We start from the raw sequence: 144179 nt of genomic DNA on the forward strand, positions 1-144179 counted from the left end.
ATTCTATGTGTCCTGTAAGTCGAGTCCAGTCAGAGTTATTTCTGTAGCGCATTTTAAATAACCTATGTTGACCAAAATATACACTAGCAAATATACACTATATATATATATAACTGTCACTACATAAACAATAAAACTCAAATAAAAAATTTTAAAGACTACGTTTGCATAATAACAGCCAAGACAGTCCACTCAGCTAGTGTTTTAAAGTGAGTGAAAGACTGGAGGGCTCTGATGTGAACAGGTAAGATTGGGAGCCACCACTGAAAAGGCTCGATCACCTCTGCTTTCAAGCCCGGATCTACAAATATCTAAGAGCAGCCAGTTCGCAGACCTCAGGCTCGGGTAGGATCGTCGGGTTGTCAGGTAAAGGAGAACCAAACTGTGGAGACTCTTAAAAACAAGTCAGAAAATTTAAACTGGATCCTGACCACAGATTATTTATATGACATTAAAATTATACACACACTGCATCAGTGTTTTTTTAATACTCGTGAATACAAACAGGCATATCACTGTTGCTTTGTTTAATAACAATATTAACATGGAAAAACTCTTGATAAGGTTTAATAATATAAAAAGATGGTAAATTGTCATAAATATATTCAACACTTCCTGTTATATTGAGAATTAAGTTTGTAGGTCGTTCAGTAATAACTGAATTATGATGAAATCTGAAGGTGATGGAAATTTAGATACATTTATATAAGCCTAAAATAATAACACAGGGTTTCCTGTAAGGCCGGGGTGGGGGTTTTAGATGCGTCCTTGATCCAACACAGCTGATTCAAATGGTTAAATGACCTCCTCAACATATCTTCAAGTTCTCCAGAGGCCTGGTAATGAACTAATCCAATTTGTGTTGACCATGGTTTTATCTAAAACCTGCAGAACTGTTCCCCACCACTGCTCTAAAGGTCATAGATTTGGTGCTATTACAGCAGTGTCCACGAGATGGCAGTGTAGCTCCATGGCAGATTAACCAGAAGGCTGGCGCCCTTCCCCATCACCACAGAAACATATTCAAAACACCAGATCAGTTTCAGACATAAAATATTTTATTTGAAGCACTTAGTTCTGATATACATTATCCCACAGCTCGTTTCTCAGCCCACTCCAAATGCCATGAACAGGAAGCCGTTGCCTTGTGTTGCATTAATTCACCGATCATCACAGCAGCAGATTCTAACTACCAAACGCCCCACATAAATTCACAAAATCTACAGGTTCCAGCCGTCCAAATATCAAGACCACATCCATTTTTGTCTGAGTCGCACTGATTGCTCAGAGACACTTCTACAAACATTATCAAAAGCAGTTCGATTTTAGGAATATATCAGCACTAGCTTCCGTACAAAACACCCACTGTGTTACTGAAGCAACCACGAATGCTGTAAAATGTCCAAAAGAAGAGTAGCGTGTGTATTCACGTGCACAGATGCAAGAACAACATGGCTTATTAGCGTTGGTGCAGAATCATCAGGATCTCCTTTTTACTAGACTGACTGAAGGCAATGTAGTGTCAGATCTGACCTTTGACCTGAAAGCTAAGCATGAATTAAAGTAATCAGCTGGCATGTGAATACAAACCTGTAGCAGAGGGTCTTTGTGCACGGGGAGTAACCTGCATCCTTAAACTTTCCTGAACCTGCCTGTGAGCAGCAAACCACAGGCCTGTGTGCTGTGCAGGAATGCTATTGCTTTAGGTTTTTCCTGCAGTGACAAAAGTAGTGAAATCCTTTAAAAAAAAAGAAAAGTTAGTGTGTTGGTTTTAATAGAGCCTGACGGGGTAGTTATCTTTGGCTAAATGTAGAGTATGCACCATATGCAAAATAGATGCATGTAATTTATACATATTTGATCATAATGGCTTCAATTTCTGATTTATAAATATAAAGCTTTAGCTTTAGTGTGGCGGGGACCTTATTGGGGTGGTTTCGAAAACTTGGTGTTTGAAGAGAACTACACTTCTTCCAGATTCCACTCACAATAACTACAAACAGCATTACAGCAGAAGCACTCGTTGCATAGAACCTGTGTGTGTCGTTCATAAAGCGCAGTAGAACAGCTTCCAGCTTCCATCAATAAAACACTCGCTTATGTTACCAGTCACAGGTCAGCTAGTTAATACAGTAATATCTAAAACTACAAAAAAGTCACCAAACAAAATATTAGCGCACAAATTAATCACTTTCATCGTGTCATTATCTGCAGAAACTAATATCGTTGCATTCGTTCAACATTAAAAAAAAGGTTTGTTTTTAAGGCTCGACCCTGCAGATGCATTACTGCGCCATGCAAATACACACATTCGATTGCAAGCAGGCAATGAGACACTGAGATAGGAAGCTGACATTGAAGAGTGTACATAAGGTCTTCTGCTTATTGCAGGCTTACTATGACACATTTATTGTGTTATTCTCTCTCTCTCTCTCTCTCTCTCACACACACACACACAAACACACGCACAGACACGCTACGCAACTCTTTCAGGCTTTTCGGGCAAAGTGAGAACAAACGGAAAAAGAACGCCTTTCGCCTCCAGAGGTGCCCTCAGCGTCTCCTCAACAAAGTAGGCGTTCTCCTCCTCCACTACAAACTGGAGAGTCTGGCTTTTGTTCACGCAGTAGATGCAGTTCCCGATGACGGCACACCTGAAGGGTAAGTGACTCCCGAGCCTCTGCGACATGCAGTCGTGCCACATTTTCACGATGGTGTTGTACTTGAAGACGTTGATCCCCTGCTCGCGGCTGACGTCAAAGCGGTAGATGAAGCTTTTCAGCGCCACCATGTCGGTGGACTTCTTCCTGCTGTTGTTGTAGGGGCACTCCTGCCACTCGTCTCTCTTAGGGTCGTACTTGAGGAGGCGGTAGAAAAGAGAGCCGCCCGATACGTAAATTTCTCCACTGCAGGTGGTCGCCTCGTGGGCCACTGCAAAGGCTCCCTTGGGCAAGGGGGCTACTGTCGTCCAGCGGTCCATTCGAGGGTCGTACTTTTCCACCGTAAACAAACATTCCCCTCCAATGGCATACAGATAGCCATCCATAGATAGGAGCTTTAGCTGGGCACGGGCCTGGTTCAGAGGTCTGACCTCGGCCCAGCGGTTGGTTATAGGGTTGTAACAGAAGACCTTGTCTGAAACCTTGCCTTTGTCCCCGTAGCCCTTTATTCCCCCGGCCACAAACAGGTAGTTATACATGGTGCAGATCCCACAGCCTTTAGTATTTACGTCCTCGGGCATGGCAGTCAAAGGTCTCCAGTCATTTGCTGTCTCGTTAAAGTGGTAAATCATATGGTTCTCCTCCAAAGACCCCACCGACAAGGGGCTCTGTGGCCGGCTGCCACAGCGACTCGGCGGCCGGCTCCCAACTCTGTCGAACACGTCGTTTATCTCTGCAACCATCAGAGTCTTCCTCCCCTCCATTCTCTTCTTCAGAATCAGATCCCTCTCGGATCCCGTCAAACGCCCGTACGCGGCGGGGTCTTTGAGGACCTGGAGGAAGTTGTCGCTCATGAATCCGTAGGCGGTCTCCTTCAGTTCACTCAGCCGCTGCTTCTTGGCGATGGTGAGGATCTCGTAGCAGTTCTCCGCCGTGATTTGTTCAGACATGGAGTCCATAGCTGCCTGGACGGCACAGGGGATCTGCAGGATTTTAGCCCCCGTGATGACATCGACTACATTGTCTTTGCTAACACTGATGTTTGAAGTGTACACATAGTCTATCAACGTGGACAAAGTCTTATAACTGATACCCTTCACTTTCAGGATGTTGCGTGACAGCCGTGCTTTGAAGTAGTCACTCTTCTCAGCTAGGACAGACCTGTGAGCGTTGATCGTCTGCCCACCTACCTCTATGACTAAGTCGGGCTCACTGTGGGGCTGTGTGTTTCCAGCTTCCTGGCTGACGTCCCTGTGCGCCAGGATTGATTTTAGAGCCGGCTGATCGGCTTCCTGTTGGGCCTGGCTGGGCAGGTGTATGGAGGAATCTGCACTGTAGGACACTTTAGCTCGGGCGCCGTTGGGGATTTCGCCACCTGCACAGTTTTGCTGCATGCCAGCAATGTGATTGGAGCCAGTGTGAGGTGGGGCTTCTGGACTTTCCTTGTCACCTGAAAGGTAAAACCGATCAGCACTCGAGATGTACGAGCTGCCACCTTTCTGGTTATCAGTGTGGTTATTCTCCATCAGGCTTCCATCCAGCAGGTATTCCTTTTCAAACCCTGGAGGAGGGCTGAAGCCGGGCTCATCTTGCAAGAATCCCTGGACGAACCCTGGACATAAATTCCTGTTTTTGTCAGTAAGCGTGATAAAGTCCGAGTTCGCCGTGTGGAGAATGGCATCAGCCTCCACAGTGACAGCCCCTCCTCCCTGCCTGTGGCCCTCAGTCATCTCAATGTACTCACTGGTGATGGGAGACGGCGTTCTCACTGATCATGCTGAGCGGACGGACAAAGCTGTGAGGGGATTCCTCTCTCTTCACCTACAGTTGGAGAAAACAAAGAGGGAATTTAATCAACATCCAGTGGACTAGAACAAAAAGAAACCGTCTGGAAGCTGCAAAGACTTTCTCGCTCTCTAAGGGGCGCCCTTTCTCTAATATCTTGAAAACATTTGAAGGAAAAAGACTTTTTGCTGCCAGTAATGATTTGCCATCACGCACAGCCTTTGAGCAACATCTGCAGCTCAACAAAGAAACACAAGTAATCCCGACATGCAGCTTCTGCAAACTGCCCACTGCAATAATCACCCTGTCCTCTCTATGTGGTAATCTGTACACATGCAGAACGCATGCGCATATGGTGGCACTCCGATGGAATAATGTTTAATAGGAAGGAAAACGTTGATTTTTGGAATTGTGTCCAAAACTCCTGTTTGTTTCCTTCAAGGATAACGTCGCTCGAACGAGCCATAGCTGCTCATTCATTAGAACTGAGTCGGATTTAAAGCGTTTTCGTGTAATTGCAACACAATGTGAAACCAAAGCATGGATTTTTGCGCGTTCTCGGTAAACTGCGACCTACCTTCGTTTTCTGGCTGTGATCAACAGCTCGACACCAGCGCTTTCCCTGCTCGTCCCTGCACAAAGCTCAGTTACGTAAGACAGTCCCGATGAAGCTGCGAGCCTGAGCTCCCCGGGACGAGTTCACCTCACGGTCGATTCCGATTCACGGTCACCTTTATTTCTACCTCCGGACACTCCGGGCTGCCGTTTCATCCGCTCATCCTGTAAAATGTGCCGGAGCTCCGCGGCGGAGGCGAGGCAGGGGGACGATCAAACAGTCATCTCAAGTCACACCTCCTTCAGATCAGCCGTGGACGTGTAATTTCCTCCGGTGGAAAGTGCGGAGAGCCGATGCGCGCGTCCAAGCTGGAGCAGAGGACCGCAGTGATAGGCTCCCACCTCCACGAGCACTCCGGATGTTGATTTTTGTTGTCTTTATTTATTTGAGGAACAGCTGGCTGGAGCGAGGTGGTTATTATTGACCCAGACCACGCCCTCATCGGTCGGCGTTAACCCCACACTCAACGGCGCGTGCCTCCATCTGCTGTGCGCGCGCGCTGGACACAGCATTCCTGCACATGATCCGTGTGAGGGGGGACCGCGGGGGGTCAAATATAAGTCCATGTGCATGTAACATCTGTAAGCTCATATAAGCATTACACACACACACACACACACACACACACACACACACACACACACACCCCTACTAAAAAGACCGCTTCGGTATAATTCATATGTGATAATACAGAAATAATGAGATCTGCGAAAACTTTGTGACAGTGGGTACAACCTGCAGAGGGTCAGCCGTGACGTCCCCACACTAAGACGTATGGAGGAAAAAGCCCGTAGAGGTCCTGGATGGCTGGGCTCATCCCGGGTAGCCAAAGCATGACATCATTCCACATCAGAGATGCAGCTCACAGCTGAGCGTCTTTAAAACTAAAACACTGAAAATATATTCAAAGCATTCACCAACCTGTCAACGGAATGACCGCTAACATCAAAAAATGTGAAAACAAATCCAAGAGGCTTTCGCTGCATGAGATACAGTACAGTACAGATTTCTTACACTGTGTTTATGCCACATCTGCCCCGAATCAACAGCACTGGTAATTACCAAAGTCATGTCTCATGTTTCTGTTTGGGCTAATCCACCAGTATGCACAAGCTCTCTAATCAAAATGATATTTTTAATGCTAGAACATAATTATTGCTTTATATTTATTGATAACTACAGTTATTCATTTGCAATCCTGAACAGAAAGATGAATTTCAGCGTTTGAATGTTCAGCTTGATTAATTCCCGACTTCTCATTATGTTCCCACTCAAACCCTGCAGTGTGCACGTGGCAGAACATATACAGGCAGGTGAATGAGCCATGCTCTCTGAGCTCATCTATACAAAATGACAGAGCTCTGTCAGATCAGTTCAGTCCCATTACATTTATGTAACACAGTTTACAACTGATCTCAAGGTGCTTCATACTGCGAGGAAAAGACTCAGAGATAACTGTGTTTGAAGATGTTTCAGTTACAAGCTTTTAACATGGAGAAAGGAGCATTTACTTCTTCCTGAACGGGCTTTTATATTGGTCGCTAAAGCACTGCACTGTTACAGTATTCTTTGAATATCTTCCATCTTTGCTCATATATATATATAAAGGTCTTTTTAGTCAAACCGTATAATATTTCATGTTTTTGTTTAAAAGAAGACAGCCTCACAGAGCAGCAGCAGCGTGGGTCTGTGACCTCTCCTCCACGGAGGCTGCATGTCTTAACAACTGACCTTCAGATATAAAAATAGAGGGAAGCCATGGCGAGGGCATCAAACAAATATCAACCCTGTGAGATTAGAGGGCATTCAGCTGGGAGTTTTAATGCCAGATATTTTCAGAACAAAGCCTCGCCGAGGACTGATACAAGCACATGAAATGAGCGTCTCCATGGAAACCTCAGGGTCAGACGGAAAATAAAAGACTTCCCGTTGCAGAGCTGTCAGACAGCCTGATAACTGGGTTACTTACAATGAGATCATCTGTGTTTGACTTCTAGTTAATGCAACATTCTGTAGGTGCAGCATATAAGATACTACCCAGAAAACTCAGATCAGTATTAGCAATCAGGCCGGGCTGCTGAGGATTGTGGGAACATGTCCAAATGTCTATTTTTGTTAGAACTCATAGTGAAACCTGGTTGTGCAATGGTGGACGTGGGCGTTATGAGAGAAAGTGCCTTGACCCTCTCTGCTCCGCAGCAGGAGAAATCCCGGAAGAGCTGCATCAGGCTCAGTTCCTGCCGCCCCTCAGGCACATTGCTAGTCCTGGCATGTACCGATAGCTGCACACAATCACAGCGCAGTGCAAGGTTAGAGTCGAGCACAGAGGCACGCCGACACCCTTTGGCCCTCTGATCGTCTCCGAGTCGTCTCGCACACTGTATGTCTTCACCACCATGTGACCGCCTGTGTGTTAGCGTGCTCCTCTGTAAACCTGAACAAGTGACAAATCTCCACTAAACTTCAAAGGAAAAAAGTTTACTCAATAAAACAACGTTTATAGATTTGTTAATAAACATAATTACATAAAAGGCACGAGAAAAGTATAAATCTTTTATATATATTTTCTTAAAACATTGTTATGCCAGAAAAAAGTGAATTAGGGTAAAAAACAAAAAGAAGAAAATCTGTGGTGTTGGCAGCAAGTCTTTCCTCCCTTTAAGAACAGAAACCTGGCCAGCAGGGATCCTCATCAGGCCTTCACAAACTCTTTATTCATCTGAAGTTTACCTTTTTAAAAATCCCTTTTCTCTGTTAACATAATAGTCTGAGCATCAGAGATGGTACAAGAGGAAATCGTTTCCATAAGGACACGGACACGGACACGGACACACACACACACACACACACACACACACACACACACACCAGCTCTAACCTTACAACAAACGTTCACGTGACAGCAGATACCTCGCGCGTCTTCAAGCAGTCTGGACCGCCGCTTGTTATCTCCTAATTTCTTTTCAACACTGATTTAAATACTGCAGATCCAGACGTTGGACCTGAAACACTGGAGAGCACTGAAATGTGTTAGCTAGGTTACAGAGCAACGTCCAACACTCGGTAGCAACAGAGACTGTTTCTGTTACAGGTCCGTCCTCAGTACGACCTTCGGTAGCTGTCATTTCCTCCTGGTTTTTCGGATCTTTGTCCCGTTCCAGTTTAAATAAGACACTTAGTTGCTTTGATTGATCCCAAATATTCTGTCAAGTGTTAACAGTAGACCTTGTTGTGTGCAGCACTTCTGGATTCACCTGAGGAAAACAAAAAGGTACATGTAAGGTTTTCTATACTTCATGTAGACATTACCTGCTGATGACTAATGCTAACCTCCCACCTTGGTGCTGGAGTCACATGTTGAGTAAGGGGATCTGCCAGATCATGATGGTAGAGGTGGTGTCCTCATGGCGAGACTGCTTGGTCTTCTTGTTGACCCTGCGGTGTCCCAGACCTCCAGAGACCACCAAGAGAGAGCTGACATCCACCTTACTTGAGCGGCGGCCTCTCTGGTGATGGGCCGGGTCGTGGAGCACATCATAAAGGGCCCCGTCCTCAGGCCCGTGCTCCAACGAACCCTGGGATGGAGCCAGCGAGCCACAGGACGAGGAGGACAGGGAGTCCTGGAGAGCCATGGCAGTGCAGCCCGCCTCTCCCAGCCACACCCCTCGTCCCTGCGAGGGGGTCGGGGCTGAGTCTGATGGAGGCTGGGTGCTCTCCACATCCTTTGACTCTGCAGGCTGCAGTGGGCCTGACGGCTGGTTACACACTGCAGCGGCGGCGGTGAGGAACTTCACCGGTCCGCTGTGAGCATGTAAGGACACCATGCCCCGACCTAAGAACGGGCACGAACATTCAAAGTTAATCTCAGACTTGAACCTGGACATGTTGTTTATCATAGATGCAGGTACACTCCACAGTACACTATGAACCTGAGTGACACCCCGTTCTAAATGTGATGTCAAACCAACCTTTGTAGCTGTAACAGCTTCAACTCTTCTAGGAAGGCTTTCCACAAGGTTGGGGAGTGTTTATGGGATTTTTTAAAATTTCTAATTCATCCCAAAGTCGTTCTATCAGGACCCTGTGTGGGCCCAGTCAAGTTCATCCACACCAAACTCGTCCATGTCTTTATGGACCTCGTTTTGTGCACTGGTGTGCAGTCGTGCCATCCCCAAACTGCTCCCACAAAGTTGGGAGGATGCAGTTGTCCAAAGTGTCTTTGTATGCTGAAGCATTAAGGGTTCCTTTCACTGGATCGAAGGGGCAGAGCCCCACTGCTAGAAACCCCCCCCCACCAAACTTTACACTTGGCACAGTGCAGTCAGATGAGTACCGTTGCCCTGGCAACCCTCAAACACAGACTCGTCCATTGGATTGTCAGATGGAGAAGCGTGATTCGTCACTTTGAGAAAACGTCTCCTCTGCTCTAGAATCCGGTGCTTTACTCCACTGCATCCGATGCTTTCATTGCGCTTGGTGATGTAAGTCTTGGTCACCATGGAAACACTGTTCCTGAGCTAATATGAAGGCCACATGAACTTCGGAGGTCTGCTATAATCCCACTAACAGCTGACTCTGGAACATTTAGTGGTGAGGAAAGTTCATGACTGGATTATACACCTGTGCCATTGAATTGACTGGAACACCTGAATTCAGTAACTTGAATGGTTGACTGAATCATTTTGGGACTATAGTGTTGGTCTATTACTGCACCTTTAATGTCTCACAGCAGAAATGAGGACAAAAGTTGCACAATGTAACTTTTGTAGTCAGTGCACTACAGGTCCAAACAGCTGCCCACATACACCCACCATGCAGTGATGTTAGAGTGTTACCTGTTACTTTAGGGATGCCCTGCAGCCTGGGGACAGAGAGCGCTACAGTCACTCCCAGGTTGGTCCCTACCAGCAGCAGACCATGACAAACCAGCAGACTGCTCACCGACACTCTCTGGTTCCCTACAGAAAAGGCAGAAACATCAGTTTAGTCACACCTAAATGAATGAATGCTTTCTGGAGTAAAACCACAGATAGGTGTTTATAATGAGACGCAGCTTAGCAAACGCATCCTCCCACACCGAGCGCACAGTCACAGGGTCACTTTACCAGGCTGCATAACAACAAACCACAGTGCAAAGCAGGGAGGGAGGTACGAGGCAAAATCTCTGCAGCCATCATGTTCAACGCTCACTTGTCTCCAGGGCAACGTAGAGAGGAGCCTAAATAAAAGCAGCTCTTTTCAAGTATTTGAACAGAGTAAGTGAACTATTATAGTCGCTTTGAGTCAAACAAACAAACACAAAAGTGTTACGTAACAGAAGGAGTGAGGCGTAATGCAGCAATTAGCGAAGGAGCTCTGCCTCTATTCAGAAAACTTCGGGCGGTTACAATAGAACAATCTGAGCCGACCTTTCCTGCGGTCACAGACATCGCTGTGAGGCCACTTTGCAGGCTAAAAGCTGCGATTGTTCGGTTAACCTTTCAGCAGCAATAAATTCACCGCCTTTGTTAAGTGACTTATTACGTGGAACCTGGAACTCATCTCAGAACATCTCCACTTGGTGCCGTGAATGCAGTCAGACATATTTATCATATTTTTTATGACTGTAATAAGGATCTGGGGTTTTTGTAAAAACACTCGTCCAGTCCTGCTATGTGGGCGGCGAGACTGTCGTGAGTCATTACTGCTGCAACAGCTTGACTTGAATTTCCTCCCTCAAAGTAATCCTCTCGGGCCTTTAGCCAAAATTACTGCCAGTCTATCTGCCTGACCCTCCCCACTAGAGCTGACCCCTCGCATGAGGCACACGCTCCACGCTGCCACACTTCCCGGAATCCTGCCAGATATGCGGGCAGGTACTGGGCCTGCGTCTTACCACATGTGCTTCTAATGAGAGTCCAGAGTTAGCAGAAGCACGCAGACTGCCGGTTGGGGGTCTTGCTCAACTTCCTTCTTTCATAATATTTGGAGTTCCCCACCCAGAGGGTGAACTAAAATAAACCCGGAGTGAACGGCAACACGACCAGGCTTTGGCCTTCATTCTTCACCAGAGCACTTCTTTGATCGCCACTTAGTCTTGACAACCAGCAGCAGGACGCCGGAGTAAATCCCAAACACTGCAAAAACACCCTGCATCAGCCTTTCAGCCTGGAAAGAACTCCGATCAGCACATTGTGAGTAACAGCAGCGTCAACTTCTTCTATCGCGCACCCTGAAATGCTGAAGGCAGGTTTGGTCTGATTCATACCTGCAGTCATCAGTCTGTAGGTCTGTGATTGTTAGCCAAAGATCTGGAGACATTAATTTTAGACCTGTGGTGAATCTAAACGAGAAGTCATAATTACAGTTTCTCTCTATTGGCAGAGACATTCAAAGGACGTGATGATAGAAAGGCTTAAAAATGGCCACAAACCATTAGCTAGAAGGTAATGTGGGACACACATGTTATCATTTACAGCTTATCAACACAAATAATCCCTTAATTTCAGTGCTAGTCTAGCATCCTGCCAAAGAGAAGAACAGATTAAGACAAGTTATAACAGGAGCTGTTTCATGTTCAGCTGCACAGTTTTCTCCTGTCCACTCGGGCCTTTCAGATCTGAAATGTGCGTCTTTATTCAGCAGTTTGTGCAAAACAAACAAAACAAAAAAACAGTGGCACACAAACGAGAAGAACTGAAGGTGTTATTTACCCCCCCCCCAATGTTTGCCTGCCAATAGGCCACGCATGGCTGCCTATTTAGGTCACCGAACGGCAGACAAAGGCAGGCTAGTCCCTCAGCTCGGCAGCCAGCCAGTCGCCACCATCCTCTGAGACATCATCACAGGCAGCCTGCTCCCATGATGGAGTACCACCCTTTGATACGTTTACTAAAAATATTACTCTCATTTTCACCAAGCACTAACTCCATTCACTCTTCTCACTGGGTTTTTCCATATTTCCTTCACTTTTTTACTTCTCACATTCCAGTTTACTTAAGAGGTGCAGCTCTGCACCGAGCTGCCCGCTCACATGTTTAATCCCGAGCAGATCAGGGAGACATGACAGGCAAAAACAGGTTTTTGTTCATGCAGTGTAGATTTTAGGATTTGACTTCTGTAATGAAAAAAGAAAAAACAGAATTCAGAAAACGTGCAATATAACAAATAATTGCCTCCATGCGAGCGATTAGCTGGGAAATTTTCCTACAGGGAACATTTACATATATCAGAGTTCACGGAACGCTTTGTTTATGAAAATAACAGAAAAAATTGAAATTTTACGGCTGCTGACAGGAAAATTCTGGATTCTGAACCCGACTTCGTCCAATATTCAGACGGTTTTATAGAGAAACTTTATGTCCAGCAGCGTCTCCTCTCATCTGTCTCATTGAAATGAAAATATCCAGAATAAAACTCGAGCAGGCTTCCCAGTGTGGAAACTACCACTACTTACCTTAAATCTCTTTCAGAAACACGAGCTACAGTATACGTTACAGGGAAAATGATGATGCAATTACAGCGCATTAGCCAGACGTGCGTAAAGAGCTCCCGTTCAAAGATGGGACTCAGCAGAATTGCTCCAACATGCTTGAACATGAGGAGAATAACCCCACCTAGAGCAAGTCCTACTTTCAACACTGCTCCTTTGATCGAGTCAGCCCCGATTCCATCTCCACTCCTGCGTTCTGAGCTGCAGAAAAGCCCAAATTGCATTAGGACCTTTCACAGTAAAATGAACTTCCTGCTTTCTGATAAGCTGATATCATTATGATGACTCTGTAAATAAACATTACAGGATGGACAGAATTGCAGCTGAACGAGCGCTCGGTCTAAAAATATCGACGGCCGTCGTGCTGACCGTTCCAAATAGAGTTTGTGCAGAAACGGCACATTTCTTGGTTTCACTCTGTCCTCCAGCAGCAGCCTGCAGGGATAAATGCTGCCACGAAACACAGAGTGGAGTACAGGTGAACTCCTCCGTGTGACTGCTTTATTAAAAGGACGTCGCGACCACACAAGCCGGCAGAGCTCGATTTGAATGCTCGCTGACAGGCCAGAGACTCGGGTTTTTATCAGAGGAAGTCGGCTCTTAATGGCGAGGCCCAGAGGATGAAAGCGCTTATGTGCTGCCGTCTGTCCCACAACCAGCTTCCTCTGTGGTTTCATGGCTTCCATTAGCTAATATGGATAGTGAGGTCCAGAAGCAGGCTGCTTTTATTATTTACATCTGTTAGATAATGAGCACTCCTAACACTGAATGTGAGGGGGGGCTCTCACTCTGATAATGTTATTTGTGATTAGGGATTTCCTTGAGTACACTTTGTTTTTCTAAGTTCAGTGTTTTCAGTGAGCTGCTTTGATTTCTGTCTGAAGTATGATGGAGCAGAAATGCAGTTACGCAGCGCAGCACAGAGTAACTGTGGACAGTGTCACAGCTGTATGTTTCACAGCAGTCAGTCACCAACTTTCTCCATCTCAGCTTTTACTCCTTTGATTGGCTTGTTGTGTCATTTGTGTATTTTTCTTTGTGTCACGATTTGTCTTCGTGAAGGTTTCGTGCCAACTTCAGATGTTCTTTGTTATTGCATTTCTGCAGTTTGTTCAACGAGTTTGTTCTTTTGGGCATTTCAGAAATAAAGTTCATCCTTGTATGTGTACCTGCCTCCTGCTGTGTGTGTTCAGGTGCTCACTTTGGCTACAACATAGCATGATCACCTGCTAATCACAGAACACGCCGTCAGTGGAAGAAGAGGTTGGATGTCATCCATCCTTTTCAGGGTCGCTGGAGCCTATCCCAGCTGTCTTAGAGTGAGAGGCGGGGTCCACCCTGGACAGGTCGCCAGTCTGTTGCAGGGCTAACACACAGACCGGAGACAACCAGTCGCACTCACATTCACTCCCAGATTCACACATGTGGGCAATTTAGTGTTTCCAGTTAGCCTAACCCCACCAATTGCACATCTTTGGACTGTGGGAGGAAGCTGCAGGACCCGGGGAGAACCCACGTGAACACGGGGAGAACATGCAAACTCCAAGGTTGGATGCTGTTCAGAGAAATATCACAACATTTTAGCCATGATAGAAAAATCAGGTCCCAGGACTAAACGCACACGGGCTCAGTAACACCACCAATGCTGAAGCTGAGGAGTAAACGCAGACAGGTGGATTCACAAAAACAACACAAAAGGTGGAACATGCAGTTCTAAAAGGAAGCCTGACTGTCAACATTTCTAAAAAACTTTCAGCCCGCGGCTGTCGGTGTTTCTCAGGACAAAGGAGGGAAAAAGTGGCTGAAAACTGTTCTGATTGGACCGGATAAATCCCGACTTCGCAGCCCACAACAACAGCTCCCATCATTCTTTGAGGCTGTGTGTTTTTGGGTCACGCTGACATAACGCAGCAGATTACAAGAGTCGAAGAAGCAGGTCACTGATGACTGCGGCACGCAGAGATGATTTCATCTGACCTCGACATCATCAGCAGCAACGTCTGCCTCAAACACATCTGCAGCAGAACGTCACCGAAGGTAAGGACAGCCTTCGTCAGTCACAAAGCTTCCTTGCTACAGGACACGTACAGTAGACTCACTCAAAGGTGTGTTGGGAGTGATGCAAACTCATTTGTTTCTGTGACACACGCACAATAACTGTAACTCCTGTTTTCTTTGATACAAGTTGCTGAACAAATATTTGCTCTGCTATAAAAACTCTGCGCTCAACTGTGGACAAACTGTGCATGAAGCACGGCTCATTTAGAACCATTAAGACCGCTCAGGTCATCAGCTGCAGGTCTTTGAACTGCACCCAGGATTAGATCTCAGCGTGCCGAGGGCGCTTTCTGTTCTCTGGAACACGCTGCATGTGTCTGCATTCACAAACCTGTGTGTGTATAAAGCTTTCTTTTGGTATTTTTATGGTCTTAAGATATTGTGGCCCTACCTAGGGTTTCATTTTTTATGTTTTATGGGAATCACAATGATAAAGCTGCAGATTCACAGCATGTGAAGGAGTGGTTCAGTCTGCAGTGCTGTGGTGGAACCACACAATAACTCTACCCACTCTTCATGACACTCCCTCATAGTTGCATTTAATCTAAAGTGCAAAGATTTACTCCATCATGTTTCTGTCAAAGCAGCTGCCTTTGATTGTATTTGCCATGGTCATGTTGAAGTTCAAAGTATTCTGATTACTCAGGATTTAGCTGTAAGTTTGAGTTGTGGGGCGAGTCAAAGCAAACTCTTCAGTTTGGGATCAGCAACTGGCTCAAGCAGCAGCTCAGCCACAGATACACCATGTGCTGTATGTAAATGTGACGTCACGATCGTGTGACTTATTAAAAGGATGATCCTTTATTTGTTTCTAAAGCGTTTAGATATGGCCTGGATTTCCTTTTAACACACAAAGCTGCCTTAAAATCAACTTGACAAAGTCCAAAGTGTTTTTATGCGGCACCATGAGCAGACAAACTGAGAGGTTTCTGTTTCCTTGTTTAGACTAAGGAGCTTTTGGAAAAAGGAGTGTCACAAACAGAAGCTGCCTGCAGCGATGTTTGCTAATAAGTGGAAGACACCGAGCGTGGTGATGCGAGGTGACGGGGCATGTATCACAGGCCGCGGCTGCTGGGCTGGGCTGGAGCAAATATATCTGATGGGATGGTCACAAGATTAGAAATCGGCAGATTTTGTCAGGCAAACTCACATTACCGAGTGATGCTGAACACACGGGGAGCAGTTCTCACTGTGGTAAAGGTGGCGAGCCTGAGAATCACAATCAAACCACGCGGCAAGGCGGGGCTTCTTAAAGTCTCTGAATATAGTACAAAATGTAACATTCACTGGTCACTGCGTAGAAGAAAGCAAAGAAAAGAAGCAGAGCAGCAGTTTAAGCAGCACAGTGTCGCACATTAGCTGCATGCAACATGTGCTGTTCAAGTTTTCATTGGATAGTGACAGATGGAAGAGGAAGGTCCCAGCTAGGTTTTATTGGTGGTCACCAATAAAACCCCAAATAGACTTGAAAAGTTAAAGTTATTAACTTTATATAAGACTTAAATTATTATTTAAAAAACAGTTTAAAGCTGATCCGTGCTCAAGTCGGGGGAATACGAGCCCAAGTTATGCAAAATCATGCAAGATACTGTATCTAAAAATATGCATGAAACAAGTTGAATTTCAAACCTTCCACTGTAATATTTAATAGTCTGTGGGGATTTGAAATGCTTTGCCAGTCTCAAAGTGAAGATTATGTCTTACCTGGAAGTATACTGTGGACAGGTGTGGCGATGTTGATGTCCTGCAGGTGCTCTAGGGTTTCGGTGTGGAAGAGGCGCAGCGTGGAACCAGAGCTGAAGGCGATCCATATGCCCACCCCGGCCACCACCATGTGTGACACCACCATGCCCTCATCTTGGTGGGCCTCTAACTGCCTCTGAAGGAGAAGAAGGTGACACGAGTTCCTCGTTATCTACTGCAAATTTACTGGAACTGAGACCGAGGGGAAGACCTGAAGACCAGGCGTGCATTCGTCGCGTGACGCCATAACTAATTTCAATTAAGCACAGTCTACATGACGTAAAGGCCAAGAAGCTTTTTATGAGAATATATTTCACACGTCTCAGCAGGTCAAAGCTGTTGTTGTTTACAGTGCACAGGCTGTCACATGTTGGCTGCGTGACTATGAAGTGGAGAAAGCAGCACTCAGCCCACAGAAAGTCTGCCTCACACTGGCTGCAGCAGCCCACCCTCTGCCTGATTATGCTTCAGGTGCAAAACCAAGGCTCACTACACGCAACAGCACCAGAGAACGATTCGTCCGACACACGAAGGCGTGTTATTATTTGTGCTGTAAATGCTTTCAGTCGCAAACAAATACGTTTCATGCACGTCTGCTTCACTCTGGATCCTTCTTTCAGTTATTGAGCTGAAAAAAAAAATTCGTTTTAAATATTTGCAGAGTCTTTGTGAACAGAGACCAATAAACTAGACCCATTCCACCAGCGTGGATTGCATAATCTCACCGTGTGGGCAGGCTCGTATTTGGCTAAGCAGAGTTCATTCAGTGTTTTAGATAAATGTGGAAATGAGGAAACGTGCAAATAGACTTCTGTGTTTTGATTTGATTAATCTTATATTTATCAGATGATTAAAGTTTTAGAAGCTCAGTGCTTCTGCTGCTCCGTCTGACTTTTAGTTACCTCTGTGGACAAAGTGTAAGTGTGCAGTGAGGAACAGAGAGCCATGCAGGCAGGTGGGCCGACATAATGAGCTTAATGAGGCTAAACTGATTATGAGTGAGTGCATGTTAGAGGAAAGTTACTATTCCTGGATCCGCAGCAGGCGCTTCCATTCCCTGAATCCGACCGGGACACACACGGAGCACCATTCATATTCCCGGACTCGGGAGGGAAAGTACTGGGAACGGTATTAAACATTTAGACATGATGGTTTTTCTTTCATTACTGGCGGGCACAGATACTACTAACTTATTTATTTTCTAGAGACACAGACTCTAAAGAGCGACTCAGATTTCCCACAAACATGACAGAGCGATACGAGGCGGGCTGGGGCAGAGACGCAGACAGGAAGCTTTGTTTCCTCCACACAGAGTCTATCTGCCCGTTTCTGATGGACATGTGTTACTACTGTAAGAGAAGCCTGGGCGACATACCTCTACAGAGTGTGCGTGGGTGCTGATGATGAAGACCTGCCCACCCGATGAGGCCCAGAGGTGCTCCTCCACAGCTAGCATGGCCTTCACAGGGAGCACTCCCAGCTTCAGTAACTTGGGCTTGTCGCTGTTCCACGATCCATCTGTGAGAAGCAACGCAACAGTCAGTTAAACTCACTCCACACAAGCTACGCACAAACGCAGGACGCACACATCCACCGAGGAATATCTAAACATCTGAAGTCGGTTAAACTGCACAACAAGTAAAGTGAAACGACCGACCCGCCTTAAGATTTATTGCAGCTACATTTATTTATTTATCATAGGGACCATAAACCGAGACCTATTCTTCTTTTAGTGGTTAAGAAGAACATTGCACAGTCCATAAACAATCCCATAATAGTGTGTCTGTCTTCATAAATGTCATCTGTAAAGGTCGTCTGCATCTGTAACTGCTCCTGCCGGTAGAGTGGCCATTGATGGTTTCTCCATCCTTCACTATGAATATAGATGGGCTGCGAGCATTAGTCAGAGCTGCGCCGAGTCCCACACACACCTCCTACACACTCTGTTCTACATGTGCACCTACAGCACCAGCTCTGCTGCAGTCAAACACCCCCCGCGGTGGCTTCGTAAATCAGCAGCTTGCACTTCTGCAGCGCTTCTGCTTTCATCTAAATTCAAATATTGAACTTGTAAACATGTCTGAGAGTATTTGATGCAAAAGCCTCCGAATGAACGCGAATCCAGAGAGCCTCCACCAGTCCAGATTCCACATTCCCTCGGCTAATCTAGACCAGGAAGCGACTGAGGCCGCCTCGCCGATATTGTTTGTTTAACAGAAGCACAAAGGCAGCTATTGAAGGGAGAGGGATGGTGTTTCAGAGGCGGTGAGGGTGCCTCAGAAAGACTCAGGAAATAAGGTGATATTCCGCCGAAGGAGCTCGGCGTATGTTACTGTAATAGTCACGCTGTGTAGGTGAGCGTACGAGAGAAAAAAGGCAAAAGAAAAGACAGCAGTGCCAACTTGCAGGCTTATGTAAGTCTTCTCTGCTGCGCGTCTGCCCACAGCTCTTCTTTCTTAAAATGAAGCATTTCCTCATGTTAATGTCAGCTACAACAAAGTGTGCGCACGAGTGCACGCGAGCAAACGCTGAACGCTCCAGAAGCAAACCCATCGTTTGCCTTCTAACAAATATCACTGTGGACAGGAGAAAGTGGGTGACGGAGGCACACGTCACAGACCTTTGCTGAGTCACTGCCTCCTTCCTCCGTCTCTCTCGCAGACAGAAAGTGACTGCGGCTGGACCAGGCCGACTCCACAGCACAGCAGCTCAGCACTGACAGCTTTAAAGACGAGAACATTTCAACCTGTTTGCTTTTTAAAATCTTTGATTTTTTTAGGTTTATATCAAAGATTATAAACTCATAAGCTCTGTGCTTCTCTGGACGTTTGATTTAAATGCTAATCAGGCACAAGCGCAGTCAGTCACCGTGACAAAGCACTTGAGCAGCATTACAACACGAGTGTGGGGAACAGTTTCCCCACCAATGTATGCAGGGTGAGTCATCGATTTAGCATCGAGCATCATGTTCCTGAGACAGTGACGGAGCTGCTGATGGGTAGAAATCATACATATCAAACTCTGAGGGCCTGGCTTTGCTTCTGGGAATTCATTTTAACACACAGGAGGCGATGAACGCTAACAGGCAGCGCACCATCATCCTGGTAACTGACATGAGGACAACGAAGGGAAACGGCTGCGTACGAAAACAAAGTCTAATGAGGAGTCAAAAAAAGAAATTCCTGAGCAGTTACACACACGCCGAGTGTTTCTTCCAGGGAAACTGCAGCATGGCAGCGAGAATAGCTTTCCTCGTGTTTCCTGTCCTCGGGCCATCATCCATAATCTTTCTATCACTGCTTCTATCTCAGTGCACACAAGCACAAGAAAACAGCAAGAGTTTACTGTCGTTTGGGTCGATGCAGGGCAGCGACTGAGTCACAGAGGTGAATCAAACACGCCTCAGTACAGTGATACCCACACGTACATTTGGCAGCCAAGAAGCACAAGGACTGTTCCTCCCGTTGGGCCTAAATTTGTACTCATTCTCTATCTGATGTGAAAGAAACAGAGACAGAATTAGAAAGAAGCTCATGCTCCCTCTGTTTGCACCGCTATGCAAGCCAAGAAGAGACGGAACAAAAGAGAGAACGTGCAAAGCTGTGGGAAGAGAGCAGCTCGTCGCTGCTCGTCAGCGAGGGAAGACGTTAAATAGGTCACTGCTGGAAAACAGACAGCTTTCTCCAAGACTACCAAGCAAATGGAAACAGAATCTCAACGTACAGCAGAGGAGACCCTGACCTCTGACCTCAAGCCTCACAGTTACCCCGGGATTTCCTCGCCACCGAGTCTCCACGGTGCTGTTATTCAAAACTGAGTCACAAACTGCAGGTCTTGCACAAACGTCACATTCAGCCATCACCAAATCCATTTACAGCTACTTAGAAGTATCAGTGAACAAAGTTTTACACAATTTGAGAAGTCCCGCCCCAGGACAGGTGAAACACACACCTTTTGATCTGGAGTAGATTGCCACGGAGCCGCTGACCAGCCCAGCGTACAGGCACTGCTTCCTGTACACCAGGCTGGTGACAGTGGACTTGTCTGGGGTGAAGAAATGCTGTAGACGCACCTTCTTAGACCGCTGGCTGCTCTTGTACACAATGATGCTAAAAAAGATAACATTATATGAATAATCATATTCCACGATGCAATTCTGGGACACGTCTTTGTGAGTTCACTCTGTAAGCATCTGCACCTCCCCTCCTCCATGCCCAGGCAGACGCTGGGGGCATCGCTGGCCTTCGCCGAGGACACTTGGTTATCGTCAGGGACGTTTTCGCCGTTCTCCTCGCGTTGCTCAGCTGGGACGTACGCCATGCAGAGAATCCGGGACTCCACGTTGAAACACTCGGTCACCTTAGGGCTGGAGTTCTGCATGGCCACTATGGCAATCTGTCCCATCTGGTTGGTGCAACTCGCAACCTGGACCAAGATAAAGAGACCTTACAGTTTAACAGATGATCTGTTTCATCTTGAACTGTGCAAAGCTATTAGCAGGAACATGATTTGGCCCAGTTCTGGCAGAGCTGCTTACTAAAAATAGTCTCCCAGTAGTTCAGCAGAATATACGGCCGAGGACAGTTTGAATGTACTGAGGAAAACATGTTGAAGTCCTGAAATCTAAAAGTCTTTACTACAGATTATTGTAGTAACAGTTTAATTACCTCACCCTGTTTATATATCTGCCAGAGCAAAGGCTGCGTTCGCTGTGATTATCATGGTTAGCAGAGCCATTGTTTGCTTTCGGGAGAAAACTTCAGTACTGACGTCATAACTTTGAAAGCCAGATTGTCTTTCTCAAGAAGACGTTTTAAGACACACACAGCAAAAACCCACCATCTGCTGTGCTGACGCATTATAGTGGACAAAGCTCTGTGCCAGGCCTAAGAGTCAGACTCACAGAGACGAAGTTAAAAACTGTCACCTGCTGGAGATAAGACGACTGGAGGACCATTTGGCAACACAAGCTGAGACACACTTAACGCGACTTTTGTGCTGCAGCACTCAAGTTTCAGTTCACGGCTCAGCCTCCATCCACCCTGGCGTGCAGTCATAGGTTAGGTAAGCTAACTCATGACTTCATTTCTGGATTGTGCATAACAAAGCGTCTCACCCAGACACATCCATGTCCCACCACTGGAGTGTCTGCTGTGCTGTCTGTGTTGATGTGGGGCTCCGGGTTGTGGACAGCACACTCCACCTGCCACAGAACAGGAAAAAACACCAGAGTTTATCTGACACGTTCACAAAGAAATGACTTGACAGTCTCCGCGAGGTCCTCCTGAGAACAAGCGTGAACGTGTTGAAGAGTAAGGACATGTTCATTTAAAAAGTGTGTTTGTCATGAGCTGGCTGTGTAAAAAACACAGCTTTATTAGCTGAATGGAAAATCATACAAAAACACACTGGGACACACCGAGAAACACAACCACGCTGACATATACAGGATAACAAGGGAAGCGAGAACACACGGGGAACACAGCTGACACGGATTAGCATGACGCTGCAGGGGAAGCGGAACTAAACACACGGAACATGGACACACGAGACTTTCACAATAAAACAGGAAACGGTGGAACATGAAGGGGAAACAGAATGAAACACGAGAAGGGAAACAAAACCTCACACCACAGAGACACACAGACAGAGAGAGACACACACACAGACAGAGACACACACAGACAGACACAGAGACACACACACAGACAGACACACACACACAGACAGAGACACACACACATACAGAGACACACACACATACAGAGACACACACACACACACACACACACACACAGACAGAGACACACACAGACACACACACACACACACACACACACACACACACACACACACAGAGACACACACACACAGACAGAGACACACACACACAGACAGAGACACACAGACACACAGACAGAGACACACAGAGACACACACAGAGAGAGACACAGAGAGAGACACACACAGAGACACACACACACAGACACACAGACACACACACACACACACAGACACATACACAGAGATACACAGAGACACACAGACACACAGACTCAGAGACACAAACACAGACACACAGAGACACACAGAGACACACACAGAGAGAGACACAGAGAGAGACACACACAGAGACACACACACACAGACACACAGACACACACACACACACAGACACATACACAGAGATACACAGAGACACACAGACACACAGACTCAGAGACACACAGACACACAGACTCAGAGACACAAACACAGACACACAGAGACACACACACAGAGACACACACACAGAGACACAAACACAGAGACACACAGAGACACACACACAGAGACACACAGAGACACACACACAGAGACACACACACACAGAGACACACAGAGACACACAGAGACACAAACACAGAGACACACAGAGACACACACACAGAGACACACAGAGACACACACACAGAGACACACACACAGGGAATCTAATAATCAAGGTGCTAAACAGAACAATGTAGACACTATAGAATAAACTCACGGTTAACAAAGTGAACAACAACATAAAACATGATACAAAATGACATCAACATACGAGAAAACTTGGAACTCAAAAAGCTTCGTATCGTCCTGAGATTTTTCCCACCCTCCTGTGCTCTCTGTGTCAAATCTGCATTTCTTTTCCCAAATTCAGTTGCTTCCCGTTTGTTAGTCTTTTGTCTGCTTTGGGTTTAGTTTCCTTTTTCGTTCTCTCGGTGAGGCTCAGCCGTCCTCCCAGGTGTCTCCAGTCTGCCCTCATCCCTCATCGCTGTGCGTGTCCCTGGATTTTGGATTCCTTGTTTCTGGCCAGCCTTTGTGTTGTGTTTTGTTGAGAGCAGCGTTCATTTCCTGTCTCCCGTGTCCAGCATTTGTGTCCAAATCCTGCCTGCCACACGGCCGTCTGTGACGGCGTCGCGGTGTGTGAGCGGTGAATTAGACGTCCCAGATTACTGCTTTTTCCCACCAAAAATTCATCACAAGTCAAGTGTAATTAAACTTTGCTCTGAGCAGTTGAATTGTAGTAAGAGAAGTTTAAATAAATCTGATGACGCTGCAGAGGAATTCTTCAAAACAGGAAAACTGTGTTTCAAAATGACGACCACAGCGTTGTTCCACCACAGTGGGAAAAAACCAGTCATGACATCTTTGAGCTAATTTCTCAAGTTGACTCACACAGAGGGATTTATGTGTCTGTTTCCTGAGCAGATAATCATGTATTTACAGTATTATTGATCCAGCTGGTCAATCAATGACAGACAACACCAGGTAAAGTGTTTTTATAATATTAAGAAGGTGAACTCATACTTTGAGTGATTCTTCCACCTTATTGGCTGTTGCATCCAAACTGAGCCCTGACACTGAAGACTAAGTCAGAAGGTATGAACGTTTACAAGCTACAACTTTTTAGCTTCATTTTCTACTCTTGCTGCAATATCACATATTTATAGATAAATGAAAAGATTAACTGCTATTTTCACACCAGCAGCAAATCAGTGAACACCACAATCACATGCAGTGTGCTATTTTTCACTGAGTGAACTAACACGACCAAAATAAAACGACCTCTAATCCATTCGGTCAGGTGAGATTATTTTAGCCAGCGCTGCAAGAAACACCGTATTACTTCAGTGTGGCCTGTGGTACCTGTGAACTACACCTGCCACAGTTATGTGGCATCATTGTGACACAGCTCGAACCAACTGATCCACCGAGTCGCTGCGCAGATGATCGAAGGGGAAAGAAAACAAAGCGCCTCACCTTAAACTCCTGCAGTTTGGACATGACCACGGGCATTTGTCGAAGCAGCAGGGGGTGTTTCTGCTTCTTCATTTGATTTCCATCATCCTCTGCAAAGAACCAGCCCTGCACATTGTCCTCCTCTGACACACACACACACAGTTCAATGATGTGAACCACGCAGTGAGCATAAGGAACTGTGACACAGCTTCCTCGCTCTAATATATCTGAGCAACTACTAGGCAGTAATTTATAAAACAGATTTAACATTGCATATCTAATATTTACGATTAATAAAATGAATGATCATCATGTATAGATGCAGAAAGAATAAAAAAAGTAAGAGAGAGCAGGTGTACTGTACCGAGAGCCAGCTTCGCCATCTGCAAGTTGCTGATCCATGACTGTTTGATGGCTGGGCTGAGGGTATTGAACACTGCACTGAAGTAGGTCGGCTTCCCCGCCCTGCAAACAGAGACGACCAAAACACGCATGAATAAAAAAATTATTACTCGATTTTTTCAATTTTATTTACATAGCGTCAAATCCCAACAGCAGTTGGCTCAGGTTCGGACATGTGCAGAGGGAGAAGGGTGGATGTATTTGACAGGGATGATGAAGACGGAGCTGCAGGCAGGAGGAAAAGAGGAAGACCTCAGAGGAGGATGATGGATGTAGTGAAGGAGGACATGCAGAGGGGTGGTGTGACAGAGGAGGATGGTAGGGCCGGGGTGAGATGGAGGAAGTTGATGCTCTGTGGCGACCCATAAAGGGATCAGCCGATGAAAAAAAGGAAGATGTTAAAGTGTCGGTCTGCAGACAGAGATAACAAGATAACATCCGATTTGTGCCCAAAAACCTTCAGAGATGTTTTAGCGAGATTGTCCTCGATCACGTGCATTTACATTCCTCTAAGCGGCACTTTAATGTTTGAATATTCCTGCAAACAGAGCAACTGAGCAGAAGCACTGCACTTAAACACCGCCTGCATCACAGGAGAAGGCCCGCGTCAGGCTTGAACGACGTCTGCCTGATTACCGAGCGCTGACACGAGGACAGAGCGAGAGGAACGCAGTGGAAATCAATACCAATGATCACTTCTGTAAGGATCTGGTGCGCACATTATACATTTATATATATTCTTGCTGTGTGCGGGTGGAGGGCTCACTGCTGTCAGTGCCTGATGCTGAGACGTGTTTCTGAGAAACGAGGGGAGGGATTAGAGAGCTACAGCTGCCTTTCCAAACATACCCATGGATAATCTCACCGGCTAAATGTAGTCGGGAGAAAGCGAGAGGGCGAGCCAGGAAACAGTTACGCTCACAGGGAATGTGAAAAAGCCAAAACAAGGTGCACCCTTGGGAGGCCACGTGCAGACTATAAGACGGCGTGTAGACGTATGGCATGAGCGTTTGTATTCAGCAGCAGCTGGGCAGACTGTGACTGCTAGCACTGATGCACATTTCCACTGCTGTGATTCATGCCTCAGATTAGAGCTGGTGCAGAAACCTGTTTATCCAAACAGGCTCGAAATACATCCAGAGATTGGGGGGGCAGACGGGGAAAGCAGGGTAAAGGGGGATAAAGGCAAACCTAGGATAAACATGAACTCCTGGGGGGGTGAGGAGGATCGAGACATTGAAGCCTGAAGCTAAAAATGTGAGAAAAGCACAAACTTGTCTTGTTTGCCAGGCAGCTGGAGCTGGATCCTACACCGGTCAGCTGCCCTGATCTCCTCCTCCTTCTTCAGTATCAGCCTCTGGAGTCCTGATACCCAGTCTTGGGCCACGGTGGGATTTACATTCTGCAGAAAAGAATAACGGAGAGAGGAGAAACAGAGAGACAAAGGCAGAGGAATGGAAAAAGATTTAAGAGGGAGAAGGAATGGGAATAACAATGGGCCATGGAGGTAAACGAATCCACCTCAGAGTATCACGTCATCAATAAATCATAACAGCATTTATTTAGAGCCATTAGTGCGATTCAAGTTCAAATGAAAGCTATTCCTAAGAGAATCCGCTGCTAATACTGTTATCTGCATTGACTGAAGCCAAAATAGAAAACAGCTGTCACTCTAATGCGCTCTAACACAGAGCTATTACTTATGCAACTTTTGACACATCTACTTTCTAATTCTCGTCGACACGCGCTCGAGGAGACTTCCAGTTTTCGACGCTTGTTGCAGCGGCCAAGTTATTATCATTAGTTTGCTAAATAAAATGCTTTGGATGAATCAACACGTCTACAAATGTTGTCTCTGGCTTAATGTCTCATAAATTATTACAGCGGCACAGATTAGCTCGCATACTAAGCATCTGCACAAACAGGCCAAGAATAAGATTCTACGACAGGAAAATCAGGAAAACCCTGAAGTGACATCGAGACTTGACACGAGAAGAGTTTTGGTAAACACTTCTAATTAAGAGAAGCCTCAACATTTAGAAGTTTGTTTTTAGCCGTGCTCACAAATATCAGACTTTCTCTCCTTTCCCTTTGCATCAGTGTCCAAACCTCCCGTCTCTGACACGCATCTCTCTGAGAGCTTCTTCATCTGACAGATCTACAAGCACCACACACACACACACACACACACACACACACACACACACACTAACCATCAAAAGTGAATGCCTAACCCTGACCCTTAGCTTCAACTTTTCAACTTAACCATAACCCAAATGTAACCCTGACACTAAAACCACATTTTGAGTCTCAAAAATGGCTTCAAACTCGTGGGGACGGCATTTTGTCCCCATAAGTACAATAACATTCCAATTTGTGGTCCCCACAAAGATGTCTAAACAAGTACACACACAGAGACACACACAGTCTATACTACATCTGATTGTAATGACTTTTGTTAATAAGGTCGCTGCTGTCAGGTCAAATATTTCTCCATCATCCTCCCAGTATCACACTGACACGCTGCTGATACCTGCTCCTCTGTTACTCCTGTTACCTTACAGGACATCAGTGTCTGCTTGGTCATGTGAAACTGACTTCAAGCCACCTTGATGTACGTCCTCCATTTTTCATTGGTGTGTTTGACTCTATTGACCTCTGTATTCTGGAAATAATGAATACTTCTCTTTATACTGGCTCAGTTTCCAGCTATTTTAAACAAGCTATTGTTGAACCAATATTAAAGAAACCAAATTTGGACCAAGCAGTTACAGGCCAATATCAAAATGACCGTTGGTGTCAAAGACCTTGGAAGAAACAGTTGCAGAACAACTTAATGTTTTGGAGAAGAACAATGTTCTGGACATTTTCCAGTCTGGTTTCTGCACATTACACTCCACTGAAACCGCTTTGCTTAAAGCGTGTGGTGACACTGATGGCAGCAGAGTCAGGAGAGTACACCGTTCTGGTTCTGCTGGATCTCAGCTCTGCTTTTGATATTGTTGATCACAGCATCCTGATAAATAGGCTGAAGGACTTGTTTGGGATTACTGGTGTTGTTTTAAATGGTTTATGTCGCAGCTATCTGAGAGATCCTTTACTGTCTGTATGAATCATGTGCTGTCGGAAACATCAGTTCTGCCTTCTGGGGCACCTCAAGGATCTGTTTTAGGTCCTATTCACTTTTTGCTGTATATCCTCGCCTCTGTCAGTGCGCCCCAGGGCAGCTGTGGCTACAATGTAGCTTGCCATCGCCAGTGTGTGAATGTGTGTGTGAATGGGTGAATGACTGAATGTAGTGTGAAGCGCTTTGGGGTCCTTAGGGACTAGAAAAGCGCTATACAAATGCAGGCCATTTACCATAGGCCAAATTATCAGACGTTACAATAATATTTCTTATCATCTCTATGCTGATGACATTCAGTTATACTGTTCTTTCAAAGCTTCTGAGTTTTATAAATTGTCGTGTTTAAATAATTGTCTGTCTGAGATCAAACAATGGTTAAATGACAGTTTCCTCCAGTTAAATGCAGATAAAACAGAAACCTTGATTGTTGCACCTGATCACATGCTCTCAGAAATTAAGCAGCATATCAGTTTTTTAGACCCTTCATTTCAGTCGCGTCTCAGAAACTTGGGTGTTATATTTGACCGTTCAATGTCTCGTGAGAAACACTCTAAAAAACTTGTCCAGAACTGTTTTTATCATCTAAGAAACATTTCTAAACTCAGACTGGTGTCAAAGGCAGACCTTGAGATGATTCATGCTTTTATGTCTTCTCATTTGGATTATTGTAACGGTCTTTTTACGTGTCTCAACAAACCAGCTCTGGATCGCCTTCAGACTGTACAGAATGCTGCGGCAAGACTTTTAACTGGTACAAACAAGAGGTCACACATTGCTCCAGTTTTGGCTTCTCTTCATTGGGTAAATTTTAGGGTGCATTTTAAAATTTTAGTTGTAACTTTTAGAGCTCTGCACGGTGAAGCTCCCCAGTACATCTCTGACCTGCTGAAACCTCATGCTACATCTCGAGCACTCAGGTCGTCAGGTCAAAGGTTACTGGTGGTCCCTCGTACTGGGTTTAAAACACGTGGGGATCGAGCTTTTCAGGCACCGAGGCTGTGGGACTCCGTGCCGTTGACTCCTTTAAAAAGCAGCTGCAGATGTTTTTATACAAACGAGCTTTTAATTAATTTTTTCACTGTTTTATATTATTTTATTTGTATTTCTGATTTTATTGTGAAGCACTTTGTGATTTTTATCTGTGAAATGTGCTTTATAAATACATTTTACTTACTTACACACCTGCTTACACCCCACGAGCACAGGCAGGCTTGTGTGTATGCGCAGCTACACGATATGACAGGTTTGAACAGTACAAACCAGGATGCAGGAGACTCCTCATCCTCCTCAGACAAACTGCCCACAAAGGCACATTTTACAGCATCATACAAACACAGAGCAAACTGGTCCTTGTGGACATGTGAGAGGAGGCTTCATGAATATGATTTTAGGTCCCTAGGTACATCCATTAAAAGAACATTAGTGTGTGTCAACTCTCACAACCTTCCAAGAGTATTAATAGACAGGAAATCCCAAAAAGCTCCCATGTTTTAGACTCATGTTCAGTTTGATTTTACCTAAAATGTCGGGACTTTACCTCTGAGACCCAGATTTTTCTCAGACTGACTCTATTTTAGACATAATTAACTATATCATGCAGCAGAGTACCTGGTAGTTTCCCTTGAGGCTGCCAATCATGGTGGAGATCTGGTTGACCAGGCTGAGATCATGGATTAGGTTCTGCAGGTCTTGGTACAGCTGACCGGGGCCCATGTACAGTTTATCTACACAGAAACACATTTTCAGGCGGTTGATTCACATCAAATCAAATGTAATAAAAGTGTAATAATGGCTCATACAGTAGCAAAAGAGCAGCAGTGACTACAATCCCAAATTAAAGTATTACAAACGGACAGACAGCATGGCTCAGAGGAAGCTGAATGAGCAAAGTCAGGGTGATTAGATAAGCAGTTGTCCTCCCACACGGACAGTGACAGCTCTGCAGGCGTGGCAGTAATTCTCACCCCTGTGAACCAGCCAGCGTTAGCTTTCAGGGGACAAACATCTAATGCTGTTTGTTGATGCATGTCAGTGTAAATCATCCTCTCTGTTCCTCCAACCTGTACCTGCTCTATGTGGGCGGAAACAGGTTTCCAGCTTCCTGTCTGCCCCTTGTGGAAGCTAGTAATCCAACGTGATGTTACAGCAACTGTTGCAGTTCTGCATCTATGGAAAAAACACTGCAGCACAGACCGGATTAAAGGTCTGTCAGGGCACCGGCCTCCATCGCTCTCCGTCAGTCAGCTGATCTGCCCATGAAGAACAGCACTTGCAGCAGAGAGCAAGAGGAAAACACTTGCTAAGTCTGCGTGTGAAGGTCTGCAGCGAACAAAGAGTTAAACTGCAACTCTGGGAGATCCAGAATGCCTTCAGCTCTGTTTGCGTCTGTTATTCTTCTCTCCTCTTTCATACTCTCGTACAATAGTCACAAAGTCTGACTCCGACTGCAGCTCCATGGTAACCCGGCCCGGCTCCCTCACGACTGGGCGTTCGGGGGAAATCTTACCCCTGTTTGTACATGACCAGTTCGTTGGTGGTCTCTGTAAGAGTTACTCTGAAACGTTTCCCTCCGAGTTTGCCTGCATGAGGCTGTTCAAATACAGCCATCTTTACACATGCGTGAGCACTACTGCTGGGCCTCCTGTAGACTATATTGGTTTTTGGTTTCACTGATGTTTGCATGACCTCCAATTCAATCGCAGTGATCCCAAAATATATTTCACATGTTTATTTACTTGAAACAATCATGATATCAGATGAGGAATTTGCTCTTGGAGTGTTTCTGGTTTTGGTAGCGTCTGTGCGTGGGTGTCTTTCTGTCTGCAAACACAACAAAAGGTTTGAAGTTTTATCAGAATTTATTCAAAGTAGAAACTGCTTCTTGTTGTTCCAGGCTCGTCTAAGGCAGCTGCACGGCTCATGTGTCTCTTTAAACACTGTGACCAGGAGGCTGAATGCAGGTCGGGACAGGAATAAACCTTCATCATTGAAACATTAACATTTCTACATGATTTAAATGTCTTTGTTTTTATTGTTATTGCTAAGAAGCCCTATAACCTGCATATGACTGGTCTCTGTGCTAACTTTCTCACACCATCAGTACCATTACTTGCTGTTTATTACGTGTATTTACTAGCAGAAGTAATAAGGCCCAGGCAAGAATATAACCCCATCACAGCAGCGACCATTCCCACAGACTAGACTGGCTCTGTGTAACCCATTTCAAACTGGGTCCAACCTCGTGAATGGCTCTTTGTGAGAGCACCAACTGCCCAGATTTTTCTAACAAAACCGGCCCAGGAGCATCTTCAGAAGCAGGACAGTCACCCCAGCAATTACACGCTTCCTAAAAACAAACACAATATCTACAAATGACACACCGGCCGTGAGAGCCGCAGGAAAACAACTCCAAATGACCGGTGTGCACGGTGGTCTAATTGCAGTGCAGCGTAGGGAAGAGATGACTTAAGCAGAGAGACATGAAAACGATGACATCATAGCTGGAGAGTCCCTGCGTTGCCTTCACTGCAGGCTGGTCTGCGAGCGGATTTTTGGCTGCACACACGGGGCTGAGAAAACAATTGTTTCCACTTGTTAAAAGTTCCTGGATGATGCACACACACACACACACACAGTTGTCCAGGAGCTTTTAACACACACACACACACACACACACACACACACACACACACACACACACACCAAGTTATTTCCAGACTAAGTGCATCACAGCGAGGAAACTCTGATGTATTAATGTTAAGTAATGTAGATAATCTCAACATTAAGTTCCATTACATCTGATTCTGTCTGCAAGAACAGCCCCATCATCTGTTAACATGCTGGACTCTCCATGGGAGGCAGATGATGTGAAACAGTGGAACGCTCGCTGAATGCAGCTTACACTCAGGGAAAAAGTAAAAGCACATAAATAGCAGGTAGAGAAAAGAAGAAGGTGTTTAAGTAGCTGGTGGGCAGCAGGTGTGGATCAGAGATCGATGACAGTGTGACCACTAGCAGGAAAAGTCTGACTGTTATATCAAAGTATTTGAGAGAAGTGGAGAGTCAGTGAGCTCCGGAGCGCAGTGTGTAATCAGCGGCAGTAATTACAGCGCTGAAGGAACCAGCCTTTGACCTTTGCTTGAATTCTTCAAACTTTGGACAAACCAGGGAAAATACGTAATCAAAGCATTGCAGCAGACACCCGGCAAATTTAAACACAGATCGAATCCTGAAATAAAAAGTGCAGCGCTGCGACCGCAGAATGCGACGCTGTTTTTAGGCCTGCTGTTTGTCTGGTCTGGGCCTTTTAAAGTGGCCGAGCAGCTGTGTGTGACGGGGAACCTACTGGAAAGACTGAAATCACCCGACCGGCAGCCAGCAAAGCTGAGGACTGCAGAGGGGAAAAAACACACATGTGCTGGCTGGGAAATAAATATTTCCACTGATGTTTTTAAGAAACGGTGACAGTTTTCAACTCGGTCTAAGGAAGTCGAAGCAGATGCAGTTCCTCATGTCAGAGGACCGACCCTCAACTGCTGATACCGTACGATCCACTAAACTAATGAGTTACTAGATTTGTGCCAAACAGAGACACAAATAAGGTGACGGGCGAGCAGACACAAAATCCCTGACTGTGAAACTGCGTCGTACTTGGCTTGGCGCTGATCACCACTTTCTCGCCCGAATGAGGAGGAGGGAAGCGGCCGGTGTCGGCCATGTCTTCGCTGGACCCGAACTCAAGCACCTCCACGAAGCTCAGAGGCACGCTCCACTTCAGAAGGAACTTCTGGTCAAGTGTTACGCTTCCGCTGCCACTGCCGCTGCCATCCTGAAATCTGAAAAAGAAACGAGCGATGAAAACGCTTTGATATGAAACCCCCCGATTCTCACACAGGTATGTAACTTTGTGGGTTGTGGTCTCCCTCACCGGATGTTGGGCGTGGCACACATGAGCACATCGTTGAGCAGGAACAGGCGTCGCTCCTTGGTTTTGATGATTTCCCCACGCTCGTTGTAGACCGTTTCCACCATGTCGTCTGAGCGGATCAAGTAGCGGCTGCCGTTACTTAGAAGCTGATGACAGAGATGATATGCTACATTAATGCTCTGAAGACGCTAAACAAAAACCCAGCTCGGAGAAGGAATACAGAACAAGCAAAGACTAAGAGTCCTCGTATTTCATTTGGCATTAATGGCTCATTTCACTCTTGCATCCTCTCATTTTGGATAAGAGTAATGCAGCGACTCTGAGAATATCCAGGCTACGGGGAACTCACAGCCTGCCCCATCCAGGCCATCCTGTAAACACGCCTGTGCACAGATGCCAGAGTGGGTGGCTGAAGACAGTCGAATAATTATACCTTGGGGAAAGCTGGTGTTTTTGTGCAAACGCTGTGCTAAGCCATGCACTAAAAATAAGGTATTCAGTCAGGAGAGAAGCTCCAGTGTCTGATGGCCGCCCACACTGGGACTGAGAGAAATGCCACAGCATATGCTAAAAAATAAATCAGCCAAAAGCAAAGTCTCCACCGATCAGTAGACTTTTGGTTCGGCGCAGAAACGTGCAGACCTTGTTGAGGTAGCGCTCGTTCATGGCCTTTGCGATGTGACGGATCTCGCAGCGCTGGTCGGCTTCTCTCTTCTTTTCATTGAGCTTCTCAGCCAGAGTCTCCAGTTCGGTCAGGGCCATCTGCAGGGGCAGGCGGTCCGGGTGACCCACTGGTGTGTTCTTCAACATGTCCTGATGAAGACGAGAGAAAAAAGACACCAGTTTGATGCTTTTTCACCCCGTTTTCAACAACTAATACCAGCCGAGCCCTGTTCTGCCCCACTCCATCTTTCTACATATAACACACATCCTCATAATTCATCCTAAAGATTTAAAAATCGATGGAGAGCCCTTCTACGAATTATCAAGCTGTCTTGATTGCTATTAAACTGGTGTAAAAAAGAAAGAAAGCGGCCCAGTGTTCCACATTTTCACTGATATTTTCCTGCAGCAGACATTAATAGTAAATATGCCGGGGCAACGGGAAGCAGGATTAAAAGAGACGAGGAAAGCAGGTCTCTTCAGAGCAATTCCCCTGCCTCGCTTTGAGCCGCAGCTTTGAAAAACAAAGTGCTGGGTTTATGAATGCGGCACTCCCTCTGCTGGTGAACACATGAACAACACTGCCTGCTGCACATTGCATTTTACTGTGAAGGAGGTGAAAATAAGAGTGAACTATACCTGCAGCAGCAAAATGAACTGAGGGAATCTCTGGATAGGCTTCATCATCAGGCCGTACAGAGTCATTCGGTCACTGCTGGTTTCCTGACGATGCTGTCGGCGACAAGATGGCCAATTGGTGTAAAGACTTTCATTTTGTAAGAAAATCAATATACCAATCTGTTTTAATGTGAACAGCTGCATTTGATATCAGATATATAGCAAAACAGCTTTTTTTATTCAAATGCACAGCAACAAAATAATGAAACAGTTTAAATGAGAAACAAACTTCCACTCTGTCCTGTAAGATTAATATTTGACATTAGTGTGTTGGTCTCAAACCTTGAGGAATTCCAGGAATGCTGGTTTGGAGGCGCACGTCTTCCTCACGACTGCCATCGCAGTGCTGAAGTTATTCACATACTCGCGATAGGCGTCCAGCACCATGGACTTAGAGAACTGCACATAAACACAGGGGTTACTTACTGCATCATGTGCTTCAGTTACAGGAAATGACATCATCCAAACCTCTATAAAGATGCAGACCACAGCAGCAGTACCATTAAAAATGTGAATTCACTTTAACTTGTCTATGGTGCTTTAATAAGGTGTAAATATGCTTTTTATAAATTAGGTCTAATAATGCTCATGCTCACAAGCAAAGAGCTGTGTGATATAGTTATGTTACATAAAGATTTACATAAAAAGCTTTTCTGTCTAAGTCATGTTCACCAATAAGCGGTAAAAGTTCCATCAGACGGAGAACTATTTATAGGAATACTGAAAACGATTGATGCTGGTCTGCTGCTGAAAACGGATTTTCAGTGTTTTGTCCATCAGTTTGTCCAGACTGAATCTCCTGAGTGTTGGCTGATGGGCAAAGCGAGACTCAGACGTCATCCTTTCAGCGTGCGGGACAGAAGACGCTCCCTCTGAGGGCTTTTATCGCTTTTTTAACCGCTGAGTGGCACAGCAGTGAGAACTTTAGCTCCAGTGTTATTTAGGTAAAAAAAAAATGAATCTCTTCAAGGTTCAAACTTGCCTATGAGGTGACATTTTTTTTGTTTTACTCTATAAATACTTCAGGTCCAAATAAAGCTTTTAATGTGAAATCCTGTGGTTTTATTATTTGAACTGTGGCGTGTCACATGACAGGCTTTAGTCTGACAGGAAGTAAGATGGCACGAGCTTACCGACGCCACAAAGACATCCCCAATCATCTCCAGGCTGTCCCACTCCGCCACGCGGCTCGCCAGGGCGATCTGGAACAGGAAGTGGCACTGCAGGATTTCACGCACGCGATAGAAAGTCATCTTCAGTTTCCTGTCACTCAGCAGTCTGGGCTCGATCTGCGACAGGGGCTTCTCGTATTGCTGACGAAGGAGACAATACAAACTGTAATAAGATGCACTTAAGAACCAAAGCGCCAATCACCGCAGCTGTACTCGCATACCTCTAAAATCCTCTTGAGAGAATCGAGATAATTCTTCTCGCTCTCCAAAATAGATCCCAGGATGCATCTTCTGACCAGCTGTGGATCAAACACAGGTTTCCTTCACCAGCGATTTCACAGAGTTAAGCATAACTGGATTAGGTTAGAGTTGGGAAAGTTACAAACCTGCTGCTGTGACAGAGCCTCCGGTGCTGGACACAGTACTGGCTCAACATTGAAACAGTCCACCTCGATGAAGAGTCCAGACTCCTCATCCTCAAAACAGGCCGACTTCTCTAAAAGATTCGAAACAACAGGAAGTAAAGCACTAAAGTCCACCTGAAGAGCAAAAAGCTATGACTCAGCCTCCTAGAAGCACCAAGTGACCACATTTACAAGATTTTCAGAAAACCTGACCTCTGACCTTGAGGCTGAGGTCAATGAGATTTGAACTCCTAGGTAATTGTGTATTTTAGTGTAACTTAAGCAGCACAAACCCTGACAGAAAGACTTGGTTTTGATGAAGGAGCGTCCCTTCTTCACTGCAGCTTTGGTTTTCTCCAGTCCATCTTTGGTTCCTTCCTTGGCAGCCTTCACCAGCTTTTGCATCTTGGATGAGACAGAATGCACCATTACTAGGATTTGAAGAGTCCTTTTTAGTCCAGGTTTGGTTTAGTCTGTCTAAACCTACGGCTAAAGAAGAGCTGAACCGATCTACAGGAGCAGTGTTAGAGGAGGGATGAACAGAATGCGTAACACAAGACGACAGAAGAGCAGAGGCGACCACAGGAGACAGAAACTGGGACATCAGCTAAAAGCAACGTGGTGCTTTTAAGAACATAATGCGAGATCGAGGTTTAAATGTCACAGACATCGCAGTCTGTACAATGGAACACAAAGGTTCAAATGCTTGGGAGACACGGTTGCTGGTGTCTCAGTTTGCTGAAGAATAAACACGTGTTACTTTAAATGTGTCCTTTCGGACGTCCGACGCACGAACATTCAATGAGACAGGTCGACGTGGCAGAAAGGGATGCAAAGGAACTGCTCGCACTCCCACCATCACCACCACCACAAGTTCATTCACGTCACAGCAGGATGAAGGTACCAAGTCAGAAGCAGGACGCCCAGAGTGGAGGTAGCCAGACTGAGTGTGAAGGGCTGGGACTACTTTATCTAGTACAAACACATGAGGTGAGCCTCAGCCAGTTTACCTTCTGCTCGTGTTTCTGTTTTAACTGCTGCAGCTCTACCGTTCCCACTGTGTTTGCCATTAGATCTTTCATCTTTTTCTCATAGTGTTCTTTCAAGCGTGTCAGATCTTGAGAGAGCTAAACAAAAGCAAAGCAAGCGTTACTGGTTACACAGACTGGGAATGAGCAGGAGTCCCACCACGCTCGCCTTCGTGTCGACGTGGTGGTTTTTTAAATAAAGTGATTTTGAAGTGTCAAAACCACGAGGCAAATCATCACAGCGTGCAGGAAGACGACTAGGAGAAGCGAATGGGCTGCATCGAATGCACGAGTGTGCATCGCTGTAAACTGGAAAGAATAAGCACAGTAAAAAAGACACTTTCATAAACTGTATGAAAGACACGCTGCGTTATCCCCGCTATCCTGAGCTGCATGTTTAACGTGCTGACGAGAAAAGTAATCCTTATACACACATGAGTCTTCCTCTGGGGCGGCTTCCCTCTCATGAAGGCGTGGGGCAGGCCGTTCTCAGGCCGACCTTCCCCGTCGCTGGCTTCGTCGTAGCTTTCAAACTCGCTGGAGCTCCAGCCGTTGTCGAGGGAGCTGTTGCAGCCGCCCTCCTCGCCGAGCTCCACATCGTCGTAGATCATCTCATCTGGATCTGTACGAATGAGAGCGACTCGCAGTGATACTCAGAAATACTACAGTCTGGCTATGACCTTAAATGAACTTGAAGTTTCATGATGCAAACGAACACGTGAGAAGTCCCAAGCTTCACTGAATGCAACACTCATCTCATCAAAATATCTAATTAGCATTGATTAGTGACATTAAAGTCAATAAACAAGTCAAACAGGAGTTTTTGAGCCTAAATAAAGTCAAACGGTGACTTTTAAACGAGAAGAAAGAAGCGAAAGTGGACGGGATCAAAAACAGGAAGCTTGAAACTGAATGTGTGGAATGAGAAAAATAAAGTATAGTTCACAAACCTGTGTTGGAGTCGGAGTTTTCTCTGGGCACATCATCATAAATCACCTCATGTGGATCTGAAAAGACACATGCACGGTTTTTACACACCACGTAACCGATCCAGTAACGCGACAGCCAGGATGCGATGCAGGGAGAGAGCTAGAAGACAGGCAAACGCAAGGCTGTGCTTCCTCAAACGAACGGGGAAGGAAGTCTCCGGGAATCCAGTTGTGTCATAAGAACATTTTAAAAAGATGAGAGCACCCTGCGGGCATGTCGTGACTGCGCAGAAGCAAACGCAGAGAGATGACACCGCAGCAGCACCGCGGTAACTTTGACCTTACTCGGAATTGTTTCCTTACTTTCCATCCATGCGGTGTTGGCAGGATCTGCTGCCCATTTTGCCAAAGCATCCTCTTCTCTGATAGGTGGATACTCTTCACTGAAAACACTTGGAGAACACATAAAAACACATTTTCAATGTAACATGTCCCCGACGTTGCTGTCGATGCACTCTGTGATGAGCACAAACGGCTCGCATGTGACTCACCTGTCAGCTGAGGCGTTCCCAGTCCCAACCAGCATCACTGCAGGGAAAATGAACTGTGGTGTGAATCCTGCAGGAATTATTTTCCCCAATCAAACATTCCAAACAGCACATCACAGAACTGCAAAGCTTTTCCACACGTGCCACCAGGGGTCACTGATAATTCCACGGATAATTTAACCTGGATATGTTTTAGAGTAAATGTGCTTCCACAAAACTTCATCTAACATATGTGTCTAATTGAAATTCCTTCTGCGTGCTTCTGTTTTCCTTGGAAGATGTCATAACTTCAGCAAAAGGCCCGTACTGTGTGCATTCATCAAAAAACTGCACAAATGAATATCATGGTTGCACTCTCTGGCTTTGTAACATCTAAAAAGCACAAGTATTTCAACATGGTGTGACCTTGTTTAGATAATTACAGTGTAATTAGGCTCCTGGGACTGCCAGGCCACAAGCTTGGGCTCAGTTACTGCAAGATTTTAGGGAAACCGGAAAATCCTTACAGCCAGCACGGATCTTTGGGGAGCGCTAAATTTAGACCCTACTTCCTTGTGGCAAGGCTTTAGGAAAAACAAGAGAAAGAAGAAAGGCCGGGGGGATCGCAGCAGCCGGGACCGCGTTTACGTGTCATAGCTGTGCATCCGTGAGTGAGAGCAGGGAAAAAGGGATTAAAAAACAACTTCACTGCTAGGGAAGATTCAGTTATGGATATAATTTGATAAACATTTGCTTTAACTCGGAAGCATTCGCTCTTAATTTAGCAGCGTTTATTAAAGTCTCCTCCGGGTTTCCCCTGGTGCTCGTTTCATTTACCATCTTCATCCACGGAGAGGTGTCGAATGATGACAGGTGTGGTGTAAGCTGGGGTGATGAGCGGTACTCCAGAGGGGGTCGCATAGCCACACGGGACAGGCACCGAGTATCCCGAAGCGATGCCAGCAGGGCTGCCGGGAGGATCCTGGCCGTCTGCCTCTCGTTCTTTGGGCTCCGTGGGCGAGGGGGTGGGAGAGGCGGGTCTGTGCTGCTGGTCAAGCTGCTGCTGCTGGAAGGAAGTGATGTCAATCACAGAGTAGGGGTTGACTTTGCCCTGGGAGGAGGAACCGGGGGCGACGTGTGGAGCACGAGCGTCGCTGACAGATACTTTCTGGCCTTCACTGACTGCTGAAGGAAAGATCATACAGTTAGCTGACAGTTACAAATATAGTTACAAATATAGTTACATTTAGACAAAGATGGCCTCAAATTATTATATTTATTTGCCTATATAAACTCGACTACTGCACACATTAGAAATGAGCATTAAAAACCTTTTAATGAATGAAATCTTACTTTTTCATAGCTGTCTGATTATTTTGGTGTCTCTCAGTTGTTCATATAAACATTATTCATTATTTAAATACTCTGTTAGACCCATTTCTCCTTCAGAACTGCCTTAAATCTTCAACAAACTGCTGGAAACATTCCTCAGAGATTCATGGCCACCACATCCTAAAGGTGCTCTGCTGGATTGAGATCTGGTGACTGTGGAGTCCGTTTGAGTACGGCGAACTCATCGTCATGTTCAAGAAACCAGTTTGAGACGATCTGAGCTTTGAGACGTGATGTGGTCTCTGTGCTCACAAAGGCACAGCCATGATCTACACTCCGGTAAGATGTGGTGTTCAGACGATGCTCGTTTGGCACGACGGGGCCCAAAGTGTGCCGAGAAAATTTCCCCCCAGCCGCTCATAGAAGGCAGGATGGATCCATGCTTTCATTAGATTTCCTGTTCTGAAAGTCACATCAGAACAGGAAATCTTTTATTGGTGAGCCTGTGTGAACGGTGGCCTCAGTTTCCTGTCCTTAGCTGACAGGAGAGCCACCCGGTGTGGCCTTCTGTAGCCCATCTGCTTCGACGTTTGACGTGTTGCTGTTTCAGAGGTGCTCTTCTGCATACCTCAGGTATAATCAGTAGTTATTTGTGGTTACCGCTGCCTTCCTATCAGCTCGAGGCAGCCTGGCCAATCTCCTCTGACCTCTGGAATCAACAAGGCTTTTTCTCCACTTACAGAGGAGCAGCTGAGGCTCAGGAGGAAGAGCTATGAAGGGTTGGTGCTTTGATCCATAGTTCCTGCATCGGTTAGATTAAAAGGTAAGAAAGCACTTTGAGCACTCAGACTATGAAAGTCCCATGTTTCCATTTAACTGCTGCTCACTGGACATTTGCTATTTTGCATCTCTGTTGTGGGAAAATTCCAGTCCAACCTGAAACAGCTTAGATGTTCACACTGGGGACACGTTTCTAAAATCTTGACTGCTGCTGTGATTTGGTGCTACTTTTATGCAGCTTTGGTTAAAGCTGCAGTGGTATTGTGCAGCAGTGAGCAGTGCTGAAAGTATGAAAACCTGAATGGGGGAACATCACGTAGCGTCTACGCTAGAAGACTTCTGCATGTATGTGGATCTTGCATCTCTCACGAGTGCAAACGATGCTCAAACGGTGAAGTGTAGTGCAGTGGGAACATCTCATCATATTTCAGAATGACTGAGAATAAACAGAGCCCAGCCAGACCGCTGCTGCTGCTGTCGTGCCCTTCAGTGATAAAAGCCAGAACATCTCCAGCTACAGGCAGCCAGATATACAAGGTGTCACCAGAGAGACAGACTGCCCCACTTTACGATCTCACTCGCGCTGGAGCTGAAGGGGCGTGAGCAGAGCCAGATAGGGTACGCACAACATGACAGGGCAATGCAGAGAACCTTTGTCACTGCCAAAAAACAAAACACACACTCGAGGCATTGTTTGCACTTAACTGATTTCCAAACACAACTTTAGTTGGAAGGACTCTCTGTCCTAAGGAAAGGCCAGCACTTCTGGACTGCATACCTGTTGCTGCAGGACGTGTCTCCGTGTCATCATCCAGAGGAGGGAGCGGAGGCGGAGGCAAATCATTCTCCCTGTCATCAGTCCCCTCAGCAGCAGATGTCCCTTCAGCTTCTGAAGCTGCGCCACCTGCTGTGGCAACTGTTCCATCTGCTGATGATGGAGCTGCGGAGGAAGGCACCGGGGGGTCCGCAGTGGGGAAGAGGTCCGAGCGTTGGCTGTTCACAGTGCTGTCCTTGTTCTGATCCCTACTGACGGGGAGCGCGGGCGGCGGGCAGGCAGCCTCGGGGATGTCGTCAAAATCGAAGGGTTCCCCCTCATCTTCATCTGCAAAAGAGATGTCACCTGCCAACACTGGACAGGTTCCAGATGTGCCAGGTGTTGGATTTTAGTTAGATTTAGAGAATAATAGCTATTGCTTTATTATCTTATCATGTAGTGCAAAACTCTGAGGTGACAGACACACTAATTATGAGTTTACCACAATCAGCTAAACACTTTTTGACTGCATGATAATAGTAACGATACTTAAAGCGCTGCTTTAACATCTGTAGCATCATGGGTGGTGCTGCAGCTCTGGAAAAAGAGGCTGAGGACACAGACACAGATGCGCTCTGGGTGGCATTTGAAATCTGCAGGACTGAGCCACATACAGACTTCTAATTAAGGATGGGCTTGACTTTATTGCACAAGCGTCGGCATTGGGGACTGGCACCGAAGCAGCACATGCACTGGTTTTACAGCAAAAACAAACTGGGGGGTTCCAACGCACAGCTAGCATTCAAAGGCATTCACATCAGAGCGCTCAGCTGACAGGAGACAGGAAGGGAACTACAAATATCTTTCCAGTTTCCACACTGCAATTAGGCCAGCAGGAAAGAGAGCTGTTACTCCCTTCAGCGAGGGCTACAGCCTGAGTTTGTGCATTATTCCTGGTTTAGGAATGCTCAGCCTTCATTAGCAGGCTTCAGCTCCAACATGGATACAGACAGTTTGTGGGATTGCAGTAAAAAAAAAAAAAACCAAGAGTATTTTTATTTCAGAAGTCAGTGCTGGTGGAGATATGAGGTAATACTATAAATAGGCTTTACAGAGCTTGTATGGGGCTCTGCTTCTATCAGAGCCAACATCGTGAAGGGTTTCTGAGAATCATATTTTCTCCCACTATCACAGTTTCTCTCAAATACCACAGATTCTTTGTGATCACTCACACGTCTCGTCACAGCCAGCACGGCTCCGTTCACTCTCAGTGTAGAGTTTGATTTTCTGTCTCATATCCCGAACGGGGTCCCAAAGAAAACAGAGCACGGTCTCCTGTGTGACACGGTGAGGCCCCCCGACAGCACCAGAGGCCGAAATAGCTCAGCTGGGTGCGCGTTAGACTGAAGATCGAAAGGTCACTGGTTCGATCCCACCGCCACAGTTTTTATTCTTTGCTGTCATGTTTGAAGTCCCAACATTTACACATACTTCTTTGATCATTGTATAGTTACTGCTTACACACAGTCACCATCTAATTAACCACATTCACCTCCAGGCTAGTGGCCAGCTAACGGGCTGAACCCTAACTTTGGTGCACACAGCTGTGAATCAGGCTCTGACAGGTAGTCGTTCCACCTCCTCAGTGTGAGAGAGAACAGCCTGTGATTAATGTTCCCGCTCAACTTTGTCAACCCGTGTCCATCTCCACCCACGGCTCATGAAAACAGAAGTGCAAAGAACAAGCATGGGAACAGAGATGCTATCTGCCCGTTTCCATCGGTGGAGCTGAACGCTGTGGGACGCCGTGATAAAGCACGGACAGCCTTTGGAAACACTGGGATGTAGGATGCACGATCACATGCTAAAAACTGCAGTAATCGGCACTTTGGTGAAACACTCGACAGTGTCACAACAGAGTTCGTTTGATTGGATTTTGCCAGAGCAATAATCACAGATGGCCATTCAATAGTACATCTGTAACTGTGGGCCGAGGAGGTCATTGATAGCTGGCTCGGTGAGTGGCTGTGCATGTCAGAACAGCTTACTTACAGACTGTGCACACACACGATTATCATCTAACGTCTACTTTCAGCTCTTAAAGGGAAATAAAATCTCCACTTTGAAGAGTTTCTTTCAACTTTGTAGTGTTATAAAAATATAAGACTACAAAGTTGAGATATATATATATATTAGGGGTGCAACGATACACAAAATTCACAGTTCGGTTCGATACTTTGGTGTCACGGTTCGATATTTTTTCGATACAAAAAAAATGTTCATGCCTTTTTAATTTGTCATTTATTAAATTTTCACGGCACATTCCGCACCACATCTCTGTGCGTTCATCATTTGTTTGAAGCCAGCTCACCTCCTGCAACTACTTTTCCGAGAATACGCGCTTCTTTTGTGGTTCGGACTCCTGACATTTCTTTGGAGGTGGAGGAACATCACAGTAATTGCTTAAAGGAGCTTCTTCGACATCTTTAAGAGTTCTAAACAAATGTCTGTCCTCCTCCTGAAAATCTTATGTATGCAAACACGCGTTGCAACTTCTTATCTTGTGCGCGTTTTTTATTTTGACAGCGAATGCGCACCTGCGGACCACTTATGTGCAGCCCTGGTTATTTAGCTCGTCATATTGCAGCCACAGAAATTCTTTTGTCCATGAAACCATAAAGCTGCACTTTCTTTTTGCCTTATAGTCTGATTTGTCATAACTTCTCCGTTTTGTGGTAAGCTTTTCTTTGGCTGTCACTTCTTCACCCTGACCTGTCTTATTTGGCTCAGCAGAACTGAAACATATATCCTGCTGCTTTTACACACGCACTCACATAAGCTCAGCGATTCTCTGCGCGATCAACCTCTCACATGTTTAAGCTTGCTGCGGGAGATTTCACTTGTCATGTTTGCGTAGTAAGCTAACGATTAATAAGACTATGTCAGAGGAATTGGTGTACAAATTCAAACGCGATTTCAATATGTCACATATTGACAGTGGCTCACCGATGCCAATGACATAATTACCCAGCTACATTTCCGAAAGAATGCAAAAGCATTGACATATATTTTTTCCTTCCTACGATAGGCCGACGGGCAGGGCAGAGATAGATTTTGGTAGCCCGACTGGAAAAATCGCTAGCCCCGGGACGTCGGGCTAGCGATTTTGCGAGCCCTGTATCTGATTGAGGAATCACTCATCTTTGGAAAAGAGAGTTTATTACAGAGAAATGTCTCTTTCCAAAATAAAAGCTATACTATCCGCTATTCTCAACACAGACAGCATCGTCAGAAGGAAAGTTGATAAAATAAATTAAAAATTTTGTATTGTTCCATACATATGCATGCATATATATATATATATATATATATATATATGCAAATGTGGCAAGGAGGCGAGCTGTTCACGCTGACAATATGGATGTTGTTCTGAGGACCCCTCAGCTCCATAACGGTCTGCTTAAATGACTCACTGCTTCTGTTTCGCCTCAGCAACAAATCGAGCGAGCGGCCAGCTGGAGACGAAGGATTTCTCTGGCCTGCGTCTACCCCGGAGGCTTTGTGTGCCCCTGTGCGCGCTGCTGCATCAGTATTCTGCCTCATACTGAAGCACATTGTCTGCTATTCACAGTAGCGCAGCACATTTTACTCTCCTTACTCCCTCATTCCTCCGCCCACGCACGCTACAGCGGTGGATGAGCGGAGGAGAGGAATCTGCGCTGTTGACTCGAGCTGCACAGCTTCATCAACCTCTGAGAAAATCATCTAACCTTACGATGACCTGCAGAAGTGATCAGCTGACCAACACCTGCAACCTCTGTGAAACAAAGTTTCCTCATTTTGGTTAAAGTGGACGTTTTTGTTCATTTTCTGTCATACGTATACACATTTATAAACTATGACAGCTGTGGAATTTTTTAATGACCCCTGTGAGCCAAACTCTTCTTTTTCCTCGTTGGATTTGGATGATGTCAGAGAGAAAGGATATCCTTTATATAGAAGCTCCACCCACCTGCCTTTCAAACCATCTTCTTACAGAATAGAGTAGCATGTCTATTGTCATTGTACATGTACAACGAAAGAAAAGAGCAAAACAAGACGGTGGTCTTTCAGGACGAGGCGCTAATAGGAAGTGGATGATTCTTCAACTCAGCTCTCTTCCTCAGTGTGTCTATTGTCCTGTCCCTCATCTCCCCTCCCCTCACCCAGTTGCAGCAGATAGCCCCGCCCCTCCATGAGCCTGTTAAAATGGAGTTTTTTCTTCCCACAGTCACCGAATGCTTGCTCATAGGGAGTTTTGATTGCTCAGGTTTTGTAGGGCCTGTTGTTGTGATTTGGCACTATGTACATAGAATTGAACTGACCAACTGAGCTAACCGGCCCATGAAAACAACACTTTCCACCATGTTTACCAGTTTAAGCATCGAGGAAGCGGACACATGCAAATCACATATGAAGTACGAGGATTTGTTGACTTTACTTTCAGGAGGTGGGGGAGGAAAGTCTTCCATGTCCATGCTTACTGCTCTTCTCCTGCTAAAGCTCTTCAGACATCAGCACGCAGAGGCTCAGTTACACCAACGCACATTCCTACAGGAGAAAAGGACAAATGTCGTTACAGTCAGTTCAAGGAGGCTCATACAACAGAAAAAAAGAGACCGAGTTTGGCATTTCTAGGTCAGCATATGTGAGCCAGTCGGTCCACAAAAGACCAACCACTTGTTATTCAATGTTACTTAAAGCGGCAGACAGCAGCGTGGCTGTGTTGTCACGGTCTGCTACCTTTTGTATCAACATCTGATTCTGAACCAAAGCGAATTCAGACAAATGAAGAGTGAGAGAAAACAAAGGAAACACTTGTAGAGCTCCCAGGGAGAGCTGATGCTGGCGTGTGTTTACGTGTGCCCGGCATTGTCATATGCTAATGCTGCGTGTGTGTGTGTGTGTGTGTGTGTGTGATGCCATGGTATGCACAGCCTGTGCTACAATTGTAATGGACACATCACACCCTGCTGCGTGTCCACGAGGAAAACAGAAGCTGTGGAGCTTTGCAGCTAAAGCAAAGTTCATGCAAAGCAGGATTCAGCTTAGATTTGAACTCATTTCTTTGGTTTCAAATACATTCAGAATGCATTACACGAGCAGACTATCAAAAACTCACTTTAACGCTCCAGGATGTGAAATATGTGCTGCTGTAAATTAAAACCCAGGCAGGTTATCATGCAGAGGCACAGGTCAGTGTTGCACTTCTGTCTCAAACAGCAATTATCAGCCACACATTTTGGTCCTTATTAGCATGCTGAGGCAGGAGACCTTTGGACCTGCATGAACATAAGAGGCGTTACATTCCTGAGCAGCACAGGGTTCCTGTCTGATGTGCAGCTTTTATCCAGAGGTGACAGTTTCTGTCAAACAAAGCTGAGCTATTTACTGGACATCTTCAGCTCACTACTGTGCACAAGGACAGATGACAGTGTGGTGACATCATGCTGTGGCATAAAGCAGGCATTGTAGCGCTGTGTGTGCACCATTCTCTATCCATGCAATCTCCACAGCCAGCGTAGCTTCACAGCAATCTGCTTCTGACTAAGACAAACGTGCAGCAGAACAGAAAACAAGAAGGATAACTCATTCTGAGTCTCAAAGCTTGTTTTGTCTAGAAATAATGTGAAATCCTCTCGCGTTGTCCTCCACTCTGTTCACTGGGCACAAGGCCAGGAGAGAGGATCTGTCTGCTACGGCTAACAGTGCTAACACAGACAGGTAGGCTGCACTGAGCCTGAGGAGGCCCTAGCTTCATAATAGAGTACAAAGAGACAGGCAGATGCAGCTGCAGCATTAACATATCTTACATCTGTCCATCTTCAGGCTCTACTGTGCTGAAGAACAGTGATATATAATGTTTGTGTTTGATCTTTTTTTAATTATCATGGTATGAAATATTTTTCTTAGACTGAATAAAATCATATTAGCAATTGTCACTCATGTAGGGCTGCCACAATTTTTTGATAGTCGATTATTTTTGCGATTAGTCGACTAATCACATCATCATCCATTGGACGTAAAACGAACAGCTTATTGCACCAGCAGCACCTGCTCTTATATAACTATCATTAGCTTACAGCTTTAAGTGTTTAAGGTCTGTGCTAACTAAAAATAAAGACAAGATGATAGTTTATTAAATTTTAATGAAATTTGCAGATTGTTTCGGTGAAGTTTAATAAACTCCTTGCTATCTAAAATATAACAGGACACCGGAGTAAATTCTCAAGCATCTCACACTTCTGATAATCAGCTGTCTGCTTGACATTTATTCAGCTGTGTAAAAACTTTAATCTCAGCCAAACCGATTTACTCAGGAACAAATAAAATACTAAAAAAAAAGCCAAACAATAACATTTTTAAGTTACGGTATCTAAGTGACTTATATATGTTTAACCTGAGTAGCGAAAGACGGCGGTGGGTTTGAAGCCAGGAGTCCGGTGTTCTCACAGCGCTAGTGACCTAGCCCCCGGATAGCTATCGAGCTAGTGAGTAACAGACGTCTCCGAAAACGTCGGAGCGCTTTTGAAAATATGTGGTGTCCTGATAAACTGAGCAGATATTTGAGGTTTATACAGCTACATTCTCGCTAGAAAATATGTTAAACGTTTATTTTGTGACCCAGAAAGAGTAATGTTAAAACTAACTAGCTGCCGCTATTGGTGGAAACTGAGCTGGGCTGCGCTATGAATTCTGGGACAGAGCTACTTCTTCTTCTGGGTTTAACGGCAGCTGGCATCCTTGTACATGCAGTGCTGCCATCTTCTGTTTCAGTCCGTTATTACACTCTTAAATCCTACTACTTATTCCTGTGTCTTTTGGGATCTTACAAAGCTTCAAACGACGCGTCGACTATTAAATCAGTCGTCGACGATTTTGATAGTCGACGTAATCGTGACTAGTCGACTAATCGTGGCAGCCCTACACTCATGTAATCTCAGTGAAAATTAAAAATAAGAACAATCCAGTGTGATCAAACTGAAAACAACTAAAACTCTGAATCTTTATTTTTATTCCAGGGGCTTCGTACTTGGGTTTCCTTCCTAGTTTTGTGAGTCAGCTGTAACTGCTGTGAGCAGGTAACTACACGACAAACACGCTCGTAACTCGGCTGACACGTTTTAAAGCGAGGAACTGTCAGCCGAAGCCAAACAGAAGCTTCAAAGCGTGACTCATCTCTCCCGTTAAAAGCATTGTTTGAGGTTTAGGAAAGCAGGAAAAGGATGGAAGGGAGAGGAAAGGGACTGAAACGTGTTCTTCTTCCTCCAAAGGCACTAAAGAGAAAAGTGGTTAAAAAAAAAAAACTTGTTACTGAAACAGTTTCGTTTCTCATGTTTCTGTTTATTTGTAATATGTGTGAGTGAAGCTGATCTTCTGTCGGTCAGCCTGCAGATTCCTGCATTCCTCCCTGCTCCTGTAATTACTCCCACTTTGGTCCTTCTGCTTTCTTTTGGAGGAAAACTAAACACATTTCCAAATTACACCCTGCGCTGCTTGCGGTGTAGCGTGACTTCAAATGTGGTCTTCACCAAACAAGCACATGTCTCACCCGTGAAGATGACCTGTAGCACAAACACAACATGACATCTGCAGCTTTGGTCACCAGCTTTGGACTGAGCCACACGAGCTGAGTGTGCGTATCTCACAAACCCTCGCTGAGAGGCCAAATACAGTCACAGTAATTCATTTTTAATTGTACCGCTAATCTATTTGGTGTTTAATTAAAAGGCAGTGCATTGCTGGCTTATCTCAGAGCCGTGATTTAAGGCAGAGTGGAAGACAGCAGAAAAGGTAAAATCCTCTCCACAGTTGATGATACACTCGGCTGAGCGTGTCATTACATGCTGGGGCGGCTGAGCAATGCTGCGCAGACAGGAAAACAGTCATATGGCTTACAGCGTAATGCAGACAATTTGCTCACCTGTGTGCTCCTAATAACCTGCACATGCTACATAACAAACAGCACGTATGTTGCACACAGCAGGAGGCCGAGTGCAGAGGATTAGCTGTGACCTGTGTGTAGTGAGACAGAAACACCACAGCTGTCTTTGTCTTGATCTTAATTTTAAAATTACATTTCTATTAAATCGTGTTTCAAACATGTGAAACTCTTATAATCTTATTAACTGAAGCCACACCCAACCTGTGTCCATAGATGAGGCAGGGTTTCTTATCATGCACTAATCATCTACAGAAATCAAAGAATGACTGACTTGCATTTAAGCATGTAAGCTTTTAAACACAGATTTATTATAAAAAAGCCACTAACCCAAACACAGAGACCAATCAAAAATATGCGACGCTGAGAGCTCGGCAAGAGGTTTGCAGCCGAGTCTTCTAGTGCCCACTTAAAGACAAGTGGCATTCCACACACAGGCTGAAAGTCATAAACAAAGCCTCAGGGGGGGCGGGTGCTGGGAGAGACAGGCGCTACGGGTGTCTGAGCTTTGCTCTGCAGCTCTGGGCAGAGCATCCTTCTGTTCAGATTACTGAACACAAGATCCCAGGCCTGCAAAGAGAGGCCCAGCAGTCTTAACAAAGTACTCGAAGATGTTTGTGAGGACGTTCAGGGCGCTGCAGCTCTTCATGATCAGAATTCAAGAGTAACAGCAGAGTTAAAAGGATGCTTCTGCTTCTCACATAGGTCACCCTCATTAACACACTTTCAACACAGCTTACTTATACTTTGAACCACACGGTAAAAAATAAAGCGATGAGCATCCAGTAGAGCACCGGGGCTCACACAGTATGTGGGCCTCAACAACACCACCCACTCCAACCACAAACTCGGAGTCCTGACTGCTGGCAAGTTGAAAGCTCAGATCAGATCTGGGACCGAAGGAAATTCACAGGCACATATATCACTACCACAGTAAAGCAAGCAGTCCTCCCTACTGCTCACATGGCCCACCGTTTACTCCTCTCCAATGAATACAACCTCTCCTCACAGCAGTGCAGGATAAAACCCACACAGAACACAAGAAGATAAGTCTGGTCCCCGTCAGCTACTACTTATAATTATAATGCAGCGGCGGTCGATTGTAGGGAGTACACTTCGATAATCAGATGCATGGGGCCGCAGGACTTTGATCTGATTACAGACGTGATTTATTGGGCTTGCCATAATGATGCATCACCCCACCATACAGTATGTATGAAGCGGTCTTTTGCAGGCAGATTCTGTTTTTAATAATACAAACAGCAAACACTGACATGACTCTGCCAGCCTGGGAATCACTCAGCAAAATAAAAGACTGCATTATGTTTCAAACGTGGTGTCCATTTGAAGACAGAGACCGTAAAGTCTTGGCTGTCACTCGTAACTGGTCTCCACCCACCCAGCGAGCCACACCAAAGCTCCGAGAAGCCAACATGTCACCAGAAACACACTATTTAGTGAGCGGTGATGAGCAGCCACTCTAAGGCGTTTTTGTTAACTGGCTGGATTTCAGCTCTGAAGGAATTTTAATGTGAATAGAGCAGCTCAATCAGATTACAATAAAATGACCACAGGAAACCATGCCACTCCTGATCATCAGTGGGCTATGCATGGACTTGAAAAGGGTGGAAACAGTTCCCAAAGCCAAGAATATGAGTGACTCTTAGCTTTACTCATCCCTGGGCAGAGTCCTGAGCTACAGCTCATCTCACAGAGCACGGTGCTATCGCACAAAGGAAGGTAAAGCTCCCTAACAAGCCAGCGCTGTGTCAGTTTCTCTCGTCCACCTGCACGAGAGCAGCGGCCTTTCTTTCCCAGCTGTTGGCGAGCTATGCTGCTAATCCACGTCCCGTCTCGGTGGATGTTTGGCCGAGTTGTGGGTGGACAGTGACTCCATTAACTGCCTTTCGAAAAATGAATGGTATGCTCCTCTGCACGACCATTGTGTGCTCTGGCACCCCCGAGCTCAGTCACGGTAAACAGTAGCTGCTATTGGCAAAGCGGCGCTACAGGCTGCCCTGTCACAGTTACTTAACTAATTCCTGGTATTTCTCCATTAAAACGCACCTGTGTTCACAGACTGCTCCGAGCACAAGTGAGGACACTGAAGTCTGTGCTCTGTGTTCTCATGTTTGTGGCAAAGCTGGCTGTGATCTACAAAAGCATCTTCATAAAGGATTCTACGTGATGTACACGACATTAAGTGACAGCAGGCAGTTTAAGCACAGTAAAAACAGCCCACACTGGTGGAGCTATTAAGCATCTGTATTTACAGGCAGGCCTCTCCAGTTATTTGCCAATCAAATTACCAGCGGAGACTCTTGTGTGCAAGCATGTGCATGTGTGAGCCTTTCTTCCACCTCACCCTCGTCCTGGCTGAATGAACTGGACATGCACGACACTGGACAATACAAGCAGTGATCAAAGCATTCTTTGTATTTCTAACCATCATTGGAGATCTACCAAACCTCGGAGGGTTCCTTGAGGAACTTGACTTTTGTAGTGCAGATAGGCACCTACTAAACCTACCAAAGGCCAAACAGATGAATTAAACTGAGGTTTCACAGCCTGCTCAGACCAATCTTCCACTTGGCTGAAGCTGTGCAGGGCTTTGGCTGAGGAATGCTATGCATGACTACTTGGATCTGCAGCTCTGATTTATCCAGTTATGAATGATTTTTCGGAGTGTCAACTCCACGGGTGGTGCAGTGTTTTCAGTCCACATTTTTGTGTTCATAAAGCTGTTTGTTATCAGTTCTCTCAACCTCATCAAATCAGTCCTAAAACAGCAGTAAGATCAAAGTAAGAAGAAGAAACGTATGAAAATCTTACACGGCAGCTCAGAAACTTGGTGAATTCTTAAACAAACACAGAGGAGAGTTTGTTGATGTAATTCTTGTTCTTAAAGCAGATCGTTTCCGGATTAGGGTGCACAAATTGGCATAAATGCGCATAAAAGGCGCATTAGTGACTGTGTTATTGCAGGTATCTGACAGGGTTTGGGATCTTCTCCGTGGAAACTGACACGCCACGTTATAGCCAACATCTTCCAACACAGTTTCTGCTTCAGGCTGACATCACTGCTCACTTCACCTCACAGTTATCGGGACACATTTGTCAGGGTTATTCAGAACTTTGTAAAAAACCTACAAATGACCTCAACTTACCGTTCTGTGACGTGCTCCCAGGTGAATGACGTAATCCTTTCACAGCAAGCGTTAAACGCAAAACACTTCAGACTCCCGCACAACTTCAAACCTATCAAAACATCCACTTCTCGTCCTTTTTACTTCTCTCCCTTCGGTGCAAGCTGACTTCATCCATGAAAACCCTCTCACCCCCCGTCTCAGACGCTGATTGGCCGCCACAGCGCCACTAAGGGCTCTGATTGGCTGCGTAGAACGCCAATCAAACCTCCGCCGTCTTCTCCGGATTTTATGGGAAAGAAGTTCGAGCAAAGCGGACACGTGACGTGTGAGGTGGCTCCCCCCTCACAGCTGTCCGGAGATGATGTTGAAGGAAGTTTTTAGCTTATCCGTTAAAACCTGAACCGAAAACAACGAAGGAGGGATTTTTGTCCCCGGGAGGCACCGATGTCCACGCTGATGAAGAGGCTGGACTGCTGCTTCACGCGTGATTTACAGGAGCAGACACATAAAGTTAGAATAACGAACTCTGAGCCTTTAACGCTGAAACTTTCACTTTTTTTTTTAAGGACACAATGTTTTTAAGCATTTTTTTTTTATAGATCCTTAAAAAATCTTGAGTAATTTCTCGTTTCTCTGACGGAGCTTTTTTTTTCATGTCTTCACTTTAAAATGAAGTATCGCAATAAGCAAAGTGACTCTTCAGACTGTAACAGATCTGTGTACGAGACAAACCTGCTGCAGCCCTGTGCTGCTGTTCAGGGGGAAATCATCCTTAAATATGCAAGAATGTGCTGACGGTTTATGGCAATGTTGAAAAAGAAATCAATTGAAAACTGGAGGTAATTATTCCCATTGCGCCACCTACAGGCAGATCCTCTGTTGCACATCTTACAGTCTAAGCTAAGCCCACCTCTTTCATTCTCCTCCCCCCTCAGCTCACACTGAGCTTCCCACCCGAAATGTAAGAGGGGGAAGGAACAGCCCTACAATAAAATCAGACATCCTCCCCTTTGAGCAAACATGTTGAATGGCTGCCAGTTAAATGTCACAGCTGCAGCATCTGCCTATCAATTTTGTTTAAAGCCTACATTACAGGTCCTTCAGTGCAACGTCACCCTCTGCTCTCCAGACCTGTGTGAACATGCCCCACTTACATGAATTTCTGGGTCACATGCAGGAGCATGGTGACAGGAGACAAAACAGAAGAAAGAGACACAATAACCAAGGAAACACTTTATTTTGAAACTCGGTAGTTTAAATGAATGCACAGTCCAACATAGATAACACAGAAGCTGTTAGTATATGGCACTGAATCAACAGGACATCTGTCCCACGGTAGTTCCCTAATTTCACAATCTAAATCTAACATGATCAGATTTATTTAAAGTGAGATCAGAGCTACAGCTAAAACAACATTTCACTCTTTACGAAGATGAAATTACTGAAGGTGTGAAAAGCAGAAAAGTTTTAATCTATTGGACTGAGGCTTCGAAGCGTTTTCCACTTTATTTAACACACAGGCAGGAAAACATCTAACGAGGGCTTCACTTATTTGCTGGGCAGCTTTTGTGCAGGCCGAGCCAAAAGGTGTTAATGTGCACGCTGTAGAAAGAAAATTACAACTATGTGCACAATTAAAATGTCTTAAAAAATTACTGAATATAACACATAATTCTGTTTCCCATGTACAATAACAACACAGGGCTATTCTGTTAATGAGAACTAAAAGCAGAGCTGTTAAAGTGGGATATTGTGGAGAAGTTGAACATTTGCAGCGAAAGACAAATAAAACCTTTCCTATGGTTTAAATACAGGAACACACACAATCGCCATTAGTATGTTTTTATAAAAATCCCACACACATAAAATAAAACTCAGTGGATTTTAGAATACACCATAAATAAAGATGGGCTGCAGGGCTGCACCAGTTTAAACCACAGTTATCAGGGTCAGAGGTTTGCTTAGTGTAAGCACTAGTTCAGTATTTTTTCAGCACAGTTAAGCCTTTGTGAAGCGGACTGCTGTGACTTAGTGTAACTCTGCCATGATACATGCTTGTTTCTCTGCTGATGCAGTCCAAACACACCAATCTGATCAACACTTAGTATCTAATAACGTCAATGAGTAAACCTATGAGAGGTCATCCTCAAACATGATCCAGTTTTACCCCACTCAGGCAGCAGAGCTGTGTAACAAAGGGTCCACTCTGGAGTTCACAGTGCTTTGATTTAGAGACACTTCATGCTCACCTCAAACTTCCCTAAACAGACGGAGCAAATTTCACTGTCAATATGTACACAATAGAAACAGCTGTTGGCCGACAACATCTACTCCCAACTCATATTTAAGTCCAGTTTAATTCTGGTCTTTATCTCAAAGCAGATTTTGCTTATTAAAGCTTTTGTTGATCTTAAACTTACTGATTTTTAATGCAGGAGCTGCTCTCATACATATTTTATACTGAAAAAAAGTAATTTATTACTTTAAAAGTGGATACTTGCAACACTTGTTAAAAGGTGTGAAATCGCACCATTGCCAACTCTTTGCTGCATCGATAATACTTGTGTGTATAATGAACCACAAAGTCCTGTTATGAGCCTGGAAAAACCCAGACAGTAATACCAGAGTCCTGAAATAAAACGAAATCGAAATAAAAGCTGTGCAGTGAAAGATTCTGTTTCACACTCTGTTGTGATCATATGTAAACCTTTGTCAGGAGCAAAGTCTCTTTATGCCCTTTTTCCACTAGCACCTACACAACTCAATTACTTAGTTTAAAGGGTTTCCATTAGGTGAGTTTGTGAGGAGCTGAGTCACACCAAAAATGTGACATTGGGAGACTTCATGCCACCGATTGGCCAGGGAGTGATGTCACTGGATGAGTCATGAGAGCGACTCCTTCACAAGAATCAAATCTGCCATTTTTCAAACCCAACAACGAAGGAAATGGAGACACAAACTTCTTTTACCTGAAGTCTGACAAGAAAACGCAGACTGGGACTTTCTGCCCACCTTGCTATGATGACCCCGCCCACATTGAGGTACTACACAATTGTAAAAACTGAGTAGAGTTGAGCTGAGGTGGTGCTAGAGGAAAAGATGCGTTACAGAACAAAGGACTAGAGAGCCCAAGGGGCTTAAAAAGAAGTCCCAGTCTAACAAACGTAGAATTTAAAACAAGCATCCATCAAAAGTCAGCTCCCACTCAGTCTCAAATAATAAAATAAAAAGCCATAACTGAAACAGGAAATGACACCGATGATACTCCTTAACTGGCATGAGGTTTTCCAGAAGCCTCAGGCTGACCGTCGGTGGTGCCGTTCAGTGGGATCGCCTTGTTGCCAAAGTTCCAGTCCACAGGATTAAGAAGCTGCATTGTCTTCTTGTGGGTCCATATGGGGTTGAGGATAAGTGTGAGCAAAGTGAGGCCGGTGAAGAAGAGTATTAGCGGGGGCAGGGGCGCATGGGTCCACAGCTCCACCCGGTGGGTCAAGGTTACCCACCACATGTAGTAAGTGAGTACCATTCGACAGTGAAACATGTGAATCATCACCCACTGGTTGGCTTTCCAGAACAGAGTGCATGCCCAGCCAGCCTGTCAGGGGAGACACAATCTGTCAGACACCTTCTCTTTACTTCACATTCATGCAAAATCTGTTCAGTAAACCAGTGAGCAGAAGGAACAGAGAAAACTGTGGTTAGTGCTTCAGGTTTTTGTTGTTTTTAAAAGGGAACTTCCTCTTTCTAAGAACGTTCTGGTACAGTGAACATAATCACAAGGTGCACAAGACCCAGGAGGAAGCAAAACTTACAAGTCAAGCAAAAGGTCAAGCCAGTGAGATGCTACAGAAAGCCGGGCCTGGACTTACCAAAGATTACGTACAAATACAAGTCCGGAGAATGAGATGAAAGGTACGTGCATGTGACACGATCATGCTTACCTTCAGCAGCATCCAGGATATACAGGTGAATGGCGTGCTCATCTCCAGCAGGAGGGTGACCATGGGCAGGAAGTGGCCCAGGGAATCCCACACCACCGCCCCCACGTATCCCGACAGGGCGAAGAAATGGTGCGTGGCCAGTGGGAGGTCGAATGACCAAAATACCACACTGGAGGCGTGAAGTGCAACATTCTCAAATGCAAAAAAGCCCGTGGCTGTGAGCACGTTAAACCATGACCAGTCTTCCTGGCCCCTCACTTTGTCTCTGGTGATTGAGGAGTCTTCAGTGAGGGCCCGGAGACCGGCTACTGTACTCTGGATCCCAAACACTGCCCGGGTGGCAGCAAGGTTCCAAAAAACCTTTTCTTTGGCCAGCAGGGACTTGTAGGTCTGGCACAGAGACACAGACAGGAGGTGACAGAAGAGGAACACTACAGTATAGAAGCAGAAGCCAAGGCCGATGAGCTGGAGGCGATAGTCCCATAAGAAGTACTCTGCACTGGGCTGGGAGAGGCGGCCGGTGTGCTGCTCGGAGGCCATGGCGCTTTACGGAGGATCACCGAACCTGAGCGCGGGGAGGGTCACCTGAAGGTGGAGCTGCTAGGAGCATGGTGTGTGTGGCCCACCTGCAACAGACAGACAACACACCATCCATTAACGCAGCACTGTGCCTGTGAAAACACTCCACGAAGCCGTGGACCTCGGTACACACGGATCATTTTATTTAAACTCTATGTAAGCCTTCAATCTGTGTTCATTTCATCCGCCGGTGACAAACTTTCACTACAGAGTTCTTCGAAAGAAGAGTCAGAGAAAAGTTCGATGTTAACATCGCGACATATCTCACAGAATATTTAAAAATGATTAAATCTAAAGCAGTTTACTTACTAACTAACACAGAAACGTGTAACTTACCGGACAGAAGCGTTTCCAGGGAGTACAGCGTCCCTCTGTAACCGATAGTACCCCCAAACAGGAAAACTCACATCATACGACTCCAATTTGGTCATGTGACATCCACACAGGAAGTCCAGCCTCGCTGTACTTTGCAGACATCCCATTGGTCAGCGCTGATCAGCCGTAGAATCCCATTGGTTGCCTCTTATTTATATTTTCTGTCTGGAAACAGCCTCTTTAATATTAATCACGATTATCTATTATTACGACCGGATTCCTGTAGAAGAAGTCGCAAGATTCACCTGAATAAACCGCTTAACAAATAGTAAGATAAACAAATAAACCCTCACAGTAATAAATAATATAGTCATGTCAATAAAATGCAACTTTCTGCTAAAAAAAAAGAGAGTAATAAACGTGTGCACAGAACTGCATTTTTAACTATTAGAGGTGTGCTACTGGAACATGGCATGTGTGTCTATCTCCGTCCAGCAGAGGGAGCCCTTGCATTGTGAGATTCAAATGAAGTGGCCTCGCTTACATTTTTCGTGGTTTTGTTTTTGAGGAGTTGATGTGCTAAAGCTTTGATTTATTTTATTTCACTGTATTATTAATGTGTTTTATTTTCATTTGTTGCAAGAGCCGTTTAACAAATAGGAGCGGACCTTGTGTTCTACTCTCACTGGACTCTTTCTCAGCTTCCTCTCAGGTTTACTGGGTAAGACAAATTACCCATTGTTGTTTACCTGGCAAAGAGCTCATAGGTCAGAATTCTGCAGGAATGAAAAGCATTAAAAACATGTAATATCCAGCATATCTTTGCCTGACTTCGACCTTTATGGCCATTACAAGGTCTTTGAAACATTTGGACACGGATCATCTGAAGTTTAGAGTACTGATACTGTACCAGTGGTCGCATTCTTGCAGACAGTCAGCCTGCAGATCTGTAGAATTTATGGATGCTGCCATTGCTGTGGTGCATGAAATGCATTACAAGAATATAACCTGCAAATTTTAAAATGTAGCCATGCTGGGATATAGATTATGTCAATGCTGAATATAGAACTCTTTAGTGCCAGAAGCATTATGTGGGTTGCTTTAAAGAATGGTGTTCAAGGGTAAGCTGAACACATGGGCACTGTCGACTCGCATCAAGAAGCACCTGTGTGATGTTGCGTTTTCTCTCCAAAGGCGTGCATGGGGTCAGGTTAATTGCTGGTTCTAAATTGGCTGTAGGTGTGACCGTGAGCTTGAAGGGTTGTCATCCTCTGCGCGCTAGCCCAGCGACAGACTGACAACCTTTCCACGGTGGACCCTGTGACAGCTGGGGTAGGCCTCGGCTCCCCCGTGACCCTGAATTGGATAAGATTGATTTATAGTAAGCTGACGCACGCTGATCGCTTTTGTTAGATGTGAAAAAACAAAAGCCAGTTCATTCAGTTATTCTTTTATATAAATGCCAGTTCTTTGGTGAACCTCCTGACACACTATGAACATCGGAAAGTAAGTGTACCAATTTCTTTGACTGATGATTCAGAGCTACACTTCATCTTTATTTCACTGCTATTTTCGTTAGCGGGCCACAGATCTAAAATGCATGAAATGTCAGGAGCAGTTTGATGAATTCGTTTAGCTCCCCTCCGGTGAGAGAAAATCCCTCCGCTGGAAGTACAGTTACTGTTAGGAAAGGCATCAGAAAGCTGTAATTCTGGCATACCCACTCCAGTGGATTAAATGCAGTGTCATGTATAATGTCTAAGTTTACGTGAATACTTTTGCTGTGATGATCACAACAGCAGCGAGTTACTGTTCAAAGTAAAAAGGACCACAAAGACAAACTTGTCTCAAACTTTTTCTCAAAAAATTTAATTGCAGAATTATTTACACTGAGTGAACTAAGCAATGATCAACGAGTCAAATAGGCAAAATCTCCCAACAGCTCTGAAAGAATGGAGGAAAATGCATATGGTATAATAATAATACAAAATAAATTAACGATAAGGTAACTTGCACTGAAAGAACGCGCCTTGAGAGATGCACGTGTGGCAGACTTAAATAAATACATAACAAATGTACATCAGTGTGACAGTGTCATAATTCTTAAAAACAAGAATAAATAAGCCTACATTCAAAATCAGTTTTTTTTTTTGCATGCCATCATATCAGCTTAGAAAGGAACCATAACAAAGTGAGAATAACAGCAAAACATGAGCAAGTGCAGAAAATAGTTGTTTCAATGAAGCATATATTTTATATTTATATATCTATATATATATTTCTTTACAAATAATGAATATTTGGCATTATATTCATCCTTCCTATAGATATGATATACAAGAGATGAAAATAGTTTTAGCTAAACAACTACCTTTTTTCATTTTGTCTAGTAATTATAGAGTTGTTTCACATTCCAACTTCTAGGAAGTGTTGTATCAGTGTGTTTCTTTCCATGGCACGATTACCAAAAAGTCCCCTTGAAATAGTTCACGTCATGGGTTCTAGAGTTTAAAGCGCATAGACAGTCGTACCAGAAGTGAGGCCACAGAATGTGTAGATACAAGCTCAAACCGCATGTTTGGAGATGGGTCGGCGACGGCAGTCATGGTTTGATTACGTAAAACTAATGTGCAGTAAGAACTTTACAGTTTGCTGGATAAGTCAAAGACATTGCACTTGCAGTTGGCCGCTGCCCTCCTGGCACTGAATACAGCATTGTTGAAATTTTGTACGCTCGGGGTTCACACGAGGTTTCAGCGGGCCACCTAAAGGAAAGCGCTGCAACTGCATCCTCAAAAGAAGACTCCCTTGGCGCTCACAGTATCGGATTCATGCTGCGCGTCATCCAGAAGGATTCAGCGCAGAATAAGCGCTACAGTCGGCTTCGAGGGAATACAAGATCGCTCTGTGAAAAAGAGTTCATGTGAGAATGCGTTTACACCTCAAAAGAAACGGTGTCATCGATGGAAAACGATTTTCACTGGGAGACAAAACCCAGCCGTCAGAGCAGCGAGGTTTGTCTCTGGGGGGATGAGGGAGGGATGATTTCTGCACAGTTCTTATCTCTAAATGCATCTGTAAATTTACTCACACTCGTCTCCTTATTGCCCTTTTCCATCTCTCCTGGTTCCTTCAAGGTCCGACTAGAAAAAAAGGCCTCCTGGCAAATTATGCGATGCGTCTTAAAGGTGCAAATGAAATGCTTGAAACTGAATCAGGTGGCGGTTATACTACGTTTTTCACGGCCCTGCTCGAGATACGTAAGGGAGAAACTCCTCAGTCGTTTCAGCCTCAGCCCAGCAGAAACATGTAGTGCTGATGCTTAAGTTCTACAGTGCAGGCCACAATTCAGCAATACATTTATCAACACAAGCTTTGAAGGGCCTTAGAGGCAGTTTGCTTGATCTCACCAAGGACCCAAAATCTTACATAAGCTGCTTTGCTTAGTCAAAGAGAGGCTAAAAATGACCCGGCGCAGCAGCGAGCGATCCTCACATGAACAGCCTTCCAGCTACAGAACAGCACACAGCACCAGCAGTTTGGGCCTCAGCGCCGAGCTCTCGTCTCCTCTAAGCCAGCATATGTCAACCCGAGTCTGTCTCTCTGCCGTCTGTCTGCCACTGTGGCAACAGCAGGGGAACGTCCCCGCTCCGCCAACTGCCTGGCATCGCACACCCAGACGCTTTCCAGATACCCACTGTCTCACTATTAAAGCTCCCTGCCTCTGCAATGAAAAACCCAACAGAATTCGAGCTCGCCGTGTTTTCTTGTTTCATTATTGAAACGCTGTCACTCCATCGCAGACTTTGGTTACCTGGTCATTCTGTAATGTGTTGTCTGAGGTTTGCTACAAGAAGTTTGGCAGATGAGGAATGTGTCATACATGGTAGCTTGAAAACAAGTGTGAATCCCACGTATGCTCGGAGTTTGTCTTCAAGGATGCGTATGGTTCAAAAAATGCTGCGTTTACTCAAAAGTACAATTCGCAGGAGCAAAAAGTAAATCAAGGTATCTAAAATACAATTTATCAAACAGCTGATGGCACGGCGATGGCGTGTAGATCTGTGTGGGGGTGCGGCGGGCGATGGAGGTCAGGCCACAGCTGGGTAGTAATAGGAAAATGACGCGCAGACCTTAGATTGACTTAGAGTCAGCATTGTGCTACAAAAACAAGATCCACGCTCACACATCAGCAACAGACACACACACACACTATTCAAATCCAGGGACTTTGTTTTTTTACTGCTATCATATGATTCATATCCCTGAACCCACCCATAATGAAGCCAGGCACTCGGGCACAATTAGTCATAAAAATAGATTTTTAAAGTGATGTACCGTTCAGTGGACAGCGCATTATTTCGACTTGATTATTTGTCTAGTACTGTACTGATTAAATAAAAAGCAGCACCATTTAGTGGGTTGATTATCCCAAAGGTTTTACTAATAGACTTCAGTCTTTAGGTCAATGATTTGACAGCGACATCAGCAACACAGTGGAGCGAACGTCGAAATCACCGGCACCAAAGTTTCATAATTAAGCAGCAGAATTTTAGCGTTTTGCTCAGAATGAATTTATGAGGAACACAATCACGGACCAGGATTGGATCAAACCAGCTATTCCTTCACTGATTACAATAGTTTTACTGGTGTGTATTGCGCCCGTACAGATTGACAGCAAACTATTTTGAGTCGTGGACCCCTGGAGGTCCCCGAACCACACTTTGAAAACCCCAGACCTCTGTAACAGTTGCATATATAGATGTAGGTGATCTTTAGCACTACTTAAAATTGGCATCGGTGTGCACAGCCCGTTCTTTCTGTTCAGCAGGGCTCTTGCAGAGTTTTAGCTATTTGAGACTTGCTGCTTGCATCCCTCTGGAAAAGCCTTTGCCCCAATTTCATTTCATTATTCCCCATCTTTTCCTAAAGGGTGTCAGCCACAGGGAGACTTCAAACTACACTGAACTTTTCAAGAAATGGGAAAAATTACAAAGTACTTCATAGATTAAAGAAGCGCGTATGCAGATATTTTGTTTATGTTTTGACATTTTTCTCTCCATCACTCCTCATTAACTGTGGCTGAGGGTGCAACTTGAAAGGGCCTGACAGAAGCATGGTGGATGAAAAGACGGCCGTGCGGCGTAGAGTGTGTGCGCGATCAAAATGACTGCATGTGTGCAACAAATCCAGAGGAGTCAAGAGCAAAAGAAAGGGCGGAAAACAGTGGAGACGCAGTGGGGAAACACGATGAATATTCATCCCACTCACAATTCAAAAATACAACAGTACTATTGTGAACTGGGGTATGTACATTTCCCTTGGAAATACAGAGAACTGTAATAAGTGCATAAGTGCATTTGTCTACACATTTCAATCTAAGGAGTTACAGACACTTTCATACTGGTTTCTACTGCATTGACATGATGAACGTGTTGGCACAAGACTTGCATGTTTTCAGCTTCAAGTAAATGTCGATATCTGAAAGTTGGCAACGTGAGATATATAGGAAAGATGTTTGAAATGTGCGCGTTGATGAGCTGATGTCATTCTTCCACCAATCCAGCCCATGAAGAATGTTTGACTACAACCAGATTGGGTAGAAAGCTGCATTTTTCAACACTGACCAGTCCAGAGCTTATTTAGGGCTGCCTGAATAACCTTGGATGTGTAACCAGTGCCACATGCACACAGTTGAGGTATTTCAAGCATTGGCACTTTGCAAAGACTTGAACTTACAACAATTTAGTGATACTTAGCTTCTTATTCCCCAAAAGAAAAGAAATCATAAGGTAATTTTCAAATGATCAAAAAGTATCGAAGGGCTACTAACTTTAACCGTTTTTGAACAACTTGAAATAAATAAATCTCTCATTTACTCTTTTAGCTCAAAGGCCTGGTTGCTGGTAGGTTCTCAAAGCTGCACTTTTTAAATGGCACTTTGCAAATGCTGAAAAACTACAGATGTATCCATCCAGGACACTGGATGAGAGAGCTTGTAGGTCGGGTGTCATGAGAGTGAGCTAAGGAGAAACCCAAGCGACTCATGTCAGACATACATTTCTGCTAACACTCGCTCTGGATGCAGGAGTATAGCCTTGGCGCATCCTACAGTCCGCTGGGGTTTTGGCGATGGGCACTGAGGATGGCTATCAGATCAGATGACAGATGGATAAAGGAAGAGTAGAGAGATTAGCAGTCTAGAAAAAGGCTAGTTTTAAAGTTTTGTTTGAAATAGGGAGACACGTTAGCCCCTGACCCGATCCTCTCAAAGTCTAGTCTGAGCCTCTGGAATATAGATCTCGATGCTGTCCGCTCGCTCCGAGGCTGAGTTTTGCCGGAAAGAGGCCGCCCGCTTGGCTGCCATGAGCCGTCGGCGGGCTTCCTGCCGGTGCCGATCTGGGAGGTCCAGGGATTTCTCCCTCGTCATTGCACTCTTCTGTCGAATTGTCTTCTTTGGTACGGGAGCTGGTGCCTTTAGAAAGAAGAGAGAAAGATTAAAATGCAATTTTGCGATTTATTAGAAAATCCTTTTTGCTTGCTCCACATTTTTTTAAGAATCAGTCTGCAAGCAGTGAGTCCTCACCTTCTTCTCTGGGCTATCCACAGGCCTCCAGTTGTTGTTCTTGATCTGCTGCAGCTGGTCAAATTTTATGGTGACGTCATCGATGGAGAGCTGCAGCAGGTCCCAGAACCCAGCCAGGTCCTGAGAGGTGGGTCGCGGCATGGCACTGGGGTCCTACGCAGCACGGGCACAAGAGGAAAGATCAAATACTCTTAAGAGTGTTCAAATGGTGAGGTAGATACTATAATGTAACACCGCACATGTGGGCCACCCTGCTTACTGCACTTCAGCTCCAGTCCACTAGATGTCCTCGTCATATTCAAAACTAGTGATTGAAATGAGGGGCAACAGCTTGTGTTGGAGAGCGGTCCCGTCATTCGTTCATGAATGGGGCCTGAAATACTAAGCCGACTTTGTCGGTGCAGACCTATTCATCACTTGATATCTGAAATGAAAGGAACATCCGACTGAAAGGTGCCTCATTGTCTCAGTAACTGCTGCAGGTTAATGAGTCATGGGTTTGAGTTTACCGTGTGCTGGTCCCTCTTTCTTTCATTAAATTAGCTTCTTCCTTCTTCCAAGCTGAATATTCTTGCGAAGGCTTTTCATGATAAGGAAGCACAACCTGCGTACGCCTGAACAGAATTTCTGAGCTGATTTTATGTGTTGATCGCCGCCAACGAGGACCCGGGTACACAGGTTTGTGCTCTAGGACAATAACGTCTAAAAAACATGATCATGAGAGGCTCTTAAACTGATGCAGGGAGAAAAAAGATTGATGGTCTTGAGGTAAATGTGTGCATATTATTAACCTTTGTTCATTACAAATTCTAATTTAATTGCAAATTTCTTTATTCCCAAATCCAACGCAGAAATGCGATTAGAAACAGGCTCTCTTAGGAGGCTTTGTTTGATTTCAGGGCTTGATGGTGTGGAGCACAACACTGTCACAGCTCAGGCTGCAGCACACCCTGCACTGTATTCAGGATTTTGTTTTTATTCATATATTTCCATCCATGTTTTACTTTATAACTTCAACTATTTCAGCTCCATGGTTTCATAAACTTTGCACCGACCAAACATCTGTGCTGTGACTCGACAACCAGAGATGGTCAAGCTCTAAAACATTATGACATTTGAAGCGTGCAGCAGAGTAGATGTCGTTTTTTATATGATGGGGGCTTGTTATTTAAGTTTTGAAGTTCCCAACTCATTTGGTTTCTTGTGCATTAAGTAATCAGATAATTATTTTTAGCCAAACAAACAGCAAGGAGTCGCTAAAAGGATCTCAAAAATATCATCTTTGGCCCCAAGTGTAGAAATTCATTAACCAATTAAAATGTTATTTCTTCAGCTCTTTCCTAAAGTTGTATCTGTTGCAACATCACACACAGATATTAAACTTACAGTATTGCTAATCATACTTTGCTTACTGTGACTCCATAGGGGTTACATTCGGCTTTGATATTTGTACAGTATTATGAGATTAGCATAATTCTCCTTCATAAAGCAAGCCATTTGAAAAAAACAAAAACCCTAAGATTTCAAACATGAGTGTCCACCATGTGAGGAATGCCAGAAACAGAATTCACTCCTGTTATCTCTAATTACTGAGAGATGGACTCAGAACTCCATCAGCTTTATTCTGACCTCTGTGCCTGTGATGTTCGCCAAACTCCAAAGTCTCAAGGCTTCAAATATTCAGAGCTGGCAGATTTGGAAGGAGTCGGTGAGTTTTAAGCTTCGGCTGTGCCTGTGTGTGCTTCAAATCCTGGAAATTCTCCCAGAGAAGCACTCTGTGCACACCGTTCGTTTTAATTCAGGCTTCCTAAATGTTGATTGAGACGTTAAAGAAAAGCAGGCTCCTAAAACAAGATGAGACATCCTTTTAAGTTTCTCATTTGTGGACATTTCACAAACCAAGGCGGTGTATGAAATATTGTTTCATATGGATTTATGGCATGGTCAAGGTTGCTGGTTTGTTGAGTAAACATTCATAACACCGTCTCCTTCAGGAGGAAATAGTACCTGGCCTCTACCTACCTACCTACCTACCTACCTACCTATCTAACTGTATGCCAGGTGTGAGGGAGACATCAACTCACAGAAGGTAAGACAGTTGCAGAGAAGCCAGCTGAATAGTAGGAATAAGATACAAACCATCAATGCATATGCCCTACCGGTCATCAGATAAACAGCTGGAATAATAAGATGCCCACAAGAGGAGGAGATGTCACAAATGTCAAGACATGAAACCCCTCATTCAGCATGGAGGTTTTCACCCAAAGTCCAACATCCAGACACTCCATGAGCTACAGAAAGTGGGAGGGCATGGATCACTGAGTGTCAGAGCCACAATACAGTATGAAACTTGGAGCACTCACAAGGGCTGCTCCATGAGAGCCTCAGGCAGCTAAAGACAGACGGTGATGCGGAACAGGAGGTGGAAGTGTATTGGATGACCAAGCCCCTGCATGGGATATATCTGCACCATCTACCTACATCTGTACCATCGACAGACAGGGGAAGCGGCTGACTAAAGAAATCCTACCAGTGGCTAGAAAAGGCCAGCTCAAAGGACAGCACAGAGGCTTGGATCACGTCAGCAAAGGAACGGGCCCCGAGATCCAGAACCATGGAGGCAGGAGCTACCACAGCCAATAGGACGCAAGTTACAGACTGTGCAAAGGTTCCCTGGAGACGATCCAGGACATAGCAGGATGCAAGCCATACACTTAGAGGCAAAACCAGTGGCTGTGATAGTGCTGAGGAACATCTGTGCCACACGCACTGCTGGTGTCTCAGATCCATTTCAATAGGAGCCTGGTTCTACCATTACTTCCTCTGTTCCAGGATAAAGCTGCATCACACACACACACACGCATGTATTGTTTTATTTCAGAATGCTCAGGTCACATATAAATGCGCCGAATAGCTATTGATTCTCAATGTTGCACTTTTCCACAATCAATGACATTTTCAGGCAGTTGGATTCAGTTTGTTAGCACCAGCTAAAGTATTAAACGTGTATTGAAGGTTGAAGAACAAAGTGTGGAACTGTTTCTAATGACAAAAGTTCATTCTACAGCACGATCAATATTTTGAGTCTAACACCTTTGTGCCAGATGTAGCTGTGTCATTCTAATTTCTCTCTCTCTTACCTTCAAGCACAGATGTGGTAGGCTGGATCACATGCAGTGTGGATGGTCATGTTATTTGTGTGCTGCAGTTAATGTCACCTACATGTGAGTTATGATGTAAACAGCAGTTTTATTTGTTCTTTACCTACAGACTTTAATAAAATCACGTCTTACCAGGTTTTGCTGACACAGCCAGTAGAATTGCTGGAATTTCTGAGACATGAGCAGCTGAGCACTTCCCACTGCACTTCGGATTTTCCCTAGAACTGAATGACACGCAGCATATCAAACAGAGCACATGCAAACTGTTAATTCTGCTCAAAGGATCAGAGATTCACTCACTCTCCTCTGACAGGTCATTTTCTTCAGCTTCTGCCTCCATCTCCTTACACCAGCCCTCCATCCTCTTTGTTTCATTGTGGAGCAACTGCATGAACCAGCTCCCGTCCCTCCGCAGGGAAGGGGACGCCCTCCCCGACTCGCCCGGCGAAGCCGCGTTCTCCCGCGGGGAGGGGGGTTCTAGCTGCCAGGTTGTTTCGCTGGTGGTCTCCCGGGGACTGGGGGGTTCAGCAGGGGTACGATAATCCTCCCGGTAGCTGAAGAGCCCCTGGGTGCGCACGGTCCGCACTGCCCCGTACTGGGTAGGTGTGCTGGGCTCTGAGTGACGCTGGAATCCCCCACCAAACTGCAGGCCTTTGTCCTCCATGGTGGGAAAGCCCTCCAACTCCAGGTCGGCCTGCACAGCTGCAGTCACGCTGTTGGAGCGTTTGAACCTTCCCTGTCTGACGGGCGAAGAGATTAACCCTCCTGCCATCCTTTAAAAAACTCACACCCATCACCCTAGGGACCATTCTCAGCCACGCCATAAAAAGACCATATATCCATATTTTATTCCACTTTAAATTAGCCAACCTTGTAAAACTACTTCTCCCTGAAATATTCATGTAAAGTTTTAATTATATTTTCGTTGTTTTAACCCTTCAAATCCCAGTGTTATTACATGAGCGCCCTGTGTTATAAGCCCCAAAAACCAAAAAACGAAACTAAATATTTCCACAAAAAACCAGTTGAAGTAATATGTGATTGTCATTATAAGTAGGCCTTTAGATGGACCAAAGATTGGCACCAACATACATTTTGACCTGCCATTATTTTTTTTGCATTTTTTTTGCAATTTAAAAATTAAAACTTCAAGGCCCTGAGTCTTCATTGACATCCAAGAAAAGAAGAAAAAATAAAATCATATGATGATAATTTGGGGTTGAAAAATAGCGTTTATAATGGAAGTCAATGGGCAGAAAATGGTCCCCAGGGTGATGGGTGTGGGGATTTCTGCTGCTCAGCCATTTTAGGCTGATTTAAGGAATTCACACTGGAATATTAACATTGACAGGTAAAAACTATCCTGTGGCAAGTTTGGTTATATTCCACTGAACACAGTGGAAATGGCAGCCATTTAACACATAGCAGTGGCACAAAAAGGTCCCAAGAAGGCAGGAAGGTTAAAGGCACGGGTGAATGTACACATGCCAAAATGACGAATAATGGCACTGACAGTGGGGCTATTTTCTGCGATACCGAGATCAAACATCAAACCCTGATGTTTTGTAATGATGTGAAAATCCCAAAGCCATTATCTTACCCTTTCTTTTCATCCTCTACCTGGATCCCAACAGAATGGTACTCCCGTGAGCCTTTGCTTTCAGATTCAGAGTCCGTGGCTGCTTCCACCTAATGTGAAGAAAAGATACAAACAGTGCTTCTCATTATGTGAGCTGCAATTCCCCAGTGTTTCTGTGTTTATTGGGTTGGGACTGGACAGAGCAACTTAACGGTGCACAGCGTGTCAGAAAGTAAACATTGTATGATTTATGGAGGCTGCGAACTCGTTCGATGCTTTGCTGTGCAACTATGCAATAAGCATAGCAGCTTCAAATTAGCCACCTTTGCACTCACGCTGCAAGAGCTCAACACAAACACCTCTGAGTTTAGGTCGGGTCAACGTGAAGGCGCTCCATTAGCATGTTTGCCGGACACCCTTACAGAATGTGGACGTGTGCTTCGGGTCATCTTCCTGTTGGAAAACAAATGATGGTCCCACCAACTGGAACCAGATGGGAAGCTGAGCCGCTGTGAATGTTGTGGCTGTTCTACATAAATGGCCAACAGTGTCACCAGCAACATTATCACACCTCCTCTGCCATGCTTCTCAGTGGGAAACACACTTCTCTCACCATCCGTTCATTCTCTCTGCATATCACAAAGATGTGGAACCAGAAATCTCAAATCTGGACTCGTGGGAGCAAAGCCCAGATTTCTGCTGGTCTGCTTCCTTGCCTTTCATGACCCGAGCAGTCTGCTTTGTGTTTGTGTTCCTCTGTGGGCTCAAATTGTGGTCATAAATATTTTGTACTTGTAAATAAGGATTTGTATGTGTAAAAAGAATTTGTGTGTGTAAAAGAGATTTGTGTGTGGACTTAGCCAAAAAATACGTGTGAAACTCTGGACTCAAGTTTCAAGTACGAATTTTGACCCTGTTTTTCTTCCTTTCATCTGATTGGCCAATGTCACGTGAATCACAAATGTAACTATCCAATCAGAGAACAGATGGGTTTGGCTGTTGGAGGGGTGCTTTTTTGAACTGCAGGTCCTTGAAGGGTAATACAGTTTGAAGCTGGAGGATCTCTATGTAAATATCCGATAGCAGCTAGGTCCCCTAACTTTCAGTAGCTGTTGAAAGGATAAAGTTGTGCTATATCAGTGGTTAGAAATACCATTATTACTTTAGGATTAGTTTAACACAAAGTCAGGCCTGACCCGGGACCATGGCTGTGAGTCACAGGCATGAAGGTCCTTTCACATCAGACGCAGCATGTGATGCTAATGCTAACTGCTAACTAAAAGCCAAGGATCCAGATTTTGTTGCGCTGGCTGCTGAGCTCTGTGGGTTTTTGCAGCAGCTCTACCTGTACTAGATGCTAGTCCCTGTATTAAGCAGGTAAACCTGTGACACAAAAATCACCAAACTCGGACGACCACAGACTGTTTTTCTTCGTGGTGATGAAGGAAAACGCTGGGCTGGCATGTAAAAGGGCATTTATTCCCTTCAAGAACCTGAAGCCCCATAAAGCACCCCTCCAATAGCCAAACCCATCTGTTCTCTGATTGGATAGTTAAATTTGAGATTGACATGACATTGGCCAATCATATGAAAGGAAGAAAAACAGGGTCAAAATTCATACTTGTCACTTGAAACCTGAGTCCAGAGTTTCACACGTATTTTTTGGCTAAGTCCACACACAAATCTCTTTTACACACACAAATTCTTTTTACACATACAAATCCTTATTTACAAGTACAAAATATTTATGACCACAATTTGAGCCCATACTCCTCTGTGCTTTCTTTCTCACATTTCAGTCATAAAAGCTTGAGTCATGCAGGCTCCTCCAAACAGTTTATGTGGAGGTGTGTTTGCTACTTGAACTCTGAGAGGCAATAATTTGGGCTCTACGTTGAGTGCCACTGACTGCAGAGTGCAGAGCTACTGCGACTCTAGGACTTCCAGCATGTATGCCAGGTGAGGCTGTTTCACAGCGCCTGGTGTTTTTTGGGTTTTTCTGCACTGCAGGAAACAGTAAAATGTTCAGGTTAATGGACTCTAATTTCTGAACTTACTGATGCAATGTCATTTCTCTGTTCTTGGCCTGTGTTTTCTGTAGAGTGGCCATTGTGCCTCAGGATAAAGGGATGACTGCAGATAGCAGGAAATACATTCGAGGCACAACCGTTAGCTGTAGGTGATGACCTCATGAAGGTCATGAAGATAATTTAAATAGTGTGAAAAGCCATCATATATGTGTATAAAGATAAGGTTTCTTTTGAAGCATTTTTAGTCAGTTATGGTAGACTGGATGCTGTGGAACCATCCACAGTGATAGAAATGAGGACATTAGTTTTTACTATGGAGGAGGAGGACAGAGCGGCGGATGATAATGGCTCCTGCGTGGCTACAGTCGGTGGAGCCACATTTAATGACACCTCTTCAGTGTTGACCATTTTGCTCTGCTGTTCTTCCTCCATCCGTTCTTCTTTTTCTCTTCTAATTTCTTTCTCTCACTTGTCTCTCTTTGTCTAGTTTCCACAATGTCTGCTTTGAGTGATCCAAACACAAGCTGACAGCTCTAAGTATACCAGTTCACAGCTGGCAATAAAATGCATCTTGAGTGACCACTTATGATTGGATACGACTTCTCCCGCTCCTCATGCAAATAAAAAAATAGATCGTTTTCTGTTTGCAAAAAGCAGATTACAGCACTCACATCTGCCCTGCATACACATACCTCAGTGCATGACCAGACGCAGCTGCTGTGGCTCCTACAGCGCCTGCTTCAGTCCCTCTCCATGCTTGTATGTTCATGTGAAGTGCGTTTGCTCAGACTTGGTCCCTGATTGATCACATCATCGAGTTATCTGTTCCAGCCTATCAAAACTGTAAACCCCAGTTTCTTGTTTACTGCTTTTCCTCTGTCTACCTGGGCTTTCTTAATAATAATAATGGATTGCATTTATATAGCGCTTTTCAAGGCACCCAGAGCGCTTTACGATGCCACTATTCATTCACTCTCACATTCACACACTGGTGGAGGCAAGCTACGGTTGTAGCCACAGCTGCCCTGGGGTAGACTGACAGAAGCGAGGCTGCCATATTGCGCCATCGGCCCCTCTGGCCACACACCTTACATCACACCTTACATCACCCTCCTCCAATCAGATGCTTGTCTGCCTGCACGTCTCAGCCACTCCTTCACCCACAGCCCACTCAGCACAATCATACCATCTTCCATCTTCTCTCCAGCGGCGGTTATCTACCCCTGCCAGCCAACGCTTATCATCTTCTTCATTACCACTCATCTATCCCCCGTATAGGACTGTCTTCCTGACCTCATTTTTCCCAACACCGACCCTTACCTGAAGTCATCTCCTAGTGAAATATGGATCCACTGTGTCGACACATAAGCTACACAAACATCTGATCTATCCTTCTTTATTTTTATTTGTCCGGTAAAGACTACGGGAAATGAAAGCCCAATCACAGCTGTGATTACTGGAGAGCTGAGTAAGTGGTTCTTTAATGAGGCCCAGGGCACATGTTGACCATATTTTGGACCGGATGACTTTGGATGTGTTCTGAGCGATCAGCTCTCTATTCTGTCGGGTGTATTTATAACCTGAGCGGTGCAGCTTTGATAAGAGCTGAGCGGAGCCTTATGTTCCCTGAGAGAAAGAGAGAGTGCTGTTCGTCCTTTGGTCACCTGGGTTTCCTCGCAGGGTTGTTTAGAGTCAGCTAATCATGGGTTAAATATTTCAGGAACACATTTACAGCATGCATAGGTCAGAAAAATGACTCGTGGCTGTGCCCTGGTTTTTTTTAGCTGGTTCTACTTTGCATTTACCCACAAACTTCCCTCATCATTTACTGGGTGATTTTAAAATTAAAAAATGTTGATCCAGTCTTTGACAATATACCAAAATGTGTTTTTATACTGTGATTTTTTTAAAGGTTAGACAAGCAGGACTTAATGTGAGCATTGCGTCCTCCTCAGGATGAACTCTAACAACTCATGATCCTAGTATGTGAATTTGAAATACCTGCATAGTAAATAATGTTTGTCTGATATCAAAGCACTGTGCTATAGTGCACATAGCTGTAAAAAAACGAGTGCATTTCTCTGCCAATGATATCATTCCAGCCCTCAGGTGTTTCAAAGAGCGCCCAAAATGTCTATAAGAGGCCTTTTAAGCATCTGACATTCATAAATCTCCGACTCAGTGTAGTATTATGACTGTGAGAGTGAACCAAATGCATTGGTTGAGAATATCGTGCAGTTCTGTTGTTTGGAAATGTCAGCCCTACCTTTGTTGTGGAGTGGTCAGTATTAAAGCTGAGGAGTGACATTTTTGGTGAGCTATTTTGTATTCTGTCAGGCTGTTTGGAAGAAGCTATTAGCAGGGAGGAAATGTGCACGGAGCAGCCTGCTGAGGTGACCTCCATTACTCGCTTCGTGTTAGGCAGAGCCCAGTCCACCTCATGATAGAGTTTCATGTCTGTGATGGATGAGAGCTGAAAGAAGGCAAAACATCCAGGATGCCGTGCAGTTTGCGTCCAGCAGGCTCTTTAGGCTGGACATACTTTGGCACGTGCATGCAGAAATACAAGGGCGTGCATACATCATCACAGGCACAGAATCAGCACAGGTGTGGAAACTGAAAGCTGCACGGAGCGACTCAGCCTTTCATCCACAACACTCAAACACCACCTGGTGACTTCCTGGAGCCAATGAGTGCGTTTAAGGTTAAAAGCTTTGACTCCTTTTTTCATACGACCTCATTAAGGCTCCAATTAAAACTCTTGCTGTGAATAAATCAATCAGACTTTTGGAATGTAAGCATGTCTGAGTTCTAAAGTGGGAAAAGTGCAGCCCAGATGGCTCTAAAGTGGTCCCAATGGGAGGACCGGAGGAAGTCAAGTCAACACTGAGTCCACAAAGCCAATAATTAACATTTAAAAAATGTGCAGAAATGTTAAAAGTTGACCTCCTGTAGGAGAGGCAGGCTGAGAGGGTGAAATCAATGCAAAGGAAGGATAATCCAGGTTAATTACAGGACTGGGTGAAGCACGTGGATGACGAAGAGGTCAGCTGAATATAATAAATGAGTATTTGCATACTGTAGTTCAAAGACTTCTGGACTATGACACATTATCCAAAGTCATAATTAAAAATATGCTTTGGTGAACTGACACTAAGCTCAATTTCTTAAATTTGTACAACAGCAATTTTGCTTTTCGAATAAAAAATCCCTTAATTGTAAAATAACAGACTCCCTGGTATTACAGCTTAGTGTATTCAATAATATTTGAGTCTTTCCAGGAAAGGTTTCTGAGAACTTGTTAGAAATTATGGCTCTTATAAAATAAAGCTTTAATTCTCCAACATGAAGGTCCAAAGTGATGGGATGAAACCTTCTGCATTGCTGCTAGGGATACTTAAAGAAACCTGTCTGTCTCAGGCTATATACGGTATATTTCTCATGCTATGATTTACTCACCACAGAGGACCCATTCAAATTGTTCTCATGCAGTACAGTCAGAGTATAGGCAGGTAAATATAATGTTGTTAAAGATGAATGTGAGAATGAAACATTACAGTCTTCTCAGACTGTAATGTTTTCAACCTAAACATTTATGATTAGATGAACGAGAAATTCTTCTTTCTGCTTATTTTATATTTGAGTCCAGAAGCTTAAATTACCTGCACTGGTAATTTAACTGGACTTTCCACACATCACTGGAGGCAATTTCAATGTCAGTATAATTCTCTGTTACACACACACACACACACACACACACACACACACACACACACACACACACACACACACACACACACACACACACTCCTGCATTTTCACCTTCACTTTCATCAAACACACAGCACTAACAGTGGACTCGTTCTCCCAGAGGGTTTGATCGCCACCTCACTGGTGATGGATGGGTCAGATCGCTCACGCACATGTGCTGAATGTGTTGCTTTGCATTTTTCTGAAGTGTTGCAATGAGATTTGGATGTTTCACTTCTGTTTTCTTTAAATGAGCAGTTGGGTGGCCTGTTCATCTTTAGATGGCAGGCTTTGACCCTGGCTAACAGGAAACAGAAAGTGCCAGTACTGCAAATGTGTTGGAGATGAGGAGAGTAAGAATGTGAACAAGGATATCTGAACTTTGCTTGAGTAATTGGGTAAATCATTTCTGGAGCAAAGAGTGAGTAAACCAAGATGTTTACATGAGTCAGGGAAATGTAGCCTGGTTACTGTGAGACCTTCATTAACACTGAGCTCATTTCTCCTCCTAAAGCAACCATTTTTAATGCAAGGCTGGCATTTTACACACAAGATGGGAGCAGCTGAAAGCTGCTTTTAGCAATGCACTAATAACTGCAGATGGCTCAGATGTATATATATAACTGACAGACCCTGGCGTTTTTGCTCTGTCTGCTGTTTATAGTCTCCTGACATTATCACTATGCTTTTATCATTGCATCTGAAAGAATATATATAGAATATGTTAAAGGCTAAGAGCCAGTGCAGCCAATCAAAATCAACAGATAGATCAGAGTGGAATCGTGACTGGGTGGGAGGTCCGTTAAAGGATCACTGTGGGCTGAAGTGGAAGACCAGCACAGAGGCTGTGTACAGACAGGGGCTGAGCAGGCTCTACTCCCTAAGCAAGCTGAGATCCAGGAGATTTCCTGCCTCTCAGTTGTGGTGAGCACCGGGTACTTCACTGTGGTCTGCTGAGCATCAGAGCTGTGAATAAACTGATTAGGAAGGCTGACTTTATGACTGGAGAGGAGGTGGCTGAACAAACTGTTATCCTGACCATGCACCCTCTGGGCCGGTTACAGGACAGGCGGCAGAGCTCGTTCTCTCACAGATTCAGCTCGGCTACTACAACAGCTCTACAGTCACACACACATCTGTCTAACAGAGACTCGTCGGCTCTGCTACGTTTAACATTTTAACCCTGCACTCTTACAATACAAATGATATTTTTTACACACTGACACCACAAACAGGGTTGAGAGGTTGAGTTCAGTGACTTGATTTAGCCATTTAGCATGTGAGTCTGCGGGTTTTGACCCGTAGACCCAGATCAGTGCCGGCCTCCAGAAGCCGTTTGAGGAGCTCCAGCTTTTGTTGCTTCTGTCATGTGTTTTTGGGTTTGTTTGTTTTTACCAGTTTCAGTCTCTTATCATTAAAATCGCTAATTTTTGATGGCAGTAAGAAAACGTTGGAGGCAATTTAGACAGAACAGGGAAATTTGCCAAATGTTCTCCTGCAAATTCTCAAGTTTGGATGCGTGGAAGAATCTCCTGACTACCAAAGGATTACTGTTTGACTTCCCCGTAATAATATTTAACCCCAGCTCAAACCAGTTACCTCTTTTAATCTAATTTTGAAAGAAAACACTGCAGTTAGGATGCACTTAATTTCTTTATCAAAGAAAGATATTCAAACACAGGCAGAATGAAATCAAAAGGTTCAAATTTTATATATGAGCAGGTTTGAGTTTGCAAACAGTTTAGCAGGAACGACAGCCAGCAGAGTGGATATATGTACGTGCACATATTTGTGTGGAGGAAGAATAAACAGGAAAGATGCACTGATTAAGGTAGACAAGTACGTAATAATGAGATGAAAGCAGAAAACCAAAAACTCCCTACATACAAACTTTAAAACTTTAATAGAACTGATATTCTGCTTTAAATGGCTACGAAGGCGGAGTGAACTGACTCCTCAATCTTTTAAGAGCATCAAAGCAGACACCTGCAAAGGAAGATCAGCGACAGCAGAACCTCGGCTACAGTCGGAGCACGAGTGAGACAAATCCAAAGTAAAATGACTCTGAAGCGGGAGGTGGAGGGAGAAAAAAGGCACAAAGGAAGCGAGAGGGAGAACAATTAGAAAGGGGACCGAGAGAGTCAGTGGGGTTAGACAGAAAGAGAGGCAGGTACAGTAAGAAGAGGAGTGAATGAACCGTGGAGTGAACTACCATTCACTAAAACCTGCTCCAGCATGAGTTGAATCTTAATTAACGGATTGCAGTAAGATGACTCACTCCTGCTATTTTTAGCCCCTGAAATGAGAACGCTGTTTCTCGGCTGAATGTATGTGTGGGAAACTATTCTTTGATGTTATATAACCACACACAGGTTTGAGCAGTGCGAGTTTTAGGACCAGTGAAATGGCATTTTAACCATGCACGCTCATTTGAAGACTGACCTGTATCCCTATAGATGATCGAGGTGTTTTCAAGTACTCCTCAGCCTTTGACACGAGGACGGCCTTATCGCAGGTGAGCACTGAGCTGTGAGAGTCTGTGGACGGGTGTCTTTTTCCAGCCATGACTCTGGCCGCCTCCATCGCTATAGTAACAGCTTTGGTGCTATCCAGGCTGTCGTTGGAATTGTAGAGGCCTCTGCCCGGGGTCAACCCCAAGCTGATGCCGTCGGACGCCCACATCCCACCATGAGGGTGCCTCCCCTCGTGGTGGGCGTCCTGGGTGGACTCGGTGCTACTCTGGGCCGTGATGGAGATGAGCGGTTTGGAGGTGGTGCGTGGCGGGACTGGAGGAGGGGTCTTCTTATAGCTAGGTGTGTAGGTGATGGCTAGAAAAGAGGCAAAAATGAACAAAGCCATTTTCAGAATATTAACATTTTAAATTTACATTAAATTCCCACTGTTCATACTATATGTTTATAGTATAGCAAAGATTTTATGATGCAAGGCAATGATGTAAAAAGATTTGATTTTATTTTGGGAAAAATATGTCAAGGTAACTATAAACTACAATGCACATGTTCATAATAGTGAAATAGTGACGGATGATTTTATTTGATTTTTTTAAATGTTATTCTAAGTTCAGTGTGGCCATAAGTTCAGGTGTGTGTGTGCCTGTTTAGACATCATCGTGGGGACCAAAAATTGGAATGTTACTATACTTGTAGGACTTGTGAGGACGCACACATGATTGGGATTTTGGTGTCAGGGTTAAGGTTAGGTTCAGGCTAAGGGTTAGGCATTCATTTATGATGGTTAGGGTAAGCATCTAGGGAAAGCATTATGTCAATTAGATGTCCTCACTAAGATCGCAAAACCAGAATTTGTGTGTGTGTGTGTGTGTGTGTGTTTGTAATTCATAGAAATGATCCGTAAATAAAAGTTAATCATACATAAAATCCAGAAATAGAAAAAGAAACAAACTTGGATGTAATAGAAGCAGAAGGCCAGCATGATATTGATAAACACATGCAGATGGTTTGTATCTCACAGATTACTAAATGTGATTAAAAAAAAAAAGAAAAAAAAAAGTGCTTTTTTATACTACAGTGTATGCTTTTTCATACATAGTATACACAGTACCATAGGCAAAGTTGCCTCCATTTTTGTAATTTTTTTTAATCAATATTCAAGGACTCTATTTTTGGAGTGTATTTTACACATTAAAAGTGAACCTCTGTCCAAAAAATGCACTCAGTTTACTTCTCATTTACTGTGAGCATCATTTTCTCCCAGTAATTACGGTTAGGATATGTTTGTTTTTTTTATTCCAGTCCATTCTTCATTTGCAGCATTTAAATAACCTTTATCAGATTTGATGGTTTTGTTACATACTTTAAAAAAGTGTTTTGCTTTTCGTTTACAACTGTGGGGATTAAATTGTGTTAAAATGTACAAAACAGTGATGTCATGTTTTGAGACGAGGACCCAGGCACAGAGAGACTTGATGAATTTAAGAATCTTATGATTTAATAAAGAAATTTACAGACTTGCACGGAGATGGTAAAATTATGATGACTGATAACGGAGATGAAGACAACAGACGATGAGGACAGGGAGGAACAGGGGTTTAAATGCACCAAGGAGACACTCAGAGGGAACTCAGGACAACTGGAGACATTTAAGGATGCAGGGACTGACAGAGACGGGGAAGAAGTCTCATCGTGATGAATAAAGTTTATCTTGCCTGGCTGGGCAGCTGCTCAGCCCCCCAAAGCTCTGATCCTAGAATCGCCCCAGTGGGGCATTACATTTGGAAGAAGCTAGCTGCTAAAGAAACAGGTTGCGGGTGAATTAGAGGTGCAACAAATTGAACAAATGAAGCCTCACAGCTCTGCCCAGTAGCCTGAAGACAAGCAGAGAGAATAATGGCTTGTTGTCCACAGACCCATCCAGGGTGTACTACCCACCCGAAGCTGAGACTGAAAAATACTGGAAGAACATCCAGGAGAAAGAAGCGTCACTGGTGGATCTAAGAGCAGACGAGAGCAACCTCCCAGAACAAGAGCCAGTGAACGTCACAAAGACAGCCATCCAACCACAAGAATGAGCTGGACCAGTACCTGACATGATCCATGCCTGCTGACTGACGAAGCTCACAGCACTCCACGATCGCCTGGCAGCACAAATAAGGGTCACTGCTAACAGCAGGCTGGCTAACACAAGGCAGAACCATCCTGACCATAAAGGGTCACCATCGAACTACCTGCCTCTCCACTACGTGGAAGCTCCTCTCAGGTATTGTAGGAACTAAACTGAGCAGGTACATGAGTCAACACATGAGCACAGGTCAGAAAGGCTGTATAACAGCAGAGGGCCACAGCACCAGCTCCTCAAATACCTCCAGAAGCAGTGCAATGTTAGGAAGCAGTGATCTGATACCCAGCTGGAGTAATAAACTCACCCAGTGCTGACAGGACTGCTGGGATTGGCTTCAGAAGAATTCAGGGACAACTGGGTTGTATTAAATTCAGTTAAACTGGATTGAATTCAGTTTTATTCATATGGCACCAAATCGCTACAACAGCCACCTCAGGGCACTTTATATTGTAAGGTAAAGACCCTACAATAACACCAGCCCTCATCACCACAGCCTCAGGTGTTCAGAGACTGGTTTTTACACATAAAGTAATAACACAGTAAAAAAAAAAAAGCCGTTGTGAAACGTGAGACTGATCTGACATGGATGAAAACCAGAGAAGTAATCAGGAGTACTCATGTGGAGGATTCTGCTAAAGGAAGGCTGACACGTCTCGTCTTCTTATTCTGCCCGTTTCACAACAGAAGGAAGGAGGATTACTTTCTTTCAAGTGCAAATGAGAATATCGACTTAATCCACAGAGAGATGGACTGGGGAATGGGTCACGAATGCCTTCTGGGCTTTGACATGTCTTTATTTTCAGAAAGCTCATCGTAGTTACAGGCCCGAGCATCTGAAGCACGAGCTGTGAGCCGGCCACCTCAGAGCCAAGAGCAGAAGGAAGAGCGACGGCAGAGCGGAAGAACACCGAGTCACGCTGCGGGGCAAGTTATGGGTTATCGTTTTCCTCAACAAAGAGGCAAACTGAGCTGAACTCAGCGTTTCTTGTGTGCTTACATCACACAAAGCCACTTCTTTCAGTTCTAATGAGCTGCCCCGTCCACGCAGGCCCCCCAAACACTAATGTGTAGAATTAATAGCATTTCACAAGTACAGAGCAAACACAAACCTTTTTGTTTGCATTTATCTTAATAAAGAGAGAAATTTCTTGTAACCATCAAAGCCAGCGCTTCACCTGAAACCTACAACAACTTTTGGCCTCTTTCTCACCCCGACTGCAGCTGTGTATAAATAGCTACAGACGTCTGGTCTATGGAGAGTGTTCTGCTCCAGGGACTAAATGACTCACACTGACGGCCATTCACAGAATTAAGTCCTCGTGGATGAAGAGATGCGAACCCGAATAAAGACGGAAAATGGGAGAGAAGGAAAATGTAGAGGTAAGAGAGAAAGAGGGAGGGAGAGTAAATCATTGCAGATATAAAGAGGGATGAAAGAGGGTTTTGTGTGTGTGTGTCATAGAGAGCAAGGATAAATCAGGGAGTGCGGAGCGATCGAGGGAGGAAAGAGATGACCCATTGAAGGGGCATGATTCAGCAGGAGGACCAAAATAGAGCCATTATTAGCCAGCCAGTCGTGCAAAGGGGAGTCATAACTCTTGGTCCCATCTTGTCAGTGGCAGTATTACTCAGCATGTAGATGAAGTGAACACCAGAACATACGCACTGCTCGCTCACTCATTTCAGACAGAGTATTTAACACTATTATTATACATCATGTTCCAACATATGAAGCTGTGGTGATGTAGTGCAAACTGCTCTCTGTGTACGTGAAGCCGAGTGATGTGATGCTCTGTGTTTAGAGGTTGGCGACGTGTCGGGGCGCACTTTGTGTTCTGTCTCCGAACTTTGTTTTTTATTCTTTGACTTCATCACGTTTTAAATGTTGTTTTGATTTGACTTTTATTATTACCTTTAACTCAGGGGTGTCAAACTTCAATTTGAACGTTTTTGTTAAAGATTAAATGACTGTTTTTATTCTAGTGGGGGAAAAACAAAAATGTGTGAATGTGTCACAGGGCAGAGGAATGAGCTACCAGAACCTTTTCTGTCTTTTTACACATTCAACATACACAGAAATGCGTTGTTGAAATCGCAGTTCTTTTAAAATATCTCAGGGATTGAATGTTCAGCTAAATGTCGTTACACTGACAGAAAGGGCAGTTTCAGCGATGGGCTGCATGTAGCTCACAGTATAAAGTGATTTTGACGTTCCTGTTTTAAATTACTGGTTCTTAGTGCTTTTTCTACTCGCCTTGAGCACTCAAAGCGCTTTTACAATATGCAATAAATTAGACGTGACTGTAGGGTCCTTTACAAACATCTGCATGTGATGAGCTGTGAGTGAAACCAGGAGGAAACCTCGTCCTTAGTCAAGAGAGCAGTTTCTGATGCTTCAAGAATGGGAACATGAGAGGCTTGAGAGGTGCAACAGACCCATTTTTAACACCGCGGTTGTTTTAAGAGAACATTTTGTGCAATTAGCAAAGCAGCAAGACTGCCAGCTGAAGCAGGACCATCAATCAGGAAACGCAGGGAACTGCCCCGTGCGGGGGCATCAAACCTGAAGGCCCGGGCTCACTGTGTGCTCTTTGTGTTTTTGTATGCAGTTTAATTAATTTAATTTAACCCTTTCAGGCATGAATTATGACAACCTCAATCAGGATCTTTCTCTTAAGTATTTTTATTCATCTTTAAAAATATGTATTTCTCAAAGAGTTTTTTACATGTCCACTTAGGTGGACAACATACGTTTTGACAAACGAATCAATAATATAATATGTCTGTTGTGTTTATGTGCAAGTCTACCATCAACACTGACACAAATACAAGAAAACAACCTTTGAATCCACTGCAGTGACCACTATGTGTGAAAGGGTTAATTATTATTGTTAGCAGTGTTAATGTTAAGGACATTTTATTTTTGCTCTTAGGTTACATCAGTGGATCTGTAAAGAGAGCACATGTGGCTGAGGGGAAAATATGTGAGTGCCGAGGCAATCAGTAGTGCAGCGGTCCCTCGTTTATCACGGCGTTACGTTCTGAAACTAACCAGCGACAGGTGAAATCCATGAAGTAGCCAACTTTATTTTTTACAGTTATTATAGATGTTTAAAGGCTGTAAAACCCGTCACTACACACTTTATACACTTTTCCCAGACAGGCACGAACATTTTCACACTTTTCTCTCTTGTTTAAACTCTCAAAGTTCAAACCTTCGTAGAAAAATAAGTCCAGGATTATAGAAGGAAACCAAAGGAGTGCAAAACGTTTCTTCAACATTGTTGTGTTTGTCGTGGAGAAAACTTACAAACCTACAGTACAGTCACACTTCTAGCATCGAAGATTTATTTGACAAACTGAACGCATTCTGTACTGTACAGAAGACACGCGGAGGAGACTGATTGACAATGGTCTACAGCCAATCAGGACGCGGATCAAAACAACAAAACAAAACAAAAAACATGGAAAATTGCACAAAATTGCTATAACGGTGAACCGCGTTATAGCGAGGGACCACTGTATCTGTGAGAGAACATCAGCTAAACATGTTCAGGTAGACCTGGCATCAAGTCTGGTATGGCTGTTTTTAGTGGGAACACAAAATCTTCCAAATGTTGCAACTAAACTAAGAAGGTTTAGTTGTGCTTAAATGTTGCATGCATGCATTAATTGGAACATGCATGGTGCAATAAATAAACTGTGACACAAACATGTAGAAACCTGGGAGGATGTAGTCCTCGAGCATACACGAGTACAAACGGACTATATTTGTTTGGGCCTAAATCTGCTGAACCTGTCCATCGCAGCGAGCAGACAAAGTGCAACGCAGAGTGCTCATTTCTAAAAAGTAATCGATGACAGAACCTTCAGAGGCGGCTAAATTTATTCAAAGTAAAAACCATTTTGTTTTCTCTACGCGCAGCAGCCAGGCTGATTAACGTGAGACACAAAGGCAGTGAGTCAACCACTCCATCTCTGTTAGGACCTCTCCATCTATCAGGCTGGCTGCATGCTAACATGGGCGTGGAGTTTGGAAGAGAGTTGAGTGACACGTTGTTAAGAGTCTTTCTCTCCGGCTGGATTTATAACTACGAAGGAAATGCAGCAGTTTGTTTTGCAGTAGGCTTTTAAGAATATGTAAATGATCTGAAGGGAGGCTGGAAGACGAAGAATGATGGTGGATTCCATTATTGGCACTATCACAAGCACTGCAGACAGAAACATTAAAGAAATGAATATAAGAATAACTCACTACAGATAAGAGAGAGCAGACAGGGTGAGTCATTACTCTGACGTACTCAACCACACCTGGAGGGTTTGTTAAAGTTTAAAAGCGTCCTGAGGAGCGTGATGGCTCATTGTGGACAAAAACATTGTTCCTGATAAATAAACCACACGAGTGGCTGCAGACAGTCATTTTATAACCCGTTCTTGATCTGTGGATCAGACGCTCTTCTATACTTGATGGAAGCCACACTCTCGTGGTCGTATTTAATGGCTTCTGCAGTCAGAAACGGTGCCACCGCTCTGCATTAGCATCCAGAAGAAGAGCATCTGCAGGGCAACAGTTAGCTGCACGCCACTGTGTGTTCTTAGCCTCACGTGTCATGTGACACTTCATTAGGAAGATCGTTAAAACATACAGAACAACAGAGCTTTCAGAGGTGAGCGTGTCCATGTGTCTGTGTGACGTTTGAGAAACTGGTGCACTCATAAATATGCCAAGCAGCAGCAGAGAAAGCACTCTCAACGATTAAGTCTGCCTCAATCAGAATATGCAGGTTTGTTTTAATGGGGCTGTAGTGAGGAAACTGTCCTTTAGTCAGAGCCATCCCAGTAAGCACCAGCCTGCTAGCCATAAGGGTCTGTATCAGCTAGATCAAACCCACTGACTCCCACTTGAGACTAAGGCTACAGAAGGTTTATCACCCATGTCCAGATCGCCCAGTTTAAGAGTCTGCTTTTTGCTAGGCTTGGCTCCAGACAAAACTAACCCCAGCCCATTACTCATGCTGCTAACAGCCAGCCAGTTTCCTGCCAGTTAATTTCCACTCAGTTTTCCAGTTCACCAGTGTAGAACCTCCAGAACCCAACAGTTCCCTGCCCGACCGTGTCCCCACGTCTTTGCGGTCCATTTTTCCATGGCTTTATTTGGCTCTTTGGTTTAACTTGTTCAAGTTGAATTAATTGACTTTGACAGGTAGCTACGGCTGTAGCCTCCTGTGGACCGAATGAAGTTTGTGATGCCATGAATGTGAGTTGGTGCAGATCCTCAACATTATTCTCAACAACAGAAACTATATATTTCTTTCTCTCTCTACTTTCTCTCCTTTTTTTAACAGTGTGCTGCAGGACAACTCGTGTTTCATTAAAACAATATGTCACTTTGAAACGGAGCAACAGAGAATGCCCCAGGTAGACAGTTTACCTGGGGTTTGTTGGGGTGTCCAATCAATGCTGCAGGTGGAGGGGAGGCAGAACTGGATCCCTGAAAACAAGGAAGCGATGGGATATTCAGAAGAGGGGGCGTATTTGCCCAAACACACAGTATAATGGATTAACAATACAAAAAGCCATACTTAGATTGGATCCAAGAACAAACTGCAGGATATGAGGATCATCTGGCACAGTGGGAGTTTGTGCTTTATGATTGCTCCTATTGCAGCAGGATGAGCGTCGTGATAGAGTACCATCATTATAATAGTGTAGAAGTGCCCGATTGTTCTCGTTAACACCAAGCAGTAAGCATCTTCTTTACTTCAACTCATTTTCTGATATTTGCTGGGTTATCAGTTATTTCCAGACTTTATTGAGGACACAGATCATGAGTGGGTCCACAGAACAACAATGATCATTTGTCTTTTATTTACGATGACAGCATGACCTCTACAGTTTATCACACTTTATCTTAAATCATAAAAAAATACTAATGCAAGAAAGTGAGGTTGTGATAACCCCGTCTAATGTAAAGTACCCGATGAAGTGAAAAATAATGATCGTATTTGTCACCGTTTGACTCGCTGTCAGAAAAGGTCTCAGCGCTTCCATCCAATTGAACCGACCTTCATCTTGATGAAATTTGAAAATGAAATGAGTCTACAGCAGGAAGCAGTCGAAGCCATTTTGTAAATTAAGATTGGGCAGATAACTTGAGGCCACTGGCTTTTTTTGGTTTGTAATAATATAACAGTAAATACCGTGTTGTGACACACTCAGGTCGGCCGGCGCGTTAGCCGAACACACCTGCATCATTCTGTCTGTTCCAGCAGGAAAAGCCTGGCTTTACGTGCCGTTGCACGCTGCATCCTACAGCACTTTATTTTTGGATTATATGCTACAAATAAAAATATTACCATTACAGTGCATAATAAATAGTGAGCTACTTCTAGTTACGATCTTTGCAAAGGTAAAGGAAGAGAGCCAGGAGAAGAAGAAAAGTGGAGCACTTTATGTCAGTAAAATGAATTCAACAGTAGAACCTAATTAACTTCCCTCCCCTTTGAAAACCTCTCACATTCATCTAATTTAGCAAACTTTAATAAAGTGCTGTGCGCACATTCGACTCAAAACAACAGACGAAAATCCTTTTCTGGCAGCTCACTGATGTTCTGCTGAAAGATCCTTTTTATTCCGTGCACTTTATCAGAGCGCAGACTTCAGTGGGCGACTCCACATAGAGCGCATTAATTGGACAGAGAGCGCAGATATATCTTCTGATTTTTGCCTGGCTGTTCGTTGCTGGTAACAGAATTCTGCGTCTTCGGTGGTACGTAGGCTCCTTTCATTGCACTGAATGTCGAAATGAAGCTATGAATAGAACCGAGTACCTACAGTGAAGCACTGCATATGAAACACAAGGAAATATGGAGGCCATCTGTCATGCACCATTACTACATTATTTTCATCAGTCAGTATCACACATGTGGAAATGCAGCACTACGGCGTGACACATACCTCTTTTCAGGAAGGAATACAATTCGGCATGTCATCACACTTATGTCCCAGTACATTCTCAGTCTTTGATTCCTGAGCGTTAGGATGATAACTTACAGTAAAAAATACATCATCACCTCTGAGCAAAGCCTGTTATTCCAGTGTCAGACAAATGTAATAATTTAGAGCGTCTCTGATGAATTCATCTGTACAGTCCAGAAAATGTGTGCATGTTTGATAGCAAACTGTATGTGTATGCAGGTAACGGTAGCTACATACTGTGACTCTACTGGTTTGCAATTTTAGTTGGGAATGATTGTAAATGCAGAATTATTTTCCAACAAAATGCAGCTGTATGCAAAAGTCTGCCCACACCTTATTTTACCTAATGATGATTGTTAATGAATCCAGACGGCTGAGACGTCAGTGATGTTAGCAGATGCAAACCTCTGCATGTGGCACATTTGATATTTTTTATTATTTTTAAGCCACTGAATTTAAAAAAGTTATTTTTTCTAACACCTGTGCACCGCTGAGGTTGCATTCACTGTAAAATATCAACAGAATAAACAATTTGCTCAAACTTTTGCAAACAGCTGTAACAGTAGAGGATCCCAGTTCCACTCAGCATTGTGCAAACATCATTTCTCATGTTCTTCTCTCTTTAAACCCGTCCATCCAACAGCTCACATAGTAAACAGTATCTCTTTATATAGTTATATGATAACTGCCAATATTTACTTCACCCCACTTTAGAGTGACAATGCAAGTAGAGCTCAAAATAGGTCAAAAAAAGGAAAGTTGCCATAATCATTGCAAAGACGGCTGTGACCTTGTACACTCTGGACTGTTTCTACAGTCTATTAGTGAGCTCTTAAAAGAGTCTCTTAAAATAAATGTGTACAGCATTTGTTATGCAGGATCATCCATTGATTTGAACCAGCACTCTGAGGATGAGGAGTCCTTTCCTGGGAGATGATTCACATCAGAGATGACAACTGCTTCAGAGAGCTTCGTACTGCTATCAGTGAATGTTTATGAAACATTATTGTTCAGTGCATTTATCACTGCAGGAGTTTATGACATTCTCGCACTGTGTTGCAGTCCATGAAATGCAGTTTTGCTGCTACCAATGCAGTCTTTTTCCATGGACGATGTAGAAGGAAGTTCTTGCTTGAATGCCAACAATCCCATGACATTTCGATGCGCACGTCGCTGTAAGTGCACTGGCAGCTACAAACCAAAAGCTATAAATATAATTTTCAGCTACATTTCGCCTGCTGAGAATGAGGTATGAGCTCACAGAGTGAGAGACACATATGTGATTTCTGCGCTGTTGTACTCGTATCTGCCACTCCACAGTTCTACACTTGCACTCCTGTACATCGAGTCTCGCCTGTGGCCCCTCTTCTGCCACCTGTACCACAAAAAGGCCTGCTCAGATGAAGCTGCTTCTGGACTGCCTGGGACATCCTCCTCCACAGGTCCCACAGTCATATGGGATACAGCCACACACTCCAGTATCTCTGCTGTAACATCATCTGACTCCATGGATAGCAGGTCCTCTGAGGTTATCTCTTGGAGATCTGGGCCTGATGATAGAACAGGTTCTGAGGCTGGACTTGTGGGTCCAAAGTCTAGTTCCAGTGATGTATCAGGAGATACCGAACTAGGAGGGGATATTGTGACAGTGACCTGTGGTAGGATGTCATGTAATCCCGAGGCTACGTCCTGAGACATGTGATACTCCGTAGCTGGGTCCAAACAGACAAACTCTGTTGATTCTGAAGGATCCAAAGGGCCCATTGCAGCAGGGTCAACAGATGGTAGAGGTGAACTTGAACTGTCTGACTGGTACATGGGTGGGTCTAAATCCTCTACATTTGATAAAGAGTCAACACTAATGTCAAAAGGCTCTGGTTCAGGATCCATAAACACTGAGTCCAGATCATCTTGATCCAGGGAAGTCAGCATGACCAAGTCAAAATGGACCAGATCAGCGTGATATATAGTGGTGGTGTCCAGTGGTTCTGGAAGAGGTGGCCAGTCTGAGTCTTGAGACTCTTGAGATTCAGGGTTTGGTGGAGTTTCTACAGAGCTGGAAGCAAAAGTTGAGACGGATGTTTTCTCCTCATCAGGGAGGTCGGAAGGATGATCGGGAAAGGTGATAATGGGATCTGGATCTGTGACACTGCCGGGTGGACTCGCAGGATCGTCCGAGTCAAGATACTCTGACACAACAATAGAAGGACATGTTATGCCGCTATCCAAATCAGACAGTGTAACAGGATCAAACTGAGGAGTTGGTGCATCACAGACTGAGGTTGAGCCTTGACTAATGGATACGGGCGATTCTGATGGTTGAAGTTCTTCTTGTGTTGGGTCTGAGGAATCTGTATTTTCCAGTGCTGAATATGTTGAGGACGCAGCAGTAGGATCTTGAGGGCCTGAATCTGGTTTGTCCACAGTGACAACATCTGGAGACTCTGAATCTGACATGATGTCATAATCCTGTTCATCTGGTGGTGACACTGTAACTACAGGGACTGGGTATGGCAGCTGTATCGTATCCTTGTGAATTTGCTTGGAGTCTGGGGGGTTTGTGTTATCTGTGAAAGATGGTTCAGATTGGGGTAGGGAATTATTACGTGGACCTACATCTGTTTGTTGTGGAGTGATTACCATTTCCTGTTCAGGTGTTGATGAACCCTGAGGACTCTCAGGGGCTGTTTCTAAAGAAAGTGGCGCTGTACCGTGGGTGGTGAGTGTTGGCTCATTAGTGGCCATGTCAGAGGAGCTTAGAACTGCACCGTCGACTGCAAGCTCCAATTCAGCTCTGGTGAGCACAGCAGTAACATCAAGTGTCTCTGGCTTGACTGCTCGAACAGAGACAGGAAGTATTGGATCCAAAGAAAGTGGTATGGCACTTTCTACGTACATTGACTGTGGAGAGGCAAGAATGCTCGGGTCCATCGAGAGCTGTTTTGGCAGGCCTCGGCGGGCCCCTTTCTTTTCGTCTTTTTCTTCTGGACAATTAACAGCTGCATCTGCAGTGCTCTGCCTGACCAAGACTTTGCTGCGGGCCTGGGTCCCCACCGATACCTTGGATATTTGGGGCTTTTTCTCTCTAGCCCCCCCAGCGCCTCTATCTGCAGTGGAGGTTCCAAATCTTCCTGCCCCGGGCCCGGGTCCAGGCCCCGATCCCGCTCCAGGCCATGCCCTTGTTCCTGTCCCTGTACTAGGTCCAGCTCCTGCACCCAAGCCTGCCCCAGCTCCAGCGGCCATGTTGCCTCCCTGGGGAGACCATGTGTTATAATGCTGCGTGAAAGTGTTGAAATTACTGTTGAAAGCACGAAGTTCTTTACAGAGGTCCCTCCTGAGTTCAGCTAGCTCTCGACGCATGGCCGAGACCTCTTCCTTCCACTGCATGCTAATAGCGGCAGCCAGTGTAGCCGACTCTTTGATACTGGCCTGGATGGCCTTTGGTGATGGCCGTTCTGGAGCACTAGCTCCAGTGGATCTGAAGAGGCTCGGAGAAACAGGTGGTCCAGACAAGGGTTTGGCTGTAGCCCCCGTGTTGTCTTGGTGGTAAAGCCTGTCTCTTCTGATGGGGCAGCCTAGATCATCATGAGTCAGAGGGACTGTGTCTGCCAAATCCTCATGTATTCTGTCCTGGTCAGGTAAACAAGAGTCTTCCTGCACATAATTTCTGTCTGGAAGACAAATGTAGATATATATATCTGTAATATGGCCAAAGGTGTGAGCAGCTGGAGAGAATGTGCTTTTTATTGTCACAATGCAGTAACATCAAGTCATGCACTGAATGCCATGAGTCAAAATAAGATAATAGCTGAAATGTACAGCAGTGATTATTGTGCCAATCTCCTCGTGTGACTCCCACAGATGTATAGCAACAATATGTCATATTAGCATTTAGACAGCACTCCCATTTTGACTCATTTATGCTGATGGTTTACACTGCCTTCTCATCCTTAATTTCTAGCATGCATTCTTCACATCTTTTCAATGCACAAAGCTGAAACTCCTAGCTCCTGGAATACATCATAGAGAATGGACAATTTCGTCTAATCAGCGAGGTGTGCGAACAGTCCTTGCGTGCTCTTCGGCTTCCGTTTGAGGTAAGGAAATGTGAACTTTGTGCAGTGAAAAGAGGCAAAGATGAGCAAATATTCCAAAGCTTTTCTCATCAATCAGGAAGTACAGTATGAACCCTATTGAAAATGTCAAGTCCAGTTTGACTGACTAAATCGAGTTGCCCCATTTCCAAAACTGGGGCAAAATGCATTGCACCAAACTCTTAAGAGATCTTTGAGTTTACTGAGAAAGCAGTGTAAGCAAACATTTATAGGTATGAAGAATTGATCATAAGCACATCTCCAGATGTCCACACCTCTAACTCTCCCTATTATAGCCCATATAGTTGGATCATGAATCTACTGCGGGAGGAGGTGGAATCCACTTGGACTTCTTGTCCGAGCCGTTTCTCTTCTGTTCTTCCCACATTCTTCATCTGTACAAGGACGTATCCTTTCCTCTGTGAATCCAGCAATCAGGGAATTGTTGAAACCAGCAACAGCTTACAATTTGTTATAATGAATGCTCAGTATCAGAAGTAAATGCATGTTTCAGCTGAGTAATTTGCACGTATGATACATATGACTAACTAGTGCGACAGTTCGGTTACCGCTGTAGTCAGCTGATCCGAGTGTAGACACAACTGTCTGCAGCTCTGTAATATCATCTCGTTGTGCGTAAACGTGAGCTTGAGACAAAATAACTTGTGTGAATTAAACAGTCTGTGAGTGAAAAGCTGCTTTTGCAGCACCGTGTAAACTCGCTTCAAGTAAAAACTTCATGTGGTGTTTCCAGCGAGACGATAAAGCTGCGTGCTCACTGTCACCATGTGGCACAACAAAGAAATATATGCAGTGGAAAAAGCAGCAGGTGTCCTTATTCTGACCTGATTTTTATTTCAGACACGTTCCATTTGTGATTTTCAATAGGGTTCATAGCTTTACTCTTTGATGCATCCAGTGGATGAGCAGATGAAGCACTGTATCCAAAGTACGAACAGCTCACAACTGGTCACTACAAATGCCTCAGTAAAAATGAACACATACAAGAATGATTCATGCAAATATTCTGAAACTGTTTGACAGTATGAGTTGGCACTAATAGTCTTTATGTATCCATAACCACACATCCTTGTTAAAATAAAACGTATTAGTGTCACATGTCCACTAATATATTGTGCAGATTTATGTTTAACCATGGTTACCTGTGGTGGACCTGATGGTGGAGGTGACGGTGGAGGCCATGGGGGGAATGCAGTCGTCATCTTGGGAGTAGCCAGCCTGGATGGCTCGCAGGTAGCTGTGGCTCCGGGTTCGGAAGCAGCCGGGCAGGTCCAAAGCGTCCATGGCCTGGGATTCCACCTCGCTGAACACAGACTCGCACACAGACTCAAACTGGCCATTAATTTCTGTTTCACTCACCTGAGAGAAACAAAGCCATAAATAAGCTCCATCGATCGAGGGTAGTGAGGATACATATTTTTATCGGTTGGCTGTAAACCTCCACTTTTTCTCACTTTAAAATCATAAAGAAGCAGAGTCTGTGAGAAGGTTCGTGGAGTCAAGGTCGTACACTGTCAGAGTTCGTGACACATTTGTTGTTGGATTTGATGTGAATGCCTTTAAAACAGCAGAAACTGTTTAACCGTTATCTCTCCACTCTCATTTGGCAATATCAGGAATCAAAGATAAACATCTTGTTCGACTGGGATTAGGAATTAGAGGAAGTTTAGTTGAAATGCTGGGACTCCAAGCAAATCAATATCTCTCTTTTACTAAGGAGATGAATATCTCAGCAAGCCCCACTGGAATCCTTTAATTTGTCCAGATAAACAATGTGCAGTAAAGTGTTGAGACTAAATTTATGTCAGAAAAATTATGCCTGGGCTTTGAAAACAATACTCAGTGCCGTGACAATGAAACTGGGAGAATCGGCCTCTTTAAGTGGGATTTTAAATGAAATGACTTTATTAAATTTTCCTGGAAATTAAAGCCAACCCCTCTGGCTCCCTCGGGGATCCAGGAAAATCTGTGCAAACCTAAAGGATGCGCACTCACCTGGCTCACTTGGCTAACACAGCTAGCCTGACTGAGGGTGCTGACAGCCCGCATATAGCTCTGATTCCTGGAGCGAAACTTGGGTGAGTTGTAGTTGGTGGAGTGATCCAGGGCAATGCTTGGGTGCATGTCCCTGGTGGCTTGCAAGTGGTAGCTCTGACTGAACAGAGAGAGAGACAAAGAAAAGCAGGACAGGAGTGGGACTACAGCCATAAAGCAAATCAATTAAATATAATCTGACTGATAAACAAGCATTTTGTGTAACACGATGAAGAATTACTAAGCACAGCTGGCTGAGCTTGAGAGGGAGGCTGGATGACACCGTGGCTCTTAGGCTGTCTCTTCTTGTTCCCCCCCGCTACATTCATTCGTGTCCTTAGAAAGGCACTTTGATTTTTGTCGTGCTGAAACATCCAATCAGTGCTTGGAAATGAGGGAAATGCAAATCAGGGGCTAGTTAGTGAGCAAGCACTTTGGAGAGCACCCCAGTGTCAGCCAGGTCAATTAAACGTGCTCCCCCAGCAGTGCAGGAGAGGTGCTCAGAAACCCACGGCTGGTTAGGAATCTGCCGAAGAGAAAATGACTCGGAAGAAATGTGCTTTAAGTAAAATAAAGAATACTATGTGAGCCGCTTTTGGAATAGCAAAGTGAGGTTGGGTTCCCTTCGCCAGATCTATTTCTAATGACAGGCCGGGATGAGTAAGCAGTTTCTGGGCTTTTTATAGAGATAAACGCTGGTGTTTGGCAGCATGAAAATGCCAGTGTGATTAAAAGTCTCCCAATCCATCTTGTGATGCTGTAGCAAGGCCCTGCGTATTTGCAAAGTAATATCAACTTTCTGAACACTCAAAGACATGCTGGGGTAGAAACACCCAGCGATTAAGTGTAAATGTTGTGGTACAAGCACCACATATCTTATTTTTAGCACTATATTTAAAAAAAAACTCTAAAAGCACGCTGATGTAAAGAACAGCAGGAAAAATCAAATCTGCATTGTGTGCATCATTGCCTTGTGCTTTGGCAGTATGAGCAGATTGCCCCAGGTGACCTTTCATTGACTGGTCTTGAGTGTTTGCTCTGTAAGGCGTCCATATTGAATATGTCAGCAGGGCGGCGAGCCAGCTGGCTCTGACATCTGACCGCTGCAACGTGGCAGCAACAGAGAGGCAAGGGGAGGAGCTGAACCTGTATTCACCTCAAGTCTGCAGCAAAATTGGTGATGTAGTTACGCATGTCACTGTTGATTTTATCCAGGCGGTAAGAGCTGTGGGTAGAGAAGAAAACAGAGTTACTGGGTCCCACAAGGAGCTGTTGGATGGATGTGACATCACGGAATGTTTGCTTGGGAATTCTCACCAAAGCGCCGCAAACATTAGGGTGACACCGTATGACCGTCATGGCGTTTGTGTGATGAGGAAAGTGGGTGGATGCTACAGTTAGAGTCAGCTGGCAGGTTGAGACAATGTAACACGTTCACACAACGAATGGCAACATGAGGAGTGCGGTACGAGTTGGTCCACAGTCGGTGAAGAAAAAAAAGGATCTGATGATGAATGCTGAACACCACAGCTACAGTGAAGCATCAATCACACTCTCTTTCTCTGTGTGGCTAATTACATTTGGTTAATTGAGCTAAATGAGGACAAAAACACTTTAAACTTTAAAGCTTTTAGCTGACAAGATCAGATAGAAGTGCACCGGCTGATGCTTGAAATGTGCATGACTTCGCCCATCGCTGCCTGTAGAGCTGTCTATTATCAGCAGCAGAGTGAAGGGAGGCTGTTTTGAGAATGCGTCGGCCCTTTATCAAATCATGCCACAGCAAATTTCCTCTAATGTTTCTGATTGGTACTAATGCACTTCCATTGTTGGCCAATATCACAACAGGGGATGATGGGAATCTCACACTTCCTGCTTTTTACGCTGCCAGTGAAAGTGCTGTTAGTGGTTAAACAACGTGCATTTTAAGCCGAAACCATTTCATCCTGGAGCAAAAATTCAAATAATCATTTGATTTAAGGGAACATTAAAAGAACGGGGACAAAAATTGGGAAACATGCTTGGGCGTAGGTGTGTTTGATAAAGAGCAACGCCCTGCAGAGATCTTTACTGCAAATGTTTTCTAGGGTTTTGTCAGTGTGGTGCAAGAAAGCAGCAATCCTGAAATACCTTAAAGAGGTGAGAATGTGAACAGCAGAATATTGAGTTTAATGCACCTGCAATCGCCGAACCAAGACGACTCACAGCTGTCTGTGATAAGCTCTCGTATATGCTGTTTAAGCCATGAGCGCCAGCATCCAGGAGGCTGCGGTCGTTGAGAACGAGACGCTATGTCGTGGAAGATTAAAAACGCTCATTTTGCTACAGTGCTTTTGTTATACTAGAAATAGAGGCACAAAAGTGAAGAGACGAAGCTCTGGAAACAGAAAAGCAGCATATCTATGCATGACACGTCCCACGCAGCCACGAATCAATGAATTGGAATTCCGCTCTTACCTTGAGATCTGAGGGAGAAACGCTCAAACACAATGCCATCTAAATGAGTAATTACAGTATGTTGAATCATGAATTATCGAAAGCTTTGCCAGTGTTAACTCTGATTAATTATAGCAGCCGGGAGCCAAACAAATGCGAGTTTTTTTTTGGAAAGTGCCGTAAATGCGCGTGATTGATCAGCTTGTGCGATCAAAGTCAAAGTGTCGTTTAAAGACAGGGTGGCGGCGACAGATGTCAAGTGGAGATGCGCGTGTGCGTGTGCACGCGTGTCAGCGCACCCCGTTATCAGATGTGACATATGATTACTGATTGACTCATTATGCTAATGACTCATAGTGAAGTTTGCCACATGCCATTCAGTTCATCATCATTAATACTTTCTTTAAATATCTTTGGCAGGTCTGACCACGGCACAAACAGCCATTCATATTCATTTCATCGCAGCTGTCAGCTTTACAGGACGCGTGCGGCCCGGGCAGGCGTGGGGCGAGCGGATGATCATCTAAAACAATCACCTATCTTCACTTCTCGGCTCCACCCGCTCAGCGAAGCAGCGATGCATTCTTTACTGGTGAGGCGAACAAAGAGGCGACCCCGTCAAACACGAGAGCCCGGAAGAGTGAGGCGAGGTGACACGACTCGACAGGCTGTTCTCGCTTTAACGTGATTTGCTTCAGGGACCTGGTGCTGTCAAATTTGTGTTTGGCCAATCTGTACGCCCCCAGAGGGACATCGAATTGGTACGAGTGCAGAGGAAATCCAACCTGCGCCACTTCTGTCTTAGATCCAATCTAATTCCATCCCACGAGGCCGTTGAACCACAACAGCCTCAGAGCTCTCACATCTTTGACATCATTTACAAACATGGAGCGCAGCGCTACGGTGACACAAGCTGAAAGTGGTCAGACTTTGAAGCACCTCTTGAGATATTAACGTGCTCAGACAATTAAGAAGTATCACTGGTTTAAAATATCACCTGGTGGCTTAATTATGCAACCAAATTAAGTCTTCTTCAGGTCTAATTTCTTTTCAAATTATTGACTTAAAGTGTTCAAGTGTAAAAAGCATCTTTGTCAGTGCTGCATGCAGAGTATAGGCCAGTCAGAAAAACACTTTGAGGGCTGATTTATAAACCTCGGCGCGCTCTTTCATATACAAATAATACACAAAACTTTCAGTCATGACAGTGTTTAGATTAAAGCTGCAGGTCGATCCGTGTCTCCAAGCTGACCTTCTCACATGTTCTTGTGCCTGAAAAAACTTCAAGAGGATAATAAAAATAATAATAATATATAATAATAGTTCAGGTCTTTAAATGTTTCAGGCATCTGGTACTACGGGGTCTTTTGATGTCTGATCTCTGTAGATTTGAAAGTCTATGAAAAGCACAGTTTAGAAGTTCGGGGACTGATCTGATTTACTGCTTTACTGCCACTTTATTAGGTACACCTTGCTAGTACCATGATGGACCCTTTTTCTTTAATTCTTCGTGCTTCAACAGGTTGCTGGAAACATTCCTCTGAGATTTTGGTCCATGTTGGCACGACAGCATCACACAGCTGCACTTCCATGGTGTGACTCTTCTGTACCACCACAAAAGCATGTATCAAAATATCCGCCACTACACCACCAGCAACCTCCACCAGTGAAACCAGGCAGGATGGAGCCATGCTTTCATGGTCTTTACAACAGATTCTGACCATGCCATATAAATGTTGTAGTAGAAATCAGAATTTCGGCATCTTTTCTCTCTCCATCGCTCTTCTCCTCTATTTTTCTTCTCCTTCTGTTAACTGTCTTCCTAACCTCTCTTTCTTTCTCTTCCCTGTCCCCCGGTCCTGTCCCTTCTGATTGTAACAACTCAAAATGAAAAAAATAAAATAAAACCTGAAAAATAAATTATAATAATAAAGGTCAAATAAGATAAGACAATCAAGTGGACCAGTATAGCAAATGCTGTAATGTCTACTTGGGGAAATAAATCTGCTGGGCATTTTTCTTGGCCTTCAGGCAATAATTCTGATCCACGTCCAAATCATATCTGACAGATATTAAAACTTAAATATGTAAAAACACATTTTTATCCAACAGTTTTATTTATTTACTTTCATCACGTTTATATTTATGGTTCTTATTTGTTTGAAAAACAAAGTGAACTCGTAAACAAACACTGTGATTGTATTGTTCTGTACTCAAACCGTAATTCAATCATTCACAGTGTAGGAATTAGTATGTTAATGTAATTGAAAAACCTATGGCCATAACCCGAGGTTAATGGCATCATCAAAAACTAATTGGGGTCACGAGTTATCAAGCCTGGTGTCCAATCAATGACACAGGCTTGCAGGAGTGGGTCAGAGCTACTGTAACACACTCGGGCAATTTCAGTGTGCTCTTCACAAGGATGTGAAGTGCGAGTTGGCTTGGAGGAGAGAGATCTCTGAAACGTTGGCTACAATCTTCTCACTGAGGGTTTCAGTATTAAACAAGCTGTATATAGAGACAGTTTAAGGCTGGGGCTACGCGCCCCACATGTTGGGATAGCTAACGATAATTATTTTCACTATAGACAGATTTAATAAAAACAACACACAGCATTACGTTAGCATGCAAATACCACTGACTGCTGATATACATCAACTAAGAAGCGGAATATTCGTGTATTTGTGGCAGTTTTGCCGTTGTTTGCTCACACTAAGAGTAAACTGAATTTGTCACGTGTTTTAAAGGTTAATATCAGGGTTTAGTGGCGGCAGGCTGATGCAGCAGGACAATAAACCTTGAACTAAAATTCCATCTTTTGAAGCGGAGCGGTCGGAGCCCTAACCTTAACCTGACGTAGATGTTGTGGAATTACCTCAGGAGAGCCGTTCGCACAAGATTAAAGCGCACTGCTGATTGGAGCATTTTCTGTCTGGACAAAATGTTTCCGTTACCTCACACATCTTTGCCATTTCTCTACTGCAACTTCACTTCCAGTATAACGCATGTACACCTGCTCATATAACCAGGCTCTTTTAGTGCCGCGCTAAATCAATGCCAAGCTGTTGGATGCCACATTATGATGTTCTCAGAGCGCGCGATCAGTGGAGTATTAGTACTCTTCAGTAATGACACCTTTGGGGACGTTCCTGGCATTTAAATGAATGCACCGACCAACCTTCTCCCGCAGACTAAATGCCATCAATGGACTGGGAGTCAGGCCCCACAGCCTGATCCATGAGTGTCAATACTTTTCTTTCAGCGGAGCCCAGCAGACTCGGTCTAACCGCTGAGAGGGCTATTATTCAGAAGAGCCTTGGAGGACAATAACTGCAACTGATAGCCCTTCCTGCTGTTGCATCTTCATAAATCATTCACTGTTTATGTCTATTTAAAACGGACGGTGATGAAAGCTTTGCAAGGTGTGACAAAAGTTGCATATCTCACTGATTACACAGAAAGAGCTTCTGAGGTAGATGTTAACATGGCCAGACTCCTCATATCAGCATGATCCTCGCTGATCACCAACCATAACATTTCATTTGTCAGTATATATCCTCTGGATCACATATCTGGCTTATTATGTAGTCATGAAAGAGAAGTATTTAACAGTAGAAGCTGGTTTCTGGATATCTGCTGACCTACTTCCTGTTCTGTTATCCTGCAGAGAGACGTCGCAAACACTTTGCCAGAAAAGCTCGCAATTAATCCTTCTGCTGTGCGTGTGTGTCTGTGTTTTCGCGAGGGTCGGGTTAATAGTGGCGAGGTGCATTAATGGATTCCGTGGGTGTTGCCCATGGACATTTCCACGCTTCTGTGGAAAAAAAACAAAACCGTGTGATGGAAAAGCCTTTTAAAAACCTGCCTGAAGAGCGAGAGTAGAAGAGCGAGGGACTCATCGGTGTGTGTGGGTCGTGCATCTTACTGTGACTTTCTGACAGTGCATACCACAAACTACGGGGCTGTCACCCGCCACACTGCACACTGAGGTCAGACGCAAGGTCATCTTTGCATAATGCCTCCAATTTATGTCATTATTTGCTTTTAGGCTTGTGCAGACCCGAAGCTGAGCAGACAGACAGTGTGATTTATGCAGAAGTCTCAGCAGCCCTGTGATGAATTTTTCCTACCCGCTCGTCCCCAAGTGGAACACATGGCGCGAAGGAGAAGCTGAACAGGATATACTTACATTATGCAGCAGAGGCAACATCAACCCTGAGCCACAGGGGTCGTAGTTCTGCCCAAATTTCAAATAAATTTAGCAGAAAAGGTGTATTTTTTGTTAAGTATTACAGCTCTATAAACAGGCTCCTCCTATTCAGGGTTTATGTCTTTATTTAGCAGGGTGCTGGACAGTAGTGCTCATCCACCTCATGTTTAAGGTGCAGATAAAACTGAAGATGAAAAGTTGAATGGGGCCGGTGCAGAAGCCCCACCCACCAGTCACTGGTTAACATACCTGCCCCCCAAGCCCCAGGGTAGTTCAGTATTAATCCTGTTACCTGGGTAAGTTTGATCTAAAAATAAGTGTGGTCAAACAAGACCTCATTTTTCCTGCAGCATCACCTGCTCTGAGTGGCTTCTTCAGAGTTTAGTCCACCTTCCACATTATCCCCAATTTTGCCTCCAAGGTTCTTTCTGTCGTCACCTGAACTGAAGAGCACTCGAAGTGATTTTAGTTAACAGGAGAGAAAACAAGTGAATTAAAAGTTAGGTTTAGAAGTAAATCTAAAATGTTTTTACTCTTAAATCAAAGTCTTACTGGAAACACATCACAATCATCGGCGTAGATCACAGAACTACCGCAGAGTATTTGCCTTTGATCTCGTCTGCACATTTTGCCCCAAAGTCTTGATAAAAGGAAAGAAACCATCGAACTGTCTGAAAATGAGAAAGTAAAATCGGGCTTTCTGCGACTGAAGTTGAGGCTGCGGGTCTTTAATGGATCCCGCTGCACTCGACTCAAACCTTGGCTGATAAATGCACTCGATATATGAGAACAGAGGCAGATAAAAACACTGTGCTTTGGAAAAGCAGGTCTGGGATACCCTTTAAATTGTCACATTATTAAAATACACTTGTGAACCTCAGCTATAATTACAGTTTTCACATTCTGCAGAGAGAAAAGAAAGATGGCTCCGCTGAGCGAGATGCAAAAGTGAATCTACTTTCTTTTATTGCCACCTTTTAGAAATGACTGAAAACGGGAATCTGCCAAACACAATGTCTTGATTTAGTGTCTGGAGTACTGTTAAAACACAATTTCAAAACATAAAAGGCAGTATAGTAAAATATGCAAAAAAGGAAACACTGGATAGAATATACAATTTAGTAATAGAAAGGATGTCGTGTGGTGCCTCTCATGTTTATCCAGAGCTGTGTTCAGGTGAACACCTCGTGAAGGACGAGGTGAGGCAAACAAAAACCGACAAATACCTCGAGTCTGTTGGTAACACAACCTAAGACTAAACGTTTAAGGACACAAACAGCACTCTTTAGTACAGGTGTCCCCAACTCCAGGCCAGTTTTTAGATGTGTCCTTGATCCAACACAGCTGATTCAAATGACCTCCTCAACATGTCTTGAAGTTCTCCAGAGGCCTGGTAATGAACTCATCATTTGATTCAGGTGTGTTGACCCAGGGTGAGATCTAAAACCTGCAGGACACCGGCCCTCGAGGCCTGGAGTTGGGGACCCCTGCTTTAGTAACTCATTTTATTCTAATCTGATGGGTTTGTAAAAGCAATAATCAAAGTAACTCGTCTCGCGTCTCTCTGTAACGTAATTGTTTGAGTGAGTTTTTCGCGTGTCTTCAGCTCATCTTATCTTGTAATCCTCTTATGAGTGTTTTCCTCCACCGACAAGTTATCGAAACAAAAGCCCTCAATTTCCTCACCATTTAATAGGACACGTCCCAGAAGAGTGCGCCTAACATGTTCTCACAGCTGATATGAAAACCCATGAAGGAATTCTGATGACTACAAGGTTCAGCCATCAGGGGCTTGACACCGACGTGCTGGTGGGTCAAATATGGAATATTAAAACTGGTGCTCGGGGGATTGTGCACGAGAGAGGTAACAGTGAGGCAACAATTGCTCCTAAGAACACAGATCCATGTTCATGATCTGAAATTACATCAGATGTCAGGAAAATGAACTCATTTAAAGAGGTTTTATGAAGCAATAAAGGTTCCAGAAGCTGGAAAAACTACACTTTTATATGAATGTCAGCTACTTTCAATCAGTCATAAATACAAAAAAAAAATAAAATTAAGTGTAATCATTGGGCAAACAGTGGTTTATCCAAGCTGCAAGGAGGCTGTTGTCTTATTTTTACTCTAATTTGACTGATGTATCTCCTAACCGGTCGCAGCAGATGGCCCCGCCCCTCCCTGAGCCTGGTTCTGCCGGAGGTTTCTTCCTGTTAAAAGGGAGTTTTTCCTTCCCACTGTCGCCAAAGTGCTTGCTCATATGATTGTTGGATTTTTTCTCTGTATGTGTCAGAGGTGTGGACTCGAGTCACATGACTTGGACTCGAGTCAGACTCGAGTCATTAATTTTATGACTTTAGACTTGACTTGAAAAAATGTTCTAAGACTTGTGACTTGACTTGGACTTTTACACCAATGACTTGGGACTTGAATTGGACTTGAACCGGTTTACTTGAAAAGACTTGATATTTTACCCCAAATATAAAATTTAACATGCATATTATATAGAGATTGAAAATGTGACGTCATTCACGGGTAGAACCGCAAAGGATTCTGGGAACTCGTGGCAAGCGGTAGTAGCACACGCAGGCTTTCAATTGAAATCAGTCACACAGCGATAAAAAGAAACACAAAAATGTCAAGAAGCCGTTGTATTATTAACTGCAATAGCCGGTCGCATGACAGCCACGGGAAGCCGACGGGTAAAGAGATCGGTTGTTATCGGATTACGTCGTTGAAGAGAAATTGTTCGAGCCATGTTTCCGAAGTAACAAAGACGCGACGGATGGTCTGGATTGCAGCCATTCAAAGATCAAATATAACATCCCAGAACCCTCCAGCTCACAGGTTAGTCTGCTCCAAGCATTTACACAAAGGTCAGTCTGCTGTTGTAGTTAATGCGTCATTTTCATAACATAATTGGTGATATAGGTTACAAGCAAGTCTGGCGCTGAACAGAAATTGTCGCGCTATGCTCCTTTATTTATTGTGCATAAATAGTGAATTGTCCTGACACAATATTGCGTTTCGCTTCTGTTATTATGGTACATTGACAAAAACATATACTTTTATTCACAGGATAAAACAGGTTTTTTGTATCACTAATTGCCCAGTACGATTACAGCATACAGTATTATTGTCACTGCTACATTTCTGTGATGCTACCAGAAATTATTTCCACTACTAATTAATTACCGTTGAGCTCAAAGGTCCTATTAATAAACGGTTAACGAATGTGTATTTATGACGACGATTTGTGAGACTGGTAAACTTATGATACGTACGATGGTCTTTCGTTCTACACGGTGCATTTCAAGGTCCTGCACCCATCCGTCGGTAAACTGTACCTGGGCTTGTTGCAGTGACCGGAAGTTACTAAACTTCATGAGTGTGTGCACTCACTCCAAGAACCGTATGATTATAAATATGCATATAAATATGCTACGATGAGATAGCTGACTTCATCTAACTAGCAAATGTTTTCCAGGCTACGTTGGTGATTCAGTTTTTTTTAATATGTATGATATTTTTGTCATGCGATTTTAAAGCCGGTCCTACAACCGCATCCAAGAATAACATGCAGCTTATCTCAGAACAGTCGGTGAAAATTATTCTAGGAGCTAGGTTTAATTGAGCTGCATTTTAAAGAGGTGCAATTTCACAATTTGTGTATATTTTCTAAGTTCACTATTTTGTCATGTGTTGAGAAAAACACAGATTAAAAAATTACATGGTCTAATATTTACATTTAGCATAACTGCAACATTATTTTTTCGTTTTTTTTTTTTAAAGACTCGAAAGGACTTGAAATTCAAAGTTTCAGACTTGTGACTTGACTCGGACTTTTACACCAGTGACTTGAGACTCGACTCTGACTTGCCTGACATTACTTGAGACTTGACTTGAGACTTGAGGATAAAGACTTGAGACTTACTTGAGACTTGCAAAACAATGACTTGGTCCCACCTCTGGTATGTGTTATTGTAGACTCTACCTTACAATATAAAGCACCTTGAGGTGACTGTCGTTGTGATTCCGCGCTGTGTAAATAAAATTGAACTGAACTGAATTGAACTAAAATATAAGGCACTCCTACTCTGACTTCACTTTTCAGACCTCTAACCCAAACCCCATCTGAAACATAAATGGGCACAAAACCGATAACCTCAGAAATAGTAACACCGTTTTGCATTTAAGTCACATTTTTATTTATGTTTGAATTTGAGTTTTCATTATTAGCAGACAGCTCACAAAGGTACGACTGTACCGGGGTTACAGTACGTAACCAATGGTTGTTGGTGACCTATAATGAATTAAAGTGAGAGGAAATAAAGGGATTTTTAGACTGTGGGTGAAAACAGCTGCGGCACGCAAAGGAAACAGACAGAAAGCATGCAAGTCTATTATAATCAACCCTCAAACTAAACTTGTGAAAGTTTAAATGATAATTATATGAGCTGTTCAACGTTTTTATGTTTGGCAGCCACAGCGGTATGAACCTCCACAGTTGGATCCCAGAGAAATACTGGTGGACGTTGAGACATTGAACAGAGTGGGATCAATACTTAGAGTTTGACTGGTATCATCATGTTTTTCTTTCTTATTTGCAAACATAAGAAACCATGTGTAGAATATGTGATTGCATAAACATACATGTTTATATTCAGGACATCAGATAGATGTTTGCTTTGTGCAGCACTACAGGGACACTGACTCACTAAACACGACCCTGCAAGGAAAAACTAAAACCGAAAAAGAGCCAAACAACATTAATTACTAAAACTTGTAGCTAGCATGCGTCATACCTCTGGGAGTCCAGCAGATCCCTGGGTCTGATGATGGCCTTGACCAGGGCGTCTGGCCGCACTGACTTCTGAGGCGACATCTTGGGGCTGGAGTCTGACTCGCCGCTCTCCTCGTCCCCCATGGCTTTAACATAGCTGCTGCTCCGCATCCGACGGCAAGGTATCTCATCGTCCTTCCCACCTCCAGGATAACCCCCCCACTCATCCTGGGGCACCTTGTGGGTAGGGGGAATAACAAAGACACATAATAGTTGTTTTTGCTACTTGGGAGCAGAGCATTAATACGCTTTCATCTTTTAAAGCTTTTAAAACAGTGAGCGTTTGGAAGCATGTTTGAGCCGCTCCATGAATGTATTATTCATGATGTTTTTAGCTCCGCTTGTTCCTCACTAACTTCCCGGTTTCCTCCTTTAGCTGCTGATTGCTCTGTACTACAAAGCTGCTAACTTTGTTTTTTTACAGACTTTAAAATGCCCATAAATCTGAACCAAACCTCAGACCTGTCACTGCAGATGACCTCTTATGTATTTGTATTGACAGAACATATTTATTACTGCAACTTTAACAGCCTTTTCCTCTCAGTGTGGCTCTCTTCAGCATTACAGATGCCTGCTTTACAGAGTTCTGCTTTGCTTATTAGAAAAAGTGTATTCCTGATACTTGGTGTAGTAGCATTCATTATGTAAAATTACATTTAAAACACTGAATTCACTGTATTAAATATTTTAAACAATAACAGAGGACAGAGGTTTTTCTTAAATGACCAAGTCAAATATGCAAATCAAACGTTTATTACCATGAGACTAAAAACTGATTTGCAAAAACTAAACATTTCTTTCAGCAGTTTCACAACAACAATAATGAAACAGATAAAAACAAAACCGCGAGCACCCTGCAGCTCAGCATGTAGCACCGACAGAATTAATCTGTTAAATCTTGATTTTCACTCCTGCATATGCCGTCAGACTCCTGAGCCATCGTCTGAAGACTCTCTGAATCCATTCTGTATCAGTGAAAGTGTCACTCGCTGCAACACAACCCCCAGTCACGCACCGCCCTACAGGCTGAGCGGAGGCATCTCCAGTGGTGAGGGAAAAAGTGTGTACTACTATAAGATAACAAGCGGTTGCTGGCAATAGCAACATGAAACTGGTTGCAAAGAGCTTTGTGGAAAACCTGCGGTTGCTTGTAGTTTGCACAGAAGATGCTGATTTGTCTCTAAATATTTTTACTTCTGCTCATCAAGTGTTTGCAGACAAGTGGGTGACCTCTGTACAAACATCAGGCAACCCTGTGATCCTCTATGGGACCAGCCAATCACTGCTGGACAGGGAAAGCATTTTTCCCTTGTTACTGGTAGTTGTGTGACAGGTCTGTGGGAGTGGGGCCTTAGCCGGGTGTACTTCTCAAGAACTTCCACACCGTTTTCCTGGTTTCATCAGGATTCTCATACTGAATTCTGTGGAGTGGATGCAGGGAAGATTAGTGGAGATTATAACCTCGCTCCTCCATATTTACCTGATCTCCATACGTACTCGCCCCCTCGTACACTCCGCTCTTCTTCAGCTTCTCTTCTGCTGTTCCACCTGCTCGCCTGACTACCACAGGAGCCTTTAGCTTCCACTGGATCTCCGGACTACAAACTCTCTCCCTACTTTTGAATCGCATCTTTAAAACCATCTATTCAGAATTGCATATCCTTCATCATGACTCTGTCTTCGTCTACTTTTACATTGTTTAGTTTTTGTACTTTCATGCTTGTTTTTATTTTTCATTTACCTTATGTTTTTATGTTGTTGTACTAACAACATAAAGACCTTGAGGGTCTTTAAAGGTGCCTGTGAATAAAATGTATTATTATTATTGTGTCAGTGAACAACAGATGATTGCACCTTTACTGGACACTGCAGAAACGTCCAAATGTTACTTCTGGTGTGTTGTTATAGCAAACCAAAAACAGGTTCCTGAGTATGCAGCTACCCAAACACAATCTGCCGTCTTCTTGTACTTTCTGCTGATTTTTGGAACAAAGTTTGGCGAGTATTGGTAAGAATATTCTCATCTTTCCTTCCGGCTGTGAACGAGCCATAGCGGTGAGATATTTTCACCAAGTTAACAATACAGAATAACAGAATCCTGACCCCGGTGTCTCACCTTTTTATGTAAATGTAGTTGTTTTAAAACCCTGAAGCCATAAAAGCAGCGCTATAATATTTCCGTCAATGAAGCAACATGCCGCTTGATAGACACTTGAACTGAACCCCGACCTCTGGCACAGTTTGTTCCACCCATTGAGCTATGCAGATCCTTTCTTGATTTCTCGATGAGTCAACACACATTAACGCCTTCACACAGCTGTGCGGTGTTTTAGTATTTCTGCAGTTTGGCCAGGTTACAAACTGCTCAAAACCTCGACTGAAAGTCGGCTGTGAATTTGACTGGGCTGCTGATCATAATTACCGCTGGAAGAAAAGCTCGAAACCAGAGGAGAAAAGGAGCTGCCTCTGCTCGCTCTGTCGTAAGCTATCGGAAGTGGAAGCCTGCCATCGAAACGAGCAGGGCACTGCATATGTTGCAATTTTCATCCACTTGTTAAACCAGGTAATTGAGTATCCACGTGAGAATCACCATTTCCCATTCAGAGCGAGAGCACTCATTGGCTGTCTTTATTGCATACGGAGCAAACAGTTCACACTGAACACACAACATCATGGAGGAAAATTAGTTTCTGAATCATCATCGTACCACAAAGGAAAAGCGACTCCATTATGGTACATGCCGTTACACAGCACACAGCAAAGCCATTAAAAGGCTCTAATAGGTTTCTGTATTGAAGACAGTGGTGCAGCTTATTAAAATGTGCTGGGCTAACTTCACCCACTGATATAATGAATCAGTGATGATTGTTACTCCCTCTCTCACTCGCTCTCTTTCCTGCACACATTTTTCTTTAAAAAAAACAACAGAACTGAGTTATTGTGTTGATAACAGCTGAGTCAGGACCTTAGCCTCACTTACAAACACACAGCTGCAAACACAAACCCCTCTTACTCCAGCTTTTCTATTTTGCTTTTTAGATTAACCTCGCTGCACTCTGTGATGTCACAAGCTTAGCTAGCCATGCTTTTACATGATACGACACCGTCAGTCATCATTCTGTGTGGAAGCTGGACTCACTTTCACATCTTTATGGAGATCTCGAGTTTTTATTTTGTTCAATCTGACCGCTGAGCAGTTTTCTTTGATTTCATAGTAACTCTGCCGCCCTGGTTTTAACATGTCCTCAAACCACAACTGAAACACATACACAAATACAAAGTTTGTGTTTTCCTCCAACAATCAGATGTTTCTGAAAATGAACTGGGTGGCAGCTGACTGACAGCGGCAAATGTCAGGAGGAGATGGGCTACATGCAAATGTCATCAATGCATCAGGTAGATGACTGTAATCACTCCCTGATACAAATGCCATCAGCAGGAAAAATAGCAAGTGAAATGTGAATTTTATTCAAACGGGTATTTGCTGCAAATAAAAGAGTTATCAGTTTTATATGGAAAAAATAGAAAAACATCAAGAATTCATCAAAGGCATTAAAGCTGATGTTATATTTATATTCTAGAACGTAAACGGCACTAATCCCGCAGCGTTAACGTGCGCACACTCACAACTGCTAAACTAGCGAGTGTCATCAGATCAAAACATCTTGAACAATCGAGCAATTATTTCCTCGATCATGATCCACGCTTTGTTGCAAAAAGCTGAATACAAGCATAATGTCCTAACGACACGTCCGTGATGTGAGTCAGCTGTGCCAGGCTCTGGGGACGGAGATCTGGTGAATGTGGAGGCCATGTGAGTACAGTCACGGTCATGTTCCAGGAACCAGTTTGAGACGGTTTGAGCTTCGTGGGGTGGTACGCTACGCTGTGGTCATGAAAGGATGGACGTGGACGACACTCAGGTAGGCTGCTGTGTTTGAACGATGCATCTTGAACACCATTACATCGGCCTGAACCACCGATACCGCTATTACGTTGCTTACAACAGTTCTGACCCTACCATGTGAATGCTGCAGCAGAAATCGAGACTCAATCTTCTATTGTCCAGTTTTGTTGATCCCCTGTGAACTGCAGCCTCAGTTTCCTGTTTTTAGCCCCTCAGTGGTCTGCTTCATATCAGCACTTTTATTTCTGTGCTTAATTGCTTTCTGTCTTACATTCACGCTCTGATGGATGCATCGGAAAGCAGCTTGGGGTTAGTGTCTTGCCCAAGGATATTTGGCATAGAGACTGGAGCAGCTAGGGATTGAACAGACAACCGTCCAATCAGATGACCTGTTTTACCTCCTGAGCAACGGCCGCTCCCAGTGCTCACTGGATAACTTCTGTTTTTTGGACGATTCCCTGTAAACTCTGGGGATGTTTTGTGGGAAAGTCCAAGGAGATTAGCAGTTTCTGAAAGACTCACAGCGGTCTGACCGACACAAACAGCCACACCACATTCAAAGTCTCTTAAATTTCCTTTTGTCCCCATTCTGATGCTCACTTTGAACTTCAGTGTCTACAAGCCCAAAAGAGCTGCTGCCAGCTGACTCAGAACCAGGTTACCCAATAAAGTGGCATTTTGTGATGACATCACTGAGGAAGTTGTGTTAGGCTTGAGGTGTTTGGATGTGCTGCACAAAATGCCTCTCGAACACTAACATGTACTCGTGTGTGAAAGGAGTTACAGAAGCTTACTGTGATGCAAAACACACAGTTAACTGGGACATGTACACAGCCATATGGATACACTCTCAAACACACAGCGATACAAGTCATTCATCTCCCCTCCAAAGACAGACAGACACCATCTACCAAATGGAGTCGATGGGTTAATTAAGTCTTGGAGGGGTTTGATATTTTTAGACGTCTAATTAATGAACGGAATGCCAGAGGACAGGCACAAGCTGTGGTGAGATTTGTTTAATTTAAATTTGCTGATAAAGAGGATAGATTCCAGGGTGTCTCCCTGTGAAGATAAAAAACAGTGAGTGGTCAGTTTCTGATCGTACGAGTGCTTCGCTGCTCACCTTGACCTAAAGATCCCACTAAGAGAGGAATTCAGAGGTGAGCATCCAAAAATGTTCCACAGGGAAACTTTGATGAAGCTTCTGATGCAATGATGTGAATACGAGCCAAGATTTGTGGGAGCTCTGTGAAAATTCACAGTGGGAAATTTTACATTTTAGCTTTTCTCTTCACAATAACGGAACTTTAACTTGATTTAATCAACTGGATTCTGCTCAAAAAATAAGAGACGCGGTTCGGGGAAAATTTTTTTTCTCGTACTATAATGAGATTTTTATGACCACAACTCCTGGTACGTGCCCAAGCTGCTCCGACACTTCAGCAATGGCAGCAAACAACCTTGCCTCACCAGCATCTCGTAGCAGGATTAAGCAGACACTGGCACATTTGTGTGTCTACTTTTACTTTGTCTACTTTTACTTTCACAGCTTTGATCTGTGGCTCTGTCGGAGGCCAGAGAGAATGCAGTGTGTATATGTGTGTGTTTGTGTGTTTGTGTGCATGCCGGTAGTGGGGGTAGCCAGGCCCCGGCCAATGCTCCTGCAGTGCTGCAGTGCATTTCATTGATTAACTCTGCGGCTCTATCTATACACCCACTAAGAGACATAAGTCACTGGTATTAAGTAAAGAAATACGCTGGGGCAGACAGAGGGAGAGAGAGAAAGAGTGAGCAATGCACTGTGCAGAAATATGGAGAGATGGCTGATACCTATTGGTTGATGGGAGTTAGAGTGCTCTTAAAGGTGCAATCACTGGTAATCCCATCCACCAGCCTCCCACTACACACCAACGTGGACTCCTCATGTCTCGTGCTGCTTTTGCACAAACATGCAACATTCACAAATCTGCAGTCTCAGCTCATGTTGTTTGTTTGTTTACTGCCGCTTTACATTTTCAGACAAAGTCGTAAAAGTGTAAATAATCGTGCTCAGTAACAAAACGACAGCAGTCATGCCCCGGGAAGATGAAGAGAATAAATTTGTCATTTTGGCTGTAACAGAATCAATCTCATGAATACCAACAGCACTTCTCAGAGTGATTCAAACACTAAAGCTGCTGTATGAGCATCAGCAGAGCTCACAGGGGCAACGAATGATTCCAAGAGCTTAACAGGAGGGTTCTAATCTGCAGACGTGCTGGCAGCTCTATGAACCTGAACTGTGAGCTAAATGGTAACTTTATAAAAAAAAAAAACGCTCACCGGGGCATTTACTCAACGGAGCGCGCTCCTGAACTTGAGATGGTTAACGAGCAACAGCTCAGTCGCTGTAGAATGGAATGGCTCAGTCGCTGTAGAATAAAAAGAAGATGTCAGTCTCCTTGCAGCTAGAACCAAATCTGTGATTGCTGAGGGGTTTTTATTTCTGCTGTTGGAGACTGATTGCAAGAAGTTGCAGCAACTGTTGTTTGCCTGCAGTCATTCTCAGCAGATTAGAAAAGGTCTGCAAATAATTACTGTTTATTCTGGTTATATTTCTATAAACAAGCTTGCTGAATGCCTGGGTCATTTTGCAGTTTTTGGGTTCTGCAGGATCAGGATTTGTGGAATAAAAGTAACTGATGTGATTTTCTGTGTAGATAAATGGCAACACAGTTGCAATTTTTGGAATCTTACTATAGTTACATTATCACAAACATATTGCAACAATTAAATTGTTAGATGGTAACCAACTGATCACAGACAGTCCCCGTCTTCAAAGCTAACAAGACTGCAAGTTTACATGGTTGCAATAATTGTGTAGCACTCTAGCATGAGCACATCTGCCACATCAACACTCTACTGATTTTTAACTGATATTCAGCAGCTCGTTCCACCTTTTAGCATGCTTTCATGAAGCTGCTGGCTTTCGGTTTAAGGTTTTGTGCTTTATGAATAAATCCACAAAGTTTGCAGCAATCATTTGAGTAAACGTTGAGATATTTCACAGTGAAGCAAAGCTGTGGACTGACATTAAAATCTCTGAAATCTTGAGGGCCGCAGCATCTTTGTGATGATAACTCGATGTAAATGAGACTGCCCAACATTTCTGCACTAAAAACAGAAGAAAGACATTTAACCAAGACTTTTTCAACTCTTCACCCTTGTTCTGTTGCTAAGAGGTGTCTCAAACAAACAAAAAACCTTTCAGATCAACAAAAGGAAGAACTTCTTACAGAAAGTACACACAAGGACAGATTTTCCTTTTGAGTATTTTGATGACAGATAAAAGAGACGGCATGAGGTTCTCTTCTGTTGTGAGGGGGAAACCTACCTACGCTTTTCATCCTTCACCTACCCCAGCATTACAAATACATATTCTTCTCTCCTTCTTATTCATCAGAACTCTGTGCAGTCTGTGATTTTGCTTCCACGTTTGTCCCCTGTGGTAACACCTGTGCTGAATGCTGAATGTACTCATGTGTTCATGTTCATGTAAAATGAACAATATTACTTTTTTATTACTGCACAACTGGTTTATCAGAGAATTCTTGCTTGCGACGAAACTTCTCCAAACAGACTGTTAGACACTGCATATGGAGTGCTGGGGTATTTTGCACCACATGGTAATAATACACTTAAACAGTGAAGAAGTCTTGGCAGGAAACGCCTGTAAGGCAGAAAATATGGCTATTAAACCTCCCAAGAATTAGGATGGCATCATAGCTGGCTATTATTATTGATTTAGCCTGGCTACTGGATCAGAAAAAGGCATTTTGCAGATTGCAGCTTAACAAGTGACTATTTAATGTTTATACCCTGAAACAATCACATTAAAATCAAAAGAAACTTGAGGTTTGACATAATAACACGACTGCAATAAGATGCACGCTGTCACAGTGATAATCCACATCGTCGCCTCCGGCAAACAGAGACAGACAGTCGTCTGATCTTCGGGTTCCTGGGACGAGATCCCTCTACGTAAGGGTTCGTGGCCCGATTGCTATCTGGGAACTCCTTCATAAAAATGCTAGGAAACCCCCGAGTGTGTGTGGGTGTGCGTTACTACAGCTTTCCATCACAGTGCCAGTTTTGTTTCTGCTGCTTTGCACTTTGCTTTTGTATTTTAATCAGCAGCCTTTCTGCCTCTCAAGCCCCACCTTTGGCATGCCAACATGGCAGTTAATTGGCTTATTAAATCCCACCGCAATGCCCTATCAGCAAAACTATCAAAGACTAATCCTTCCTTTGTACAACGCTACTGTACGAAGGAAGAGGAAGGAACTCTATTTGCTAGAAAAGCTCACTTAATCTGGGCTGAGAGTTGTCAGTAACGCAGAGTTATTGGGTGCAGTTTAATAGACGGTTTTACTTAGAAAGGCTCCAAACCAAAGTGATCTGGAAGTATCTGTGTAGCTGACATATTAAGAGCTGTTTGAATTCTCTAAATCGTTAGGAAAGGTTCTTCAGTTCTTCCTTTATGACCTCCTTTAGTGGAGGATACACTGAGGATACATCCTTCGTGAAAGGAAGGAGATAATTCCTGGCCATAATTCACAGCGATGCAGCATCCGACCATTCATGGAAAACAATAACAAAACCAACAAAGTGTTGCAAAATTAATTAAAAGTGTGTTTTGCAATGCCATAAGATGCTGATACATTTTGAACATGGATTACAGCGTCTGCTGCACACTGCAACGACGGACAAAGGCTGGCCCACACACCTACACGCGCATTACAGTAGATGGTTCAGTGGCTATTAGTGTGTACAGATCTCAGAACGGGCTAATTAGGGCTAATTTGAGAGCTGACAGGAAGAGATGCTAATGCCAGGTCTGATTCCCCACCACTTATCATTTTAGAGAAAAATCTTCTATATGAACCCGTCTGTCTTCCCTAATGTCCAGTTCATCCTGCTTCCACGCACAAAGACTCGCACAGACCTGCCACGTGCACAAACATTAACATTTAACTTTATTACCTGCAGTAGGATTTATGGGATTGATTTGTTACAAAGTTGCAAAGTTAGATTACTTTAATAAGTCTATGATAAAAGTCTGTGTCTATAGTTCTACCAAACTTTCAAAGTTTCTCACTCTCTCCGTCATCACCCAAGGACGGCAACAAGGTGACTAGCACCTCATCAAACCATCTGGTGTGTGATAAACAGAAAAAAACACACTTTTTCACGAACACTGCCACTCACACACTGACAGGTTCGGCACACACACTCTCCCTGGATAGGCTTTATGCTGCTGCTGCAGAGCAGACAGTTGTGGGTAATCCCAATTCAGCAGCAGCAGGATCCGAGTACTTCTCAATGTGACCCCTCAGTGTGTGTAGAGTATCATTCCTGACTATTGGCTCCATCTCTTTGCCTGACTGCTCCTGTTGATGAGCAACAACAGCAGCCACGGGGAGCATTGCTTTGTTTCCTCTCTTCTGTTTCCTAAAGTATCTCAGCACATCCACAGAGCCATAAACCTCAGCCATATATACGCATCTCCAACTTTCTCTCTCCCTCTCCTTCAATACGTTGTCTCCGAGCGTTCCCTGAGAGCGCATTGATTTTCCTCTGGGGAGGGAAGATGTGTCAAGCCCTGTACGGATCGGATTGATAACGCCGGTCTAAATATAGCCCTGCGGCAGGATATTTTTAGAAGTGTTTATAGTGCTGTGACTCGGACACTACCTCAGCTGAAGACGGGAACAGGTGGGGGTGCCAGCACTGCAACTCTCTCTTTAAGAGATTACTTTCCTTATTGGATATGCAAAAAAACTGGAGTGGATGATGCACCGTCTGCCTGATTCTGTGCTGAAAAACTCATCGTAAAACTCTCAGATGATATCAGCTGAAGCTGATTTCAGTGACGTGTCGGCTTTTCATTTACAACATTAGGCAATCATACGACACGCTCTCTGCTTAGAGCAACGAGTCTCCAAGTCTGCTCTTTTTCTTTGCGCTGAACGATCGCTTTATTTTGGCTACAGGGAGTACTTACATGATGCAATCACATTTCACATTGTTATATTTGCAGCAGCACGGTTACATAATGTTGTTTTTCTGGCTTGAATTTGCAATTTGGGATTGAAAGTGTACTTTCTTATTCCATATACCCTGCAGCATGCTTATAAACCCATGAGAACCTTTTGTGAAAAGTGCTGACTCACTGAATTGATCCCTTCTGTGCTATAAGGTCTCCTGCAGAGCCGATCATGGGTCTGAGCTAAATGCTAAACTTTTCCAGACTGAATCCTCTGTGAAATCAGAGAAAACAACACAGTAAAAAAAAATCCAGATTGATTTCTGGCCTTTTATTCTCATACTGCCAGCTCTTCCCCTCCAGCACAGATCATTTACAGAGTTAATTGATTTGTCCTGCTGTGCTAGTCCTTTCTATTGCCAGCCACATGCTGAGCCATAGGACAGGTTCACAATGTAATATCCAGGGCAGTGACAAACAAAACACTGTCTTTCAGATCAGCTTTTAAAGCCAACTGAGACGAGCAGCTTTTCTTCTCCTGTGAGCGCAGGCTTGCTCGTCTTTTCTACAAAGCCTAAAGTTCTTGAAAACTCTATAAAACGACACTCAAAGCACTGCAGTGACAGAAAACGAACGCTATCATCGCTCCTTCTGTTGCATCAACATACAAATCAGAGCATTTCATTTAAAAATAAACTCTGTTTGGCGGCATGCAGGTTTGATTTTGTTTGGTCGAAATCTGATGGCCCCGCTTGTATCCCAGCCGGGATGTTGGGGAGTCATAATGGTGCAGTGCAGCTCAGTGCACCAGTGTAACTACAACTATACTACTGCGCTCACTGAAGATGCAGAATAATGCGATGATGTCAGGAGTTCTGAAAAATTACTCGTTTTTGCGTCTGCTGACTAGTCCCTGTTCTTAAACCTGACCAAAGCCAAACTCACCTGTAGATAGTGGCAGGGCCTGAGGTTGGGCTTGAGATCCGTGGGCATCATTGGCTTTTCCAAGTTGAGTGAGGACTTCCTGTAGGCCTCCTTGGCCTGGCTAACTGTCAGCGTTGACCAGGAGCTTCTCTTCATGAACTTGCCCTCTGGCGCCATGGCTATGCTTTCGCAGGCTGAGCACTTCACGTCGTTGTTGCTTTTGGAGGTCTTTAGCGACAGATCTCCCACCATGTGGCCGTGCACAGACTCGGGGTAACAGTGGCTGATGTGGTCGACTGGATGCCGTGACATGACGCTCGGCGTTCTGTATGTGCTGTCGCTGTCAAGGTTGTCATCCGAACTCCACCAACCTCCCGAGCGCTGCTTGCTGCTGTCGGACTTGCGCTCTTTGCTCTTGCTGCGTTTGCTGTGTTTGTGGTGGCCTTGGTGGTGGTGATGGTGGTGGTGCGAGCTTTCCCTGTGTGAGTCACCTTTGGTGCCGTTCATCTTGGAGGAGCCCTCCAGGGAGTGTGACTTTGTGAAAAGCTTCTGTACTGAGTGGACTAAGTGGCGTATTCGCCCGGGGCTTTCGTTGCGCTGCTCTGTAGTCGTGGTCGTGGTGGAGGTGCGCTGGTACTGCAGCGTGTGGAAGCCGTCCCGGTGCAGTGGCATCTGTTTTTCAAATTGGTCCAGGAGGTTTGCTGGGATTCGGTTCATTTTGCCACTGCCGCCGTGCGAGGATGAGCCGCCGTTGTCTCGAGATTCCCTGCCACCCGAGGCGTTCCCGCCACTGTCCCGCGAAGCGCTGCCGTAGTGCATGCGGGGGAAAGTGCTACTGGAGATAGAGTGGTCAGTGGCCGACATGGACATCGGCATCACCATGCACTCAGAGTGGATGGAGCTCCGTGGGGAGCAGCGGTGATGACCGTCAAGGGGGCAGCTCTCAGTGGGGCTGAGGAGATAGGAAGGAGGCCGTGAGTCAACATGGTGGTGCAGGTGGTCCAGGGAATGGTCACAATCAGCCAGGCCGCAGGTGTGGGCAGAGGTGGGGGAGGTGAGCTGGAGGTGGGCAGGGCGGCCGCCGGAGAGACCCTTCATGTTCCTGGGTGGAGGGGAGTAGCTGTCCTCATCGAAGTACTGCGAGGGGGACCATGAATACTGTTGGTCTGAAAGCAATAAGCAGAGACAATTTCATCAGAATAAGGGTAAAAAAAGCAGCTTCCCAAAAAAGAAACGCATTTCACACTTAATGATGGGGGAGAAAAAAGCCAAATAACACACAAATTGGTCGTTATCCAGCTTATTCTCACTCTCCAAACCCACTTTGGCTGCAGGGAGGAAAAAAACAAAAAGTCAAAAAGCAGCAGAGCTGAAATGTGGAGGAGAAATCCACAAATTGCTCTGATAAAATCTCAGCACTCTTAGTTTTCACCTTCTATTCCCGTCTGCGGTGGCATACCGCTGTAAAGATGGGACAAGAGAACAAGACAAAAGAAAGAGCAGGGCAGGCGACAGGTAGGATCCCGCATTGCCATTTATCCAAAGCAAAGTGAAATAATAGCCTATCACTCGCCGGCGCTGGTGTCATCCGTCAAAGCCCCGAGGAGTGTGCCGTGAGGCGTAAGGCCGGGAAGGAGACCTTGGAAGGTGATCTCCAGATGCACCCTCCCTCTCTGCTTCTGTTGGGCATTGTAGCCAAAGATTAAAAACCAATTCTGTGCAATCGGTCACCGAGGTCAAACGTCTCCGCGCTCTATTCCAATGTGTTTAACTTAATCAGAGGAAAGGTTTGCTTTTATGCCTCAGCACTGCATGTTCTAATTACAGGCTCCTTCCTTTAAACATGTCGGGACAATGTCGGTTAAAACTCAACTTTAGTGGAACGCTTTTTTACAAATAAAATTTTTTGGCCTGGTCCTCATTTCCACGTGTGCCAAAAAATGAATGCTTATCAAGTTATACAGGTAAAAATATATTTTTGAGCCTGTGAATTATGAGTTTGCTCTTTTTCATAATATATTGATAATTGCGACTGTCCTCCAAACCTCCTGGTTTTCAACGAGCAGCTGAACAGTGCAGTGTGATGTCATATTTCAAACTTATCTGCAGCCTGTCTTGTGAAATAGGAAACAAACAAATAAGCATATCTCAGTCCTCTTGCCAGCCATTGCTACGCCTCATAAAGCCCATGCACTTTCACTCCCGCTGTAACCCCATAAAATGAAGGAGAGTTTTTATGAGCTACTGTGGAACGGGAGAGAGTGAGGGAATGGGACAGTCTCATATCAGCGTATTAACAACTCTATAAATTCCCAAAACATTTCCATAAACTTAATTCTGATACCTTGATATGAATAAAGGACAGCTGGACCCTTAACCGTCATTAATGCCTCAGTCCACAGGACTAAATCTTCAGTGTGAGTGAGCAGAGCACCAGCAGATGTTGGAAGCTGATAGCTGCCTGTTGCACTGACTGAACGTTTGGAAAATGGTAAGCAGACTGTACTTAGTGTTACTGGCCTCTCAAAACATTGCACCTTGAAATTAAGACTAATAACCTGCAGAGCAATTAAATAGTTGTATAAGCTGCACCGTACAAATGATCTCTGTGTGGTACTTCCTGGCACTATACAGAAGCTGCTGTCTACACGAGGTAGAAATAATCCAGACATTTTTACCTTGCTGCCCACTCAGACCTCTCTGCATCACATTCACACACCAAATGATGCATCAGGGGAAATTTTGGCATTCAGTATCTTGCCCAAGGACACCTGACTTGAAGACTGAAGGAGTGCTGAAGCACAGACTTCCCTTGTGTAATATTAGTTTGTTTGATGGTTTTTTGGAGGTATTGTTATGGGAAAAAGACCGTTTCACAGGACTCTATGCAATACAGTGAAGTACTAAGTACACACTCTGATTGAATAGCTTGTAGAACACGTGAAATCTCTAACGGCAAGGTCAGGCAGAAACAGCAACTTTTAACCAACATAACTTCATAATGTGTAACTGACTGCAACATTAAACTATGACTTTTATAATGCATTGCTCTTGTGAAATGTCTCCTCTCATAGAGACAGGGTCCTTTAACAGGGTTCAGTGACTTCTGCGTTTCCGTTTTATAACCTGCCTCTGTATAAAACTGACTCAGATTCATCTTATCTACATGTTCCTTGTAACGTATTTTGTGAGCACATAGATCAGAAGCCCAGATGTGCTGCACTTACAATAAAATTATGAGAGTTTTGAACTCCAACATCTGCCAAAATCAGCCGAGGAGCATTTATATGACTGATGCACACTGAGGTCAGCGAAGGCACCACGTTAGTGGATTTTCATGTGCTGACAGTGAAACATTTGAATATCCCTGCAAAAGCTTCACAATCATATAAACTTTACCTGCATCAGTTTTATCTGTGAAATTCCTTTTCAGGTCTTTTCTCCCGGTTAAGGGACTTTCCCTGGGAATATTGAGGATTTAGATTATTTTGTCAATAGTTTGATTGAGTCTCGTACTCGTAGATCAAAAACCTGAGCAAGATCACGAGAACGACTTACTCTGCTGGTAGTGGCTCGTAACTAAGGGTGGATGTTCCCTTTCATCTTTCAAATTGGATCAAATTTATTCCGTTCAAAATAATTTTTAATGAGGTCTAAGATCTCAACCCCTGAGGTGCAGCCGTGCTCTTCTGTTGCTGCCGTCCTACATCTGTCGAGATGAAAACAAATTCTCGTTGTTTACCAGTCTTACGTGAGGATGTCTTGGCAGCCTGATGTAAAATTAATCCAGGCTACTCTAAGCACGCCCGAGGGAAGAGGTTGCTTTTGTACGGCTGCACAGAACTACGCTGAAAAAGCTCATCAGACGCATTACTGCTGAATGCATTTGAATGGGATAATTCAGGTGGACTTGCTTAGCTTGAGTCCAGATCATTCCCTGCTAGCATGTGAAACAGGAGGATGACGCTGCATTATTGATTGATGCGATGCTACGTTTCTATCTGAAGTTATGTCACTGTCTTACTCCAAGGCTTTTCTTTGACAGCTCACTATTCCTTGAGGTATCTCAGGGAGCTGCACTGAATAAATTACCTAACCGCAGAGTTATGGTACTTCCTGGGATTATACGACAGATGACAGACTCATCTGCCCTCAGTTTCTCTTTCTTCTTTTTCACCTTCTACCAGTGCTGATACCAAATTTATCATCCGCTACAAAAAAAGACAGAAAAAAATAGATTTGTGATCAGAAACATTTGAAAGTTGACTTAATTTTTAGCCAAAGCACCCTGAGCGAGGCAGACAGCTCTCTCAGTGAGTGCACATCCTTCTGGCAAGTACTTTGCAAACAGGGAGACAAGTATCTGTGACATCTGTGGACAGGGAGAGGGCTTGTTGCTTATACACTGATACCAGCACCTGCCATCACATTATTGGCTTCCTGGCAAGGGTGCCAACTGCTTAGAAGCACTGCTAGGATGGAAGCTGAATCCAGAAGTGCAGTGGAAATAGTGTTTGGGGTACAACCATCAAGCTACTGGGCTTTTAGTGTTGATGTGATGATAATAACGACACTGACTGTGCACATGAGAAAAATTAAGAAAAGCTGATATTTGAGAAAACAGAGACCTTTGCTGTTACTCCAGACATGCTAACTTATTAGAGATCAACTCAGAAAAAGGAAATGATCGTTCAACTTAACGCACACACCCTCCACAATCATCCAATATCTGTTTCACCCCTTGACATAATACACATGTCTATAATGCTGTCACAGGCTCCAGGGCTCAGCTGTGATAAACACACCTTCTACCTGACATTAGGTGTACACAGACAGGAAACAGATTCAGAGGAAGACGCTCATTTATTAAGGCCTTCTGTTCTGTGCTGCCACCCCGCCCGCGCGCACAGTGTGAGTAAAGGTCGTTTTGCTCCTCTTAACACATTAGCATTTAAATAGCATTATATCTGCCCTCAGTATCAGTGACAGCTTCCACTCTTCCACTGGCTCAGGCCCTAACTGGAGTTGAAAACAAAGTTAAAAGTTAATAAAGCGCTGCACTAGACTGAGAGATCAAAGGCATGCAACCTTCAGACTTGGAAGTGGTTAGCGTTGTGGCTAACCGCAGCGCTAAGCGGGACGGGATTTGGTTACGGGCGACTGTGAAGAAGAGTCCTGCTCGTGAAGCAACGTGCGAGGAATAGTTGCAGCATTTTGCATCAGTGGAAGAATCCGTCCTTTCTGAGATGTCAAAAAGCCTGAACTACTTTAGTTCTTTTAATGTGGTTAATTTGGTTGTTTACTGGTTTACCGCTGCAAGAGCAATGAAGACGATTTCCTTAAAGATGGATCGTTTTCCCTGAGAGATAGAGTTTTAAATGATGTAGAAAACAAGTTCAACTTTAACTTTTAAATCGCATACAAAAAAAAGAAACAATTTGTAGAATAACTTCAAAACAACTGCTAAGTTCATTTTAAACCTACATTATTTTTTTATTTTACGATGGGCTCACACCAGCTGTGACACCCATCGTCATGTTGACCCATCAGTACTCGGCACACATTTAATGATTCAGTAATTACTAAATGATTACCAGCTGCAGCAGCCCGGATGGTTTCCACCCTGCGAGTTGTGAGTACTCTTAAAAATCCTGCTACAGTAGGTGATTCCTTCCTTATGACACGCACACACAAAGATAGGCTCATGAGGTGAGTATACATAGTATTGTTTGAAATGGCCTTATCCAGCAGTATCCAATCCAGCTGGCCAAAGTAAAGTCACACCCCTCATTTTCTGAGCAAAACTAATCAATAGAGCAGCTTCCTTATCCATCTCCCAAAGGTTAAATGCAGTCTCCGTAGAATTCTGGCCTTTTCTTCGAAAATCAAAGGAAAGGGAATTGCGTCCTCAACCCTCAGGGCAAATCAGCAATGACCTGAGCTATTCGATTTGAGAAGGAGCTAATGGACAAGGAGACAAAGTAGTAAGTCTGTCAGCTCTGTCAGCCTCGTTATATCTGCCACAGCAGCTCAGATCAAAATAAGGCTGCGACTTACATCTTTGGCAGACATCCTGCTCACTTGTCCATCAAAGCGACAGCACTGGACAATTCATGCGTAGGTCTCGAGTGTAGCATGTGAGCTAAATCTGTACCAGCAGCATTGTAGCTGCTAATGTAATACTCAGCTAAGTGAGCTTTTTCCATCTGACACAGCAATTGGGGACCAATCATTTGTCACTCGTATCTTTTCTCACTGACCATCTGTCTTTCTCCGGCCGTGACACTCGAAACAAACTGTTTCTTTCATGATCGCCGCTGTGACTGACACCTAACGCTGAGACACGAGATAAAAACAGAGCGTCGCAATCACAGCGCCGCGTGGGTCACATGCGGACATTATGTTTGCACGGCTGCTCAGATAGGAGATGCATTGGCTCTTAAATTGGCGTGAGAACGAAATGAAGTAAAATCGTCACGTGACTTCATCACTGATCGTCTGTTGATCTCAGTTCAGAGAAAAAAGAGCTACATTCATGCTGCTTTTATTATCACCGCTGACTAAACACTCCATTGCATAAAGACAGACATATATGATCACTTCCTGATATGTGTGCATGAAAAACTAAAGCTCTGGCACCAAACTTCTTTCACATCGGGGGCCACAAACAGCCCACTTTGACGTTAGTGTGTCAGACCAGTGAAACTCTGTCAGGGAAAATAAGTTTAACTCCACATTCGATCATGAGATATCTGCTGGATCTTCTGTGTTGGTGAGCTACAGTTTTGATTTTCTTTGTGTCTTTAGGTTCATTGAGTTTTGTGTTTGACCTCTTTCTGTTTATGTCCTACTTTCCTAGTCCCTCTGAATGTTTATCTGTATTTCCAGTTCATGGTTTCTTGTTTGGTTAGTTCAGTCCCTTTTGTGTCCTAGTCTCTGTGTCTTTTACTCAGCGTCTCCTGTGGAAATCAGCCTTGTCTCCATGTTTGATGACCTTTCTGTCTCCCTGGTCGTGTCCCTGGTTAGTTGTGGTCAAGTTCATTTGTCTTAGTCTTGGTCTACTTCCTGTTTTAATTTGATAGTTCCTTGTCTTGTGTGTGCTGTATTTAGTTTCGCTCCCCTTGTCTTGTTAGTTAGATTCTGTTCACCTGTGTCTTGTTTTCTGTATTCTCGCCTCCTAATTACCTCGGCCCTTTCTCAATTCTCAAGTACGCGAGTCCGTACTTGCATTCTCGGCAAGTACGTACTCGCCGAGAACGCGAGTACGGACTCGTGATTTGTACAATTGGAACACCAGCATACTTGATGATGTCACACACAGGTCCGGAGTTTTAACTGCCGTCCCCTCTTAATTTAACTGTGAGTAATATGTTATGAAGCTGAACTTTAATCACAGCCAAACCAATTTACTCAGGAACAAATAAAACACTGAAATAAACCAAACATTAACATTTAGAAGTGATCTAAGTGACTTATACATCATGTTTAACCTCAGTAGTGAAATCTCTATTAATAAAAATAGTGTACATGTACATACGTGTACATACCTTAATAAAAACAAACAGGTGAGATGTTAGAACGCTTTTATTTTTATTGTAGTGGACACTCAATACAATAGACAGCTGCTGGGGTTTGGGGTTTGTTTAACCTGAGTAGCGAAAAGACCGCGGAGGGGTTGAAATGATGTGCCGGGAGTCCGCTGTTCTCATCGGCTCTAATAACCCTCGACCTCGCTGTCTGCTATGGAGCTGGTGGGTCACAGACGTCTCCGAAAACGTCGGAGCACGTTTGGAAATATGTGATATCTTGATAAATCAAGCAGATATTTGAAGTTTACACAGCTACATTCTCGCTTGAAAATAACTTAAAAGTTTATTTTGTGACCCAGAAAGAGTAATATTAAAAAGTTTTTAGCCCCGCTCGTCCGCCATTGCCGCGTTTGAGTTTTGGAGGAAATGGATTCTGGGATATTTAGCTGTACCAAGTCCACACAAGTCACCACCGATGCATGTTCGATAAAACGGGCGGAGCGAGAACACATCCGGGACTTTTCCGCGTTCTCGGCTTGATGCGTACTTCGAATTGGAACAGTACTTGGTCTCCGACTGATGACGTATCACGAGTACACGAGAACGCAAGTACACACAAGTACGCATATTGAGAAAGGCCCCTCGTGTGTATTTAAGTCCTCAGTTTCCCTGTGCTCTTTGTTGTGATGTCCCTCATAGGACATAGGATATAGTTTTCCTCCTTAACGATTTGGCATTTTGGTTTCCTCGTTTGTGACCTGCATTACTTTGTAGTTTATTTAAGTTTAGAAATACAGCTGCTTTTTAGTTTACCCACTTTGTTTCCGAGTCCTTTGAGCCCTACTCTTTCTGCCACACAGACAGCCTTGAAGAGTGTGTCTTGTTTTCTGTACACAATAAAGAAATCTGTCAGTTCACCTCTTTGAGCCTAAATTGTAAGAAATAAATACGTAAAATTACAGAAAAAGTTTCAGGCTGAACATTTTTGTTAATTCACAGAAAATGTTGTAAAAAACAGGAACTTTTCTGTCATTTAATTTTTAACTATTACTTAATTTTATTGGTGTAGTATGAACAGCTGTAGGGAAGATCGTTATGTAGGATTCAGTTCAGTCTCATTTAAATAGCGCCAAATTACAAAAACAGTCACCTCAGGCCACAATCACACATTAAAAGTAAAAAATACACAATTTATGTGCTTACACACATTTTCCAAACTGTCCAGTGGGCAGGATTGAAGTGTTTGCTGGGCCAATTCTGGCCCCAGGCCTTATGTTTGACACCCCTGATGTAGAGAGAATCTGGCTAAATTCCTCAATCATAAAAATACCTGTAGGGTACATGGATTTTTAGCTTGCCTACACCTGTGTGATTAACAATGATGCAGTTCTACAATAAAAATAATAGTATGTACTGAAATATCAAAATAATATAAAAGTTTCATAGGTCAGTGACTCTAACAGAATCATTTTTCAGTTATTGACTTATAATGTGAACTAAATGAGTGATAGCCAAGCTCAAAACCTGAAAATATGTTATTACAGCTACAGAACAGCTTATGAAAGATTAGCAAACATGAAAATACAATTTTTTAAAATGTCAGAGGTTAAAAAAAACCTCCCCAAAACTCGTAATTCACAAGTTTAGTTTTCCCAGGATATTAGCAACAAAGTGCTGGGAAGCAGCATGCAACATGCTCACAGCAGATGTAACAGTAGGTGTGTGTGTTTGGACTGTCACACTGTAGCCTCCAGTGGATTGTGTTGCACCGAGTTGCATGTGGTTGTGCTTACACACCTAGATGTGCTGCCTGGATGTGAGAAACGGCGGTGAGATAGAGCCCCCTACCTGCATCCCTCAACAGCAATCAAAGCCTACAGCCTACTATCTTTCTCCCAGCAGGGTGGAGGTTTTCCTGAGAGGATGAAGGAACAGATTATAGTGAGCAGAAGCTAGCGGAGGTTAGAAGGTATTGTCTTCTGAGCTTCTGTAAACAACATTAAGGATTAAGGAAAGACAGTTTGTGTTTGGCTATATGTTTCGGGAGAGTCTGGGGAGATAACGGGTGCAGAGACTGTAAAATGATACCGTCAGAGAGTGAACAGGAAGTATACCGGCAGCTATGCATATTCCCGTAAACCCCAGGAGGGCTCTGCACACAAGTCTGAGGCACTAATCTCTTGAAAAATTATTAGGTTATTGGCAGGCTGTACCAACAGACGTAAAAGGACTATTTCTCTTCTGCGGCGGCGATTTGCACCTACGGTGTGGCGAGCTAAACGCAGCCTTAGTATTTAGCCGCTGAGAGATTATGGAGGCCAGATAAGGAGAAGCCGCTGAATGTCTGAATACTTATCGTGAGCCCGTTAATGATGAAGAGTGTTATCTGTGCTGTGCTCAGCGCTCCTTCGCGGCTCCCTTTCTCTCCGACAGTCAAAGTGGGGAGGGAGCGAGAGGTGACAGAAAGAAATTTAACAAAGTGTCAGGATCAGCGTTCTTTATTCCTCCGAGAACGACAATCCTCGAGGCTTTTGTGCTTCACCAGGTTCCTGCTTCCTCTTTGCTATTTGGATTTTAACGCAATTAATACTTTTGCCGGGAAAGTGAAGCGCACTTCGCTTTGTTCTCTGCTAATTTCATCCCGCGCAACATCACAGGCCAAATCGTCTTGCTGTCTTTGCATCATTTCTTATTCAAACAACAATCTCCTCAATCTAAATCTTTTCATTTACAGCAGCTACAGAAATGGACTTGGAGTGCAACAATGCCCCCACACAAATTCCTGCCAAGTGTGGTTGATTGCATGTGTTTGCATTTACATGGTGGAATCATAAATCCAGCGCAGCAATCCAGCTATGAATAAATCATGCTGAATGTGAATTTCTGCCACAGGAAAAGCCCTGCGTGTGAGAGAGAACCAGAGGCAGAGTAAGCCGCATCTTATGTAACAGCCGGTACTCCATTCCCAGGCAACTTGTTAGACGAGGCCTCAGAACTGCTGTTGCTGTAGCAACGCGCTCTGAAGTTCCCATCCTTTGCTGTCTTTGCAGCCACTGAGGAGTTTCGGGGAAAACAGAGATAATTTGATATCGTCGCACTGTTTATTTGCCGCGACGACACAGAATAAACAAACAAACACGTCAAAGGCAGCCTATTAAAAATCAGCAAGTGTATCAAATGTTTTTATTGCTCGAGTCAGCAGCAGTTTATCGCTGTATCAACTTCCCAGCTCCAGATCGCTGACTGACGGGAAGGTCCGGACTAGCCTCCGAGTCAATCCCATCTCGGAAGCGATTTTTAAAACGCTACAGGTCTGCAAAGCCCGGCAGGCAACCGCGCTCCTGAGTCTGAAGAAGACAATTGAAATCCTTTCCCCTCTAATGTAATTTTCCTCGCTGCAGACCACAGCAGCCCGGGAGTGTGGAGGGTGGGAGCCTAACATAATGATTTTTTTGGAGATGGAAGAGATACCAGCAGTCCACTTCAGATCTTTGTCTCTCGCTCGCCTTTTATTCTCCAAAGTCAGCTGGAACATCAGAAGCACAAAGTCAGTCAGAGTGCTGAATGATTAGCTGTGATGTTAATCTGGACAAAATCAAATCAGAAAAATTAGGCGATAGGAGCAACGTTTACGGGCTGCTACTGATAGACTATTAAATTAATTACCCTTTGGATCAACTGTATGTCGGAGGAAAAGTTCAGATCGGCTACAAACACCTGTGGGTGGATTTGGATGGAGGAAGGTTGAATGTCGCTCAGAGGTGAAACCGGACACATCTGACAGTCAAACGTAATTAGTGTGAGAGCCTGATTCACAGCAGTGCTTCAAACAGCTCGCTCTGTTATCACTGATGTTACTATACAGCTTGTGTTGTTACAAGCCAGGATCTAGCCAGGAGTGGACGTCCCCAGCATCTCAGCACAACGTCAGACCCAACAGCTCCATCTCAGACTTTACAGGCGGCAGTTAGCATGGTAAATGTTAAAGTTCATGCCGGTACGACTGGAAAAAGAAACTGAACAAGCATGGATAGATTGGAAGGATTGCAGGAGAAAACATCTTCCACCTTAAGAGAACGAGGCAGAACGACTTAGCTGCATCTGAACAAGCCACAAGACTTCTGGAACAACCTGAGATCAAAGTGGTGACGTTTGTCCACAGAGCAGCACATTCTGAGGAAAAGGCTGAAAAAGAAAAGAGTCAAGGTGCTGCAATGACCAGAGTCCAGACTTTAACCTGATGCTGATGTGGGACCTTTAGAAAGCTGTGCATGTCACAGTTTTTCCACAATAATGTGACAGACTGAGAAAATCGTATAGAAAACGATTACTTCAGGTTACCGCCACTGAAGCTATTCAGTCATTGTGTTTTTCACAGGGCTCTGGGATTCCTGTGAAACCTTTCTTTGCATGACACAGTCCCGCAGAAAAAATAAATACTCAGAAGATGCTGTGCAGTTATTTGTCTATTTAGTCTGCATGAGTCTCTTTAGGTTTTAGACATGTTTGCTGAACAGTGCCTCAAGTTTGAAAGCAATTAATAATCATTAAAACAAATCAAATTTCTGTTTCTGAATCCAACAGCTATTTAATCTCAAACACATTTCAGTCAAAGCCAAATAAGCCAAACGAGGATTGTTTTTCAATCGGCAGTAATTTATTTTTGGCAGAATAACTGTTCTGTGACCTTCTGAGCACAGAGGTGATGAGCACGAGCCAAAACCCCGACACCGTACAGAGCAGGCATCAGGGACAGCAGACTCTTTGCAGCCGTCTTTGGTGGGCTGCAAAGAGGCTTGCAGAGGCAGCACTAGCTGCAGGTAGACCTAAACTAATTATCAGCTGATTTGCCAGGATTGAGAGATGACCTTTACCTCAACCAAACTCAATGAAAGGATAAATAATGTGAAATAACCTGTGGGAAGGACACAGTTGATTTTGAACTATTTCTTTGTGCTGGCCTTGACTGATCTTGGCTGGCAGGTTTCATGAATGCCTCCTACAGTACAAACTAAAGCCCCAACAATCGACAGTAATGAGAAGGCCGGTCAATAACAGAGCAAGCTTGGTCCAAAAATGACCTTTGAGGGATGAAAATGATTACACTACAAAAGGTCAGACCACACTCAGATTTTGCATTTTGATAACCTGGACTTTCCATTTTGCTTCATAAAACATTTTATACGCTGTGCAGAAGTTCTGAGAACTTTCGGTTTTTATTAGTCACGTAGAGCCATCGGGGAGGCATCTGATTCATTCTGCAGCACGAGCCCAAACACAAAGCCAAAGTCATAAAGAACTGACTTCATCAACAAGAACAGGACAGATGGAGGCTCCCAGATAGCCCTGAACTCGAAAGCATGGAGCCAGGCTTTCTGGGATTACATGCAGTAACAGAAGATATTAAGAGTGCCTGAATCTACAGCACAGCTTTTAAGATGCTTGAAACGGCCAACCTGCTGTTTGCAAACAGTGCTGAAGTGTGCCTAATTTTAAAGGCAGACAATGCTTTTTATTGCCCTTTACATAGGGTTAATAGACAAATAAGCTTGTGAGCTGATGTTATCCGCTTTTACTGTGCACATCTCATAAAGCTGTAATACCCATCTGATTTAAATAAGCAGCGTAGATCAGATATGTAAACTCCCGCCGCCCTGATAGTCAACATCTGTGCAAAGTCACTCTTACGGGGCCTGGCTGGTTTTCATTTGCTTCCCCAGGCAGTCACTAAAACCACATGATTCTAGTAATAATTCAGTGGAGTGAGTGGGCTGATTGAGTTGATGCAATGGTGGAAGGAGACATGGAAAACACGGGTGCAATGCCTGACAACAGCCAGGCTGGATTGGATTTAAGGAAGGGGGATGTCACCTGATGTTTCACATCTAGAAGACTGACAGAAACCCAGAAACAGTCACAAAGGATGAAATTCAGCAACAAGAAGAAGAAGAGTGATAGTGTCACACGTTGTTTTGAATGTAAAGATTTAAAAACACACAGACAGCAGGGTTCGCTGACTGGTGACAGGTCAACCATGGAGCCCATTTTCACTGGATCTCCCTTCTTTACTCTATTTTTATTTTCATCCCTAAGGGGTCTCTCTGTAGCCTCTTCCACCGAGTCTCATCAACAAGCCATTTTTGAAACTCTGTGAGGTGAGTAGAGATAATTCATCATGTCAGACTGGTTAGCACGCAAGTGTGTGTGGGAATCTGTGCGCTGTCAGAGCAGCAGGCATGTGAGGAAGGAAAGAAAGTGAAAGACAGGTGAGCGTGCAGTTACAGCAACCTAAACTTTTGTCATGAGCGCTCACGCTGTAGAATAAAAGGTGACTCACAGGTACAGTATCACTCTAGGTTCAGGATACACAGGCAATGCAAATACTCGTTCAGTGGGAGCACGTTTGCAGCTTTCTGGTAAAAATAAACCCCTAAATTTCGACTGCTTGCTAAATATTCACATGTATGAGCTGCTGATAAAGATGTTTGCCAGCACTTACATCACAGCTGGGAAGCTAGGCAACTCAAGGTTCTGCTCAAGTTCAACAAAGCTGACATAACTGCTTCAAAAGCAAACCCTTTAAGTGGAACCACTAACACAACAGACCTCCATCCACCCACCCCATCTAGACTCTCCAAGCTTTGAGCTGGGGTTGCTTAGAAACAAAGCTCATGCACATCACAGCCAGGACCAGAGTGTTAGCCTTAGCCCGGGGCCGTGGATGGGAGATGTGACAGTCACATCTGCCACCATAGCTGTGTCCTAATTCAGGAGTCTGAAGCTCAGTAGTCTGCAGTTCTGGAAAATACCACACAATACGAGGTTTAGTGGTGTTCTGTCGCGAGAAAATAAACCACGGCAATTTAAAAAGTCCCAGCAGCGCTTAACTAATTGCAACCTACTTTTAACGTCATCTTTCTTCTTTCTCGCATGCTGGATAGTGGAAACGGAACAATCCTCTGCATGCTTTATGAAAATATATTTTGTTGTTTTGTGTCAGTTAATTCAGGAAAACGTAGCTTTCACATGTAAGACCTGAAGATCTGGATTGAGACACAGTTACTGCCTCAAACACTTGGTGACCGTCACCATGAATCCAAAGAATTAATACTGACAAGGATTTTTGATGACGAGCGCCTTCAAACGTAAAGAATGAATCCCGATATCTCACAATGACTTGTTTATAATTCCACTCTGTAACATTTCCACATAAACATGTTTTGCATGTGTGCAAAGACAGCAGCCCTGCACTGTGAATACATTTCACAATAAAAGAACAAAATTTGAGGTGTTTTCTTTACTTGCATGGATATCGATGTTGCACGACACAGTCTGCCGCTGTCATGTTAGTAACGCAGGAAGCAAACCCTCACAGGGTAACGACTGCATCGCTGCATCATTGCGCCACTTCCCGATTGGCCTCTTACGTTCGTCCTTGAGGCTTGAGCTTTGAACAACTCCTACACGCTACGTGTAGGCCCCCTGAAAACGAATGAGCCCACAACAATTACTCTCCACCATCGTAAGACAAACAACAGCATTTCCGGAGCATGGCTGGTTCACCCTTGTTAGCTTTCCTTCTCTTTTTTTTGCCTCCTGTTCTTTGTCGGAGAGATTACTCAAGTCTGAGACAACATGAATTACAAAGTGTTCAATATTTGCAGGAGTGATTCAGAATCAACAAACTGTTGCACTCAGTGAAGTCTGCGCGGGAGTATGTGAGCCTACTATAGATGAGAACAAGTGCTCTGCTGTCTCTCCACATTCAGTGTTCAGAAAGGGCAGACGGGGGGTTAGGGGAATTATCACAAGACAAGGTGAGAAAAAGTGAAGCATGCAGCACGCATGCTTATGATGGATTAATGCTGTTTTGCACGAATTAATGAGGGACGTACGAAACATGCTGCAAATCTGTTACACTCAATGGTCAATTTAATACAATTTAATACCTAATTATGTTTCACTTGTCATACTTTAATGCCGCCTGAATGTGAACAATGAGAGGTGCAGATTTAATTGATGTGGGCAGCCTCATTCAGCGCCCCGTTAATGTCACGGGTTTTGTCAGTCTGATAAAGGCGATAGATAATAAGTCATTACCTTGTGTTATTGATGTTGTGTACTTTCAGAGAGTGCGGGGCATCACTCCCCGAGTCTTATTGCGCAAAACACGATTATCAACAGATGACGAGGGACGGGTAGATGAAACTGCTGCGGCCTCGCTGCATTTACATGCGGCGAGCTCCACAATGCTGCAGTAATGAACGTGTTCACGGGTTTTCCCATAAGGCCGAGGAGTTACATGGACTGGATTGATGGCGAAGATCAGCGTGTGCCGCTTTCTCGACTCTGCAGTTCATATCGTGACATTTTGAAGAAAAACCTATAGGGGTGATTTATCAGGTGGCGGGGAACATTGAACTCGGGGTGATTTAAAATTGCTGCAACTGTTTGGAAATTGGTACGCTGCTGTCACTGCGGGCTTGTGTCATCACATGGTGGACCTCATGGAGGGAGACGGACAGATACAGACACCCGAGACAAGTCTCGTTCAACCATCGGCGCGCTCGTTAAAAAGCGCTCAGCTGTCGGCTCGCGTTCAGCTGCTGCACGTCACACGCTTGGTGGGTTGTGATGAGATTTTAACACTTTTGGGGAAGCGTACTGCTGCAGGTGTCAGAGGAAACACCACAGGTTGCATTACCTGCGCGGGCGAACAGTGATGGATTGTTTGATTTGTAGAATGAGCATTAAGTGGGAGTGGGAGTCAGAGTGCTTGGTATTTTTCAGAATAGCTTAAATTAAGGATCTTGGTGGTCTTTGAAAACACTTGAGCTCAAAGGAGTGACCCCGCTGTGATAAAATGGGCGCAATAAAACACTGTTGTTGTTACTGGATCATTTTAAATTCACAGAAACAGGCTTAATTCCCTCATCACATGGTGACAACAGATGTGAGAGAGAAACAGAGTATGGGCACGAGCCGTGGATCCTTCTTGTCATGAAGGTTAACCCACAGTGGCCTGTACTGGCTGAGGGATGAATGTTTCCTGTGTTTCCACGTTGGACCCAGGCGCCGAGTTGTTTTAAACACCCTTCAGGGAAGTGGGGTCCATCGGGGTGAGGACACGGTACACACTATTAACACTCCCGCCCTTTCTTGGATTACTGCCATGTCAGACTGATGCCTGTCATCACGCGCGCCTGCCCAAAAAGGCCAGCTATTGCGTCCCGAGGTCAGCTTGCCATTAAAGTCTCTGTGATTAAACACAGCCAACAAACAGGTGTGCTGCTTTCACTTCGGTTCAGGAGCACAGGACGAATTTCCTGAACAAAGAAAGGAACAAAAGGAAGCAAATTTGAGGCTATCACACAGCTACGGTGACTCACATCGCTCACAGTCAGTCTTCAAAGCAACAATCCCCCGGCAGCTGCGAGAAGGACTTCTAAACTGTGTTATCAATAAATCATTTCTATATTCAGTTTTCTAAATAACACTCCTCCAAAGCTCGTGTGGGAGGAGAAAACGTTTGTGAGCGAATCAGCCTCGCTCACGGATGATTCAAACGGGGGGGGGGGAGTCGCAGGGGTGCAATTCTGTCATAATTGTTGTTGAAAATAATGACGGTCCCTTCCAGCAGTTCAAGCTGTGAGCATTGTTCCTTCCTCCCTTATTTATACTCCCTGCTTGAAAACTAGGATGAGGGGGGAACAGGTTTATTTTTAGAAATGAAAAGTGTGTCTCTGGCTCCAGGAGTGCACCTCCGAGGCACGGAGGCATGCCTGTCATGGACCGGAGTTAAAGATTTCTGTTTAAATGGACGACGAAATCCAAAAAGAGGACCAACGTGCTAGAGAACATCAAATTAGAGACCGCGGTCACATATTGACCTGAATTGTTGTGTGAGGTGGTTTCCTCAGCATCGCTCAGTTTTCCCAGCCAAACTTTCCATCCCCTGAGCCCGTGTTTGTCATGTCGCTCGTAACTCCTGCAATGAATTCTGGGCCAGTGGGAAATCTGTCCGACTTGCTCAACTCATTTGGTGTTCACCTGAGCTGCACTGAAGTTAACAGCTAATAGAGCTACACATCGAGTGGTCACTGAAGTACTGCGTCCCCAGCTCCCGCGGAGTCGAAAACGTCCTTATTAAAAAAACACTGTCATTAGGGGAGACGAGACAAGCCAGATAGAGAGAGACGCCTTATTTCCTGCTTGCTGATATGCTTTCAAGAATCCAATGTCTTCCCCCAGCGCTACTGAGCCAGATATGTGGCTAAATGAAGAGGCTGCAGAGCATGATAATGAGATTTTGGTGCAGGCTCAGGAAATAGAGGGAAACAACACAAAGTGAGAGGTGGAGTTTGGCAATGGGGGGAAAAAATAGGCCAAATGTTCTACTGTAGGATGTGCGCTGTATTCATTATCTCCCACGTCACGGTGATTCAGTGTCAGTGAAAGGCTTACCATCTGTCAGAGGGCACAGAGCGCTGAGTCTCACTGTTACGTAAGGGATTCACGCTTCTCTCTGACCTTAAGCTGCTGGAGCTTATCAAGTGGTAAACAATGCAGCGCAGCAATAAACAGATGAGCGTCGGGTCTGCGGCTCCGCAACCGCGATGTCAAATGTCAGCGACGTCGGTTTGGGCTAAAACGGAAAGACGTGACTCACCCTCATCCCGCAACGTTATACCAAAATAAAACATTGGTACAAAGGAGACAACTGTTCAAGCAGGAAATGTTCAAGAGGGGAAACATTATGTGGAAACTCAGATGGGTGAAAATAGTCGTGCTCATGATTGACCCGTGCCGCTGGCTGACAGTAGCCATCAGTCTTTTGCTCCCGATCCTTTCCTCAGAGTACTTGCAGCCTATACATAGCAACAGGGTGCTTGTGATTCAGTAGCGGCCCAGTGCATCATCCGCTATCTCTGGCCCTGTCTGACGCTTGGCTGGCCAAGCGGTGCATCTGTGGAGGCTTCATGAATAAAAGTGTGGCAATAAACTTTGATTTCAATCAAAAACCCATGCAGACCTTAAATATGGTGAGTTTGCAGTGTGCAGTAATCACCAGCATCTCTAAGGTGCCATCATTTCAGAGAGCAGTGATTCATTTCTTTGCACTCGAGGCTCTTGAACAGAATAAAGAGGCAGAGACGGGGAAAGACATCCAGAGGCCAGAGTGAGGCCATGTTTGGACGTTTGGGAGGAAATGACAGCAACAGCGTGAAGCGAGCACACACTCAGGGGAGAAGAAGACGAAGGCAGGAGAGACAAAAATAGAAGAGAGGAAACGAGACGTGTTCGGTGCCATGTTTTTCTGGTTTTGGTAACACAGGCAGCGGTGAGATATTTAATCATAATTAGGATGTTCCAGTTTGCTATCTCGAGTTACAAAATGTGGACGATGAAGACAGCGAAGGAAAGAGAAGGAGCGAACGGGAGAGAGTTAGACAGCCTGCGAGCGATCATAATAATAATAATAAGGGCCCGGTGCCTCATTAAAGATCGTTTTCCCTCCTAAATCTAAATGTTAATGTTTGGTTAGAGCTGACACTGAATTTGACACAGCGCTCCACTTTAGAGTGTCTGGAATCAATGTTGTCACATGGATTCATAATACCTACGGTGTTATCCTAATAACAAACCGTGGGTAACACAGGAAGTCAAAGCTGTCCTCAACATGAAGAAGAAGGCTTTCAGGAGCAAAGTGAAGGAGGAGATGAAAGCAGCACAGCGGGAGGTGAAACGCTGCCTGAGGGAAGCAAAGGACACCTACAGGAGGAAGGTGGAGCAGAAGTTGGAGAGGAACAATATGAGGGAGGTCTGGAATGGTGTGAAAACCATCACAGGCCACAACACCAAGAAAAGCACAGTGGGGGGGACTGTGGAGAAGGCAAACGAACTCAACAACTTCTTCAACAGGTTTGACCAGCCCACAACCCCCCCCACCCTCACCCTCACCTTCACTACAGAGTCCTCTCCCCACTCTCCTGCCTCCCTCGCTTCCCCCCCTTCCTGACACCATGACACCCCCCTCCTCGAATCCCTCTCTCAGCAGCAAGACATCTCCCCCCCTCCCCTCCTCCCAAACATCTCCCAGTGTCACAGTGGATCAGGTCAGGAGGCAACTGAGGAAGCTTCGCCCCAGAAAGGCAGCAGGCCCAGACAAGGTGTGTCCTAGGATGCTAAAGGCGTGTGCTGCTGAACTTGGGGAGCCGCTACAACGAGTCTTCAACCTCAGTCTGCGACTGGGGAGAGTGCCCGCCCTATGGAAGACATCCTGCATCGTCCCGGTCCCCAAAAAGAACCGGCCCAATGAGCTGAATGACTTCCGACCGGTGGCACTGACGTCACAGCTTATGAAGACTCTAGAGCGGCTCTTCCTCAACTTCCTCCGACCACAGGTACAACATGCCCAGGACCCACTACAGTTTGCATACAAGGCGGGTGTTGGAGTGGAGGATGCCATCCTGTACCTCCTACACAGAGCCCACTCACACCTGGATGGGGGAAAAGGCACGGTCAGGATACTGTTTCTTGACTTTTCCAGTGCCTTTAATACCATCCGGCCCTGTATGCTTCAGGAAAAACTGAACAGGACGGAGGTGGACCCCTGCCTGGTGGCTTGGATCTCCGACTACCTCACCGACAGACCACAGTACGTCAGGCTGAAGGACATCACGTCTGACACTGTGGTCAGCAGCACAGGAGCACCACAGGGAACTGTGCTGTCCCCTCTTCTCTTCACCCTGTACACCTCTGACTTCTGCTACAACTCTGAATTATGCCATATTCAGAAGTTTGCAGATGACACGGCCATCATGGGGTGTATCTGGGATGATCAGGAAGAGGAGTACAGAAGTCTGGTGAGGAACTTTGTCGCATGGAGTCACACAAACCACCTGCAACTCAACACCTCAAAGACTAAGGAACTGGTTGTGGACTTCGGGAGGTCCAGAGCAGGTCCACTGCCGGTTCAGATAGAGGGGGAGGAGGTGGAGGTGGTCAACAAGTACAAGTACCTCGGGCTGTGGGTGGACAATAAACTGGACTGGTCATGCAACACAGAGCACCTGTATAAAAAAGCCCAAAGCTGACTGTACTTCCTCAGGAGGCTGAGGTCTTTTAACATCTGCAGGAAGCTCCTGAGGATGTTTTACCAGTCGGTGGTTGCTGGAGTACTTTTCTATGCTGTGGTGTGCTGGGGGAGCAGCACAGCAAAGAGGGACTCATCCAGGCTGGAGAAACTGATCAGGAAGGCTAGCTCTGTGGTCGGCATGAAGCTGGACACTCTGGTGACAGTGGCAGAGAAAAGGACATTAAAGAAACTGATGGACATTATGAACAATGCTGGGCATCCTCTGCACACGGCCATAAACAATCAGAAGAGTCTGTTCAGTGACAGGTTGCTTCTCCCCAAGACAAGAACTAACAGACTTAAAAACTCCTTTGTCCCACAGGCCATCAAACTGTTTAACTCCTCTCTGGAGGGGAGAGGGAGGGGAAACAGGAGGACAAAGGAGGGGGGAACAACTAAGCTGTAGTGCCTCTTCACCTCACTGTACAATACCTTGTGCAATACTTTTTGTAAATAGTCAACAGTGCAATAGACTCAATACTTGAAATGTGCAATTCACTTGTATTTTATTTTTTATTCCTATTTATTCTATTTATCCCCTTTGTATATTTTATTTATATTTGTCTCTGTATTTATATATGTGTGTGTGTGTGTGTGTGTATATATATATATATATATAACAATTCTGTAACTGTAACTTCGGTCGTTGCTGTGCTTTTTGGAAGTCGAATTTCCCAGAGGAACCCACCCGAGGGATTAATAAAGTTCTATCTTATCTTATCTTATCTTACCTGAGTCGGTGTCAGCGTTCCTGTGGAGATCACAGACGGCACACGCTGAAATAAATAAGCACTTTGGAAGTAACGCAGAGAATTTCTGGTTATTTATTGATTACTGATTGCCTGCTTTAATAATCAACTGAAAAGTTATAGAGTTTGTGTGAAAGTGAAGCCTTAAAAGTCACTTCTTTAGAAAACAATTCACAGGCTGTCCTTCGTCCTGTTTGCCAGTTTCCAAGAGGTCAACTCTAATCGGGCCAAATGAGTCGTCCTGGGTTTTACTGGTATAGAAAAGTCACTGAAACATTGTGGATTAAGTCCATCCATCTTCTGCTTATCCAGGCCGGGTCACGGGGGCAGCAGCCCAGACCTCCCTCTCCCTCTCCCCAGCCACCTCCTCCAGCTTGTCCGGGGGAACACCAAGGCCATCAGAGAGATATAATCCCTCCGGTGTGTCCTGCGACTGTCTGAGGGCCTCCTCCCAGTGGGACATGCCCGGAACACCTCACCCAGGAGTAGCCCAGGGGGCATCCTCGTCAGATGCCCGAACCACCTCAACTGGCTCCTTTCGATGTGGAGGAGCAGCAGCTCTACTCTGAGCCCCTCCCCAATGGCCGAACTTCTCAGCCCAGCCACCCTTCGGAGGAAGCTCATTTCCGCCGCTTGTATCCACGATCTCGTTCTTTCGGTCACTACCCACAGCTCGTGGCCATAGGTGAGGGTAGGGACGTAGATCGACCGGTAAATTAAGATGTTTGCTTTTACACTCAGCTCCCTCTTCACCACGACAGAACAGTACAGCGTCTGCATCTCTGTGGATCCGTCTGTCAATCTCCCGCTCCTTTCTCCCATCACTCGTGAACAAGACCCCGAGATACTTGAACTCCTCCACTTGGGGCAAGAACTCATCCCCGACCCGGAGTGGGCACTCCACCCTTTCCGGCTGAGGACCATGGCCCCAGATTAGGAGGTACTGATCCTCATTCCTGGCGCTTCACACTCGGCTGCGAACCATTCCAAGGCGAGCTGGAGGCCACCACCCGATGAAGCCAACAGAACCACATCATCCACGAAAAGCAGAGATGAGATTCTGAGACTACCTAAGTGAAAGCCTTCCACCACTTGGTCACGCCTAGAAATCCTGTCCATAAAAATTCTGAACAGAATCGGTGACAAACGGCAGCCCTGGCGGAGCCCATCACCCACCGGGAACGAGTCCAACTTATTGCCGGCTATGCAAACGAAGCTCTTGCAACGCTTGTACAGGGATCGAATGGCCCCTAGCAACGGGCCAGACACCCCATACTCCTGCAGCACCTCCCACAGGACCCCCCGAGGCACACGGTCAATGCCTTCTCCAAGTCCACAAAACACATGCAGACTGGTTGGGCAAACAGGAAGTTTGAAAGTCATTCCTGAAAACATTTGGTCAGTGAATATTTAATAAGCTAAAAGAGGTGCTGAGGCTCTGTGTGGGTGTTAGCATGCCAAAATAAGAAGCTCAGTATGTGCCTCTGGCTGCACAGTCCATGGACTCCAATTCTGCCTCTGTGTCAAAGCCGATGGCATCTCACCCTCCTTTGGTGCCACTGCTGTGACGCACCAGGTTTGTCACTCCCCCCTTGTCTCATAAAAGACGCTTGTGTGTAATGTACTGTGTGAGCATCATTTTCCTTCTCGCAGGGTAATCATGTGAAGTGGGACATTTTAATCCAAGCCGGAGTCTTCTGAGACCGGGCCAAGCAAGTTTTAAGTGATTACAGAAACATAACCTAAAAAAAAATGGAAAAAAACCCCCCACAAAGCAAATCCAGCCCCGTCACCCTACACGTGTGCACCGTTACCGCCGTGCTGCGCTTTCCACGGACGCTCTGCAAGTATCTCAGCGATGCCAGCGGCATCAGGGCTGTCGTTCTTTCCTGCTGACTGACAACCAGACACATTTTAACATCTCTGTGCTAATAAAACTTGCAGCCACACAAATCCACGTGACAGCTCTCAAGTTTGAATGAGAAACGAGATAAGCGAGACTCCAATCACGGTGAGCGCTTTCTGCAAATCCAGCCGGCCTGGCAGACCAGTCGGCAAACGGCGCGGAGCGTTTAAACAATAACGAATAACGAGTCACCGCCACTTGAAACTGTCAAACCTTGTTAACGCCACTGTAAGCCTCACAGTGTGTGGATATTAGATGGATTGGATTGGTGCATTTGCTCAAAAACAAAGTATGCAGCATGCATGTATTAGTCCTCACAGCTGCCGATAGCCTTCCTTTTACAGCAAGCATGAAACGGGAGCCGGATGACGTGTGCGCCTGGGTAAGTATTACAGCACCTCGTGGGAGCATTCCCTATAATGAGACTATTTGCATGCTGATGGTCAGGTGTTCTTGTTATCACCCCCAAAGTCCCATTAAACCACAGGACCTACAGCAGAGTTATAAACAGAAATGAATCCAACACTATCATTCTCAGTTTTAAACGCTGTACTCGGCCTTCGAAACATGATGTTTACAGGCGATAACGATACAAATATTTAAAAGTGTATTCATTGTGAGGATTTCACTGGGAAAGTATTTGCTAACAAGCTGTAGCCGTGTGTGTTTTTACATGAGTTATAAATGGGAGCATTCACAGAAAAACACATCACACGAGGCTTTCCCTTTTGAGGCGCTTCAAACTTTCCCCTGTGTTTCTGCTGCTCATTAGTCTTTTGCCTGGAGTGATGTCGAGCTTTCCCCTCGCTGTCCCATGAGTCTCTGAGCAAAACTACTCTGCGTGCAGACCCCTGCAGCTAGTACCTGGACATCTGCACACACGGGACACGTGCACACCTGCAGATGCTGGCACACACAGAACCTGAGTGTTGCGACGAATTGCTCTGATAGAAGAGTTCTTGCTAGCTCTCCCCGGTAACGCGTCTGTATCTTTACGTTCTCATTATTTCAGCCACTGATTTTGGCATTCATGGGGACTCAGACGGAGACAGATCGATGGCGGCAGTTTGAGAAAGCTGTTCCCTTCAATCTTCTTAACAGATACATCCCCACACATTCTCCATGCCTGCACTCAAGCTGAAGCTAGATTAGATGGCATGTAATATCTGAGGGAGCGCCAGTAATGTGACACAACTTTCTCCTTGAAGCCTTCTTCATTATGTTTGCCTGATGAGATTTTATATGTCACACACCCAGCTGCAAGGCTCTTTCTCTCTCGCCATTAAACATTTATTTCAAAATGTTGTGAATGTTAAGTGTAAAACTATCAAAGCTGCGGAGGACTGTGAATGTCTGCGTTTGGCTGTAACTCAAAAGGGGACGAGGGCTCGAGAAAGCAGAGAGAGCAACTTTGGTTACTTGCGATAAGCTCAAAGGATTGACTGCCTGCTGCACTTTTCCTCGGTGCCTGGCAAAGGAAGAAAAAAATTGCTTGCCGTTTAAATAGCATGTTTTGTAAATCCCTCTTCACTGGGCAGCTGCAGGCAATCTTCAGATGTTATATTTTTTCTTCCTCTCCCTGTTCCCTCCTTCTCCGTCTCCCTCAGATGCCTGTTAGTGACATAAAGCTGCTGCTTTGCCATCCTCTCAAACACTAAGCTGCTGAAACGTTGTGTCGCCGCCCGGGGCCGGGAACAGCGCTGCAATCTAATGCTGCCCTGTTGGCCGTCAGGCTGCTCGGCTTCCTGACTGTGTACAGTATGTATTTGCTGTAGGATTAAAGGGACGCCCTATTTAATTTTGGTAATTCCACTTATTGCAGGAAACCCAAACAAAACATGCATTAAGAGGCTCTGACCAGAAATCTGAGGTTGCAATGCAAACTCTGTTTGCCAGCAACCAAGCTGCTCTCAGCATCAAAAGAGTCCAACCTAACGAAACATCTGGAAGTAAGCTCTTTAAAAAATTAACATTAGCCTACTGCAGCTACCTTGTTTTAGTTGTGGTAGCTGCCTGGGTTCTGTGCCACTTCAGCATCTTTATGTACTACTGCTGTGTGATTTATTACTATTACTGAAGGCTGCATTACAACCTGCTAGCTGCAAATAATCATGTGCAGTTCTGAAAGCAGACAGAAAGAAAACATATTTCTATACGAGATCACTACAGAAAGTGATCTATCACCCTACTGTTACTCATTTTATATTCAAATTTAAAAATCTAGTTGGTGTTGCTTTCAGAACTGCACATGATTATATGATTAATGCTTTCCATCAAGTCTAACAGTCTGCAGTCTATGAACTAACCTCAGCTAACGTCAGCTAACAGTGTTAGCTCAGTGGCTTCAGTAATAGTAATAAATCACACAGCGATAGTGCATTCATGTAGCTTTAAAAAGCAATGACAATATATGAAGTACTCACATTAAGTAACTTAACGGAATACGTAACAAACTACATTTTGGGACATGTAATCTGTAATCTGTAGTGGAATACATTTTAAAAGTAACCTTTCCAACACTGCAGGTGGGAGGCAACGCGTCTCCAAATAATCGAGGACAGACCCGCACTGACTGAACTGTCTCCAAACAGCTGATTCATGAATGGAGACAGGCTGCTAACACGCTGCTATTAATCTGAGTCCGTCTGCACAAAATCCCTCTGCAGTGGAAGCCGTCCTGCAGTTTCTATATGTCATGTTGCAGCTAAATTGCCATCCGGCAGCAACTACGTCAGTGTTTCAGGAGGACTTTCAGTGAGGACTCTGGATGTTAATATGAACGTCTGTGTATGTAGACAGCAACAGAGTTGTGATGTGTGATGATTTATCTCAGTTAATCTCTGCATTGTCACAAACTGCAAACTTGACCTCATTTAATCTCAAACTGATTCCATCATGTTGGCATTTTCTTGCTGTCTTGATGCTTCAAAGTCGCTTTGAAGATGACAGCTGACTGCGACTGGTCTCAGGCCAGGTTCCTGTCACCTCTGACCTAAATATGATATTTATTTATGACCATAATAAAGCAGCCCTAGTGCCTAGAACAACAGAAAAGCATGAAAATACAAATGACTGTCTTGGGTGGTTCCCAATGACAAGTCTGGCATAGACTACAGGAATATTCATATATGTACTAATTGAAATTAGGACTTTATATGGATCATACTGGAAATCTGAAGTTAGTAGCAGGGTTATGTATCCTGAAATTGGAAGATTAATGTTAACTTGGTAAAGTTAACAGCTGTTCTGTACAGAGTTTTCCGTGCAGTAGTGAGGAGATTAAGTCTAAGGAATGTGTTTGCTGAACAACGTACACTACTGACATGGTTGTCAGCACAGACATCTGGAGAACATTGCTAGTAAACCTTAAATTAATTAATTCAGTGATTACAATTTTGTGCAAAGACTAATTTTAGATAAAGGAGAAAGTCCAGGAGCAGAAGGTGCTCCTTATGAGGCTGCTGAGGCTCCGTGTTGTATGATGTGCAGCATCAGTACTCCCCTCACACCTACCAACAAGCTCCTTCTGTATTGGACACTGACCTTGGCCAGTGGTCTGGCACACCGCACGTCCTATTTATCTGGCTAACATACAATGTAAGTGGCTTTGTGAACATTAAAAGGCACATACGCTGCCCGCTTCAATACAGGACAGAGTTTGTGGGCACAGAAGGAGTACAGGAGCCTATCAGAGCACAATAATGTTACTGATAACGTAGAATGTGGCTTTGCTCTCCTGCAGGCTCATGGCTGAAATTGTCCAACACAAAATTACACTAAAAGACATTCGTAGCGTTGATACGATGCAGTTAAGAATAAGACCCGAGAGCCTGATAATGCTTATTGCATTGACTAATGTAGCATGTAAAAAACTGGCTACCCAGAATGAATAATACATGATTTATCCACCAAACCGAACCTCGGATTGTGCAGTATCAGTTTGCAAATTTCCCTCTTTGTCTCTTTTTAAATTTATACACTAATAAAACGGTTTAATGGTTTCTTATTTATTTAAAATAATGAGATCATAAATGTGCAATCCAACTTGAGGCAGCTCATGTGGGACTGTGGGCTGTTCAGTGTCAGGGTCCTGTGTTTCCATGCCCACCATGTGCTCAACAACCTAATTACTAGAATTGCTACCCTGTAAAAACATAATCAAAGACACAATTAGGCTTCACATCAAAACATGTAAAGAAAATAACAATTTATAAACAAAAAATCCCAGAGGCGAGCCAGCCCAGTCTCCCTTCTGCTTTTCATCTCTTTCTCTAACAGATGCGTGGCTTACCCTTCACCTCCCCCTGTCCTCCTCCTGTCTCAACCATTTTCTTTCATTGTCTCCCTCACTGTGAAGTTCAGGGTCTGTGTGAAGGTCCGGTTAATGATGAAATGCTCCCTTTCACACTGCCACGCATCACCAATGCATCAGCTGAAGGACGGGGCTCTAATTTTGACTTGAAAACAGCTGTGTCTGTGCTTCCTTTGTCCCTGCGCTCAATATGAGACTCTGTGTTAGACCTTGGTGTTAGGTTTTGTATTGTTGATTGTCATTTATGCTTAGAAATATCTACTTATATATGCTTAGAGTTTTATAATTAGTTTTAGATTGGTAGAGGTTCGATCCTTAATAGTCTGCAAACTTTGTGTGCATTCCACTCTGGGAGCATGGGAAGAGGTCGTACCTTGTCTTATTGTTTTATGGTAGGATAAACGTGGCTATATCTGTTTTAGGCTAAGTGCCTTTTGTTTAGATGAACTGTTGGACTTCCAGACCAGCAGGTTTAGGGAAGTCATTTATGGGGTCACACTCTGACCCCACACACACACACACACACACACACACACACACACACACACACACACACACACACACACAAACACACAGGCAAGGTACTTTTTGTTTGTATGTAGACGTCATATGTTAATGAACCTATGCATATTCATGTAACCTCAATAAAAGAGCAGTGTTACGGGGGAGCGGACGAGAGCAACTGGTCAAGCGAAGGAACGTTGTTTGTCTGGTTCTCTCCCGTGCACGAGAAACATGAAGAACTTTGCCTACTTCGTGTCTTGCTTGCAGTGTAATTATATTGTCGTCAACGTTCCAGCGAATAGGTTCAAGCTACAAACCTATCATTAATTGGTCCTTCGAGAGCCGGAGCCCTGGAATCGACATTCACCGAGGGGAGAAGAGACACGCTGAAAGACTGAGTCAGCCAGGAAGTTCTTGTAGTAAAGTCCCGAGACGTGAGAATTCGTCATCGGGCCGGTGGATTAGCTGTCTGTTTTCTCTCCTTGATGAATGACGATCGGCGGGATCCGAGGCTATACTACACGCTAAGCAACACCGAGTAAGTTTAGAGTCCAACTCTATAACTGTACGTCTTCGCCGCTCAGTGGGACGTTGTCCATGGCCGCTTAGTGGGGATAAAATTCGCCGTCTTAGTGGGGCGATGTACAAAGCCGCTCAGTGGGGTTTTTATGTACAGAAGCATTAAGTCGCAGAGTTGCGCAGTTCGAACTTTTTTGGTTCGCTGTCTTAGTGGGGCGAAATGTAGACCGCTTTGTGGGACAGTGGCGCGGCTGCCCCTCTGTTGGTCTTCCTTGGTCTCTTGTGTTCTGGGGGCCTCTGGATGTCTGGAGTTTTGATCTCCTCCATACCTGCTTCATGCCCTGGAGGACGGGGCTGTGGCTCCCCACACTCCCTAGCAGATCGTTACATGGAGAAACCTTTGGAATACAAGCATGCTGATCCACACAGGTATGCACACAGGTGTACACACGGGTATTCACAGACGCGGACTACAGCTTTCTTGGCTGCTGCCTCAAAGCACATTGTGCGCTGTCTATCTTGCGTGCTGCACAATATCGTTTATTATTTAGTATCTACTGATATCTACTGCTAGCTAGTTTATTGTGATGGTGCCGTTTTTTTTATTATGTTGCTCTTTGTTGTTTGCTTTCTCTTCTGTTTTTTTTCTCCATACAGGTGACCCAGGTGTTTTTTTTTGTTTGTTTGTTTTTTTTTCTTTCTTCCCCCCCTTCTCACCGTCTCTTGTCCCCTTTGGTTTTCTTTCTCTCCCTCTCTTTCTTTCATTCTTTCTCCCTGTCCTATCCCCCAGTCATGTCTGTCCCGTTTGTAGCAACTGAAAATAAAATAAATTCATAATTATAATAAAGGTCAATCAAATGGACCAATATGGCAAGGCCATGATGAGCCACTTGGTAAAATAAATCCGCTTGGCATCTTTCTTGGCCTTAAGACAACAATTCTGATGGCTAAAGATCCAAACGGGACACAAAAAAAAAAAAAGACGTCATATGTTAATGAACCTATGCATATTCATGTAACCTCAATAAAAGAGCAGTGTTACGGGGGAGTGGACGAGAGCAACTGGGGTCAAGCGAAGGAACGGCGTTTGTCCGGTTCTCTCCCGTGCACGAGAAACATGAAGAACTTTGCCTACTTCGTGTCTTGCTTGCTGTGTAATTATATTGTCTTCAACGTTCCAGCGAATAGGTTCAAGCTACAAACTATCACTTGGCGAGATTATTTGAATTTCCATTAACACCAGTAAGTGCTTCTCTTCATTCTTTGAGAAAATGTCCTCCCTCTTGCTCTACGTCAGCTGTAGACACAGCTTAGTAAACGTCGTGTTTTCTCTGAGCTGCACCACAGAGCTCTCTTATTTGGGTGCTTGGAGCCACGTCTTGGAAATTTGTGGGCATCCTCTAATTTTCCCAGCAGCCAAAGAAAAAGCTCTATTTGGTGCATCTTTGATAAAAACTGGAGGAACAATACTTTGAGAGTTTGCACATTAAAAATGACCTAAACAAAGAAATATTCTGCATCAGTTTTTCTGCATGTTCACTGAGCAGCTGCGCTTGT

At 44.4% G+C, this 144179-nt stretch overlaps 4 protein-coding genes across 4 annotated transcripts; all 4 read right to left on the minus strand.

Moving 5' to 3' along the window:
• Positions 1-2426: 2426 nt before the first annotated feature.
• On the minus strand, positions 2427-5252 carry kbtbd11 (kelch repeat and BTB (POZ) domain containing 11). Its single transcript, XM_085343104.1, has 2 exons — positions 5023-5252; positions 2427-4481 (listed from the first exon to the last, which is right to left on the minus strand). The coding sequence occupies exon 2, from the start codon at positions 4388-4390 to the stop codon at positions 2477-2479; it is 1914 nt and encodes a 637-aa protein (XP_085199230.1). The 5' UTR covers positions 4391-4481; positions 5023-5252; the 3' UTR covers positions 2427-2476.
• Positions 5253-7902: 2650 nt separating this feature from the next.
• arhgef10 (Rho guanine nucleotide exchange factor (GEF) 10) lies at positions 7903-52132 on the minus strand. The gene is made up of 30 exons (XM_085342593.1): positions 51966-52132; positions 45298-45407; positions 40842-41192; positions 38789-39136; positions 37976-38012; positions 37788-37876; positions 37446-37502; positions 36930-37117; positions 36478-36594; positions 35761-35872; positions 35450-35559; positions 35285-35362; positions 35025-35204; positions 34174-34290; positions 33853-33945; positions 33193-33363; positions 32551-32696; positions 32274-32458; positions 29232-29347; positions 25771-25898; positions 24459-24559; positions 24116-24237; positions 21450-21536; positions 20532-20758; positions 20285-20442; positions 17709-17851; positions 16295-16469; positions 9897-10019; positions 8399-8893; positions 7903-8315 (listed from the first exon to the last, which is right to left on the minus strand). The coding sequence occupies exons 2-29, from the start codon at positions 45332-45334 to the stop codon at positions 8412-8414; spliced, it is 4278 nt and encodes a 1425-aa protein (XP_085198719.1). The 5' UTR covers positions 45335-45407; positions 51966-52132; the 3' UTR covers positions 7903-8315; positions 8399-8411.
• Positions 52133-54487: 2355 nt separating this feature from the next.
• Positions 54488-56854, minus strand: cln8 (CLN8 transmembrane ER and ERGIC protein). The gene is made up of 3 exons (XM_085343239.1): positions 56804-56854; positions 55889-56514; positions 54488-55542 (listed from the first exon to the last, which is right to left on the minus strand). Exons 2-3 carry the CDS (start codon positions 56426-56428, stop codon positions 55216-55218), a joined length of 867 nt encoding a protein of 288 aa, XP_085199365.1. The 5' UTR covers positions 56429-56514; positions 56804-56854; the 3' UTR covers positions 54488-55215.
• Positions 56855-63050: 6196 nt separating this feature from the next.
• dlgap2a (discs, large (Drosophila) homolog-associated protein 2a) lies at positions 63051-115123 on the minus strand. Its single transcript, XM_085343420.1, has 11 exons — positions 114765-115123; positions 113987-114731; positions 103069-103283; positions 91585-91735; positions 90723-90939; positions 76331-76716; positions 68130-68218; positions 66830-67269; positions 66662-66753; positions 63369-63521; positions 63051-63257 (listed from the first exon to the last, which is right to left on the minus strand). Exons 1-11 carry the CDS (start codon positions 115061-115063, stop codon positions 63051-63053), a joined length of 2994 nt encoding a protein of 997 aa, XP_085199546.1. The 5' UTR covers positions 115064-115123.
• Between the last annotated feature and the right edge of the window lie 29056 nt (positions 115124-144179).

Source organism: Diplotaxodon limnothrissa, linkage group LG19 (genome assembly GCF_057381915.1).
Source record: "Diplotaxodon limnothrissa isolate DT_005_m linkage group LG19, D_limnothrissa_male_GT1.1, whole genome shotgun sequence".
Taxonomy (NCBI): domain Eukaryota; kingdom Metazoa; phylum Chordata; class Actinopteri; order Cichliformes; family Cichlidae; genus Diplotaxodon; species Diplotaxodon limnothrissa.

Bases quoted from the DNA above. Each gene is read 5' to 3' on its own strand.
- kbtbd11 (XM_085343104.1), bottom strand. From the start codon at position 4,390: ATGACTGAGGGCCACAGGCAGGGAGGAGGGGCTGTCACTGTGGAGGCT.
- dlgap2a (XM_085343420.1), bottom strand. From the start codon at position 115,063: ATGAAGGGTCTCTCCGGCGGCCGCCCTGCCCACCTCCAGCTCACCTCC. The intron at 67,270-68,129 runs GTAAGATAATGG...TTCGCCCGTCAG, and splicing joins GTAGAGGATGAAAAGAAAGG to ACAGGGAAGGTTCAAACGCT. The intron at 63,258-63,368 runs GTGAGGACTCAC...TTCTTTCTAAAG, and splicing joins TGGATAGCCCAGAGAAGAAG to GCACCAGCTCCCGTACCAAA.
- cln8 (XM_085343239.1), bottom strand. From the start codon at position 56,428: ATGGCCTCCGAGCAGCACACCGGCCGCCTCTCCCAGCCCAGTGCAGAG. The intron at 55,543-55,888 runs GTAAGCATGATC...CTCCCCTGACAG, and splicing joins TATCCTGGATGCTGCTGAAG to GCTGGCTGGGCATGCACTCT.
- arhgef10 (XM_085342593.1), bottom strand. From the start codon at position 45,334: ATGGACATGGAAGACTTTCCTCCCCCACCTCCTGAAA. The intron at 41,193-45,297 runs GTAAAGTCAACA...GAACCTGTCCAG, and splicing joins TCCTCCCCCACCTCCTGAAA to TGTTGGCAGGTGACATCTCT. The intron at 16,470-17,708 runs GTATGTCGCCCA...CTTCTCCTTCAG, and splicing joins CCCACGCACACTCTGTAGAG to AGGCAGTTAGAGGCCCACCA.